Source organism: Pipra filicauda, unplaced genomic scaffold (genome assembly GCF_003945595.2).
Source record: "Pipra filicauda isolate LSUMZ 115617 unplaced genomic scaffold, ASM394559v2 scaffold268_size1050017_pilon, whole genome shotgun sequence".
NCBI lineage: Eukaryota > Metazoa > Chordata > Aves > Passeriformes > Pipridae > Pipra > Pipra filicauda.
The window spans coordinates 836,603-980,781 of NW_024104385.1; the positions used below are offsets into that span (position 1 = coordinate 836,603).

The 144,179-nt window shown below is 45.9% G+C and overlaps 1 protein-coding gene and 2 long non-coding RNA genes across 8 annotated transcripts; 1 reads left to right on the forward strand and 2 right to left on the reverse strand.

The window, feature by feature from the left end:
- Positions 1 to 15,870: 15,870 nt before the first annotated feature.
- ZIC3 (Zic family member 3) lies at positions 15,871 to 80,800 on the reverse strand. 6 transcript variants are annotated; one of them, XM_027714623.2, is made up of 6 exons: positions 79,722 to 80,800; positions 78,893 to 79,056; positions 77,016 to 78,355; positions 75,969 to 76,832; positions 20,320 to 20,423; positions 15,871 to 17,467 (listed from the first exon to the last, which is right to left on the reverse strand). In XM_027714623.2, the coding sequence occupies exons 1-3, from the start codon at positions 80,758 to 80,760 to the stop codon at positions 78,173 to 78,175; spliced, it is 1,386 nt and encodes a 461-aa protein (XP_027570424.1). In that variant the 5' UTR covers positions 80,761 to 80,800; the 3' UTR covers positions 15,871 to 17,467; positions 20,320 to 20,423; positions 75,969 to 76,832; positions 77,016 to 78,172. The 6 variants fall into 6 exon arrangements, with proteins under 6 accessions (XP_027570424.1, XP_039238336.1, XP_039238337.1 ...); XM_039382402.1 differs by having other exon boundaries at positions 75,969 to 78,355; XM_039382403.1 differs by having other exon boundaries at positions 73,835 to 78,355.
- A 12,744-nt stretch (positions 80,801 to 93,544) lies between these two features.
- On the reverse strand, positions 93,545 to 116,436 carry LOC120323466. Its single transcript, XR_005563935.1, has 2 exons — positions 116,047 to 116,436; positions 93,545 to 94,878 (listed from the first exon to the last, which is right to left on the reverse strand). It is a non-coding gene; the product is annotated as an uncharacterized LOC120323466 (long non-coding RNA).
- LOC120323464 lies at positions 103,866 to 106,007 on the forward strand. The gene is made up of 2 exons (XR_005563933.1): positions 103,866 to 105,026; positions 105,134 to 106,007. It is a non-coding gene; the product is annotated as an uncharacterized LOC120323464 (long non-coding RNA).
- Positions 116,437 to 144,179: the final 27,743 nt, after the last annotated feature.

Genomic DNA, 144,179 nt, shown 5'->3' on the forward strand with positions numbered 1-144,179 from the left:
TACCAATAATACAGCTGGGTTTTTGTAATATTGGTTTGTGGGCAGGACCAGGACCTGGTTGCAAAATATACCATGTTTTATTTTGTCACCTCTCATGAGACTTACTCTCACCTCTCAATTGATTCATCTTCAGTCTCATAGGAGTCTGTTAACTCCTCAGTGGAGCAGTACACCCACCTGTGAAGTAGGGACAATGCCTTGGTTATGACTGTTAGGAAGGTAGGTTCACCTCCATTTGAGATATATTATTTGATGACAAAACAACAGCAGGAAAAAATGCCTCTGACCTTCTCCTTGTTTTTTTTTTTTTTTCTCTATTTAACTGGAGGCAGAAAGAAGATCTCAAAGTTTGTAAGGGTCATTAGACACTATCATGGTATATAGAACTAATCATGAGCAGTTTAAAATACATTCTATTCCTACGTTATAATGAAAAAATTACAGCAAAGTGAAAAAATATTATCATCAAAATAAACCATGAAGATCCAACAGGGAGAGAAGCAAGCATCTGGAGATACCATGTATCCCCAAAAGTCATGACTATTGTAGAATAAAGTTGACTTGCAAATTCACATGCTGTTCTTTTAAAAGCCAACCTGTTTCTTGGAGGTATCATAAGTTTGGCATCTTGCAGTTGCTATGGCAGCTGCTGCTGTATCAAACAACAAAGTACTGTGTGTAGTTAATCTGTTTAAGTTATATCTGCCCCAAGTTCCCAATGTTACACTAAGTTTTTATGCACTCTTAAAAATAAGGGAATGTAAATTGAAGAAACATGTTTCAACACTGAACAATGGTATATAGAAAATATCTTCTCCACAAACATTGCCTTTCAGGGTATAGTCATCACGTACCTTTGCTAGATTTCTCATGTCAAATTCATACAACACAATTGCCAAATACGTGTAATTTATTCAAATAAACTGAAGTGATATTAGGATGACAGTACAATAAAAACTATTGCATGATGTCTGTGCATGTTTTAATGTTAAAATCTGGTAACACAATAGCCTTTCCCTTTGACATTTGGTATGCATTTGTTGCAAAAAAAAAAAAAAAAAAAAAAAAAAAAAAGATGCTTTAATATAAAATAAAATGCCCTGAGATGTACCACTTTATCATTCTATGCCTTTCATCTCCTGCCTCCAAGAGCCACAGCATTCCATGGGAAGCAGACGTCTATTATCCCACCCCACTCACACAGTAAATGCAGGTTGCCCTCCATGAAAATAATCTCACCAGCACCAAGGCCCTCCATTTCCTTCTCCATCCCACTGCTTTTCATAAAGGACTTCCTGCAGGAACACAGATTATTTGCAGTTCATTTGCATACTACAGGGAGGAGCTGTAACACACTTCACAAGTGCTTCATTTGCTCCAGTTGCTCGCTTTATTTCAGCAGGGACAACCAGCATATGAGCCAAGAGCCTTTTCCAGATGAGAGGTATCTGCCAGCAACCAGCTGACATTTATTTAATTTTAAAAAATTACCTGTTTTTTGTGGTAATACCCAAGCATGGATCTATTCTGAGAAGACTGTAACAGAAAACCAAACCATTTCACAAAGGTGAAACAATAGATTCAGAGATTATTAAGGAGTCCCAGATACTGAAACAAGAATCATCATCTCTGCAAAACTACTGAGGTTTAAGCGCTCAGTTCATTAAAGCAGGGAAAGGCAAGCCATCATTTCTGATTTCCTCACCAAATTCCTTTTATATTTTTTTATGGGCGAGAGAAGCCACATCATTCACCATTGGGGTTTCTGACAGACTAAAATCTCGTGCACTAACGAAACTTGGAAGTGGCAGAGTCACAGGCAGCGACACTGCGGACATGAGGAAGGGGGACTCATCATCCCAAATGGTGGTGGCACCCCACTGCTCCTGGTCACAGGCCCAGAGGTGAGGGCAGAGCTTCAGCTGCCAGCTCCTGAAGGAATGCACAGCCACTTGGCACCAGTGGAAGTGCTCACAAACACACACATGCACAAAAGCAAACGTTCTGTAATTCAAAGTGGCTTCAAAGTTTGTGGAAGAGCAGAACCCTTCTGGAGTCAACATCTTGCTCTTCAAATATTTGAATGTTTGAGTACATATTCTTTGGAGCAGACATCTTCTTTATGGATTTTAGCTGCAGGAGCCAAAGGGGGATACTGGTCTGATATTGAAGACATCTTTTCCCACTTAATAGGGTGTCCCTGTGGAGCAGAGAGCAGCTGAAACATGTGGAGGCTGAACCCAGCAGTGAGCCCTGCCCTCCCAAAGGCACGGGGTCCCTGGCACATCCCAACAGCAAGCACCACAGTGTTCCCTCTGACACACATAATGGAGAGGAGCTTCACCTTTTACTGCTCTTCCACCGACACCACAGAACGAGATGAAAGAGTTGGGTTTATTTTTACAATTTTATGACTTTTCCCACCCCTTTGCTACCACGCTGGCGGCATTTCCCACCCCCAACACCGTGCCCTGACTGACCCCACAGGGATGCCTATGCCCAGGAGGGCAAAGATATGGTTGCTATGGCAACACTGCCTCCAAATTTCCTGGCCTCCATGCATGTAACATATTAACCTTATCATTTAATTGCCAGATGCATTTCAGGGTGGCACACGGGCAATTATTTTTAAGTAGATTTGTAGAGGAAAAAACTCATTTTGACAGGCAGCATTTATGCACACAGGGCTATTTTCCTCATTACCCCACCACTTGATCCACAGTGCAGAGAAAGCACCTTCCTCCCTCCACCAGCCAAAATCCTCCCAGGGAGTCTCTGCTGAAGATTCCTGCTTCTCTCTGCCTCACAATCCAATCCAAAGCAGGGACCACCCGTTCCCTCAAAAATATGTTATTGCAGAGAGCTCTCAGGACAGCCCCTGGGAGACTGGCAAATAACCCAAACCCTTCTTCCTACACAAGGATGCCAAGGAAGTGGAGCTGGGACCTGCCCCCTTCAGTTACCCATAAAGCAGCATAAAATCAGCCTCAGGAGCAGCTCACTCCCTCCCACCAAACCCACTCCTCAGAGCTCCTGTCCAAAACCACTGTGAGAGAAAACAAACCACACACCTCCTGTTGATCCCAAACCTCCTGAAGCACGTGACTCTGCCAAAAACTTCTTTTTTTCAACATACCTCCTCTGTATAGAACTTGAGAGATTAAATGCCTGCCTAGACCCTGGGGAATACTGTGCAGAATTCCTTGGGCTTGTGGATTATTAAAGTTAGAAATTGATTTTGTTGGCTCTGTCATTTTCTTGATCATTTGTAGGAGTGGGATCCAATCACTTATCTTTTTTATTTTTTTACCTCAACCACTTGCTATGAACACATGGGGGAAGGAGAGAAGTGGGAGGAATCTATTTTATTCTCTGACCACTTTAGCTTGTTTATTCTAGAAAATAGCATCCAATAACATTTTCCAAGAAAATAGCATGACACTACCTAGCATCAGCAGCAGGTGTGGAAAGCTTTTTGCACAAGAACTTTCCATGGGCTTGCAGAAAGACTAGCTTCTGCCAGGAAAGGAACCTGAACCAATATAAAAACAAGAATGTGTGAGCTTATTCACAGCTACTGTGACCAGTAACTCCTCTGTGAACCATTTATGTCTATAAAGTTAATGCAGTATTACATAAAAGGCAGTTCCATTTGTTGCTTCCCAACATTCCCACCACAATTTGAGGATTTTCAATGTATTGCTGAACATTATTGTTGTATATATAACAAATCAATTAGTTCCACAAAAACCACCATTCAGGAAACAGAATTCACTTCTCCCTTCCCATTAATGTCTACAGCCAAGGCCAGGTTTTCTTTATGAGAAATAAACAACTGTGTTGAAGGTAGACCAGCTTAGAAAGTTCCAGATGCAAAGGTGACTCTCAACAGCTGTCTTTGGATGCTGCCAATTTTATTCTGAAAGAAACAGAGGACCAAATGGCAGAAGATAAAATGTGTAAACTGGTTAAATTTGACTGCCTCTGTTCCCATTGTGTGTCTACCATCACGGTAGATCTTCTTTCCTACTTCTAGATGTTCTGGACAATAAATATTTACAGGAAGGTCACTAGAGCATGGCAAATCATGACAGAAGGGTTATATATCATCCCTCAGCCAGCAGCACCCCACAGAGGGATGCACCTAATAGTACACGGGATGTGTGAGATACCCTAAGCAGGCAAGGGTGAATTCCCAATACTCAGGTCTGTTAAGTCACACTTCATGTACAGATTGTCTCAAATACCAGCACAAGGGGAAGGCAACCGTGTGCACATCCCTCCTTTTTGGAAATTGTATTCAGAAGGGCATGAGACAGAAGCAGCTGGAGTCAAACCCACCTTGAGAGAAAAACCCAAAGTCACCAAGCAGGAACTAACTGTTCCATCTAACAACCTCCCTGCCTCAGATCCCTACATACAGCTTACAGACCAAACAGTATCATACAGCCTTCCCTAGGCAGGGGTATTTAACAGCAAGCTGAATGTGTGTGGTAGAAATGCTGGAGAGAAGCAGAGCAAATACAAGAATTCTCCATAAAAACAAAATCTTTCATTACTTTCATCCCAGATAAGAAGCTGCAATTACTCAGCAGTCATCAAGGTGGAGTGGGAGAAGTGCAACAGCCAGGCCTGGGCTCCTTCCTCAACCTACTCCAGCCACTGTGGGCTGTAAAGCAAATAGCAAGAAATGCAGCATTATGCATCCAGGTTCCATTTACACTGGGTGTAGGATGGACAGGCAAGAGGAACTTGGATAGGCTGATAGCCTGGCATCACCCATTTTATAAAAGGCAGAGCCTGAACATGCAAATGAAGCCTAAGGAATACAGCTCCCTGCATTAGCTATTAGCTTTCTACAAAGAATTAGCAATAGGAAAAGACCACTCTGCCTAACAAGCCTGCCTGCTCTGTTTCTTCCCTCCTCTCTCGTCTGTCACCACATCCTTTCACCTCCCCACCCAACCACTCATAACACCTCTGGCTGCCTCTTAAGCTCATTTATACACCCTGCTTCACTGCCCTCGCTCAGCAGCCTCTCTGCTGCTGCACTCGGAGCAAACAGCTCTGCCCCTTCCCACGTTAGACAGAGCTTGTGGTAGGCACTTTGCCTCCTCAGCAGTGCACTTCCACCGACCCCAGCTCAGGAAGTCACTTGAGCATGACCAAGTGGAACCAGCTCACACTCCAGAAGGGAACGCAGGAGGGAGGGAAGGAAAGCGCCAAGATTTCCATGGGGCACTTCACTTCTGTGGGTCACTGCTGAGGCAGACGCTCTCCAGCAGAGCTCCCAGCAGGACTGGGGCCCTCCCTTCCACAAATCTTCACGGTCAAAATGCTCCAAACCCTTTGTTTCAAGTCTCTCTCACCCTTTGCCCTGTGCAGAGACATGATTGTAATCCTCTTGCTCCACCACCCTCCTTGCGCATCAAAGTTATGAGACGTCACCCCTTCTACCATGAACCCGCTCCAAGAAATGTCCTTCCTAAAACCCACACAGCCCACGTGGAGAACCCAGAAAAAGGACGCTGAACACAGCTCTGCCTCCTTGCAGGGACTGCAGTTGTGATCTGTGCTCTTTTCTCTGTGGTTATACTCATTAACCTGTTTGTCTATTTTACAGTAGCCATATAATAGCCTGACCACCACAAGGATTTTTCTATAATATCCTTTAAATCCTCTCACACCTGCCCCCTACTAAAATACTCCCTGTCCATTCAGAGACACATTGTCTGTGTCCATTCTTATTGCTGCAGTCATTTGGACAAACAGACTTGAGCTACCTGCAAAACTAGAGAAATAGGCACTCAATCCTGGTTTTAATAATGAAATATAGATTGCCCCACAACCCTACATGTTTGAATGACAGTCTGTACATTACTCACTTCTTTCTCAGCCAGCCACTGCCTCCTCATCTGTAAAATGGGGCAATGGCACTTCTTGCATCTGAGTGACAGTGTTTGCAAACATCAAGAAACGACTCTACAGAAGCCAAAAGGGAGTACTCTATTTGCATGCAAATTCATGTAAAAAATTAATCCTCACGTGGTTCCAAAAACATGATGCATACAAATACATTACTGCAAGCCTAAGAAATTTAGCTTTAGAAATGCAGCCAACTGCTTTCTACACTGACTGGGGGAGGAGAGGAGAATCTGACAATGCACCTTCTTTTCTTTAACTGTTAACTCCTTATTCTAAATCTAATATCGATCCTTAATTTTCCACTAGCATTTTGACTGCAAGAGAACATGAGACAAATAGGAATGGCAAAGACAATCCATTTATTTCACCCTTTCTTCACTCCTTGAGTCAGCTAGTCCCTCTCTGAATCAGTGCTAGACCTGCTTGAATAGCTGAGAATGAACCTTGCACAAAGTGTGGATTTACTTTTACTAAATCCTCTAAGTATTAAAGCTCTTCACACCATTTGGTCTTGAAGTGATGCAAGAGCGAGGTGTGGACACCAGTGACAATAAAAAACCATCTGGCAAAGTGAACTCCAGGCAAACAATGACAAGCACAAGTGAAAAGAATTGCAATGATTTCCACAAACATGTGAAATACTATAAACTGTGTGACTTAGCAGCTTCCTCCTCCTTGCAAGTAAATAAACATGTCTGCAGTAGGTTGTTTGGTTCTGTTTTTATATGAGCTGGGAATACACAGAGACTACCATATTTGCATTTTTGCCTTTAAAAAAATATATGCAGATTGGTGAGCAAGGGGAAAAAAAGGCGAGAAAGAAAGAAAAAATAAGAACTAACCAGACTTCACTTTTTCTTGGTTCTTTACTGTCAGGGTGATGTACTGGAAGTCTTTATTTCTTTCAGCTTGGGCCCCTCAGTAGTTCATTCTCCTTCCAGCCTGTTCTCATGCCTTTCTTATCACCTGCTGAGGCCTTGATCATGGACAGAGCAGACAAGCAGCAGGGGACAATTAGAGAGGAGTTCAGACTTTGATCATTTGACCATATGTGAATACAACAGCTGACCACATGTTTTAAAAGACAACTAACTTAAAAGTATTAAAAAAATCACAAAGCAGGCATAGATACTTAAATTTACATTTTAATTATCTGGCACAATGGTGCATTCAACTTTGCAGAATATTGAATTTTTTTTCCTAAATGTACACATCTCCAAAAAGAAAACCAGCACTCTGCTGCTTCTCCAGAGCCTAAAGGAGCATACTCTCACCAAAAAAAATATTCGGATGATTTAAAACATAAATAAACACAGCTATCTAGTAACTTGCTGTTCCTACTGACAGATAAATTCACAAATAATTTTTGTCCTGTGGACAGCCCAATTTAAATGGAATAATGCAATATTAATTTACCTGTAAAAATACTGTGGATTTAATAACACAAAGATATACCACTCTACAGTACTTACATAAGTGATTTTTTTTTTTCCAGAACCTCTCTGTTAGCCTTTAAAACTTAATACAGAAATACAATACAATTTAAATGTTCAGCTACTGTAGGGACTTGGTTCTGACTGCTCATCCGCCTGCTTTTACGTAAGAAAAAAAAAAAAGTGGGAAAAAAATGTTGATTTACTCAACTGTTCAATCTTTGCTAAACCTTTAAGTTATCAAAGCAAAGGGCCCAGTTGTGAGCACTTAACTGCAATCACCTGACCCTAAATACTTGAGAAAAATCATTGTTGGAAATTTTTGTATACAATAGAAGCTTTATCATCATTTGTGAGATACACCATCCACTTATCTTCTGCACCTACAAGATAATTTACATATTCATGAAATGGCTATTTACTCTCAAATAGGAGGATAATAGAAAAATAACACTAATTGTTTTGACAGCAGTTTGCTTAGGAGTTATCTGAGGCAACAAATGTTTCTTTTGTAGTTGTGGAAAGGCAGAAATACTCCTTTCTGTAAACACTTCTGACTTCAGCTTTCCTTTCTCTGAAATTTGAATACTACCAAGGAGAAACTGTGGCATCAGTGAAAGGAGAAGGAGGAGGATTTAAAAATTGAATCATAGTTAGTTTTGTTTGGATAACAATTGTTTGCATATTTTTATTATACTGGAAACCACAGCCTACAACAACATTTAGGAGAATGTGTTTTGCAGAGTAGAAGCAGGACTGTACCACGTGCTGACTGAATGAAACAATGGTACTAATGGGGCATGAAGGGTGTGTTCATAATATTTTAAGAGTCTCAGGCTATTACAACACAGTCTTTCAAAGGGTGTTTTTATGTTTCTCTGACTGGACTACAAAATGTCTCCTTCCTGGCCCAAGTCTGCTCTTAATGAGGACACAAGGGCGAGTGCTGACAGCAGGTCAGCCTGTGCCTTGCTGCTGCAGCAGGACAGCAGTGGTGAGCCATCCATGTGCAGGATTGAGGTCTCCAGTGAGAAGGGCTTTGCCACCAAACCTCCTGCTCAGCCACGCTCGTGCTGACCCCAAAGCATCACCAGCTCCCTCTGTGTTACGTGGTGCAGCCTCTCACCCACACACCTGGCCAGCGACGCCTCGAGGTGGCCACAAAAGCAGCCAAGGCTGCTCCAGCAATCAGCCATCTCTCACATGCTCAGCTCTGCCAAGCCCAAGCCTGCCAGGCTCACGGGCCACCCCAGACCCACCACCAGCCACAGCCACAATGATCCAGCTCAGCCGAATGGGAACACGACAGCCATTTTAACAACACAGTGTGTCTTCTTGCCAGGATTCAGAGCCAGAAGAGAAGGAAGGAACACAGCACGCAGCTGGAAGAGGGGAGTAAGCTCAGAGAATGGAAAAGGAAACCTCTCCAAGCCTGGCAGCTTATCAAAAGGAAAAAATAATCAGTGTGACATTTGTCTGTAGCCCCCCAAAGCTCACTCACAATATTAGAAGATATTAAAGCTAATCAAATATGAATTATCAGCAAATTTGTCAGTTGCTTTTCAGACAGAGGCTGGGAAGTGAGCGGCAGAAGGATTCTGGGCTTTCCAAGGTTACCCTGGAAGGAAATTTGAGGTTGTTTTCAAAACCAAAGTTCGCCTCCTCAACCACTACACAATAGCTCCAGCACTCCAAAGCAATTGTTCTCACTGAGAATCTTCTTGCACCTAAGGGCTCTCCACAATAAAATATGGATGCAGTATTAATTAAATATAGATGCAATTTCCTCCTCCTTTTTCTCCTTAGCTGCTATCATGAACATTAGTGCAGGCGCCTAAGGAAAGCATTGCTAACGGAGAACAGCTGCCACACTAATTAGGCACTGTGGTCTATGGGCCAGGCACAGGCCCAGGAACCAGCCACCTGACTTCTCCCCTCACAATTCCCACACAGTGGCTCTGGGCATGTGGCTCCAGCTCAGCCAGATGCTTTGCACTCACTCAGCTCTAAGCACAGGAGAAGACACCACTGACTGAAAAAAATGGGGTTACCACTGACCCCCAGTGGGGTTTGATTTAGCTCCCTAAATGCAGCAAGCATTGTCTCTGTGCTGAAGACACTGCTAATGGTTCACGTTTCAAAGCATTTGGAGATAGGCTTGGCAGCATTGCCATCTTTGGGAAATGCAAACGGAAAGCTACTGCTAAGGAACAGCCTTGCAGCATATGAGCTGCCAAAAATTCCTACCCCAGCAGACAGTCTGCTCAGAGTGCTCCAGCAAAACAAAGCAAATCCTGAGCTGATGGCTGTGCTCTAGAGTGCTGGGCTCATCCCCACCTTGAAGCCACTGAAAAGAGGGGGTCAAACCCCCTCCAGGAACAGCAAACCCAGTGAACAAAAGGGAAGGATCCTGCCATTAAAAGATCCTTTGCTTTCAATGTCAGACTAAGAGGACTGCAACCTTCCTCTACATTCTGGATGGGCAATTTGACAGAAGCTTTTACATCTGAACTTGTATCACTGGGACAAAAATACTTAAAAACAAGATTCAAGAACAAAGAGGCCAAAACAGGGATAGGGCATGACTAGGATTTCATATTCCACAGCTACAAGGCTCATGTAAGAGTGAGGAGACCTGTGCTTCCAGTGCTGCACTGTGGCTGATGAACCATTTCTTGTGATGTCATTTTCTGTACTATGTGTAAGCAGCCCTCCTCCATGGCCACCACCACCTGCTCCCAGTTTAACCAATTACCATTTAATGTTCTCCATCTGCACAATAGGAGCAATGGTACTTCCTGGCCTCACAGGTATGCGTGTGTGTCTGCATGTGTGAAGATAAATATATTAAAGATTGGGAGGCATTCAGGTCCTGGGCCAATGGGAGTCATATAAGTGCCAAAGAGACTAAGACAAATGAGGGCCATATAAGTGGATGGCTGGAAAACTGCAGCCCTGAGGCTACAGGCAAGAAAGGGGCAGAGGCAGAGACCAGCGCGGGAGAACCGTGGGAAAGAGCCCTGTGTGAAGTCTCTAATGGAGCACACGAGTGCCAAGGGAACACAGAATAAAACCCAGCTCCCTCATACTGGGAAACTGTGCTGACACCCCTGCCATCAGGAGGCAGCCCATGGAGGAAGAGGTGGGGTTGTCAAAATAAGCCCAGCTGATAACAGAGCCTGGCCACATGCATAAGGCCCACGGCTTCTGGAGAGATATCAGAGGTGTGAAATGCACCACTGCTCTCAAAACAGCTCTCAGCACAGAGAGGTCCTGGGCTCACCTGGTACTAACCTCCCAGCTCTTGCTGCAGCCAGTTTAAGCAGGGAAGCAAGGACTGAGCAAGCAGAGGTGTCCCCACTCAGTCCATGACACCGGGATAGTCACCAGGAGCAGATCCATCCCCTACCTGCCTCTGCATCCCCAATCTTGGGTGGACTTCAGTCTCCAGCTCTATCAATCCTGCTGTGAAATGCACTTTATAAAGTGACATAAATCATAAAACACATCTCCCCCTTAGATCCACTGCCTCTTCTGCAGCTACTGAGGAGGAAAAAAGGCACCTGGGAGAAATCTGGCCCACAAAGGTTCACAGAAGACTGCACACAGCGCCTTACTGGCAAAGAAAGAAAAAAGAACAGAGGAAAGGTAGAGACTGTAAGAGGTTAGAGGGAAAAGCAGCTATATCCTTTGAGAGCTCCCTGAGCTTTTCTCCTTTTCTCCCTGGCAAGCTTTGGGGATCTCTCACAGCTTTCAAGAAGGCAGTGGCAGCATTTTTCAGGGGGAAAAAAAAACTCATAACATCCAAGGGACACAGATTCTAACCCTCAGTGCATTTATAAAGGAAATATGATGATGATTTTGCCACAGTGAGTCTTCAAAGCATCTCCCATGTCCCCAGCTGGCTAAGCAAGGGGAGAGACTAACCAGGATCTGCTCTCCATTTCTTCACTGGTACACCCATCAACTGCTAAAGCAACACCTCTTCTGGGCTTTATTATTTAACATTTTTTAAGGCAGTACCCAGAGGCCCTCCCAGACCCCCAGTAATGTACAAACATGCAGATAGTTCCACCCCAAAGATATTTAAAGGAAAACCACAGAACATAGCAAGGGAGAGGGGACAGGCAGAGGAGAAGGAACAGAAACCACATCTTTAAATTCGGAGCAGCTGAAAGCAGAGACACACAGCTGATTAAAGGATGTGGAGAAGCATTTTAGCAAGAGAACTGTCTAATTAGCTTATCAAAGCGTAGGTTTATGCACACCTATGTGGGAACCAAACTGTGATAACAGAGTTCCCCAGTATAGCAGAGGCCTAACAGAAACTAAAGTTAAACACAGTCTGACCAGGTTGGAAGTCATTCACCACAGGTGACAGCAATGCAGATCCATCACTACCATTTTTCAGTGAAAACAAAGCAGATTGTGTGGAAACGCATCCTTATTCAGATTCATTCATTTCAGGAGAATCCTGTTGCCTGTTTTGGAGGGGTGATTAGATAGGGTGATCACAATAGAATTAAACACAAATTTCCCTGCACTCCAAGGATTAATCCAACTGTAAAGTATTCAAGAGTGGGATAAAGAGTCACAAAATAGTACTAGAATGCAGCAAAACACATATTTGCTCCTGTTTATTTCACAGTGAGAAGGAAGAGATTAGTATATCTCTCCAGGGTCTTAAACTGCTCTAAGATAAAAATGAAGTTCCTCAAATATTCCAGACAAACAGACTGCAATATACTAATGTTTAGCTTTTGCCTGGGGCTTAGAAAAGTTCCCATGCTCCATAAATCTTCAGATTAAACACTCCCTCCACCCTCCCGGAAAAAAAAAAGAAAAAGATCTGAAGTCACTGAAATTGATATGGATGCAAAGCAGAGGAAGCTTTTTCTAGAGGAATTAATCTTCCTTTTTGCTTCTCTCAAAGAGACTGATGCAGCAAAGCCAAAATCCCCACACATCCATACAGGATGATGAGGTAGTTTAGGAACCAGATAACCCAGAGTTTTAGCCTGCATATGCTGGCTGCAGGGACTCAAAGGTATCAGCTCTCAGCTCTGTCCAAAATCCACCAAAACTACCAGTAACAAGCAAGCCTAGGACCACTGTAGTTTTAAGACCTGAAGTCATTTGACAGTATGACGAAACCTCACATACCCAAAAACCACCATGAATTTTCTGAAAACTATATCTATCTGTATTTTAGCTCCAAACCTTTGTTCTCTTTTGATTTTTTTTTTAAACTTCTAGAAGAACACTAAAGCACATAAAAGTCTCTGAAAAAATTGAAACTTGGGGGGGGGGGGAAGGTAGTACATTACAAAAATTATGACCTTAACCCAACTAACCACCCCACTGGGATGTGCTGATCTAGCTGAGATGAGTTCAGGTGGTGGCACAGGATTTTACCCAAGTACCTCCACACGCTCACCAAACCACAAGTGATTATTTCTAGGGCAGATTTTAAACACACCATGGGTCTTTCATGGTCTTTACCTCACTCCTGTTCCTGTATTAAATCTTTTCCTGAGCTGCAAGGCCAAAGAAACAAAAGCACAGTGAGGTCCCTATTTTCATGCCCCATACTAAACTGTTTTCCCTACAGTCATATACATAGCTAAAATCTGCTGTATTCTTGTTATTTCCAGCATTTCTGCATCTAAAAATCATCTGAGGTAAAAGAAAGTACAGTAGCAAAATCAGCAGCTAACATTACTTTTTAAAACACAATAAATCAAATATTTCAAACCAAAACAGGTTCAGCTAAAAGAAAAAAAAAAGACATAGTTGCTTAAGCCTGAGGAGACATTGTGTTAAAACAACAATGCCTTCACTGCCTAGGAAATCATAGAATGGTTTGGGTTGGAAGGGACCTTAAAGAACATCTATTTCTAACCCCACTTTCCACTAGATCAGGTTGCTCAGAGCCCTGTCCAACCTGGCCTTGGACACTTCCAGGGATGGGGCAGCCACAGCTTCTCTGGGCAACCTGTGCCAGGGCCTCACCACCCTCACAGGGAATGATTTCTTCCTAATATTTAATATAAATACTTTCCCTTTCAGCTTAAAGCCACTAAATGTTGAGGTTTTGTAAAGACCCAGGAGAAAGGACTGCCAGCGAGAGAGGAGCCCTTTGACAAACAAACCACTCCAGGGCAGCAACTGGAAGGGCATTAGGAGGGTAAGAGAGAAGGGCACTACATACCACCCTTTTGGAGTTGAGCTTTTGTTATTTCTGTTGAAAGTAAGAATCCAGTGTGATGGGAGGCAGAGCCCCCCTGCCCCAGATCCAGTCCTGTCATTTCTGCTCCGCACAATTTTGGTTACCAACATCTGCACCTCCTTGAATGCAAAAGGGGTAATAGCACTGCACGTGAGAGCCAGCAGTGAGGACCCCTGGACTAAACCTTTTCGCTTTATGTCCCGTGGAAGGGACCACCGGAGAAAACATCTCTTGCTCTCCTGTTGTAGTGGGATTCAGTAGCTCTTAAAAGTTTCAGTTCAGCTTTGCTCTCTCCTCAAGTTCAAAAAGGCTGCACCCATTGGAAATCACCCCCTGCACTGCCTGCACCCTCCACACAACACTCAGACTGAAGGCAAGCAGTGCTAAAGGAAAACTGAGTTCCCTGGCACACTAGAGCTGCATCCTTAGGCAGCCACACTGAGTCAAGGGCTGGTCCAGCTAATCCAGCCATTCCCTGATCAAGACGCGGGCTCACACAGAGCTCATTTCCCTTTGTTTGTTCTCCCAGGCCCAACAGCAGCACACAATGAAAGGGCACATCCCCAACAGGGTCAAGTGAGCCAAGACAATAAGGAGAACGAGACAAACAGAGATCTCCCCTTTGTGGCGTTACTCTTGATTTTTCAAGCATCCACAGTTATAGAAAGAAGACTGTAAATTTGAGGGAAAATTGGAACATGGCTCTTTTCCCCATGTTTGCACATAAAAAAGAGAGAGGGGAAAGAAAGAAAAAAACCCTCTTGGTATTTATTCTTTGCTGATTTCATATTTTAGAAACCCAGACTAAAATTAAGCACGGCTAATAGGAGCTGTCAGACTTCCACCATCACACCTCTCCAGCTCCTCTCAGTGACACACACAGACAAGAAGTTTCTGGCTTTGTCCAAAAGAAAACAAATCAAGGCAGAAGTTGAAAACACAGCTGAATCTGGGAGAATTGGAAACTTCTTGCACCGGTAGATCCCCGAGAGCAGAGATTCCACTCCAGGTGACCAGATCCCAGAGCCAGTGTCCCCCAGCCAGGGCTGACAGAGGTTCTCTGCAGCCCAGCCACCACTAGAGGAGGTCAGAGTGCCACAGAGTGAAGGGGGGCGATGCTTCCCAAAGCTTTGGAAGACAAATTACAGCCTAAATGATCACGAATAGACTTTGCACTCCCTTCTTACCGTTTATATTTTCATAACTGAGGAGTCTCCTCAATTTTAATGAGGTTCAGTAGTAGCTGGGGGGGAACAACACCACACAAACACAAAAGACATCTCCAAATTTTATTTAAAACACTCCAAACCCATAGTCATCACTTCTAGTCATCATAATGATGCTAAACCAAATGTTTCAGAAAATTTTAGCTGCAGAAATCAAGAGGCTGCAAGACAGAGTTATCTATTTTTCATTTTTTAACAAAAGCTGAGTTTCCACCTTTTCTATTCCTTTCTATAATCCCCACAGAAAGTCTTCAAGACGTGAGCTAAACGCAAAATGAAAGTTGGGAAACCAATACAGCAAAGTCTGTCCCTTTAAAAGGACTTCAATTTAAACATGAAAGATAATCTTCCCATTTTTAGGACCATCTCATTATTTTGACTGGACTCAATTGCTAATTTTCAAGGGTACAGGACTGCCTATTTTGTGGGCAAGTCTCTGACATTGTCAGAACAGAAGAAAAGCTATCATTTGGAAAGACAGCAAGACTGCAGACCTCAGCCAGTTTCAGACTGCAGTGGCTGCAGTTTCAGAGTTGCGCCTTGTTTACCTATCTTAGATCCTTGAAGGAGCACAATGGTCGCTAAAGGCTACCTCTCTGAAAAGTACATTTGACTGTATCCCACTTCATACAGTGATATGCCGGAATTTAACCTCCTAGCCATGCTTTGAGCATGCTAAAATACAAGATCCCATTACCCTGAAAGACTCAAAGGCACAAGGCTCACCGTTAAGCGTTGCTGCAGCGTGGAGCTCCTCTTTGAGGACAGCTGATGGTTTCATTCTCTGCAGGCGATGCTTGGATGGAGTTCCTGAATAAGGGCTACTCCAGTCAGTCAAGAAGCACATCACAAAAACAGCTAGTCCTAGAGCTCTGTTGCAATCCCCAAAAAGGGAAAATTCCCATGGTAATGCCTTAAGAATTCAGCTGGAGAGAATGGCAGAATGTGCATTATTAAGTAACTGTCAACAGCATGAGTAGGCATTATGCATTATGCCAACTACAAGTGTAATTGTTTATGTCTATATACAAGACACACACATAGAAACACATGCACGTATACTTGTAGGGAGAACAGTTTTTACTTTTTGGCATTGCAATTCCTTCTACAATATTTTTCCACTTAGGAAACCCATATATAATCTCTCTATTCCTCTTACAGAACAAGATCTGCTTCAAACAAAAAACAAACAAAGTTTCTGTGTTGTGAAAGAAAGTCCTTTTGCAGCAAATATATCACCTAGAGTCCATAGTGTTAGACTGAAATTTCAGCAAAAAGCAAACAGTACACACTTATTCTGATACATACAGTCTACCACAGGCATTATGCTGGGGCACCAGAAAGAAAACAAATAAGATCATTGATAAGACAAAAAAAAAAAACTTTTCAAAGCATTGAATTTAAAAATTCTGCTAGAGAATAAGTTCTTCACCAGATTCCAGAGTGATTTCTCACCTGCAAAATGAATCACAGTAGCCAGAACTCAAGAATTAGGATATAGAGAGCACTACTCTTTAAAAAACATTTGGAATGCTAATAGCCAAACTAGACTACAAGTGAACTCTACTACAAGAGCATATTTTCTGGAATATGATATTTTAACACAATGGTGGCTATTTTGGAACTTTAAATAAACAGTACTACTCAACTCCACAGGCTCTAGCAAATAGCTCCAACAACTTGGATTAAACAGCATACATTTCGTGTGGCAAGAGGTACACCACATTCAGTGCTGAACTTCGCTATTTTAAAAATTAATTAGGCAATTATACACATGGGGAAACTGTTCTAGTAATTTAGCTGCTTAATCAAATCCCAGGTACCAAATTATGGACCTGATCCTGCAGTTCTTATTCAAGTCAAACTCCTATTGATGTCAGTGGGAGTTTTGCCTAATTAAAGATCAGGACATACGCGCGGTGCAAGCCTGCTTTTAAACGACAGCTTTGAATTTAGTCTTAGGAATTTGAATACGGCTCTGAATCCCAAATCGTTGCCTACAAGTTTCTCACGTGAGACTTTGGGTATATTAATATATATTTTTCCTAAGTCTGGCTCAAATTAACTTCTAGGTAAAGTCTGGAGATTTAGCTAAAGAGTCATACAAGGCCCAATGGCAAACTGACCTAGTTTTGAATTTTTTTTTAAAAAACCAATTAAATACTGTTACAAAACAAGAAGCAGGTTGTAAAAATATTGGCTACAAATCACGCTCAGCAGCACACGCTGGGTTTGTGTCATCATTTCCTCAGTGCAGTCCACACAAGCTGTCTCCAAGGCGTAGGAAGAGTATGTTCCCAAAAGGGACTGTCCCAGACAAAGATTCTGGGTAGTGTGCCCAAGTCTCTGCTGAACAAGCTGCAACACAGGTAAACAAGGAGGAGTATTTGGGATAAAGGAGGAGGAACAGTGTCCTCCCTCACGCTCTTCAGTCCCAACCACCAAAGCTGCCTTTGTGGATTGCACTTCAGGTGGGAGCAGACTGGGCTCACGGGGTTGTGCAAGAGAACTCTTCACTCCTGGCTGCTCAACCTGACGTTCCTGAGGTATCAAACCTGACGCCTTCTGAGCGGCTGTACTGACATACTCTGCTGATCTTGCCTCTTCAGATGCCTTGGTGAGGTGTCAAGGGGCACACACTGAAGCGTCACAAGCTAGGAAAAGGTAAACCAAAATCAGTCAGCAAGCAAGAAATCTGACGGAGCAGGAGATTGCTAAACACTGAAACACTGACAGTTGCCTGATTAGTATTAGATTCTTAAAGGGCCTGTCTGCCAAAAAAAAAAAAAAATGGGAATGGGCATATACCCTTCTGCTCAATGACAAGAAGAAAAGCAAAACTCCTTTTCTTTTAAGCAAAATAAAAACAACGTTGGTCAGTGAGCACTGGGTTGTCTGCACACTCACTAAGTTATGTCCTCAAAGCAGGAAGGACAAGACCTTGTGTGTGTCTGAAGATAGAAGGAAATCACAATTCTGTCTAATATATTGGAGCAATTGACCATGAAAAGGTTACATGTTAGGAAATAATTATCTCTAGACACAGCTACTGACAAGGTCAGTGTCCAAAAGGATTATTTCCTGCTCACCCAGTGCCCGCTGCCTGGAAGGGAGGACACTCCCAGCCCCACATTCCAGTGATGCTAATGGCACTTGTGCACTGAGTGGCCCAGCAGATGAAGCAGATAACCAGGAGTGAAGGGGTTAAGTGCCTGTCACAATAGAAACCTCTGGGGGCACTTGACCTTTTCACATTTTTTATTCAGGAATGAGCATTTTGTGCCTGTTTGAGGAAGTTCATCTACATTTGTCCTCATTCTTCACCCTGTTTGTGTATTGTCCCTTCCCTTCACTCAGTGTCCAAGTGTCCCATTAAGTACCAAGCAACCTCTGTTGATGAATATGAATTTAGGGCAAAGATACAGAGGGGACACAAATACTGCACATTGATCAAGTGACTTACAAAGAATTTTAACATATTCAAGGCATATGTTTCTGCTGAATAGCTTCCTACACATATAATACTCACCTGTCAGTACTTTAGTGTGAAGAGGAATAAAATCACAGATAGTGAACAGAAGCACTAGGCTAGCTGGAGAAACAGTCTCACAAGAGTATTAAGGATGTTTAAGCACTAAAAAGAAAGGCTAAATGACAGCATTGACTTTCACATGCTAAAGAGTGTGCCAAAAGAGAAGGCACAGTGATACCTGCCCTTGGTCTTTCACTCAGCAATTAGACTATGAACTTCCCCATCCCAAGAGGGAAGGTCTGCAAACCTCTCTGCCTGCAAATCAGTCAAGGAGGATGTACCCAGAATGAGTTTGTCACTGTCTGTTTCATTTAGAGGCAGATATTCTAAAAAGGTACAAGCAATATTCAAGACCTTGATCCTGCTGGGATCAAGGAGACTTTTGCATTGGCTTAAATAAGAGCGGGCTCTAGTCTCAAAGCACGTGTGTCCAATTTGTTAATGTTTTGGGTTCAAATAAAAAACAAATCTTAAGTCTTCCCTGCATGGGAGTTTCAACCACATTCTTCCACTGGGGGAGAGCATCAGGGCTTAGACAAGAAAGAGTTTCTGAATGATCTAAGTGAATGGTCCTGAGGAGACTGGCATTACTGTGAGCTTTGAACACAACTACAGAGGGTCTTTTATAGATGTACTCCAGAGGGGAGATCCTTAGATGGGTCCTTTAATGCCTGCCCCCATATGCAATCCAGATGAAATTCTTTATCAGATGGAGCCCGGATCTTGCTCCCATTAAAAGTTCTCTTACTGAATTCAGTGGGAGTAGATCTATTTGTCTTAGATGCTTACACAGTTTCCCTTATCTCAGTCCCTCTAAATAATTATCCTTCATTCTTTTGAGACTAGGGAATAACATTTTCCCCACTTTGCATACAGACAACAGCCCGACCCGGTGATGTAGTTGTGTGTCACGTGCATATCCAGGTCAGGAAAGGGTCTTAACTCCAGGTATCCCAAACATTAGACAAAAATACTATCCCCCACTCTGCCACCATCATGAAGCACTTTTTCCAAGCAAAGATGGAGAAGTCAGATTAGAGTAGACAGTTTCCTTCTCTTGTTTGGACAAGGAAGAAAAAAGCCACATAGACAACTTTCAAGTATCTCTCACTTCTTCCTTCAAATAAGTTTTTCCAACTGGTCTTCTGCCATTGGCTTCCTCAGCTACCACCGGATGAACAGGAGACAACCCTTGGCTGCTGAGACATGCTACAGCTCTAGGAAACGTCCTCGCAACTTGTACATCTCCAGTGGCAGCTTTCTAGGACTTGGCAGCCCACTCCAAGATAAAAGCAGCGCTCCAGTAAACCAGTATGTATAAAACCAGCACTCTAGCAAAATTTCAGTGACCTTCAGTTTATGTCCAGTGTCCCAGAGGTAGCAGGTAACTGCATTGTCAGCAGATTATTGTTGAAGCACACCCACAAGAGAGGTTTTGGGAGGATTCAGTACTGAGTAAGAGACAGGTCTTAGACTAGAACAAGGAGTAACTGAAGGCACCTCAAGCTCACATGGGACTGCTCCCTGGCAGTGAATACTGCAAAATCCCTGAAGTGCTGGAAGACTTTCAGAAAGATCCCTTCCCCATTCCCAAGGAACAGTTGTGCTCCTCTAGTCACCAGCCACTGACAGTCTGACCCCACATCTCCAGGGATGTGTTCCAGGACAGGGCCAGGAAGCAGGGATGAGCAGTAATACTGCAGGAAGTGGTTTGCTGCAGTGGTCTTGCACACCAGCAGAGCCACCCTATGCCATGTAAACATACCTGCATGTGCAAGACGCCACAGCAGCCTCCTGGAGAGGCAGCAGCATCCAATTCTCTGGCAGCTTCATGTCATACCTGTGTCTAAGCCATCCAGCACACTGCTGCACCTGACAGCCACTAACCCTCATTTAGCCCACGGTCACTTGGGCATTAAAAAGGAAAGCCTTTTGAAAGCAAAATCACCTTCCTGAATAGATGTCATTACTTACATTTCTGTTAGGGTTCCAACTGGGGATCACACCGGCCAGTCCCCATGCACTGAAGGTTTTCTGTGTGCAAAACCAGAGTGAGGGCTGTTGGCATCAAAGAGAACCTGGGGAAGACAGGGAGAAGAGGTCTCTTGGAGCACTCAAAGGAGAACCCAAGTTCCCCATTTCCACACTAATACCCTGTCCAATGGCTCCCTCTCCATTTCTAAGAGTACTGACCCAAATACATAAATGAAAGCAAGCATGTGTTGTTTATTTCCAAGTATGAATGGCACTGTTTCCCCTGGGCTCCATGTTTCTTGGAATTATTTGAACTGGAAACCAATCAGCCTGTATTCACTATTGATTTATTTTCTAAAAATCTCTCATCCCTAAAGTAACAGTGCCTTTCCATGTCTCAGCCTGCTGTTTAGTGACACAGTAATCTAAAAGCTATTGATCACTTGGGTCTCTACAGCCATAACATATCTTTCTAAGTGCCTTCATGTAGGACCATGTTTGCAACATAAGTACTATAAACGGCAGGGCTGCTAATGAAATCAGCAAAGATATTAACAGAGATGTAACACTTGTGTAGTAACACAGCACAGACAAGGGCCGGTGGAGGCCAGCATCAACTATGGCCATTATGATACAAACTGCATTGCTCTTTGAACACCACATGGGCTGCAAGCAAATTTCATCTAAACAGAAACCCAGGCCTGGACATGGACTGGTCAAACTTCTCCCTACCCCAGCAGTAGATTTTCAGTGCTGGAGGGACCAAGATGGTTTCATCCTGCTACAGTACTTCTAGTTGACTTCAAGTTTATCTGTAGTTCCCAACATCCTTCGTAACTTTTGCTTTTCTACATGAGCAGTCAGGGTTGGTGTAGCCCAGGACCCAGGATCTGAAGCAAGGAAGGTGTTGACACGTCACGGGAGACCTGCTGCTGCAGAAGTGCTGTGCACTCCAGCTCCTATTGCCTTGAAGGGATGTTGTCAGCAGACAGCTCCTTGGAAGTCAAGCTCCTTGCTACTTTTTTTTCCACACCCCTTGACAGTCCAGATGACAAAAAACATAAGAGCTCATAGTCCCTACATCTAAGGACAGACAGTGGAGCAGCATTACCATGGACCTGCCTCAGTGTCACACAGAAACAAACTGTGTTATTTAGACCAGGTCCTGTTTCAGCAGAAATATGAAACGCTGAATTAAGTCAAGAAAGAATTCCCCAGAGCGGACAGCCTAGTGTGTTACCCCAATTGAGACATCCCACGAGCTGCAAATCCAAATGAGAAACATGTTGCCCAACACAGAGATAATGTGTGTGCAAGTCAATAGCTATCAGCATGCACCAGTTTACCCAGTGAACTGTGCCTGCCCAGTCCTCTTCTCCAAAGAGAGCCAAGATGTGCTTATTTTACATGGCACAACTCAGCTCTGCAGCTTGGACTCTGCCCCAGGTTCTGTGGAGCAGTGTTGTCTTCACAACCACAACAAGATATTTCTCCCCAAAAATTATATCAATTATGGCAAGAGGGCAGCCCTCTCTGACATTGCTAAGCAGTGAGCCTGGAGACAGCCTGCTCAGTAATTCTTCCAGAAACAGCTTTCAGGAGACATTTGTAACCATTTAAAATGTCCCACCCAAGCAGTTTTGCACTTGTCAGTTTACCTTATGCCACAGGTTTTTAATTTAGTTGTACGGGAAGAAACTTTATATGCCTCAAATTTTATATGTTAATGCCAGATGTGAACACAATAGCATGTGTTCCCTCTCTGCTGTGCTTCATTTCTTGGGAAAGGATGCTGTAACACTGCAGCTCCAAATACTCAGACAATCAACTACCATCAGACCTGGAGCCAGAAGCCCCTCTTCCTCAGTATTTCCCCCAGTGTCCTGGGGAATTCCAACCAGCAAGACCATCTGCCTACATACTTCCCAGCCTTCTGAGCACAAAATATCCCTGGATGCAAGAGGATTAAAGACAAAAATTTGATTTGCTAATTACGAAAGATAATAAGGAAATTGCTGAAGACCATGCACTGTCTATTGCAACATGAGAATGCAATCCAGCTGCTTCAATTTATTGAGAGAGTGGAAATTATTGATCCAAGCAGCCTTTAAATTAATGCAGGTGTCAGAGTTTTTCCTACTACGTAGATGACAAATGAATGTGAAAAGCTGCAACATCTTTGGATTATCATAGTTCTGCTTTAAAACTATGAACTCCTTCGTATATTTTAGTGCTGGATTTTTTTTCCTGAAGCTAAATATTTCTGCAACTCTTATCAGTTATTAAAGTGTAACTCAATACATAATACCTGTGCTTGTCCTCCTGGACTTTGAGTACTCTTCCCAGCGCATCCCTGAGGACTAGGCATACAACTCCAAACTCCACTAATATGATAATGCATAAAAAAAATAGCATCACTTGTCAATGGCACCAAAGAGCTTGCATTTGTTAAACAATAAGCAATATTTTCTTGCTATCAGCACTGACCAAACATTGCTGTCACTGGCAGGGCCTTCTTCCCCCAAAGTCTGGACCAGAAGAGATGCCCACCCCAAGCCCTCGTCTCATTTTCATGTTGATCCTTTAGCAAGAACTGCCCCTGCACATCCAAAGGAAGCAAGATGTGTCCTGGGCACAGCCGAGGTGGGTGACCAGGCAGAGCAGACATCTCTTCTGGCCTCGCTCTGTGTCACCGGGCACCTGCTACCTGCCTCAGCCTCCAACTGCAAACTCTATAAACCAATTCATTTCTGAGCCCATCCTTAGTAGGACACTTGTGCAATTGAGAAGCACATGTGTTTGCCCCCAGCCAGCCTGCTTTGAGCACTCAGCTCGAAGCAGGGGGGAGAAGGGGCCCAGGACAGCTCGGCATGGCAGTGCAGAAGCCACGGAGGGGCCCATTTCAGTTTGATTTGTTGCGGCACTCTAGATGCAAGATGAAATCTGAGAGATGAAATCTGAGCAATTTCTTGCTTCCCTTCTTTCTGGACAGTTATTAACACTATAAAGAAGGCTGAACAGTGGGGCTTCCCAACTCCATTATTGTCAAGGCCTATTTCAAAGGCAGTGGCTGAAATGCCCAGTGCTGCCTTTGTTGATCCTGGGCTCAGGTCTCCTCCATGTTCACTTCTGTCAAACAGCAAGGCTGAGCAAATTAAAAATAAGCTTTCTCTGGAGGGATGGAGGAGGGGTAGACCAGAGGAGCAGTGCCTGAGCTGCTGTGCCCACTACTGAACTGCTGAACACAGTGCCCACTACGTTCACACTACTCTCAAAGTCCTTGTGTAAAAGTAGGGGAAGAAGAAAAGCCACAACAGATGCCAATTCTCCTGCCTGAAGTCCTGCACCTGACTTTCTAGGCACCAGTGAGAAGCCAAGCCACAGTGTGGGTTGTCAGTGGGGGCTGTAGTCTGACTAACCCTGTCAGTCAGTCTGCCATACCTGCCACCAACCATTCTGGTCACAGAGAAATACAAAGTGCACAGACTCTTTATTTTCCACCTGTAGGAGAGGGTTTATTTGTCCCCAAGACCCGTGACAAGCTTATTACAGACCGTTTGGATTCGAATCAACTTGTCAAGAAAAGAAAGTGGAGAAAACGCATTAATTAAGCAGCTTTACTCATGCAGAAAAGCTGCCAGCGTGAACATTTTAAATTACCTGGGCACACCTAGTGGATTTGCATTCTCTTGGCACAGCTTTACTCTGGCCCACAAAGCATCATCCACTCCATACTTCCATCTGAGCAACCAACAAAAGAGGCTGACAGTCTAGCACCACCTTCCCTGCCTGGGGGCTAGCGCCCTTTCCGAGGGATTTTGTGTCAGTTTATGCAGAAACCTTACTCCTGCTAGGTGCAGGGACAGGAAGTTTGGATTCTTCTATAAAACTAAAGACCAAGGCAAAAAGAGGCCTTCCAGAAACAAAGGAGGTGGAGCAGTGGCCGGCAGGGGGGTAACTGCATGCCATTGTTAAATATTAACATAAAATAAAGCAGTAGAAATGGATGTCCATCAACAGAATTAGAATCATAGAATCATAGAATCGATTGGGTTGGAAAAGACCTCCGAGATCATCGAGTCCAACCCTTGGTCCTTAGAAGGAACTAAGTGAGTTTAAGAACAAAAGGTTTACTTATTTAAATTACAGGAGATGAAAAACAGCTGGGAACGCAATTTATAGCACAAAGTACAAAGCTACAAGACTGCTAAATGTAATTATATTTCAAAGTACTTTTCCCTCTCCATTTTAAACTAAACATGTACAATTATTTTAACTAAAATAAAACTAATGACAATGTAACCTTTAGATGTTCCATCCCTTCCCTCAATTCCTTTCAAATTCAGCTCATCCGTTTACATTAACTAAAGAGTTTGATTCCCTCATCCAAATAGAGGTTGGCCTTTCAGACAGGAGACTAAATCTTGAAGAAAGAAAACCCCTATGAGCAAATTTTTTACTTTTAAAAATTACCTCTTACTATTAAATTCAAGGACTTTAGATTGTACTTTCGTAGCAAATGTGGATAGAGCCTTCCCAAATCTTTGTTTGCGAAGCCTAGCCATGATGATGATGATTTGTCTTTATCACTTCTCTGCACAAAAGGAGAGTGGAAAAGTGGCTAACTAATTAGCTTCACTGTTTGTCACATTTGATTTGTACGTTTAGTCATGGCAGGGATGCCTATCAGTAAAGTTATTTAAAGATATTCAAAATTTTGAGGTTTTTACCCTGTTTGGGAAAAAGAGCACCAGTTTCAAAGGCCAACAGGACCTAGCACTAGGATGATGTCTGTATCAAGAGCTGGGTTTGCAAAACCACCCTTTATTGTGTTTCCGCGATTACCTGCAACAAAACTCTCCAGGTGAAAACTGCCTTCACCCGAGACACTGTGTTGGTTTTCCTCTACTTCTGCAGAGCTGCTGTTTGGTTCTACTGGGCTCAGGAGCAGAAGACTCCAAATTCCAACAGGCAGGGCCTCCAATGAGTCCTGTCTATTAACGGTATTTCTGATTCCAGGTGTTTTTAACACTGAACCACACAACTGGACCCTCACCTGCAGAGCCCCCTCTGCCTCTTGAAGCTGCCCCTTGTGTCCAGCCATAGTCAGACCCTTTATATAGAAGACATGGTTCCACTTCAGCATAACAAAGGGTTTGAGGTGCATCTCTAATGGTCACTACTTAAGGCCAGGGAACATGCAAAATTAGAGCTGAGAAGTTTTCAGAAAAATCAAAATGCTGGCGCAACCAACTTCAGCCTACTATTAGCTTTTCCAGCAACAAAAATGTTCAGGATCCTTAATCACACATCAATACACTACATTTCTTAAAGTTTCCTTCTAGTACAATTTTCATGCTTAAAATATGTTCAAGAGAGAAATTAAGTCCTTCAGCCTCAGTAAAAAAAAAAACACCAAACTTATTTATTTCAAAACAAAAAGAGTCACAACTCCTCGCTGTGACAAATTTTTCTTGATTTAGGTAATCTTAAAAAAAGATATTACAGTTTCAGATGTCAAATAACTGCCAAAAAATAAGAACAGCTATTTGGACAGATCTTTTTAAAGCTAAGAAAGATCTCAAGTGTTCTGGGCTGCAACAAGCCTTTGGTTTTGATTCACCCGAGAAAACCTACCAACTCACCAAAAATTCACTGAAAAAAGTGTCAGCCTATGCTAACGAGGTATAAAAAACACATGCACATATAAATTAGTTTATGTTGTTCTTCTGACAACAGCCTGTACCAGATGTTTCAGAGAAAGACACAAGAAGCCTTGAAGTAGACAGATGTGAGATAATCTGCCTCCCACCATGGGTGTTTTCCTAATCCCTTAAAAGCTGAAGCAGAAGGTTGAGTATCTTTCCAAAAACATTGCAGCAGTTTCTGTTTGCATTAACTATTATTAAAGACAAAGCTAGCAATGACAGCAATTACAAGTTCTGTTTTCAGTTACTTGCAGTTTTGCAAAACTTTGGACAAAGTTTCATGCCAGGTATCTTTTTGGACTAAATTTTTGCATTCTGCTTTGATAGTTTCTGCAAGAGATATTAACGTACTTTTAAAGAAAACAACTTGAGGAATATACATCATTCCACAGGCATTATAACAAATTCCTGCTGATGGCCTCAAGGCACAGATAGCTTCCCAACAGAATAGTACCTTACACTTCAGCAGGGGGATTTTGCTGTGTTGTTTTACTAATATAAAAGAAAAAGCAGGAAAAAAAAAATCACATTTGGCCAGGTTGTAAATCTTTGGGGAAGACAGAGTCAGCACAGTTCTCTTAAAACACTACGTGCACAGAGCAGACCCCAGCCTAGCTCAACAGGATGTCCTCTTCCCCTGCTCCCCAAAGCAGCAGAGAGAAGAGCCAAGGCTCAGGATGTCACCACTCCCAAGATCCTGCTGCTTCTGGTACCAGCACAACATGAACAGTCTGCAGAAAATATGGGCAGTGAGAACTACATCTGGGAGAGAACAAATCAGAGAGGAACACTGAGTGGGAGAAGTTGGAAGCTAAACTGCAAATGAGGATGTGATGCTGGGGCATTACCTGAGGACTGAGGCATGAAACTCATGAGAGAAATGCAGACAGGCAGTGGCTGGAAGAGCCACCATGACATGGTGAAGTCCCTAAAAGTCACAGAATGGGCTGAGCTGGAAGGGATCTTAAAAAGGATCTAGTTCTAGCCCCACCTGCCATGGGCAGGGTCAGCTTCCACTTCACCAGGTTGCTCAGAGCCCCATCCAACCTGACCTCGAACACTTCCAGGGATGCTGGAATGAGGACAGGGATAGAAGCAGCAGGGCTTGGTACTGATACATGGAGCACAGGACAGGACTGTAACAGGTTAAAACCAGAAGAAACCCAGGAAGATGCCATGCTCAAAGAACCAGGGAGTTCAATGAGACCACTGAACTGAGGGACTGAGATGGAAACTGATGTTCCTCCATCAAAATATATCATGTTCCTATCAGGGTTCAGTCCTCCTCGAGCAGTTCACACCTGAAGGCATTTACCTGTTTTTCCATTTGTTCTATTTCAATTACAGGAAACACATATCAGATCTGTCAGGGCACTGAAGTCTTGATTACTACGAAGTTGCAATACATGGGTGCAAATACTTGGATCAAAGAGTAGATCCCTGGGAGGCAAAGCCTGATCACCCAGAAACTACTGCAGTGCCTTGTGTAGAGATCATGTCAATATTACACATCTCCAACACCGAAATTTCTCCATTTCTTCACTTCCATGCAAATAACAATGGAGTTTTAAAAGTTATTATTATTATTTTTTTATTTTTTAATTCATCTGGGTGTTTCATTCAATACCAAGATCTTAGCAGGGTTTGCTTCCATCCTGCTCTGGGGGCCATGGCTCCACAGATGAACACTTGTACACAACATCCTATGCTGCATCCACTGCCACATGGGACAGTTGGTCAGACAAGGGCACGGGGCACTGGGGATCACATCTTGCATGCATGGCTTATTTATACATACAGTTATTATACTGGTTTAAAACTGTTAATTGTGCCATCTTAAGTCAGTTCAGCCTACAAAAAGCTAAACACTAAACAATCAACGGTTTTCTTTAAAGTCTTATTCCACTCTATTTTAAACCAATTAGGAGCAGGTGAAATTTAAGAACCTTGCTGAACCATTCCACACTGCCTTATGGTTTGAAAGTTGAAATACACATGCAGGCAAATCCCCAAGCAAGACAGTTTTTTGCCAACATCCTTTAGTAAAGTGAAGCAGGCCACATGCTCAGATGCTGAAGTACTTGCAACCATAAAAATGGAAGTCAGCTCCTAAAGTTTAACTGCAAACAAGATGTGGACAACATAAAGAGGTGCAAAAAACAGTTTTAAGTGCCTAGACAGAAAAAGAATGAAAAAAAAAAAAAAAAAGGGGGAGAAAAGAAAAAAGAAATCTAGTTCCCAGGACAATACTGCCAGAGGAGAGGCCTTGTTAAGACATTGTTAATTTGTTATTTTGGCAAAACGAACTATGAAGTATTCAGTATAATAATTCCAGATATACTGCGCTCAACAAAAAAGAGGTGCTTTTCTTTAAAAAAAAAAAAAAAAAAAAAAAAGGAATGCATCCTCTTTGCTTTTTATTTGGTTTCTTTGAATATTAATTTGTTTTTTAAAGTCATAGTTCTAAAGGTTTTTTTATGGCTGAAAGTCAGAATTCAGAATATGAACATATGAAAAGTCTTTAAAGGACTGGAGTCTTCCTGTATTTCCTTGATACAATCTACAGCCTATACACCAGAGAGACAGCAAAAATCTCACCAAAACCAGGAATGCTTTAATAATAAATAAAAGCTTTCCTGTTACTGAAAAATGTTTTCACCACAAAAAGTTATGTATTTTTAATTATAATGTTGAACATCTCTCCAACATGGGGATGTTTGCCTCTGAGAGAACCCTTAGCACAGATGCACTTCTCACACAGTGACCCTGCTCAAGCACCAAAGCACCTTCACCTTCCACCACTGCAGCACATCTGCAGCAGGGGCTTTCACAACTGTGATCAGTCCAGGTAAAACAGGTAGTAGAGCTCGAAAAAGGTCGAATTTGATTAATTTGGACAGGGAAGCAACCGCCTTGCCCTGCCTTCCCCTAACATGAAGTATATTAACATGTTCTGCATAAGAATGGGTGAAGCACAGCTGGTTTCTGTGTCCTTTTGAAGGACCTTTTAAGCACAGAGCCAAAAGAAAGCAATATGCTGAAGTGGGAATGAGAACTTCATACAAGGTCCACAGGCACTGCTGCCGAGGGCAGGCGCAGCAATGACAGGGAACACAAGGGACACGCAGGAGAGCACAAGCTGCACATCCTGCTGGGCCACCAAGGCTCTCAGAAACCCTCCCACACAACAACCAGAAAGGATGTGTTGGGAAGAGTGAGCCCATACGGTATCAGACCTTGGTTATCCATCTTGGACAACCTCAGCACTGATAAGGCTGTTGTCAAATTGCATGGGGTAAGTACCCTTAAATGGGAGCATGATGCTTGTGTGGCTTACCTGGGGAAGAGAGATGTTTAACCGTGTCCATAAATGATGCAGACTCCACTATTACAGACTGAAGAGATGGGTTCTCTGAAACTACACACCAACTTTTCACCTACCTTCTTTCAGGTGGGTACATTTTTCCCCCCCTTTTTTTCCCTGGTTACCTTTAAAAGCTTATTGCTGATTTTCCACTCCGTTGCATCAAGAAAAACCCCTGGAAACACTGTTACAAGACCACAACTAAGCATCTGCAGCTTATAAAACATTTAAAAGCTTTACATTTAACCTATCTATTGGCAATAAAACATACTCCAACACAAATTCACTATTTGAGACAGATGTTTGAAATATGAATGAATGTTTGAATATTCAGTTTTAAATACTCATGATAAAAGAAGCTGCGAAGACATGCCATTGATTTAATACTTGTTTGCACATTCCTCAGGGCTATGCATGAAGCATAATGGGATTTCTATGTTCCTAAACAACAAAAGGTGTAAAAATGCCTTTTCAGTTGCAAACTTTGTTCATTTATTCCTGTGGCAAAAGAATGCAAATCTTAAGTCATTTTTTTGTGCACTGACATCAAGTCTTTCTCACACAAAAAGTTCCTTAAAGGAATAAGAAGAAAGTTCAGAATAAAGTCATGCTTCCTCCCCTTAAAAAAAAAAAAGGAAAGAAAAGAAAAGGAAAAAAAAAAAAAGAGAAAAGAGAGAGACAAGAAATGTCACTTAACCCAATTGTACCTACCAGCTAAAGGCAAAGGCTACTTAAGTCAGTGACTCTAAGCTATCAGCCAAATATGTCAGTAAGAAACAAAGGTTTGCAAGGTCCAAGCAAAATATTTGTATGGTTAAGCCTTCAGTTTATCCACTGCATGGACTTCTGCCCCAGATCTGAAGTGAAGTGACAGAACCTCCTCACAGAGAGAGATGGCAAAACTCTACATGAAGGCGTATGATAACTGGTAGCTCACAAACATGAGCAAGAAGTTACTCTTTAAAAACCAACATTTCCTGTTAATCCCTCTAATTTTGGGTTTTTTTTCAATCTTTTATTTATAGAGTGGAAGAGGAGCTTTTTTTTTTCCCCACTATGAAATTGCAGATATTTAACATTAATACTAAAGCAGGAACTGAAAGAATGGGGTGGTGGGATGCATTTTCAAGGAGTGTAGGGAAACAGTGTTAATGTCAGAATCAATCCTTGAGCTATGAATAACTTAACTTCAAAGCTGATGCTACTGTCTGACGGAGCACCCTATGTCTTCAAGGAAGATAAAGCCACATATGTAGTGAAACCAATGTTTAATTCAGATTACACAGAACAATACAGAAACTTGACTGGCGCCAATTAAACTAAGCTTTCTCTGACTGATAAAAATGCCATTTCACATCCTTTCTGTGCACAGCACGGAGCAGTTTGAGAGTGTTACAGTTCTAAACCCACATTTATTGACCTAAGACATTTTTATACTTAACGCATCAACACTAGAATTTCAATTATGACATTTGATATTCTCCTTCTCCTCTCAAAATGGGAAGAACCATTATCTCTACCAGGAACAAATTCCCGTAAGTCTGTATTGACTATGCAGAAGTACAGAGAATATTTTCCAATGAAAAATGCCATTTCCGTAGGAGATCACTAAAAAAGGTGGTGTTTGGAAAATGCAAGATACTTTCCTCAGGTACTGTGCATACATGCAAATGCATCTCTCTCACCAGTCTCACTACTGTAATTCAAGGAACATAGGAAAATCCAGGCCCTGTTCCTGCCCATGGCCAGATTTTGGGTAATCTGTGATGCCTCATGTGAGCCAGTCTGCCCAGGGCCCACCAAACACAAAGAACAAGGACAGTTGTCTCCCAGCTCATGTCCCTATGGAGTAAGAAATCACAAGAAGCTACACATAATAGCTGAGCTGCCCAGAAACAAAACATTTATGTTGACTTAGAAAAGTGTATTGAAACATTTCAGACTGCAGAATTAAGTACTGTGACTCCGTTGAGTCATGTCTTTTCAGAATAACAGTTGCTGGCACTGTTGACAGTGAAAACAAAAGTATCCCAATCCAAGAATTTACAGTTAACCTAACTTAAACCTTTTGGGATCTGATTCCAAGACAGCCAAAAATTTTATAGGTAACCAATGGGTGACTAAAAGGCTACAAATTGGCAGAGCTACACAGCAAGACAGACTGGTCACAAAGCAGTCAGGGGGAAATGGCAGCAGTTGAAACCTGGAAAAAGGCCCCTTCATCCCTGCAAGAAAGAAGCCAGAATATTACACTATTGATTATGTTCAGCTGCAAGTCTTCCACAAAGCCCTATTTCTAAAGGGCTGGTCCCAGTGCTCCTTCTCAATTCCCTGCACCTCAAATCCCCACTGTGAAACAAAAGCAACTTCATCCCTGTCCTATATCTTGCCCACCTGCCTATGCAACTGCAAACTCCTTGGGGTAAAAGAACTGCAGGTAAGTCCTCACTTCGGGGTGGTGGCCTTTAGGAGTGAAAAATACAAATAAAAGCGGTGTATGTAGGATGTAGTGAAAGTCTGTGAGCAACCCTCAGAAGGGAGCAAAAGTCTGAAAGCAGCTGTATCACCTTAAGTCTGAGCTTTGCCATTGGTATCAGACAAATGGCACGCACGCAATGTTAACTGCCGGCAGTAAACTTCACCAATAGGCAGGCAGGAGTGGAAGGAGAGAACAACTGAGCCACTTTCCAAGAAATTCTGTGATTTTCCAGCTAACTGTGCAGCTGTAAAGCTGAAGAGTCCAGGATGGATTATGTAATAAGAGAAAGCCAATATTATGGGCAGTCGGCATTTCAAAACACAGTGGTGAGCTTTCTTTGGGATTTCGTCTCCTTTCTTCACCCTCATCTCCATTTTATTAAAGTTTCAAACCCACATCTTTGATACCATTTCCAGGGAGAAGGTCTGTGCTGGCCATCACTAGTTCCTCTGCCAAACAGAGCACCTGGTCATGCAGATGCCCCAGTCCCCTTCTAGCTGGCACACACAAGCCAGAAGAGAGATTAACAAAGAGGAGAGGAGGATTTCCTAAGAGCTCTTCATAATAGACAGTGTCTGACTCTATACAGAGGGATAAAAGGAGAGCACGATAAACTCTGTTGTTGTCAAGAAAGAGAAGAGCGCTTAAAAAGGCCTTTGAAATAAGCATTTTCCCCTCTCACCAGTATCCTCTTGACTGCTAAACTCTCTCCTTTGTCCCTTACCTGAATGGTGATCAGCAATGCATGATTGGCCAAGGGGCACGAGCTGTAACGAAGAACACCATCCAAAAGCTGGACCTATCTGCCTCCTGGAGGAGAAAGAAGGAAAGGCAAGGCATGACAGCTTCATTTGTCTTGCCTGTTTTGGCAAAAGGTATAGGATTTGCCATACCCCGTATTGGGTTTACTTAGCATCCCATCTCTGAAACGAACTGGGATTCAATGTGCAGATGCCAGGATCCCCACTGCCAAACAAGCTTCCTACAATACTTAATGACATTTGTTCTTATATCCTCAAGGATGAGGGTCAGTAGCCCTTCCAATCTCTGCTTGCCTACTGTCCTGTCCTATCCTCAAACAGCAGCACTGCAACCCAGAAGTTTCTTCTTTGCAAAGTGTGTTGTACCTTCTGGCTACACTGGTCTTGTGTTTCAACTGACAGCCCCCTGAGCACAGTCAGAGCACACATGGAGCTAAAGATCACCAGAAGTCAGCTTCATTGCCACAGCCAAACAGGGATAATTTTATCTTATTTCTCCTTAGGGATACTTCACATGTGGTACTTTAACATTGCTATTTAACCTGACTGCACGAGGAAGAGCTTTCCAGAGTTGTTTGCCATGCAGAGATCCTTCACTAATCCAACTCCATTCAAGTACAGATCATGAAACAGAGTCAAGGATGAGAGTTTTTATGAGACACCAGAACTTTGCAGTAGTCTGGTGCATAAGCACCCCCACCAACCAGAAGGCAATGCAGAGCACCTCTCTTCACTACACCCAACCAGTTTATTTTTGGCTATACCAATTTTCATGCAAGACACAGAGCTTTCACCAGTCGAGTTAGAGGAAACCCTCTCTCTACCCAAAAGAACCACTTTGTCCACAACACAGATGGCCTTTAACATACAGGTTTGTTAACTGATTTTTTAAAAAAAAAATAATTAAAATAATTACCACTGGCACAACTCTGCAGTCATATGTTCTCTGAATTTGACATCCTCATGTCTGAACTCAGTCTCCTCGCCTTAGTGTCTCCATGGTGCCAGTGTCACCCTCTCAGCTCCCTGTTGTCATGAAGACTTACACTTGTGAAGCGTTTACAAGCCAGAAGCATTTAAGAAGAGAAAATCAGTACCCCTGTCCACAGCCCAGGGTTTGTGTGGCAAACTGTGCTCACACTGTCCATGTGCACTGATCCTGCACATCAGAGTAAGAGTACATGAGCCTTACTCATACCCATAAGGGAACTCACTTAGAGTTGCATAGGCAAACTTCAGTAGTTCATTTGAGGCAACCCTAACACTTGATTAATATTGGGGACAGTCTCTGGTACCATCCCGACAGGGTAAGGAAATGCTATGAGGGCTGCGAAGCCTCAATTCAAAGAGGTGAGGGCCATCCTTGCATGCTCAACTCTGTAGAATGGCATTATTTTCCTCAGTTTTATACCAGCAGCTAATTCTGATCACCAGCATATTACCATATTATTTCTGAAGGGCCAGACTGCCCTCTCTTACAAGTTTTAGAAGTTAGAAAAACATTTTAACTGGAACCAAACTTGCTATCGTCAATGCCAGCTACTACCCAAACTTCAGTGAGATGCCCTGCTCTTAAGACCATCCTCAAGAGGATGCACTTTGTAAAATAAGGGGTGCCCTTTGGTCCAAAACAAATATGCACAACAACTTCAGTTGATGCCTTTGCTTCAGATATTTTAAAGATTTTATGTAGTCAAAAAACAAATTGCCTCTTCCATGGAAGGTTCTCCATGTCTTTATTGGTACTTTCACTTGATGCAACTTACAAAGGGTTTTTTCCCCCCAATTTATACAGACATTAACTGCAATTACTTATCATTCATGCTCTCACGAAACTCACAGTGCCATAGGCTATGTGCAGAGTACCACTGTGCTGAGCAATTACGTCAGAGAAGTGACCCTTCCCTCTTCCTCTGGCTCCTTTTCCCAGTAACATGGTGAGTTAGAAAAAAGATGGTCCTTCTATCAGGCATGGGGTGGAAGAAGTGCAATCATCATCCTGGACCTCCCCAATTCCCACATGGCTGTTTGCCATGCTCAGGTCTGTAAAAGTGTTAATTTTTTCTTTGCAGTCTATGCTCAGGTCACCAGAGCTCCCAGTTTCCTAAATCACTCCCTGAAGACCAGCAGTTCAGGACACAGATACTTCACTCTTCTCTAAGAACCAGTGATCTGAAAAGATGCTTTGCTGTGTGAGGGGAACTATATATATATATATACACACACATTTAGAAGACAAGAAAGGAGCACACAGCATTCAAGTAACACAAAGCAGAAATTAATAGTCTGTTACTTTTTGTATGTGGTCATTTTCCTAAAGAAAAATGTTATTGGGCCAATTCTCTGAGCAACAATGACCTAATAAAGACATCACATGTTACACCATTTGCACAAATAATTACACATCATTTAGATATTAGTCTTCCATCTCAAGGCATCACAAGGGAGTCTTCATTTTTTGAGCACATGCAACTCCCATTAACAATAATGAGAGCTACTCACATATTCAAGATGGACAGTAGATCTCTTGGGAGTCTCTGCATTTGTCATACCTTGTCTGGGGAAACAGAAATGTAACAAAGGCAGACCCTAAATCAAGGAGGATTTGGCCACTGAAAACTGCCATGCCTGATTCTCAGCATTCCTCATCACTTATTGCTCCCCCAGCTCCTTAGGAAACATTGCTGTGGTGCTACTCATCATGCTTCTGAATAGCACACCTCTGCCTCAGACTCTCCCTGGACTTGCTCCTGCTCCAGGCTCCACCATCAGGCAACCCCACATTCCCTCCATCCTGGGAGTGAGTGAAGTTTCCTGTTTCTGAAATTCAACTTAGTGGATCGGATTCACTTTGGCCTTTCCAAATTTTGTGCCCACTAAGAAATGCAGCTCAGCAGCCAGCTGGTTTTGCTCCTCTGTGGTGTTACTGCCTTGTGAACTGACATATGCGAAGGAGAGCATAAGTGCTAATGCTTTTCCACACAAGTGAGGCAGCCATATCACACTGAGACTGTACAAGCAAATATCTTAACTCCTTCTTTTCCTCCACCTCTTCAGCCCTGTCACAACTGTAGAGTACAGATCGAGTTGCTGTTTGCAGCTATGCTGGTGGGGAAAATGCATTTCCATGTTCTCATTCCTGCTTATAGTTCAGGAAAAGCTCCAAGAGAAGGTGCTGTCAATGCTGAAGCAGAGGAATGGCCATCAGGAGCTTTGAGCTCTATATCCAGTTTTCCTTCTGGGAATGAAAACTTTTTCACTGGTGTCTCAATCTCCAGAACAGTGATTGCACTACTTCTCAAATTCCTCAGTTTAGAGGAATGCTGAGAAGGTAGTCAGTCTTTGTGAAGGTCATTTAAAAAGCAGAAGTGCTTGTTAGCCTTATGTGTCTACATTAGGCCTTTTGTCATTCCTTACAATGTCTCTCCAGTCCTTTGCTTTTATTTTACACACAAATTCCCATGACTTCAACTCACACCAGTAAGGCTGATGGAGAGCACTTGCTCCTCAGCAATCAAGCTGAGCAGTAAACTTCCTAGGACTTATGCAAATCAACAGAATTTCAATGGGAAGTGAGACACTTCTGAGTTACTGTGCTTTAAATAGTAGCATAAGTTACAGCTTGAACCTCACAAACTATTATAAGATTATCACACTTAATTTTTCATATTTATTAGGAGCCTCTGTGTTCAGTAGATAGAAACAGTACTGACTTCCATGGTTGCATATCCCTGCCCAAATTAAATCCCTCCCTACAAATGCCTCCTGGGATGTGCAGCACTGCTTTGTGTCCTAAGAAATCCTTCACTTACATAAACTGCTAATCTAAATATATCACTTTCCATGGCCAACAATGGTTGATAAATTACGTTCCCTTTATTTGTACCATTCCATAGTCATTATGAGACTTGGTAAAGAACTTTCTCCAGAGCAAAGTTAAGCCAGATCCATGCTGCTTCGAAGTGCTGATTCAGCCTTCTGGTTGTTTATCACTCAAAGGAAAAAAAACACTGTGTAACTGAAGAGAATATTACAGGAGGACACTCTGAAGAGAAAGAGAAGCAACATTTAAAAAAAAAACAAAACAAAAATAAAAACCCCCAACTTGCTTAGCTTCTCTTTTAGTAGTTATCATAAAAGCAGAGCTTACTTTTAAAAAAACAAAATATATTATTTCAGAGAAAAACAGCTTCCAAGATCACAATGCCATACTAAATTCTTTCCCAAGCTCAATAAACTATGACTTATAAAACTTGTAAAATACTTACTAGACTCTTGACAGCTCCACATGTGTCTGTGGCAAGAAGAATGGAACCTTTTGCTAAACATCTGCTAAATCTTGCATCTTGGCTAGAACGACTCTACCCGATAGCAACACACTGTCTTAACACTTGCTGACTGCGGTCTGGGACTGTGATGGAATCTGTTTTTCTTCATGAAAACATGGCTCTGTTCTGCCATGGTGCTTTATCATCCCCTGTGTTTGCACAGCCATTTCCAGTAATATTGCACAATGGCACATCTCTTAGGGCAGTTGCACCTCAACACTGGCACATATTTCAGCCCATGATTAACACATACAGCTGCCAGCTACGTTTTCAAAGAGGATGCACTCAGAGCATCTCCATTTGCACACACTGTTCCAGGACTGAGGAGTCCAGCAGCTTTGTAAGCAGCCAGGGTACAAATCTAGAGGAAAGCTTAAGAGCAGCTAGTAAGTTTAGTCAAAGAAATTTCCAAGAACAGAGAATTTAGAGAAATTTAATTTGCTCACTTGTGCAATGCAACAGAGATTCCTCTACAGAGTATGTTTAGCTATATTCTCTCATTCTACAGAATGGTGACTTATGGTTTTCCAGGACAGATGAATTATGTCTATGTTAAGCAGTTCTACCGATATATACTCAAGTATTCTGAAAAACTAATAAGTCTCATGTTTCTAAGTTCACACTGTCCTGTTCTTACTGGAACACAAAAGACATTCAAATAGGGCCAGTATCCCCACATCTTTCAGAGGGCTCTCACATCTGCCTCAGAAGCATTTTTCAAAGGACAGTGCTAGAAACAAGGCATTTGGCTAGTGGCAACTTAGGCAATTAAACATTTTCTTTTTGATCCTCTATGCAAGATTTTGGAGAAGAATCTCTCCTTGACAAAAACCCCTTATTTGAAGCCATCTTACAATTCTTGATAAAACTCTCTGATTCAAAAGAACCCAAGTGTCTTGTGTTAATACTAGTTAGAATAAGTTTCTAAATTAGCTCAAAACATGGAGTTTACAAAAACTTCACTTGCTTTGCTCAGAGAAGCTTCTCAGCTTCAAGGAGAAGCTAATAATCTTACAGTGTCCTGAAGAGATGCAGAACAAAATCACTGATGTTTCCATAGTCTGCTGAGTTTAGTTTCAAAGCACAAGTCTGTATAGCACAAGGAACAGTTCTGTTGAAAGGGAGTTTTGCCCACCTACACCCTTTAGACATGCTGGTCCACTGTTTGGGTGTGGAAAGAAGTTGTACATCTACAGACCAGCTGAATTTCCCAATCTTTAATGATGTGATCCCTCTAGCTCAGTTCTGCTTCCTAGTTTGAGATACTTTTTTGAAGTCAGCTATGCCACAAGAAGCTTCCCACTTCTTGTGAGTGTAACAGATAGCCAAAACAACTTTTTACCATTACTTTTCTTTTTAAATATTTTTCTCCTTACAGTCCACCCAATGCCATTTATAATAAATAAGGATTTCCCCCCACTGCATCTTTTCACAGCCATATTGTTCTGTAGATATTAGTCTTCTGGGTTTGACTGATTTTTGACAATAATTTCTTTCCCCCTATTGTAAAGCCTTTATTTTCTGAGACTGTCTTCAACATTGTGGAATATTATATATAACCCAAGTTTACTCTACAGTACAGCAAGGCTCAAAGTCTTTCTGACTTGCACTTCAGCATGTAGTGCACCATAAGCCATGAATAAAGAAGCATTTCTCCCCATATATCACAAGGAGTTTCCATTATTGGGATGGATTTTTTTTGAAACTGGCAAGTCATCTTAAAAACCTACTCAAGGAGACCTTTCAGAAAACTGAGCACTATACCACCATGTTTACCCCACATACCTCCCTCCTTTCAGTTGGCAAAAAGATAGAAAGACAAAAAGCATGTCTGCATTCTCACAAGACAAAAAAATATCTCTCACATCTAAAAAAACAATCTGGGAACCCCAGTGCATTGGAAGATGAAAGATCAATCGTGTTCTGGGAATGTCGCACATGTTGTTGTTATTATCTCTAAGAGGAGGATCCCATTGTGCTAAAATGCTACACACACTCAAACTAACAGGCAGTTCCTGCCCCAGAGGCCTCGCAATCCAAGATAAAAGCAGTACTGTCGTCCCCTTTTTACAAAGGGGAAGTGGGACACCAGAAGGTTCAGTGACTTGAACAAGTTACTCAATGAAATGGTAGATCTGAGAACTGAACCCAGATCCAAGTCTCCATCCCATGATTTAATCCACACATCACTGCTCAAAATCACTTTAAGCAGCAACAGCTAAGCTTCAAATTGGTACCCATGATTATTTCTACTCAGTTAACGACACAGCAAAATACTCGATCTGTTGTTCATTCCCCCATTCATTTTAGATTCCCATAAGATTCATATTTAAGTAGATGTTCAAAAGATACCACACAACCACAAAAAAACCCCTAGTATTCACTTCAGTCAATTCCTAGGACACACCAAGTCCATTCATAAGTGGAATACTTTAGCCCTACCTTTGTATTTAATTTTGTAGGTCACTGCAAAGAAATAAGTTGAAAAGATTTATGCTGTTTCTAAACACAGGACATGATTATGAGACACTCGAGATTCTAGCTGATGGAATACAGAAGAGGCAAGAAGGCTCAAAAATATCAGAGATTAAAAAATCATGCAAAACAGCAACCTGAAAGTGTCTGATAGGTGATGGAAGAGAAGCTGCTGCAGGAGGTGTGGAGGCTAAGAAGAATGATGAAAAGACCACCCAAAGGGCAGTCAACAGCAATCTCAGGAGGAAGAAGAAAGCAGAGCAGGCCTGGTCTGAGCTGTGCAGGACACATGGAGTGAGGATAGAGGTACTTAAAAATTCTTGTTGATAATTTGCATTCCATAAATACAAGTTTAATTGTGTATTACCATGTAATTACTATTAAATGGGGAAAGAATTCTTCTCCAAAAGAGGCCAAATGAAAGGCTAAATTGTAAAGAAAAATGGACCTAATGGCGCCAGGTGTCTCAGGACAGCCCCAATGAGGGAATAAGGGAATACAAAGGCTTCTGCATTACTATTTGAAGAGTTACTTATTACAGGAGAGCTCAAAACAACCTGGCTGCTGAGTAGCTCACACAGAACCAGACTGGGACTACACAGCACCAAGAAATGCAAGTGCCCAAAAAAGGCAGCTTTACTAAAGAGAAAGATGAGCCAAAGGATGGGCTTACTAAAAAGCAAATTGCTTAACATATTCAAATTCAGAGAGCACTGACATCTATCTTTATACAGACACTTAAAAAAAACCCCAAAACGTTACATGGAAGTACACCCAGTAGCAGTAGTGTGCTTCACAGGTGGTCACAACTTTAAAAAAATTATTGCAACCACTGGGAATAGAAGAGGAACAATTGTTATGTTGCCCGAGAGTGCAACATTAAGAACAGGGTTGCTCAAAACTTTCTGGAAATATCAAGGCAGTACAAGTTGGGTACTTAAAAAACCAAACCTAATGGCTAAACTCAGAGCCAATCTGCATGGGAGGGAATGCACATTTTGAGATAAAAATGTGGTAATCAGTAGGGGAAAGGTAGTAAAAATTTTGGTGGTAAAACTTGAGGTAATCTGTAAGGAAGAAAGAATATTCTGCAGGAATAATCTGAGTTAATCTGTAGGGGAGAGAATGAACATTTTGAGGTAAACTGAGGCAATCAGTAGTGGAGAGGTAGGGTAAAACAGGAATGGGTGAAAACAGGGACTGGATCAGGCACAGAATCCAGACTGGGGAAAACCCAGAATAAGGAATGGGGAAAAACCCAAACTAGACAGGGGCTGGAATAGGGAATGGGAGAAAATCTGGACTAGGTTAGAGCCAGAATCTGGAATGGTGGAAAATCCAGACTGGATCTCGCCCAGGATCTGGAATAGGGGAAAAGGGCTCTCCCATCCAGTAGGCTGAAATTCCTGCTTAATTTCACAGTATGAAATAAATGGATAAATCACACACATAGTAAATTACCTAAACATTTATCCATTTAATATCTGAACCTAAATCAATATTTCAAGAGTCTTGAAAATCTTTTCTTCTCTTGGGAAATTAGAGACAAAAGTACTCTAAGACTTAAAACAGAGTGAGGAGGGATACAAATCTTTTGAAGGTGCACAGAACAATATTAGAACTTCTAAGCCTAAAAATAATGAGAGCAAACTCACTAACATAGAGCAGCTGAAGAGCAGCAGCACTCTGGAACTGTGACCTTTAGAAGAGTTAACCCTGGGTCTAATAGAAAAGCTGAGGTAGAAGACATTTGCACAGCAACAAGGCTAGACAGGAAGATGCACTCTGGGGAACTGTGAAATTTGTGCAGAATAAAGAAAATGAAAACTCATAATGAAGTTCCAACACTTTGGGACGGGGGAAGAGCAGCAGTCTCGCCAAACTGGATGGCTCTACTAGGCTGGAAAATGTCCTTTCTCATAATCCAAGAGTTGCCTGAATTGCAGCAAGTTCTTCCAACTACTTTTTAAAAAATACTTGCAGATTGAATTCTATTCCCATCCAGTGGGTTTTGCATAGTTTCATGAGGCAGCAATCAAATTTGATTTGTTCTCAGTATGTGACGAGAGATGCGGTTTTGGCCATGTTTTAAAAGAACTAGTCATAAAAGGTCAGAAGTGTTGGAGGAGGGAGCAGGGTTCTCCCAGCAGAGCAGAATGCTACTGCCTTAACCTGGAGGTCACCACAGTGACCAGAGCAAAACCTTCTGGAGCAGACTGGGAAGTGCCTCCCACTGCAACTCTTGAGATCTAGTAGAATAAGCGCCACAGAAACTGAGATTACACTGAACATTTTAAAAGTGTGCCAGTGCTCTTCTCACCAGTGGCATCGAGCCACTCTCTTAAGTTTTAGATCACTAAGCTCTATATTTTCCTATTGTCTTCTCGGTCTTGAAAGTGCATTTATTTCCTTATTTTTAGGAATAAAAAAAGTACATAGGGCTACCTAACATTGCCAGATGCTGTATTTGGAAAATTGGGAATAGTAAAACTCTGTTGGATTACTGAATCTGTACAGGACAATTTCCCTATTAATGTCTGACATTTCAACTTGGTCTGTTCTGACAACTTTCTGGCTTTTCAGCAAGAAATCCTAAACCAAATATTTTCAAACGCTACCTCGAGAAGATTAAGTTTGCAGATTTTTTCTTTGGAGAGGTCTCTTTAAAAATAAAAAATAAAATTAAAAAAAAAATTAAAAAACCAACCAAACAAACAAAAACACACCCCCCCACACACACACACCACCAAAGCCACAAACTCTAATATAGGTTTGTTTCCTCCTCCTCAGAAATTAGAACATGTTCTTGTTAAATGCCTTCGAAGACTAGCACACATTTTTCAGAGAAATTTCAAGTAACTCTAGAGAGTAGTACTACGAAAATCACCCTTCCTATGCAAATTTCTATCCAGTGTCAGCATGCCCATAGAGTGATCTTAATCCCCCACTGAATGAAAGTACACATGAAAATTAACAGAAATTTCTGCTGATACATTCTCTTTCTCCAGGGACTGCTGCACCAGCTCAAAGTCTGCCTTCATTGCTGCATTGCTTCAGTTATTATCTAGATAGCAACATGTAATTCTTTCATTACCAAGTTTGAGAGAAAGATCACTCATCTCTCCCAGTCTTCTCCTTGGTAATATATCATCTAGTATTTAGGAGGGAAAAAATAAAATAGGAGAGAAACATTGTATTCTCCCAGGAAAAGTCAGATCTGGGACACTACGTTAGGAAAAAATAATTGCTCCCATTATCATCATTGTCTCTAGCTTTACACTTAAGGGAGAAATATGTCTGAATAGCTGGTTACATCAGCAATGCAGATAGAGGAGAAATTCCCACAGTGTGAGTAAGCCTTCACACACTTAGAGAACGTGACCACACACAATACATATTACAGTGTGGAAGAACAAAGAAACCTCAGGAAGTGTCCCTGATTGTTTTCGGCTGATTAAGGACATATGCCAACAAGCCTCTGGTTGTTGAGGGAAGCTTTGCAACTTGGGTAGCTTAAATTTACATAACACAATTACAGATATTGAATTGTTTGGGTCCATAGAAAACTCACATTCAGAACAATGTAAGGTCCAAATGTAACTCAATTTTGTTGTTTTGGACCACTTCAACCAAGGGACAGCTTTATCTTTCAAGTTAAACGAGCAGGGGAGAGACTAAAAGTCAGTTTAGCTGATTTACATTAACATCAGCCATTTGTTTTGGAATCAAAATACACAGTCTTCAACTAGTAACAGCAGTTTTGGAAAACAGCGTTAAGACAGCACCAACATCAGGCTTTGGAACAAAGATGATGTTACTTTTTACTAAAGTCACCACACAAAGACCAAAATCTTTTTGGACAAAATAAACTGCCAAAAGCTGCACTGAAGTCAGCAGGAATTTGCCGGGTTAGTACTCTTTCCAGCAGAGCAAACAGAATTGCCCATTCCAGGTGTGGAGCAGGAACAGTCATCCTCACTCCTGAAGGCTTCCATGAGCTCTGCAGTGGGATGAAACGTGCACTGTCTGGGCACTGCTGGTGTTGGTATCACCTCAGAGCTCATCGGCAGGGGAAGTTTTAACTTAACACCTCAGTGTTGGGCCAGGAGTTCCAAGGGAGGCTTTGGGAACAGCTCACCTACACAAGATGCTCAAACCTCTCCTCCCAAGTCAGCCAGCCTAACAAATAGGTATTACATTTCCCTACAAATCATTCAGACTTCTGCAGGGAAGCATTAAAAAAAAAAAGCCACAGTAGTTTTAAATAAACTAAACATAGTACTTGGAGAAAAACGTAAGGCTTCCTGTAAATTAAACTGAACCTTTTTACATAATAGATCGCTCACAGCTATTTGTAAGAAAGTGACAAAGCTGATGCAGATCTTAAGATACTGTAGCGAGGTTCACAGATGCACTTATGTAAATATTTTCTGACAACTCAGCTGCTACTGAAAACATTTTTGAAGTTATCAAAAAGAATTTAAAGTATTTTCCACTCTAGTCATTAACGTTTTATTTGCAAAAAGGTACTAGCAGAACTGTTAAGCAAAATGATATCTTCTACAGAATGCACAAGCCCAGGCAGCAGTGCTTTTAGACATCACACCAAAATCTGAGCCCCGGCACTGCTGTCAGAGGACTGTCCACTCCCAGCCTGCTGCCCCAAAGCCAACAAACAGCAGGTTCTTACATTCAGAGTGATGATGTTCCACGGCCCTAATGCAGCCCATCACCACTCTAAGCACTCCCACTCTATAGACCACACAAGATGCCCTCTCACACTGTGAGCTGGCCTGGCAGCTGAGCTAGGAAAGGTTTCCCATTCCTTAGGCTGCCAGAGATAACACTATGCCAAACACTATGCCACTTAGCCAGTGCCCTTCACATTGTATGGTAAAACAGGGAGTCAGCCTGACCATCCCTGGAATTAGCAATCTGAAAAAAACAGACAAAAGCTTTACCTCAAAGCCATTATCTATTTCTTGGCATTGCAAAGCAGGAATGCTACATTGCATAGCAGCATTCTATTAGCATATGTATTTTATCTACTGCCACATAAGCATTGCCATTTAGCTGCAGCTTCTTTTAGAGCTTATTTTTCTCTCCAGACTTTGTCTCAAACCTGAGACCCAAATACACAATCAAATGAGATCTAGTGGGTTCAGCAGTGATTCCTGGAGAATTGCTAGCGAGATAACGAACCACTAATGGGCTGCTCTTAGTTGTCTCTAATTTGTATAGTCTTCACTTAGCCTACCCCTTCCCCCTCAAGCTCTGTGTGTCACCGCCCACAGCAGCTCACTGGATTTTCCCAGGACACAGTCAGGGGAGCACAGACCTGGCACAGGCAGGACTACTGAGCTATGTGAGCGTGGCCCAGAGCCTGAGGGACAGCAAAGGACACAGCACTGGGCTCACCAATCGGCAACAGTCCCATGAAGTCACAGCACTGGGACCTAACTCGGAGCCTGACCCTCCCTCAGTGTTTGTTTTTAAAGAAAGCAGACATTAAAAACCAGTTAAAACTGGAGTGACAGGAACAAGATAAATCAAGTATTGTCCAGCCAAAAAATTAAGAATCCCACTTTTTGGTGTCCCCAAGTGTCTTCCAGATACAGAGCTTATCCCAACCATCTGGCCATCAAACTCGGAGACAAGGAACAGCCTAACAGAAGGATAGATGTCAGAGAGTGACAAAGCAGCCTTAAACAGGGGAAATAAAAGGACGAATGCAGCCTCCTGAGAAGAAAGGATCACTGTGATTGGGAGGAGAAAGAAATTAAAAAGTTGAAGGAGGTTTTCAGACTAAGAGCTTACAAATACCAGTATCTACCAGCCATCCACAGGCTCTGGCACATTCATTTTAGGTTCCTTTGACAAAATCTGGTAGTCCCAGCAGTGCGAATGGATGGCATATCAGGAGTCATGGGCACAGCACTGCCAGCAGGAACAACAGAGCCTGAGAAAGTGGTGCCACATTTGGTGTAACATGACTGAGACATTGCACTGGTTATGGCAGCTTATTCAAGTGTCAAACACAGTGTTAGCAGGCAGGTCATGGAGGAGTTAAACACTCATTTTGCAAAGGCTTGCCATGTGCTTCACGCTCAGCTACCCCCCTGGCTATGGAAATACTCCCTCCCAGCCAGCCTTCCAGGGTTAGGGGACTCTATGTAGATCAGTCTGGCAGAAAAATCAGAATTTCTGAGGCTTTTTTATCTCCAGCCAGGGTCATTACTTTTTACTCACAGTGCAGTAACGCCTAAAGAGGTTTCAGTCGGAAACTGAAGCCATTAAGCAATAAACATTCTTACCCTCACATAGGAAAAAGAAAGCCCTTGACCCAAGCACTCCTGTCCCTAATGTAAGACAGTCACAGAGAGTCACAAAATCTTTCTTGAAGCCCAGAGATTCCTCAGGGAGAACAAGAGGAGATGAGATGATTTCATGGTTAAAATGCAGAAGGCAGCACAAGTTGTGATACACAGGAGTCAACTCTTAAATATTTTGTCCCAATCAGAATAGGCCTCCCAGATCAATCCAGTTTTAAGCAATACAGTCCAGCTGGGCACTTGCAGGATTTCTTCACCCTGTAAGTGCTCAGGACAACACTGTGCCACCTCTGGGCTCTAGCCCCTCATTGCCCCTATATTACATCAAGGGCTATTCGTTGGCATGTCCTTGCTTCATCCTGAGCCATATGCAGGAGAAAAATGAAGCAAATTGCCTACCCTTGGTGAATTATCTGTCCCTTGAGGGATTTCACAAGGAATCTCACCTGGTAGTACTGATGCTTGATTAGGGTCATTCAGCTTGGATCTTGCTCTTACTAACCATGTGAAAGATCCCCCACAAAACTTCTTTTAACAGCTTCTGCTTCACATGTGATACACATCTTAAGGCCCCCAACCCAACGCAGTACAGCATTCAGTAGGGAGCTGCCATCACATTCACACAACAGAACAGCAAAAGTCATTCTGTTTGAGGCAGACAAAAGTCTGAATTACAAAGTGCTTCCAAAGACAGGCCATGCAACAGCTCCCAGGGGTCAGACTGGAGCCCTTTTTGAGTCACAATTCAACCTGCAGGAGCAAGGGTGACAAGTCCCCAGTGCCCTTCCATAGCAGCATTGTAACCAGCTCCCCATGGTCTCTGTAGTGGCAGAGAGCAGAGTTGTCTCAGGAAGAGTCTGATATAAAGCATGATCCCATATGCAGACCCACAAGCCCTGGGCTCTGGCTTCCTAACCCGGCCCTGTCACCTCCCTTCCTGCAGAGGGCAACCCACCAGCCCAGCAGAGCCATCCACTGAGCAGCCTTCCCCTGGGTCCCCGAGGTGTCTCCTACCTTCCCCCGTTTGGCAGGATCTCAGAGGCAGGATCCTCTGTGCCACCACTGAGGAGGTGATTAGGCCCTTACTGAACCCTTTGCAGGCTGCTGCCATTGATGTGCCCCACAAATGTATTCCACTTCACTTGCCAAAAACATACAGGAGCTACAAAAGAGGGAGACATCTTTCAATAGCTCCTAAAATGACTTTTGCTCCTTTCCCTAAAAAGCTGCAACATAAATTAGGGCAGAGCTGGGCTGCTAAGGGAAGCTCCTTTGTCCCTGTTATGTTAGAAGAGAAAAATAATTGTTGGCTTTCCATCAGCCAGCAGGAACAACTGCTGTGGTGCCATGCCAAAAGGATTTGCACCTCTCTGTACTTCTTTGTGGACAGCTATGATCTGCTGTTCTCCAAGTCAGTGTTTCTTTATTATGGCATGTATCAAAAGAGCACCATTGTTTAGAATATGCTCCTTATTTCACATTGGAAAGGGAAAATGATAGGAACATAGGGGCTCAAAGTTTGGAAGATGAAAAGGAAAACACAATAAAGACATTCGTCTTTGAGCTTATGAGCCTCTGACATGTCACAACTGTAAGCACTGAATCATCTCCCTGGTACACCTCGTGAACCACTTCCACTTCAAAAATAAAAATAAAGCATCAGGTTTCTTTATGTTCTTGACAAAATGTGCAGTGCCTGGCATTGAGCTGTGCCACATTATTTCCCTTGCAGGTGACCTGGGAGGGGTTTCTCAAAAATCGATTCCTGTTTACTTTCATATGTTTCTTTACAATGGATAAATACAGTCTAAAGGACCCTCACCTCCCTCAAAATCTCCTTCTGTTCTCACTCACTGCCCTCAAACTACTTTAATTCTCAATAGCATCGGGATGCTATAGAGTCTCACCCCTTTATGCTGACTTGTCTCACACACATATTATGAATTTTCCAAGTTGAAATAAATGCTAGGAACATCTTTCCCCCAAGCATTTCCCCCACTATTATATTTGACATACAAGCTAAAAGGCCAGCAGCTCTGACATCTCCTGCCCAGCCACCTGCAGCAACAACATGCACAGCTTGTGCAGGTGCTGCCCCACTGGTCTCACCACATTGACCTGCAGGCATAGCAGATACTGTCACACAGAGCTTTGCATCAGCCCATATATCCAGCTTATCCACAGCCTGAACTACCTCCAGTAGGGTACTAGACATTACACAACAAACCTATGTTTCGCTGGGAGTGGCAGAGCCAGTGCCCAGAAGATTCCTGCCTTTGCTTCATTTTAGATGTGTTTAAGCTTCAGCAAGCACACTCAAATCCACTCACCTAGAAACATTCAGAAATCAGAAACGTTGCAACTTTTGCATTTCACCTGGACCTTAAATATTTTCGTGTCCATATGAATATGAGAAGCATTGGCCTTCTCTCCATCAGGAGGCTCAGAAAGATGAGCTCTGAATGCACAGACCAAGACACAGACCATCACAATAGCCTGGGTTTCACTCTAATGCAGCACACAGGACTCCTCCAAACCCCATCCTGCTCCAAATCCAATAGCAACAGGATGACCACATTTTAACCCTGTGCAGCAGGTTTTTAGAGGAAAACATTCCGCCTTGATATTAAAAATTCTAGTGCCTATTAAATCACCACATTCCTCAGCAAGTGGTTCCAACGTTATCCACTCCTAAAGTGAAAGATGTACCTTTTTGGCCCTGTGTATTCCTACCTTGAGGAACTGGACTCTGTATTGTGCCTTTCCTTGGAAGATCAAAGAATCCTTTATTATGAAATACCTGCTCCCATGTAACTAGTTGCAAACCCTGAGCATCTAACAGAGTCTTAATTTACTTGATTCAGGGGTGCCTTACCTGCTCCGATGGCTGCTCTGGACCCACTGCAGTGCCTTTCTTGGAAGGAGAACACCAGTGCTGGGCAGCATTGCAGCAGAAGCTAATCCAGTAATCCCATTGGTAATAAACATTCACCAGCTGCTAACCCTTTCCAAGCATTAAAAACACTCAAAGACCTCAGTCATTAAGTCAGAACTTTGCTTCCATACACAAGACCAGAGAGGCAGTGGGGTTTACTGAGTTGGCAGAACACACAAATCCTGGATCTCGATCTCAGTTTCCTCAGTGACTGGCATTTCTTCTCTCATTTCTCCTGGAGATGAGTGAGTTATGGCCATTTGAACCCTCTGGCTATGTTGTCAGGACACCTTTGGATGTCACCCTCCCTCAGGAACAAAACTGTCCACATCCAGGTCTGTGCACTGCTCCCCATCCTGCCACCGTGCCCAAATGTTCTCTCTCGAAGCTGCCAGTCCCTGGCCTTCTTCCAGAGAGAAGTTATTAATCAGGCATCGCCAGCTCTCCCCGCTTTGGTTTGCAGGGGCAGCTGCTGCCTCTCATTATGGCTTTACTTCTGGTCTTATCAGCAATGAGTGGGGAACTCTGAGTCACAACCCCCCCTTCTCCCTCGTGCCCCAGGAAGCAGAAGGCAGGGAGCTGTGGTGGAGCAGGGCCCCGTTGCTGCTGGGTCACCAGCCCAGGGCTGCCCGTGAAGCACCGCAGGACTCCCCCGGGTGACCCGCTGAAGGAGTTCTGAGAGCCAGAACAAAGCCCAGAGCACTAACTATCTAACTGGTAATTACTTTCTGGTGAAGACTGAAAAATGGGTCATTAAAACCATATTAAACTGTTTTCATTAATACAAAAACCTGATTTACATTTTTTTTTCCCACAGAGCCATTATGTTCCAAACACGCTGCACGGATGATTTGTTTAATCACAACCACATGGAATAGCAATTTTAAGGGCCTGCGACAATCACTTTTTTTTTAACCAGGAAACCTGGTTTGCAATAATTGTCATGTTCTGTTAGCCACCCTTTCCACTGCTGTCATAAACCTGCTCCTTTCTAAACACTCTGCCTTCCCGGTTACACATAAAAGCAGCACAATCCACTGATACAATTAATAACACTGAATATTTAGGTCAACGTCAGTTCTATTAATTTTATCTCTTAAAGACTCGCACATTTTCTAAACAAGTCTAGCCCTTTGGGGGGTTAAACTGTAATTTGCAGTCTGGTTCTGAGTCCCTATCACATAATAGATCAATTAGGTTGAACACTCTAGTATATTAATCTTATTCACACATAGTAAAGGCAAATATGGCTAATTACTGTATTACAATATTGCCTACTTTTTGCAAATATGTATTAAGGAAAAGGGGAGCTTATTACACTGAACTATCAAATAAAATTATCTTGATATTAAACTGACAGCAAAGATGAATGCCTGTATTAATCCCTCTTATTTTTCCTAAATCAATATCCTTTGGAAGATCTGTTTGTCATTACTAATATGTTGGATCTGTAGAAGAGGTTTTCTCTTTCATAGCAAGAACTCAGCATTTCCACTTTAAGCATGGCTTCTCTGTCATGACATTCTATGAAACACAGTAGTGAGATTTCTTTTGCCATGTCTACCAGCTTTACTTTTGTACTTTCAGGTTATGAACTAACAGTAGGATTTCAAAGACTCCAGAGAAATGCAGGTAGTGATCCAAGCCTAATTTCTGTGCCTCTCCCTGCAAACTCGCATGGCCAGAGGGCTTGTCTCTATGATGAAATTAATTGAATTCAATTTTTAAACTACCAAGTTAATCAAGATTGGCACAACATCTAACTGGCCAGTGGAAACAAGGAAAAGTCATGGTCAGCATTAAGTTTACCCCAGGCAAGCTGAGGTGAGTCTGAGCAGGATTTGTCTTTGTCTGCATTCACTAATTAGCAGGTACCAGCTAATTCATCCATGGGCTTGTAACAAAATGGAGCAAAAAAAGTACTGTAAGAAGTCACCTAGTCTGCCTTGAGGCACCATGAAAAATGAGTTTAGATGTGACTAAATATTCTAGCAGGGACCTAATTCTATTCCTCGTCCTGCCACTGAACTGCTGTGTGACCAAGTCACTTCCCCTCTTTCCCCACTGTGGAGATTTCCCAAGCCCCTGTCTCATTTAGTTCCCACTCAAGACCCCAGAAGGCAGGAATTCCCCCTCCCACCCACATGGCACCCAGCACAACAGGAGCTGGTGCTCTGGGCATTACTGTAGTCAGATGTTACACACTATTAGTAGCGAAGACAGGGCACAAATTACAGGGATGGCTGTGCTTAGTGTTCCCTTAATGTTTTGCACATTTGAATTTTCCAGCAATAGCTCACAAGCTGTGAATTTGCTAAAGTGGAAACCAGGCCAATAAAGACAGAAATCTAAATGCTTGGGCTGCTGCAGCAGAAGTCCCCTATGAAACACCTGACAAAAACATAGAGATTAATTTGCCCACATAACAGACAGTAAATTCAACAAAAGTATGTTACTTTGAACAAAAGAGATAAAAAAGGTGTAATTTCCTCTACCCTGCTGCAGCATATGGAACAGCTTGGATCTCTGGATCATGCCACAAGAAAAACAGGTTCCTCAGCTTTTTTAAGAACACACAAGTGTTTATGCTAAGCACCCACTCATCCCAGAAGCCAGTCACTCCAAGGCTGTCCCTCACCACATGAAACATGGTGGAGTCTGATTATTTATACAGTTCCACATACATGCACACTCCCACATACAGGAAAGAGGCCGAGCCATGGAGCATGCAGGAGCCAAAATGCTGATTTCCTGCCTTGGGCTGACATCATTGGTTTACTATTTGCTATTGGAAACCTCCTTGCTTGGAAGCATTTCCCAGACTTCTTGCATCTCTTCTCTGCAAGCTTTGGGAAGATAGACTATTCTCAGGTGATCCACAAAATAAAATGTTCCATAATTGATTCTGCTGAGAGCTTATACAGCTGCATGCATTATAAATTATTATTATTTCTGCCTTGAAAAGTGTTATTACATAGTCTGAGGCTACACTTTGTCTTTTCCATGCCTAGAACTGTTCCCAGCTAGAGCTGCTTCACATATGTAGCTGTTCCATAAGCAAATATCATTTCTTAAGTGGGCCAAAGGTCAATAATATTTTGGGTTTTCCTTCTCACCCCATGGGCCTCTAACATCAAATCCTCTCTAGAATTTTTTAACTACCAGGTTGAAGAAATCCATGGCCAGAGAGATCCAGATGTTTTTTACAAAAGATCCAGAATATGAGTAACAATGCAGAAAAATTACCTATTTGCTTACAGAAGAATCAGATTATCTCTGTGCTCAATTTATCAAAAGTCAGTTATTTAATTAAACCTGTTCCTGTTGTTTAATAGAATAATCTTGGAAAGAAAAAGTTAGTCTCTCAGTTCAAGAAAATCTGTGCAAATGATCACTTTTCTGTCCTTGGTTGGACCAACACTTGGATTAATTATTCTGACAGAATCATGACCAGCAATAGGATTTGGTACCATAGGCCTGAAGTTCCCAAGGACCCAGACTCAGCCCATTTAAAAGAGCAACACTTACAGCGGCCTGGAGTGAGGAAAAATTCTTCAGGAGAATCTCTCAAACATGAAGAAAGGGACGGAAAGTGACTCGGGAGTTTGGATTGACAGGAAGCTGAACATGAGTCAGCTGAACATGTGCCCAGGTGGCCAAGGCAGCCAAAGGCATCCTGGCCTGGATCAGGAACAGTGTGGCAGCAGGACCAGAGAAGTGATTCTGCCCCTGTACTCAGCGCTGGTGAGGCTACACCTCAAGTGCTGTGTCCAGTTCTGGGCCTCTCAGTTCAGGAAGGACTGGTGAAGGGACTTGAGCACAAGTCCTGTGAGGAGAGGCTGAGGGAGCTGGAGTTGTTCAGCCTGGAGAAGAGGAGGCTCAGGGAAGACCTCATCACTCTCTACAACTCCCTGAAAGGAGGTTGTAGCCAGATGGGTCGGTCTCTTCTCCCAGGCAGCTACGAGTAAGACATGAGGGCATGGTCTTAAACTCTGCCAGGGGAGGTTTAAGTTGGATATTAGGAAGAAATTCTTTACAGAGAGAGTAATCAGACATTGGAATGGGCTGCCCAGGGAGGTGGTGGATTCACCATCCCTGGAGGTGTTTGAGGTGAGACTGGATGTGGCATCAGTGTCATGGTCTGGTAACCACAGCAGTGTTGGATCAAGGGTTGGACTTGATTATCTCAGAGGTCATTTCCAACCTGGTTGATTTTATCATTCTGTGAATCTATGATGAAAGTGATGTATCTCTTACTTCCGCCAGCAACTGTACCCTGGAGTGCATCGTCAGCTGGAGCCATCGGTGTCCAGGGTAGAGGGAGCAATCAGCTCTGCCAGAATGATAATTTCAGGCAAGAATACATGCTCTCTTCAAAGTACAACTGCACGTGGGGAACACCAAGGGCACTGGGATGAGGTTTGCTCACACCACAATCAAAGAGCTATTAGGCTTGCAAGCTTTCGCGGTGGCTATATTAATTTATGTGTATTTCACCTGTTTTCCTCTGAAATTTGACATCTTTTGCCTGACCCAAGAAGCCCATTCTACAATAATAAGCATCAGTGAGTCCTGAACTCTGCAGTCAGCCCAGTGGGAGCACATCCAGCAAGCCCCTAGCCCAAAACAACTCCAAGCAGAGGTTTACAAGCCAGGTACACCTCTTGGAAATTAACTGGAGTCTGGAACTGGAAAATACAAGGTCTTAAAAATTATTTTCTTTGTGCTTTTACAATTAAATGACTTCTAATAAAAATGCTATATTTGCAGGCCACTTGCTCATGACTTATTGTAAGGTCATTCCTGGTACTACAATGTATTTTTTTTCAGGGACTGTAAGGATTAAATAAGAAAAACACAGGCATGTGAATTGTTGCTACTGGATATTCAAATAAGTGATTTTCAAGATTTGCCTTTGTTCTGCACTGCGTATTATTTTTAATTATGCACCAACCAGCACCAAAGCATAATTTTTAAAGACCCCAAAGGATCCAGGCACATCAATAACCCAGGAATCAAAAGACAAGTCATAAAGAATACACAGGACATAAATTTTCAGGTGTAAAATACTCTATAGTAGAAAAACTGATGCTCAAAAAGGAAACTTAAACTAAAATAAGGGTTCACAAGGAACTGTAAGAGTTAATACTCTCTCTCTCCATTAAACACATCAAGAGTGTTCTTTTCCTAATGAGTTAACCTCTTATTATTCAAGTTTAATGGGGACATATATTTGTTTAACCCTATAGCCTCAGGAGTCAGAATTTCCTGGTGTTAATTATATGGCATATATTCAGACCCTCTGCTAGCAATGTGAAATGACAATTCCTGACAAACCTTGAAACCAGAAATCTCCAGCAAACCTCGGTCTGCTTGAGAGAAGAAATATACCTAAAGATTGTAACTCCCCACAGCTCCTGAAGTCCAAGTCCTGCAGGGCAATGGACAACAAGTTTAGCACACATCTTGCTCCCTACAGCCAGTTTGGACTTGTGCAAATTGAACAGGCAGGATGCTGCCAGGAAGCAGCTTCACAGAGAACAGGGCAGCCTTACACCTTTCCTTTGTCTGGAAAGCAAAGGGATCCAGGCAGATCACACACCACTGTAGAAATTCCACCTGGGACTTCCCATTTTAACTCAAATGTGTACGGAAGTGACTGTGCACACAGCACACTCTGCTGTGCTCAAACAACCCTACCAGAGTTTGAATTTGTGGTGTTGTTTTGCTCTTTTTCTTTCAAAAGAGTTTGGTAGAAGAGGAAGAGCAGGACCAACACTGTAACAAGATTGCCAGCAACACCAGAGTGCTGCTCTAAGCATTCACCAGAGAATGCATGTACAATCCCAAGGGACATGGGAAAGGGGCTGCACATGGGATATGTACACACACCACATCAGACAATGCAAGCTGTGGAAGGGAACACATTTAGCCCCACAGAAGTCTCCTCCCTGAGTTTTTGCAGATAAAAGCAGACACTGATAAACACAAATATCTTCAGAGTCAAGGTTACCCTGGTGGTTCATTTGTCTGTTTAATGATCATGCAGACCCAGAAGAGCATAAATCCCATGACAGTAGCAAAACATGCATGAATTTGCAGAAGGATGGATACACAACCAACCATAGTAGATCCCCCAAAAGCCATCTCCTAAAAACAGCCTCTTGGACCATTTACTGTTATCCCAACGGAGAACCATTAAGTCACAATTTTAGGGTAGAAGCAGACATGCAATAAATATCCCTATTTTTTGTTTATTTCATGCTGCAAGTCACAGTTTGTTTAAACAAAGAGCAGTTGTCTTTGTCACTGATTCAGCATCTCTCCCTTAATTCTGTGCTAGATCTGGGCACTCAAAAGGAAGGAGGCTATTTGCAGCAACACAGTGGTTAACAGGAGGCTGAATTTCCACTCCACAATATGATATCCTGAAATGACAGCAAAGAAAAATGAGTTGCTACTAAAATTGGAGATCAAGTCAAAGTGCCATTAGTACACAGCAACACAAACTCTGATCTTCTCTGGATCAGGAAAGCAGCTGTATTTAAACTCTCTCAAAGTGAAACTACATCTGGTGTCTTTTATTTTTTTTGCTATTTTAGGTTGCAGGCAGGGTCACCCAGATTACAGAGCACTCAAACTTTGTTTCTCTTTCAACAGATGGAAGGTATACAGTCAAGCCCTTTTTAAAATCAAATCAGATATGTTTTTAGGCCTGGAAAGGGAAGATTCCTTCCGAGTCTCACCAGCATCAACAAAGCAGAGCTGCAGGTCCAGTGGCCATCTCCTTGGGACAGTCACAAGAAGCCACTGTACTTCCACCCACTTACAGATCAGCTGAGCCTACCATTACCCTGCTACTTCCATCCTGCTTATTGCAATGAATAAGTATATCAATAATTAACAGCAAGTTAAGAAGATGATTTGCACTTCTGTAGGGCCCTTCCTCTGAGGAGCTCGTTAACAGCACAACAGCCTCGCAGAGCCATTGTTCTCCATTTCACAGACAGGGCACTCCAACCACATCCAGCACTGGAGTGCCTCCTCCAACCCACCAGCAAGGAGAGGCCAATGATGAACACTCAATGCTGTATCAACCAGGCTGCACTTCACTTAGTGGGAAAAAAAAATACCACCAGCACAGGCTGCCTTCCCAGCCACCTTAAAATCAGTGATTGTCTTTAAAGCTCTCTTCTCGTGAGAGAAGAGGGTTCCTTTTTGCTATGCAACATTGAAAAGACAAGGATTTTGGGGTGGCAGGCAAAGTCAAGCACAAGGGGAAAGTGGTTATTTGTAAATAACCATATAGCTATGCATGGCTTGTGAACCATGGTTAATTCAATACCCACACGTGCTCATTAGAGCTATTCATGCGCCTACTGCAATCAGCTTGTTTACACACTTATCAATGACAACTTTCAGATTATTACTTTAATTAAGAAAACCCCTTCATTCATTGGGATTATATCACCAAAACTCCTTTTCCACTGGGGGAAAACTAGTACTTACAGGAAGACAACAAGCTGAGCTAGTCAGTACAGCTGCCAGTTGTTATAGGGAGTTCATGCTTTGAGGAGAAAGACACAGGGAGCCAACATCAGGTGCCTCCACCACAAGCAGCAGGAGGCAGGACTGTGATGAACCAATTGTCAACTATATGACCTGCAGTGAAGAGGCTTCACAGCAAATCCTGTGGGGCTCTCTCACTTCTGAAGGAATATCCTATCAGGAGTGGCACCACAGCCTCTTTATACTCATTCCTGGTGCTGCTGTTTCCTGGGTGCCCTACCAGCAGGATGTTACAGAACTGCTAAACCTCAGAGCCTTTGGGACCTCACTGGCTCGGAGTCCCACAGTGTTCCCATATTCCCCCACATCTCCCCAAGGGGATTTGTCATCAGGTGTGTCACAGCAGGGACACTCTCCCAGCCCACCAGGGCCGGCCAGGTCCAGATTCCAGGAGCTACAGAAGCTCCTTGTTTGAACCAGCCCCACAGAAGTTTGTACCGGGGCACCAGATCCTCCAAATCTGTTACAGACACTCCCCAGAGGCCTCAGCTCAGGGAAGTGCCCTCCAGAGCATCAGAGCGGTGAGAAGCCGACCAGGAGCCATTGGTGCCCAGCACTAACCCGTGCTGCTCGATCAGACCCCACACAAAACATCTCAGCACCAACCACCTGGCGACCTGCCACTACATGAAAGCTGAATATGAGTTGACCTGATTTTATCAAAGGAATAAAACAATTCCTTACAGATCTAGTTAGACAACAAGTTCACGACAAGCCCACCTCCAAGTCAAGATTATCATCCAGTTATCTCCAGTTCAGGTGGAGCGAGATTCAAGACTCAGCTGCAAATAAACTGATTAACAACTGGTTAACTCTATCAGCATTTCCTAATATCCTCAAGTTCTATCAGTGGCAAGCCATGTGACATTATTTCCCAGGAGGGGATTTTAACATCGTTACCATTTTATAGAGCTAAAAGGGCCATGTTAATAAAATGCATAATTGAAATTTACCCCTCTTCTCATACCAAGAAGCTATAAAACTTTTGCACTGTCTGTCCTCAATATTTCTTGTATTCTACAGCTATAACTCCTTCCCAAAACAAGTTTTTAACTGACACATAAACCAGTGTATTTCTTTAGCACTTATTTCTGAACGCAGTAAATTAATCTAGGTTATGGCATCTGACTACAAAGTATTCTACAGATTGCTTTTATACATTTGCCAAATACTTTCCAAAATGCTGCATGGAATAAGTACCAGATAAAGAACAAACACTGAAAAACACTAAAAAAATTGTAATATTCATCTGTTTTTTTCCAGCTCTTCTCTGTCCTTTTTTCTCCCCCATGCATATTTCTAATTTTCCAGTATTCATACCGAAATCAAGTTCTCCCCATTGTCTGAAATTAAACCCTCAGCTATTGACACAGAGGAGATTCTCTCACACTCTCAGCAGACTGTAATAACGAGTTGTTGAAAGAAGAAGCCTTGCAGGAACTGGTGTGAACGCAGGCTCCCGGCACTTGGAGCAGGCACTGCACAGATTGTGTGTGAGGAGCACCCCAGTCACCAGCATCTCTTCAGTCTGGTTTTCTTCAACATTACCCAAGGTTTGTTCTACAAGCTAAATGACGGAACAAACTAAATCACTCACTCCCTTTTCCCCCCACTTGCATTGCAAATTTCTACTCATCTTTAATGCTGACACAAAATTCAGCAAGTGGGGTAGATTTTGTTCCCTGCTGCCCCAAACCATGACAGATTGGGTTCAGCAGTAAAACATCTGATTTTAGCAAGCCTTTGTCTCCACACAGAGTCACTGCTCCAAAGACTTTACATCTGGACAGAGTGATCCAGAGCCCTCAGAGCATCTTGTGGAGCAAATGACTTTATATTAATAATTATCATATCTATCATCTGTATAACCAAGCCCCATCAAAACCTCTTTCCAGGTCACTAGTAGGTGGCCATGGAGTCATTTTAAATACATATCTACACTAGTAATTCAGGGGAAGAGCAACTTCTGGAAATTCCTCAATTTTTTTTTTGTCTACTAGGTGGGAGGGGAGGAGGGGTGCTTGTCATGACCAAGTTACAGGAATCTTTTGATAGAAAAATTCTTTTCTGGAGAGTTCAGTAATGCATAGAAACCATCCCAGGCTCTGTTCCTGTACTGTAACTTGGAAAGGGTGAAGACACTGATGAACAGAGCAAAACAAACATGATCCATGTTCCACAACAGAACAGTCCAAAACAGCCTCTGCTGATCCAGCCTAGTCCTACCAATGCCAATGGGAGCTCTGCCATCCACTTGGATGGGATTAGGGCTCAGCTCTAACATAACTAGCTCAAGTGGAAACCACTACGAGGCAGAAATAGAAAGCTATGGGCCGGATTCTGTCACCTTTAGTCAACCCTCCCTCCTCCACCTCAGGCAAACACAATCCTGGCCACTAAACCAGCCCATTTGCTGCCTAGCAGATTCTTAGTCCTTGGCACTGGATACCCGGGATTTACAAGCCATGTTTAGACATAAATAGAGATCAGTCTCCAGGCAGGATCACAGAAGGGCAGACCCAGCGCGGCAGCCCAGCGCTGATGACACTGATTAAGAAGGTACACTCGGAGGGCTGAACCAGCAGGAGACTCAACCAGTGCTGGCACAGCACTGGCACCAATGCCAAGGGCAGAAGGAAGAGTAAAGCCCCAGTAAGCACCCTCAGCATGAGAGAGGTTAGCTGCTCTGGGCACTCGCAGTGCCCCAGATGTCAGAGCGGGTCGGTGCCGGAGGTAGCCGGGCTGCTGCGATCCCGGGGTAGGGCTGGATAACAATGCAGGGCACAGACAGAGCAAGGGCTGGTCATTAAAGCTTGAATAGGCAGAAAGGAAAAGGAATCTCCTAATCATTTCCTTTAGCCATCTCAGCTCCTCTCCCATCCTTTCCCCCCTCCTGGCCTTTTGAAGATGCTTGCTAATAAGTGTTAACGAGTTGCCTGACAAAGGAGGAGGGGGAGGGGGAAGACGCTAGCGAGGAAGAAAAGGGACCAGACAGAGGTCTGTGCATGCCATGGCAGATTCTGGATGCTAAGGATCCCCGGGACAGGACCCCCACTCCTGGCAGGCTCATTTCAAGCTCTGACCTCTCTGACTGAGCTTTTTAAATTTTTTGTATTTATTCATTTTTTTTTCCCCTACACGCCGCATGTCTCCTTTTCTTTCTTCCAGTCCATCTGAGACACGCCTGCAGCTTGCACTCACCAGCTCACCACTGTGGCAGTGCTGCCACCTTCTTCAATTCCACCGCTTGTTTTCTCTCTCCCTTCATTTCAGCCCTCTCTGATGTGAGCCACAACACAGCTGCACACACTGAACACCCTGGGCTGCCCTGTTTTCCCCGACCCTCCTGCCACAGCAAGAGTAAGCCTGTCCCGCAGCCCAGGCAAGAGACTCACATAATACTCTGCATTTTCCAACCACCTCTACAGCAGCTGCTCTTTCCACCTTGGAGGGTTCACCATCTTAGCCAGATTTACCCCTTGCAGCCTTAAATGCTAACATTCCCATTCCTCACAGCACTCATCCTTTGTATGGAGGGGCTGTACCTCCCACCAGAGCATCCCTCTGGACACAAAATGCTGCTATTCCTCCGCCCCTCTAGGAATCACTCACTTGATCAGTAATTCACATCACTTTTGCACTGGACCAGCAACTACAGAAGATTGTCAGAGAACAGAGTATCAGGACAAACATCTTTTCCCATGAGAGTTTATCTCAGCCAGCTGCTGGCATGGCTCCATTCCCACAGTCCATCACCCAAGCCAACTAATCCACCCTCTCTGACAGGAATTGCAACACCAAAAGGAGATATCACAGAGCCTGAGGACCACCACCATTCTGCTCTCACCTTAAATAAGGGAGCTCCTCACTGTAAAAGCAGCACCTCAGCCCTTTTAGATGCACCAGCAGGACTTCACAGAAAAGTGCAAAACATAGCTTACCTTGCCTAAATCTGTAACAACAGCTGAGACACAACTCCCCAAGCAAAGCTGCCCCTGCAGCAAACCCTTCTCCCAAGGCAGTATTTTATACAGCCCCCACCCACCCCAAAGCAATCAGTTCATTTCTCCCAGCTGGCCCATCTCTACTCTCCTACAAATCACTACCTGCTGCACAGGACTTGCTCTAGTTGGTACCAAGGGACTGATTAACTCCTTCTCTGCCAGCCACTGGAGATTTGTCTAGCTTATGCCAGCTCCCCAACTGTGTTTTCTCTTCCCAGTGCCTCTAAGATCAAAACGGTCTCTCCCTGCCACAAACACATATGGGGCTCTGTCTACATAAGGAGGTCATCTGGCTGTTCACCTCATTTAGAAAATCATTGACCTCATTTATATTCCTAAATGCAAATCCAAGCTTCAAATGTATGAAGTGGTTCAACTCGAAATCTCAGCCCTGAGGAATCTCCCCGACCTACAACTCTTCCTATTGACCACAGACTGCTCCCCATTTCTTGTGCCAGCAGAAAGAAGGCAAAGCCAGACTCACCCCCACACACACACTATAACACCATCAGGAGGTATTTGTGCCAGCTGAATATAGCTTCAATGGAGTTACAGACTAAATGAATTTAACCCATAACTTTGTTTCCCACAAAGCACAAACGAGACCCTCAACATATGGATATTTCTTAAGGAAGTGATTTTCTGAGAACAATAGTGAACTTGAAGAGACTGACAATGCCTCTTTAGTGGTTTGGCTAGTACAAGAAGGTTATCAAGTTGTCCCAGGAACGAAAAAAAAAAGGAACACTGAACTAGATATGCAATTTTTGAACTGCCAGAAAACCATTGATTTAGTATCTAATCATATCATTGTGGTTTTACTCATTCATGCTCAATTCATCAAGAAAAGCAGTTCATTCATTTAAAGAACCAGGCATAAAATTTATATATTGACTACTCTGTTTTATTGCCAAAGCCTACTGTATTATACTCCAGTTTTATGTGCATTATAATAAAAAGCATGTGTGAATTCTCATATTTTAAAACAGTGTGCATCCTTGTGGTTTGAGTTAATGCTTTTGAAAATGGTCTTCACACGATGTTATCTGAAAATAGAATCTAACTATGATAAAACTTTAACTCTTAAGATGTGATATAATAGCATTTTGTGATAAAAAGAAATCCATTTTCAGAAATGGGGTTTCAGCCACAGGTACAGAAAACATTTAAAAAATATAAAACTTCTAAGGAGGCAAAGTAAAGACCAATTCACTGCAGTACAAACATCATTTCCACTAAGGAGAAAAAAATACTTTAGAAACTATAGCATGGGGAAAAAAAATGGTAATCCCAGCCAGGTTGAAAGGCTAGAGGGTGTACACCAATAATTAATCATTATATCTTACCAAAGAAGGGAAAAAAATATTTTTCAGCCCAGGTACAAGTTAATATTAATATACCATTGCATGTGAGTACTATATAAATGGAAACTGAAAACATGCTGTTGGCAAATGGCAGACTTAATCTCTGTGTTCTCCATATATAATGAAGTCTGCAGTTGCAGGAGGATTATGAAACAAACATTTGTTCCCATTTTACTGAGCCTATTTATCTGCAGTAAATATCAGCACCAGAGATAAGAATAATATCCACTTTGTGTTTTTCAGGACACCATCAGAGAACAAGACCTCCTGCAAATAATGAAAAGAAGATGAGGGTAAATGAAGCTCTAAGTATTTGTGCAACATAACATTCACATTACTTACGTGCTGAGAAATAGTACTTATGTCAAATGCTGGGTGTGATTTAACCATTTGTAGTTCCATATTTTTTAGACTAGCTCTGTGCACTTGAGGATGTGCAAGAAGTGACATGTTTATAATATGACAGCCTCTGTCATATAAATAGCAGTGATACACCATCTTCATTTGCTTCACTGCTAACAGGTGCTACCATCTCCAGTCTTCACCAAAGGTCAAATGCAGCTTTCTTAGAAATACTGAGCTCTATTCCGCTAACAGACTTAAATGCAAATGTTTGGGGGTTTTTTTCTGCTGAAGTATTATTCTATTTAACAGTCAAGTCACAGTATGGCTTATTGTTAGAACATATTACCCAGTCCATTAATTACACAGCTACCTTTCCATCATCTAGAAAAAATACCCCCAATTACAGGTTACTAAATAACCTGTTGTTGCAGCACAGTCAAAATTAATGGGGATGTAAAAAACAGCAGTGTAACTCCCCTGGCCCTCCTGAAGTTAAACCAGGATCTTTTTTGGCCCGTTAGTCTAAGGAAGACAGTGCTCTTCTTGGGTGACTGATTTTTAGTGACAATTACTAAGTAGTTGTCATATTCTGAAGTTGCTCACCCTGCCCTCCAGGGACAAAAGGCCCACTTGAATTAGTATTTGTGTTGAAGCAATTGGAGCCTGACTCTGTTGCCCTCCTGCCCTGAGGTTCAGAACCAGTGCCTAATCACCACCCTGATGGGCTTGTTTGGTTGTAGCACCTAAACACTGTAGTCATGGACATCCTCGAGCCAGCCCTCTGCTTCTCAATGCTCTTTGTAGGTAAAACAGAAAATCCTGTAATTAAGAACCAGAACCTGGAGCTTCCCATTTCCAGGAGAGACACCTGGACTTCCAAGTCCACACCGGATCACACCCTGAGGCTCCAGCAGTACTTAGAGGTAGTACATTAATGAACTTCTTAGCAAACCATCCATTGCACAGTGACAGAAACTCCAGTCCCTGGTGACATTGTGTCAAAGCTTCAGTATGCATCAAGTGACTCAAAATGACACTCAGCTACATAAAACACAGCCATCTTCAGACCATTTCATTTTCATGAAAGAAACAGCTATGACCATGCCACCTTTTTTTTTTGTTTGTTTGTTTCCAACTGTTAGACTTCATTATATTCCACCCAAACGGCTGCTAAAAGGAACCCAAGGTTTCACATGGAAAGAGCAGCACAGAAAGTGGATTACAGCCACTGAAAGGAAGAATGGGGACCTCATGAAAAATGAGTGTATGGTTCCCCCTGTGACAAGATATGAGAACTCCAGCCAAGTCTGGAAACCCTTCTGTCATGTCTGGTTACTTCCGCTGCGTATTGTGTCCGCCAAAACATGCTCCTCTTTCGCACAAATGGGAAATCTTTACTCTTAAGTGAATCTAGGGCAGTATCTAATGACACAGCCAAGCAATCCCAGCACTTCACCTTCCACAGGGCGTTCAGAGCAGCAGACGAACATATCAGTGACATGTCTGCAGGAAGAGGCACAGGCAGACACACTTTCTCCTGCCCTCAGACAAGATAATAGCTGAGACTCACCACCATGCTACTGCATTAATTCTTCCTGACCAAGCTGTTCTGGGTTTAAGCAGCTTGGAACAGGCAGTAGGAAATGGGGCTGCCTGCATATGCCCTGAGGGATATAGCCAGTGTCTAACAAGGACTGCAGCCCATATCAGATCTTTATTCATGGGAGCTTCCAAAGTGGTAATGGAGTAGCAATACCTTTGCAGGGATGTTTTCCATCTGTGCTCCCACTGAAAAAGGCACGTGCTGAAAACAAGCTACAGCACATGATGGCTCTGATGTTTTTTCCCTTTCCAATCTCTCTTGAATCCTGCTGTTATGGTTTGTTGTTCACAATTAGGATACAAATGAATCGTGGGTGTGTAATTTAACCAATTCACTGCAACATATATGAGAGGATTCACTGTTCACAGAGCACAATTATGTAGTGAGTTTGGAGACCTATATCACAGCCCACTGCATCATACCTGAGCAGTAGAAATCAGCTCCATCAAATACCTGGTTTTGTCTTGGTTAATATGCCTATTCAGCAAAGCAGGGGCCATCAGGAAGATTTAAGCATATACATAAAACTAAGCATACATCTAAGAGCTTTACTGAATGCATGTCCCTTGCAGCCTTGTGATAATCATGTATCTTTGCAGAAACAAAATGTTAATGAGTATTCGTCAGAATCCTTTTTGCTTCACATTAAAAATACTCTTTGTGCAAGTGTTCCCAGGAGAACAAGGAAGAGAGGATGGAGATTTCACAGCTCTCTGAAGGCTTTTATACAGCATTCATCCTATTTTGTCCAACTCAATAGCAGCTTCTGCTTCAACCACAAGTTTACGTCACTGTTGCTACTACCCCCTAAAAAGGCAGATATGGATTCACACTAAAAATGACTGTGATGAAGACAAATTTGGCAGAGTATCATCATGTAAAAGAGAGACAGAATAGACTGTGTGGGGGTTGTAAAAGAAAAACAGTGGGTGACCAAGAGTACAGGCAGAGAATAAGAGCACAAAGCCAAGCACATTTAAATAAGCCCAATGACAATCTCAGATTGAGATCAGTTTTGAGCTGGCTGAAAGAGGCTTGGAGTGGGAAAACAAACTGACTCTTGATGTTTTGCTTACTGCAGTGTCCAGAAGCTGGTGCATCTTCTTGGTGAAAACATATAATCATATCAAAGTAATTTCTGTTTCCCTTCTTAAAAGGAAACAATCTGCATGTCCCAAATTTTGATGAACCACCTAGTTTGAAAGCAGTGAGGCTCCAGAGCAAGAAGACGGAGCAGCTGTTTTCCCTCAGGGAGCAGAAGTGACATTATGACTGCAGTTAAAGACACTGAGGCCAAAGAAAAACTGTGTCTGAACTTCAGGTTCATGCTCACACTTCAACAGGTTTCAACAGAAATCTAAGGACATATGGTGTCCTTGACTCCAATGAGTCAAGTTTTACTTGACAGTCAGTAGTGTGACACCATCCTCCAGCACTCAGCCACATCCTGGGGCTTTCCAGCTCTTCTCAGACATTTGGGTCCCATAAACAAACAGAAACGTTTGTTAGCTGTGGAGGCTCCCTGGGGAATGCCCTCCACCACATTTCCCACTTTCCAGCCCCCACAGCCGACCAAGACTTTTGAGTTTCAGGCTTTGAGCCTGAATTAATGCCCACGGCTTCCCACTAATTCCTCTATGGTACTCACTTGGAGAAAAGCACCACCGGAGCAAACACTTTCCCAAATATTCCAAGGGTGTTGCATCATCTCCTGACAAGCATTAAGAATAGGGGAGTTTGAAAGTCAAATTGTGCCCTCAGAAAGAGTGGCCACTTAGCTGTGATAATGCTGTGCGGGCAGCGTCTCTCCAATTGCCTTTCATGCAGTCCCAGTGGTGAAGCAGCACACAGATCCCCATTATTAGCAGCTCTCCAAAGTATAACAGACAAACTGTAGCCTGGTAATAATTATTAATGAGAAGAATATTTTGTACTTTCAGATTTTTGTTTCTATGACAAACAGATTTTGAATCATCTCCCAGCCAAAGGCGTAGACAGACAGGTACTAGTAATGCAGCACCAAAAAGTGCTTGTTTGGATCAGGCACAGCTCAGATCCTAAGAGCTGTCACCAGACCACAGAGCAAGAAAAGCCATGAACCCATGATGTACAGATCTGCTTTTCAACCCTGAGGAGCCCTGGCAGTTCGAGCGCAGCCACCACTGGAGGGATTTAGCAGTGCTCTTGTTTGCTGCTTTCTGTCACTCCTCCAAGCGCCAGCTCAGACTTCCCCAGCCTGTCTCCTAACTGCAGGAGCGCGGTGCCCTCCCGAGCCCTCCCCACCCCTCTCTCAATGCCCTAAACTGACTGACGGAATTAGATTTGTGGAGTGAACTCAGTTGCTTTTGATCTCTATTCAAGGTGCCATCAAGGGATCTTAATAGGTAGTATCTTAGCAAACGCTTTAAGGCCTGAAACCGTCATTAAAGAAACTCCTGATTCTCACACTTGTCTGAAAGAATAGAGGAGCAAGCTGGCTTCAAATGCCAGTTGACAGATGGGAAGACATATGGACTATAGGATTGCTGATCTAAAGAGTCAGAGCCATGGTCAGGCTGAGGAAACATACATCTTTATTTTGATGTTGACCTCAAAGGGAAGAGGTCTGAGCCAACAGAAAGGGGAAAGGGCAGAAAATATCACAAGTCTGAGGCCAGGATTGCTTTGAACTTGAGGACAAATAACACTAAACGGTACCAAGTTGACAAAAAGGCTTCTTGACACTCCGTGTCTACAAATTTAGCAGTCTGACCCAAATAGCTGCTTGATGCATTTTCAGTAACGAGCCGAGTGAGGATCAGTAATGCTGATGCAATCTCTTGTGGCACCCAAGAAGTTTGTCATTTCTTCCAGCTCCAGCTATTCACAGAGCTCCGGCATGGAGCAGGATGAAGGCACATGGGGGCACTTTGGGTTAAAGACCTTGTGATTCTTCTGCCAGCCTTTGGAGCCACTGATCAGTGGATCCCTGCAGATCACTTCTCGTCGAGTCCTGTATTTGTTTCTCTACTGGCTCTGTATGGAAAAATGTATGACCCCATCCCAAGTAATTAACATTGCATATAGCATTTTCTATAAAATTCCCCCTGGAACACTTAACTGTATTCCTTTCCAGCACTGAAAAAAATGCTCAGGATAAAGTTTAGACATTTGGAGACTTCTGCTGAATTTAAATGGCTGTGCAAGGAATCCGTGAAACAAATGAAGGGACAGATATCCCATTTTCTTCCCAGAAAAAAAGCAGGGCCTTTTAGTTCACTGTCTTTCTTCATGTCGTCTTTTTATCACAAGTGTGCACTGATGACACTACTTTAATGCAGTCTGTTCCAAGAGATTAAATTGAATGTCTGTGTAGAGTTTCAGGGCTCAGCAGCATAGCATGGCAGCTTCGTTTCACATCTCCGGGACACTGGGCAGGCATAAAAATAATTGCAGACTCAGAAACGATCAAGGAATGTATCCCGGCTGCAACAGATGCTGTATTAAAAGGAAAGACAAAAGCCAAAGTGCATAATGAATTTTAAAAGATTTCTTTATCAAACATGTCATTTGTTTGAAGGACTGAATTGCTGGCATCAGATGTGGCAGATCAGCTTGTTACCAAAGTGAAACATGAGGACTGCTATGCAATGGCAATTGATGAGTCAATTGAAATCACTGATGTTGCTCAAATGCTCATCTTCATTTAATATGTCAGTGGTCAGAAGTTAACCAAAGACCTTCTGTTTTTGTCGCCACAGAAGCAAACCAAAGGCTACAAAACATGGTCTGCTAGCACTGAACCTCAGAGGCCTTAAAATACTTAATGGAAGCTGACGCTCCAACTACAGTTGTCTGTGAAAAATAATTTTTGACATAACCCTAACAACTGAACTCAGGCTCTTGAGCATCAGTGCCTTGTCCATCAAACCATTCTCTGAGCTGCATTAAAAGCAAGATATTAAAATGGCATTAGATTACCCAGAAACACAGTTGGCTGTCTAAGACTGACACCTATTCCTTTTGTTGATTATTTCTACTCTCTCTTTATGGGGATGTTGTTGAAAGGAACAGTTTGCTAAGTGCTTGGATGGTTTCTTGGTTGATAAAAATACAAATAATTCTTGGTAAAATAAAAAAAAACTATTTTAAAACTCCTTCCACCTTCAAAACAAAAACAAAGCAAAAAAAACCCCCAAAAACCCCAAAATAAAAACAAACAAAAAAAACCCCACAAAAAATGTTCAAACAACACAAAACATCAAACATATTTTCTCCATCTCTCCTAGCCATTTCTAAGTTATCTGGACTAATTTCTTGGTCTTGATACAACAAGTTTAAATAATCTTGAAAAACCTTTATGAGTTTAATTCTCCTACTTTAGAAACCCAGAACAAGAAAGCCGAAAAGTGTGACTTCATACAGACCAGTTTTCAACACAAGCACCCATCTGGATTTTTCACTAGAGGAAAGAGCAAACTGACTGAGAGTGTGAAAAATCTCTCTCAGGGTCTTTGGGACATGATGTGGAGATTTTAGTGCAGACAGGCAAGTTTCCTCTGAGCTTGGTAAATAACCCCTGGCTAAACTTGCTGAGAACACACAGGCAGATTTAACTAGTTGGGGAAAGCTTTCAGCATGGTTTGCTCTACAGGCTGCACTGCAACTGCTTTTTTCTGCCCCAATATTCCCATTTCTCCTGCTGCCAAGGTCTGATGGGAGCAAGAGGTGAGCAGCTCCAGGATCTGCTGCTGGCTCCCACGGGGCCAACCCAGCAGCAGGAGAAGTTGCTCCATGCCTAAAGAGACACAGAGCAGACCCTGTGCCTCTGCCCATGACCAGCCTGCAGTCTCAATACAGCTGCATCACGATGCCTAGTAAACGCTCTGGGATTTGTTAAAAATGAGGCTTTTCTAATATGCTGAAGATGACAGACCTCAAGTTGTCATATATTAAAATGGTGCGTACATTCCTTCCTCCGAGTAACCAATAATGGGACAAAAATCCTTGCCAACTCCAGTCCGTCCCTCCTGCCAAGGATTGTTTGAGCTCAGCTCATCCATAGTGCCCCCATTGGGATCCAGATATAGATTAACACAGTTTTGAAATGCACAAGGGCCACAATCATGCAAGGCTTGATCCAACCCAGACTGGAGTCCATGGAAAGGTCTGCATTGACGTAAGCGGATAGAGCACAGCACCATCGCTCCTGCTGCTGAGAAACCAGCCCCAGTCCCTCCCCCGTGGCAGGACCCCATTGTGGCCTCCAGGAACAGAGCGGAGTGGGAGCCATGGGGGAGCAGGAGGGCAACAACAGCTCCCCAAGGGTCCCTCTGGTCCTGAGCCTGGTGGGCACAAAGCCGCCTGCGTGAAGCCAGCCTGTTCCTCCCCACTCGCAGCTCGAGTCTGGCTTGCCAAGGGACTCCGTCACCAGCCACATCCCAAAGCCCGGGCACGGGAATGGCACCACCAGTGCCCACGCACTGCACCCGGCCAACAGCCACGCACAGCTGCATCCTGGGAGCCAAAACTTGTGTAGCGTGGAGGGTTCCTCACCCCGAGCACCACACGCTGCTTCCCACAGGGCAAATCCTGTGCACGTCTCCAGAGACTCACACACTTTTGTGGGGGCTCTGCCTGAACAGCCTGCAAATGCAAAAGGCTCAGCTGGATGTATTCACACACAGGGACAAGGAGCAGCTCCTCGCTGCTGCACCAGCCCGGCCGCCTTTCACTAGACTATTCCTCCTTCGCCAACCCACATCTCTTTTGTTCCTCCTTTCCTCATTCCCACGTTTTTGTGCTGCCCTCTCAGGCATCCCCTGCGTTACCCAACAGCCTCCCCTTCCACACTCTTCTCCAAGTTTGCTTCTCAGCCATCATTTCTTTGGGATTTACTGCAGTCAGAGAAGCAAGAATTGAAATAGGGAAATACCAGCCTTGGGGCCCTCTCCCCTTTACAGTCTCTGGTACTTGGTATAGAGCTCGCAGGAGACAGTACCAAGCCAAGGGGGGCAGCATTCATGCATGCACTAGCCCCCAGCTTGGGGCCTTCTACTCCATCACAGCAATAAAAAACTACCCATTCAAGTCCTTTGTCTTAAAGATTTCCATCCTGGCTACAGCAAGTGCAGATTTATTGGTGGGAGCAACTGCAGGAGGAATAGTAAACAGCGCGCGCGTGCGTGCCGATGTGCCAGCGCACGGAGGCCGTGCCTCCACCCAGCACGGCACAGCCTCACCACAGTCAAGATTAAATATGTGACTAATATAAAATGGGTTTCCCGGTGCTTTAAAAAAATAAATAAATATTTCATCTGGCATCCTATTTCATGACATACGCGGCACAGTCGGAGCTTGGTGGGGATGCACGGATGGGGGAGAACTGAAGCCAAGAGCGACGGCTGACTACGCTGGGTCTGAGGAATCAGACACCTGCCTTATTATGAACAGTGATGCACAGCGTGGCCTCTGCTTTCTCACAGGCCTCCACTCACAAAAGCTAAATTGCACCACCTGTGCCTCCCTCTGCCTGCTACCATCCTGTTTAAAGGTGCAGCCTCACACCCCCGCCAAGCCTGGCCAAGGGGTGGACCTCAGGCTTCCCACCCCAAACTTCCCGACCCTTCCACAGAGGCACACAGAACGCTTCCACACTTGTTGACACTTCAAAATAATACGTTGCTAATGATAAAATCAGCAGCCACATCTTTTGTTGACTTCTGTAGGAATTTCACTGGAGAAAGGATGGCAGGACGCGACTCCAAGTTCGCTGAGTGACATCTTATATTTTCCAAACCATCCTCAGATTTTTCATAACATCTAGCAAGTGAGTTGCTGACAGAAGCAGGATGGTTGCCTGTTTGTTGGGCAAGAATACTTTGGGATTCAGTAGAATACCAAATTTGGTAGAATGTCTTCCACTTTGGTAGAAGATATTACAAACAACTGTGCATTTTAACACGTTTTCACATTACACATCATTCATTCTGGGGAGGGGGGTGGTGATTGTTTTGTGCAGACAGCTAGCAATGTTTCCAAGAATGAAAATGTTCATCGAAAGATAATGAAAACCAGATATTTAGTAACATTTTCATTTTGCATGTTTAAATATTTATAACTATGTTCATAAAACCACATGTTTGCTCTCCTAACGCTCTAGTGATTTTGTTTATGAAATGCAGTATTTCTCCAATGCCCCTTCCTTGCATCAGCTTCTCCTCAGAGCACAACTTACTAGTGTTGCTCTACTGACAAACAGCTTTTTTTGTAAAAGACTGTTTGAGATTAAGAACAGAAAATTAATGAAAAGAAGAAAATATATTTTCAGGACATTAATGTTTCACTGATGCATACGTGATTTAAAACTTTGTAGGGGGCATTTATGCTGGTTTAATTCTTTCAGTGCAATTTATGGTCAATCTGGAAAGAAACTATTTATTAATCTACAGCAAAATTATGAAATTTAGAAATATAAGTGTGATAAAACTAAGGTGCTGATACAAACTATTGTTCTCTCTAGAACAATTTTTTTTCCTAACTTGGATGAAAATTCAATTACAACAAAGAACTTTGCTTTAATGCTACAGTTGCTCAAGTTTGTGTTACAAATTTCTCGAGTTTGAGTTATAAATTTCACAGCCTGAGACTGGGACTACTAGGCTTAGAAGAGCCCACTGTACTCTTCTCTGTCCTCTGACTACAGACATCATGGCATAGCTTGCAGGGCTCATTCTGGTGTATTAAACATTCAGAGAGACCACGGCTGCGAGGCGAGGCTGGCAGAGCTCGGCCCCACAGCTGGAGACCCAATAAGTTCTTTATCAAATCATAATTCTTAAAATTCCCTATGTCACCTCATAATTTAAAAAAGGAGCTAATGTTTTAAATTTTTTTTAAATTTTCTTCTCCTTTTTTTTTTTTAAACATTTACAACTTAAGGTTTTTGAAAGGGTCAGGGAACTCCTCTGAAATCAAGTCCTCAGCAACAGAGAAGTTTTATTTTAATTTCAGTCCAGTGTCCTCCTGAAGGTACAGGGAGGGTCTTCGAGGGGCAGTTTCAACTCCTTTGGTCCTTTGCCTGTTTTCTGCATCAGCAAAGAATGAAAAGGAAACAGAAAAAAAGGAGCAGATTGCAATGATACATTGGTATCTCATTTTAAAAACAAAATAAGTGGTGCTAAGCCATTAAGGCAAATCACTCCACTTACTGTATTATTTTAAAATACTTCTGCAAGATTAAAAATTAAATATATATTTTACTGCTGCAGTTTTGTCAATTGTTACAATACTGGCAAATAGCCTCATTTTAAAAAATGTAAGTCAAGCTCTAGAATCATGAAATTACACAAAAATTTGAGCTCCACTTTAAAACACAAATATATGCCCCTTTAGCCTTGTAGGTGTCACCAAAAGAAAAAAAAAAAAAAAAGAAAAAAGAGGCAAAATAAAATCTGGACAGTGAGGCTCACAGCACTTAAAAAAAACAGCAGAAAAAGAAAAAAATTGTCTACTTTCTTTTCCTTTCATAATCTTGTAAAATTGAGCAAGTCCATTACAAGTGTGCCTGGAACATGATTTTTAAATATTTATGATTGGCAGTTTCAGTACATTCTTGCAGCATCTTCTTTCTAGTAAAAGTAAATATTTTGGGGAAAATGAGTATTCTGGGGAACATCTGCCTTCCTCAGCACCAGGAGCCCTTGTACCAGTGAGCGACCAGAGTCCAGTCCTTGCAAATTCTGCACTCTACATGCGTCAGAGAAACTTCAGTCACACCATCTGCTGCACAAAGATTTTTCTTTTAATTAAATATAATATTTAAGTGCAAATTAAGATTTTTCCTATAGTTAAGAAGGAGTTTCACCAATCTCAACACAAGCTTTACTTTTCTCTTGAGTTTATCAATAATCCCTGAGAAGTTCAAGTCCATGGATTTAATAGGGTGCTAAATGCAAACAAAAAAAAATGTTTATTTTCAGTAAGAACACACTGAAGGGGTGGAAAGCTTAAATTCAATGTCATTCTATTAACACAGCTAAAGAATAAACAGGAAAAAATTAAAATAAGGAAAAAAGTGAATGAAAAAACAATATCTTCTTGCTCAAAACAGAAGAATCATGCTATGTAAACTACAGAAAGCAGAAAAAAATTACTTTAAAAAAAATACAAACACCAGATTTTGCACTGAAATAATGTCTTACTGAAACTGAGGGGAATTTAAAGATGATATAAATAAGTGGGTGATTTTATTTAAAGCAAAGACTATATGCTAACGCACTGCCTCTTGAGCCTTTCTGGCTGGAGGTACATTTTCCAAAGTGGTTATTCTCTGTGGTATACAAATACAGCGAGCCCATGGCTAGCAGAAACCAAAATCCCAGTGTTTTCTCCCCTGCTGTGACCCTCCCAGCTAAAGGTATCCGCCTGTGAATAAAGCCCAACACTCATTTCTGCTCCAAAATCCCACCCAGCTCCCTCTGGAGCACAGGGAGCGGTGACACCCGGCACCTGCTGGGGCACAGTCCCGGCACAGGCTGCAGAGCAACACACCTTTTACCCCCACACCAAACCCTGACGATGTTCCACTTTTGTCCTGCCCACAGACCAGTTTCTGCCTGAACAACAGAGATGGAGGTACTGGAAGCCAGGTAGGGCAAAGCCTCCTGGAAAGCTTCGGAATCTCTGCCCAGCCCCTTGCTCCACCACACCAAGTGCCCCAAAACCTCACTAAGAGCCATTTTGTAGCTGCAGGACTAGCACAGGCCTAAACTGGGATTATATGATGCTCTGAAAAACAGCAAAAACAAGGGAATAGCCCTATTCTGCATGTATCCTTTATGATCCTCGCCATTAAGCGTCTGCAGCTTCCCCAGCCTCCTCCCAGCCAGCAGGACCACCGGTGACTTTTCCCCTCTCCAAGTTTCCCCAATGTCCCAGGTCAGGCTACCTCGCTCAGCATGCACAGGAAAAAATCCCCAGCGTGCAGGCTGGGTCTCCCTCAACAGAAACTTCACGTATCAGCCATTCAACCATTTCAAAGTCGAGCTTTGGCGATTTCAAAGCTGCCACTATTGAACAAGTTGCCAAAACAAAATCATTCAGCTAAACTCTTTTTTTTTTTTTCCCCAGCCCTTTTTAATAAAGTTTCTTTTCACACGAACATTTGAAATGGAGAAACACTACTGAAGTGTCGGCTAAAAGAAAACCTAAGCAGCACACAACCTTCTTTACTGAGAATAAAATTAGCATCTTAATATTAAAATATACCTGTGCCTCCTTAGTCAAGTGCCTCCCCCGGATCCTGCAGAGGGTTTTTTCACGACTACTGCAGAACAGATGTCTGCAAAGCCATCCTAAACAGCCTCCACTCAAGTCTGCAGGGCAGGTCCTTGCTTTGCCATTCTCACCACTGTAAGCTCTTACAAAAGTATTTTTACTGCTTGCAGTTACGTTCAGGTGAGCAGGCACTTGCAAGACATAAATTATGTTTTTATCCCATACAAATGGCATAGAAAGGTTAACCAAACATTTTAGTTCAGGGGATGTACAGAGTAGTCAGTACGTTACGAACTGTTTCCTTCTGGACACTCTATAATAAAACTAGATTTCTCAAAGAATATTAGTTTTCTCTGGAGTTTTACTTTTACAAACCAAGAGTGCACCTCCGCAGAAATATTTTCCTTACAGCTGATCATACTAACAGCATAAATAACAGGGATGGTTTATGAAACAGTCGTGAAAGTTAGGCTCAGCTAAAAGAGGAGAAGGGTTAGTGTGTGGTGTTTTTAATCTGGGAACATTATATTAAAAAAATAAAACGCAAACACAGAATACTACACCCTATCCACTGCTTTGGAGCTTTACAGCCAACAGAGTTACTATAGGAACTTAATTCCTGGTGTCAAAACGCTGAGATACTCGAACACAACCTGATCAAAATGCCTTCAGGACTCTGCCTTCACAGTGTGTGCAACCACTAGCTGCTAATGGCACGCACAAAGCTTGAAAAAAAAAATATTCTTTTCAGAGAATTACACCAGACACAGAGACAGATATGCAAAAACAATGACACCAAAGGAATCAAAATATTCATGGCTCATAAAGCGTGGTAGAGAAGGAATGGCTCCAGCTCATCGCCTGCCTCTGCTTAGATTCGTTATAGCACAATGAATCAACATTACCCCTTTTAGGAAACCATCCTGAGTTCTGTTTATGTGGGGACAAATCCACCTAATCCTGCTCATACAAGCAAGCACAGCAACTTCAAGGGAACTGCCAGTCTGGAAGAGGACAGCAGAATACGTCCCCTTTTTGTGACCAGTCCTGGGATTTTTCTGGGGTGTGACACAAGTCCCATTATTATGACACACTAAAAGCTGCGCTAACATGGCACCTGCCCTGCCAGCGTTGTTCTGCCCTGCTGGCTCAGTAACGCTTTTGTCCAAGCTGTGAGCACAGGGAATGCCCACAGGTCCCCATTGCCAGGCCCTGGCTTTGAAAATCACGAGCCGTCTCTCCCCAGCTCACAAAACCAGCCTAACAAATCTGGGAAAAAGGACCTTTCCCACTCCGGGACTCTCTGTATCTCCCTGCAATTAGCACGGGTGAGGAACAGAGACTTTTTGCTTCTTTTTACAGAAAAGCCCTTTTTATTTGACCATGAGAGCTGAGGACTCAGGTGCAGGGTGAGACAGCTCTTCCCTGGCCTTCATCCCCAAAGTCTCAGGGCCAGCAGCACCCACCAGCACAGTGTACCATGCTTGAGGGACATGGCCTTCTTGCCCCACCTCACGGTGCTGGTGCTGAACTCTGTGCTTTGCAAGCATTTCAGAGCCAAAGAGGCCCTCAGCCCTTTTTGCATCCATCCCAAATCCACTCCTTCATCCCATACCACACACACACCCACCCCAGCTGCACCTGCCCATCCACGCCCCATTTTGGGGGGGGCTGCAGAGTGGGATGGGGGGACCCTGGACCTCAGTGGGGTACAATCAACAGTTTGCTCCACTCTTCCTCATACTGGTAGCGAGCCCTGCCTGGATGGGGAGGTCCCAGGGTGGGGGACTGACTGGGGACGCAGGGGAAGCCAAATGAGCCAGGATGCTGGTTTTAATTCCTGGCAATAGAAATGGCAGGGGCAGTGCTGCCAGTCAAAGGAAGGAAGCAACTGCGGGGGCAGGCAGGAGGGCAAGTACGCCAGCACGGCCCGAGGGCCCCGGGAACCAGCCAGAGCCACTGCGGAGCCAGAAAGGACAACCCCGGCCACAGCAGAGCCCCCCACTCTGGGACGGCGTTTCGGGGACCGACAGCAGCAGCCGTCGCCAGCCCTGCGCCCCCGCGGAGCCCTGCGCGCCCCGCGCCTCCCCGGGTCCGAGCAAAGCAGTAACGAAACCGAGCCTACCGGCACGTTTCCAAGCCTGGCGCGGTCCGGAGCGACGCAGACGCAACCCAGGTGGGTGTCCGAGGAAAACCCGACGGCGCCCGGCGGCTCCGCTGCTCCTCGCCCGCCGCGGGGCGGGGTGGCCCCGCTCGCCCCCCGGGAAGGGCCCGGGCCGGCAGCGCTCCGCGTCCAGCCCCGGGCTCGGCTCTGCGCACAGCGAGAGAAAGACTTCACAGCAAAAAAGAAGCAGAGATCCATGTCCAGCTGGGACACCTCGAAGGGAACTATTTTAAGTTGCCAGTGAGGAGCTGGAGGGATTTTATTTTTTATTTTTTTTTTTAGATGTGCAGCTGCAGAGGCTGCGATTCACCTTTCTCCTGTGCGAGAAACCTTTTTTTCCCCCCCTTTTTTTTTTCCTTGGGAAAAAGGAGAGGGTAGATTTGTTCAAACGTGAATTTTAAAGCATGCAAGGCTCCGCGGGTTACTCGCCCGAGCGGCCCCTGCGGCAGGCAGGAGGGGATGGGCCACCCCGGCCTTCCCCTGTGCCCCCAGTCAAGTTCAGGAGGGGGCCTGTCTGGGGTCTCCCCCGGTCAGGGGAGGTGCGGATCGGAGGGAGGATGCAGCTGCGGAGCCGCACGCCCGGGCTGGCCGCGCTGGAGGGGAGCACCGGTCGCGCTCCGCCGGGGCGGGAGGACCTGAGTATCCCTGCGGCACCTCCGTCCGGCCCGCCGGGGCCACCGGGACACAGAGGTTTGCCGGGGAGGGATGGTTTCCACCGTCTCTCTGGTTGCTTGGAGCTCCTGTGTGGCGCCAGAGAAGTTTCTCGGATGAGATGTCTCCGCTCGACCCCTTTTCCTCCTGAGGACGGGGAGGTTTTTCCACATCCTAGTCAGAAATAAAGGAAAACAAAACAAACCAGACGATAACGGAGAAAGTCCTGCCCACCGCGAGGTCGCCCCGGTCCCCCCTCGGCATGCAGCCCGGTGCCGGTCCCGCAAGGTTGGCCGGCCCCCACATCCCAGCGCTACATCCAAGCGGCGCCGGGCACTGCGCCGCCCCGGTACTCACCGTCGGGACCTCCCCGTCGAGGCGGCCCCGCTGCCCCCGGCGCTCCTCTCCCTCGGCGGCGCCGCGCCCCGAGATCGGTCCGCTCGGGAAGGTGGCGGGGGAGCGAAACTGCCGGGCGGCGGAGGGCGGGGACAAAGGGACACGAGAAAAGAGCGGCGGCGAGGAGGCGGCTTCACCCGGCATCGCCAGCTCGAAAACAACGGCCCGGCCCGGGCGGCAGCGCCAACCGGGCCCGCGACGGCACCCGCGGCTGCCCCGTCCCCCGGAGGAGGTCAAAAACGGCTCTTTCCAAAACAATAAACTTTTAATGCTAAAGCAGTTATAACCAAAAGCTGTACAGAGTTGGAATTTTTTTTGTTTGTATTTTTTTTGTTAGAAAACAATTTTTTCTCCCCCATAAATATTGTTCAGTTCCCGGCACTTTGTATCAATAATTAAATTACGAACGATAAATATGGCATCATGGGTATGTATTTACAAAAAAAGTTATTACAAAAAGGCAACTGTTATACTAAACGTCACAATCTGGGCAGAATAAACACCACATCCTCATCCTGAAAAATACTGACCGACCCCATCAGACGAGAATACATTCACAAGTGTAATGCTTGGAGAGAGAGAAGGAGAAAGAGGAGATCAGAGAAAGAAGCAGCAGGAGAGCTAGAAAGGAAAGTTCAAGACATAACAGGACTTTGGCACGGTTTAAGACTGTAAGTTTAAACAATCACCACTAAGGCGAAGGAGAATTTTCATCCTCATGTCAACATCCCACCGAAAGAAGGAAAAACAAAACAAATTAGGAATAAAAAAATAGTGGGGAATTGGCAGAAGGAGGACTCAGGCAAGGAGGGGGGAAAAAAAAATCAAAGAAACGATTGCGACTGAAAAAAATGACAACAAAAAAAAGAAATCTAATCCTGAGAAAAGGACATGGCTAGTCCAGCGTCTGGGCTTGCAAAAAAATAGTAATAATTATAATATAATAATAAAAGACCCCCCCTCTGGATCCTGGCAGTTAACTAGGTGTAGCCCTATGCGGTCGTCGGTGTGGAAACTCCATTTCCATGGGAGCGAGCTGCAGTTGGCTTGGTTTGTCCTTTTTTTTTTCCTCGTTCCCAATGCATTTGGTCCAGTCTGTGGCCGGGCAGCAGCTGCCTTCACACATACCACTCATTAAAATTGGGGGGCAGTCCAGGGTTGTGGCTGGGGTTACTCTGCAGGGCGGCCGGCGGCGTTTTAGTGGAGTCCTTACTGCCGGCGGAGCCCACCGCAGGGGGGGTGGAGGACTCGTACCCCGAACTGGCTGCAGGGGAAGAGTCCGACCCCTGGGATTCGTGCACCTAAAACCAAGAGGCAGAGATGGGAGCGAGCTCAGGGTCCCCACCACCTTGCTCAGCCAGGTTGGGGTGTTCCTCCATGCAAGAGGGACAATGTGGTCCAGCAGCTCGGCCGTGCCCGGCAATCAGGCGGTTCATGCCTGGCTGGCCACTGAGCACCAGCAGCAAATGCCTGCCTCGGCTCCTGGGCATTTGGCTGCAGCATCCTGGCATGGGGGGCTGCAGCATCCCAGCACAGGGGCTGCCGTGTCCCAGCATGGGGGCCTGCAGCCACAGGCCAGGTTGCACTTGCACGGCCTTCCAGCACCAAGCCACACTCTGCAAACCAGGCAGCACTTGCACCAGTGGGAGCACAAAAAGAAACTACGCCATTTCCCCGGGCTGTGCTCCAGCCACGGCCCAGACACTGGGGACTGCCTGGGCCATGCCAGGAGCACGGAGCTCAGCTCTGCCCTGCTCCAGGGAAATGAGCCCTGAGCACAGCAGCGGCTCAGCATCCCTGCTCAGGGAGGAAAGGACTGGAGCACTGGGGTGATTTACCTTCATGTGTTTCCTAAGTGAGCTGGGGTGGGTGTAGGATTTGTCGCACACCTTGCAGATGTAGGGCTTGTCCGAGGTGTGGACGTGCATGTGTTTCTTCCTGTCACTGCTGTTGGCGAAGCGCCTGTCGCAGCCCTCAAACTCGCACTTGAAAGGCTTCTCACCTGTGAAATTTAGAGAGGGTGAAGGCGGGCCGTTCCCCGCTCCATCCCCACCTGCCTCCTCCCAGGACAACATCTGCCCCGCTCACCCCGCCTTAGGGATGCACAAGCACCACAACAAATGAAGAAGGGGAAGATGGACAGAAAGGTTCGTTACGTGTTGGGTAAATTTGGATCAGCCTTCGTTACTTTTAACTCACCTCCCGCCAGGCCCACGCTGGGCTCCGGCAGGGAAGGCGGCTGGGCGAGCTCGGAGAGGGAGAAGACCCGAGATAAATTCAGCGGCTCGGACAGCTTTACAAGACGTACTCCAGGATACAAGCCAAAATACGTTTGCTTCCAGCCTTCCCCCTCTCTTCCCCTCCACCCGTGCGGGAGGGCTGAAGGAAACTCAGGGCTGCAAATAAAAATACTTTGACAAAAGTATCGCTGATTTAATTAGGATAGATGCCAATCAGGCCTAAAAATAAAATAAAAAAAGGAGCGGAAGTCACCGAAAATGAGATTTCATTAGCATTTCTATGGTTCCCTCTGCAGAGGCGCGCAGAAGGCCGAGAGCGGCGGCAGCGCCGCGCACCCCGCGCTCGGCCGGCCCGTCCCCGCAGCCCCGCGGAGCCCCACAAAGCCCCGCGTCCCGGGTGGGAAAGACACATGGACACGGGCCTTACCTGTGTGCGTCCGCTTGTGAATCTTGAGATTCTCGGAGCGGGCAAAGATCTTGCCGCAGCCCGGGAAGGGGCAGGGGAAGGGCTTCTCGCCCGTGTGCACCCGAATGTGGTTCACCAGTTTGTATTTCGCCTTGAAGGACTTGCCTTCCCGCGGACACTCGTCCCAGTAGCAGATGTGGTTGTTCTGCTCCGGCCCTCCGACATGCTCCATGGTGACATGGGTCACCAGCTCGTGCATGGTGCTGAAAGTCCTGTCGCAGCTCTTCTTGGGCCGGCTGAGCTGGCTCTCGTCGAGCCACTTGCAGGACAATTCTTGCTTGATGGGCTGGCGCATGTACCGAAAGAAAGCCCCGGGGCCGTGGTGGTGATGGTGGTGGTGGTGGGCCGCCACGTTCATGCCCATATTCATGTTCATGTGGTTGTAGTTGTGGAACTGGGCGCCGGCGTAAGGGTCCGTGCGGGGGCTGGAGACGGCCCGGTAGGGATCCGGCCGCCCGAAGAGGTCCCCGCGCAGCCCCAGGTGCATCTGCCCGTTGTCCACATGCCCGTTGGGGGACGTGTGGCTCGGGCTCTGCTCGTGGAGCCCCGGGAAGAGCAGGTATCCCGGGGTGTCCGGGATGCCGCCGGGGCCGTGCAAGCCGCCGGGGGAGCCGCCGAAGAGCCCGTGCTGCGCCGTGCCGGAGGCGGCGTCCGCGATGCCGGAGCCGCGGTTGCGGAACAGAAAGTCGCGTGTGGAGTTGAAAGCGGCGGCCCCGCCGTACGAGGGCACCTGGCCGGCGTGGTGGTGGTGGTGGTGGTGGCCCAGGGCGCTGGCGTAGCCCGGCGCCTGCGGCGTGAACGCCGAGCTCTGCCCGGCGGCGAGGTCGTGCGGGGCCGCGTTCAGCTTGAAGGCGGCGGCGTGCGAGGAGTCCCCGAAGGGGCCCAGCCCCATACCGGCAGCGGCGGCGTCGCGACCCGGCATCTCGTGGTGCCGGGGCGCCGCGAAGCCGCCCACCCCCAGCGCCGGGAACTGCGGCCCTCCGTCCAGCAGCATCGTCATGGGCGCGGGGCCGTCGGCGCGGCGGCAGCCTGCCCGCCCCCCCTCCTCCTCCTCCCGCCCGCCCCCAAAAAAGTACAAAACCACCCCAAAACGTACCCCCCCACCCCCCCGCTGCGGGCAAGCGCGGCCGCGGGCGGGCAGCGAGGCAAGCACCCCCCGGCCGAAACCAAAACAACAACAACAAAAAAACCCAACAACCAGCGCCAAAACAGCCACCCGCCCCCAGAGGCGCCCGCCCCCCGCGCCGGGCCGGACTGGGCCGGGCCGGGCCGGGCAGGGCGGCGCAGCAGGGCGAGGAGGCGCAGCGCGGCCGCACTCCGGCTCGGCGCCGTCGGGGCACTGACGGGGCGCCCGCCCGCGCCTCGCACATAAAACCAACTCCGGGGCCAGGCCGCGCCGCGCCAATGGGGAGCCGCGCGCCGCCGGTCACCTGACCCGCCGCCCGCCGCGCCATTGGCCGCGCCGCGCTTGATTGGCACGCGCCCCGCGCCGCCGCCGCCGCTGATTGGGCTTGGGCGCCCCGCAGGTAGAGCGGGGGCGGTGAGGGGGGGCCGCGGGACGGGCCCGGGGGGCGGCGGGAGCCCCGCGGTGCCCCCGCTCCCTACGTGTCCCCCCGTCCCGGCCCCGCCGCCCCCTCCTCGCGTGTCCCGCCGCCGTGCCCTCCCAGCGCCGCCCCGCGCCGTGCGGGACGCTTGCCCCGGGCTGCGCGGCGGGGAAGCGTAAAAGCCCCTCTGAAAAGCCGCCGCGTTGATTCAAAAACGAAATAATAATAGTAATAATAAAATAAAAAAAAAACCCACGAGATAAAGCCGGAGCTGTTTCCACTTTAATTTCTGTTTTAATTATTATTTTTTTAATTTTATTTTTCTATTTGCTTTTATGTTTACCGGCTGAGCGTGGGGAGAGCCCGCTCCTGCCCCCCAGCCCCGGGGGCGCGGCGTGACCGGGCCGGGGTCCCCCCGCCGGCCGAGCCCAGCCCCCTCTGTCCCCCCTCGCTCCCGTCGGGGGACCGGGAGGGGGGTCACACCCCGCTCCGCGGACAGCGGGGCTCCGTCCCCCGCTCCCCGCCGACCCGCCGAGCCGTGCCCAGAACGGCGGCTCCTGAGCCGGTTTTTTTTCTACACTCATTTATCTTTTCGGTTTTCTCCGCTCTCTCTTTATTTCTTTCCTTTTTTCCTCTGCTTTTTTTTTCCCTTTCCTTTTTTTCCTCCTTTCCTTTTTTTCCTTTCCTTCCTTTTTTTCTTTTTCTTTTCTTTTTAATTTTATTTTGCAAAGGCAACGTTCTGCCTTGGAATAATTATCAGTTGCAGACAGCGCTATAAATCCACTCATTTTCTGTTCTGGAAAGCACTTGCAAAGAACTATGGGGAGCAAGAGTGGAAATAAAAGGCAGAAAGAAAGATGGCTGTAATTGTAATATCCTGAGGTTTGCTGAGCCCCCAAGTCTGGCTATTGGGCAGGTCTCAGGCTCGCCGCCGGCTCTCTGCAGGAAACGTAAAATCTGATCAAGTTCAGAGACGCATTGAGAGCCCGCTTCAAGCAGCGCTTTATAACCGCGGCCCTTTCACATCCTTACCCCCAATCAGCCCCGGGAAAGGCTTCGCCTTCTTTATTTTAGGGTTTGCAGGGAGCGGAAAAAAAAAAAAAAAAAAAAAAAAAAAAAAAAAAAAAAAAAAAAAAAAAAAAAAAAAAAAAAAAAAAAAAGGAAAGAAAGGGGGGAAAAAAGCCACCGATATAAAATCTCCCCGAGAGGTAACACCAGTGCCCGTCAAACACTCAAATTTCCCAGGCCACAGCCGCCAAGAACAGTCCCAAAGTTGGAAGGTGAGTCCCTCGCTGCCGTTAGTGCACGATCGCAGCACAACAGGAGGCGGGAGCGCGGGGACCCGCCCGGGGGGGACCCGCCGGGGGGGCCGGGGCCGCCTTCGCGGCTCCCCCCGCTACACCCCGCGGCTGTTAGGCGGGAGTGGGGGGCCCTGCAGGATCGTAGCCGTTTCCGCGGCTCGTCCAGGAATTCGGGCGCGGGGAAGCCGGGACATGGCCGGGGATACCAGGGCACCGACCTACAGACCCCGGGGACGGCGGGGTGAGGCCACGCACCCCCCTCGCTGCTCCGCTGAGGCTCTACCTGCCTATCTCCGGAGGGCTCCGGCGCGGTCATTAATTACCTTCCGCACGTGTTGGGTTTTCTCGACAACAACAAACCCCTCAATTAAAAAAAAAAAAAAAAAAAAAAGGAGGGGGGAAAGAAATAGAAATAAAGGAGGGAAAAAAAGGGGGGGGGGGGGACATAATTCAATTATCCCGTCAGCTGAGCACGGGGGAGGGCAGCGCTTCTGAAGTCGCCGACCTGGGGCGACCGAGGGCGACTGACCCCTGCTTGTGCAGAGGCCTCACGTGTGGCATTGTGTGTTGTCTGTCCCTAATGGGACGCGCCGGGCCCGGGCCGGGCCGAGGGCGGCGGCGCCGGGGCCGCGGTGCCCGCCCAGGTGCCCACACCAAGCGGGACTGCGGCTGCCCCGGCCGGCTTGGGGGGTGTGCTGGGGAAGGAAACACTCCAGCTCGGAGAGAAGGAGTGAGCGTGGCTCCACGGCGGGAGAACATTTAAAAAAAAAAAAAAAAAAAAAAATTAAAATTGAGTTGGTTTTTTCGCCTGGAAAAATCCCCGCGCGCCGGCAACGGCGGGACCGCGGGGCTTCGGGAAAAACATCCCGGGGGCTTGGGGCTGGGGGGATAAAAAGAAGTGGTCGTAGCTTTGGACGAGGACTCGCCGTATCGGGAGGGTTTGGTGGTTACAGCCCTGCCTTGCCTGCTGTGTACTGTGCGGATCGGGCTACATCAGTTAACCTATAAATCTTTTTTTATACGTTTCCCGTTTCTTCTCTGCCAACTTTGCCTGAGCGTGTGCACCCGGTAGCATCCGCACCAGCGTACAGGCACTACTTACATCCCATCGCTTCCTGACTGGAATTTGCCAGCTCGGGGACCAAAAATTCCATAAAATGTGTTTATTTTTTTTTTAAGGGACTGTCGGTATAGCCTATGATTTCCACTCCCCTCCCCCCGTGCGTTCGGAATTTATATATATACATATATATATATAAAATATATTTTGTATTTACTTTACCACTTCAGTACATTCCATTTTTATTCAGCGTATTTCTGGCCGAACTCAATTTATTTTCCAGAACATGGAGAACATCGCATCTTCCCCCTTTTTAAATCTATCTCAATTGCAAACGTGCAAACAACAACAACCGAAAAAGTAGTCTCGCAGGCTCCTTTCTCCCGCCGTGCTCCCAACGCGAGGGAAAGGCGGAGAAAGACCCCCCTGCTTTACGTCAAGAACAGATATCGTGTAATTCTCCTCCACCGCCTATTTTTTCCTTTTTTTTTTTTTTTTTTTTTTTTTTTTTCCTTTGGTTGATTTCGGAATGTATCAGCTACAAAAACGTAAAACCCCTGGAAAGCTGTGCGGGTCCCTCCGCGCCCAGAGCCCCGCCGGTGCTCGGCTCCCGTCCGTGTCCCGCAAGGCGGTGGACCCGGACCTCCCTGGACCAGGGTCCCCCCGGTGCTGTCCTGGCCCAGGGACTCCTGGACTTAACACTGCCCCGTCCGAGCACCTCGCCACGGTGCGGGGAGCCTCGCCACGGAGAAGACCGCAGGGTCTGGGCCCTGCAGCGCAGGAGGAAAACACGGTCCCCAATGGGTGCCCACTCGTTACAGCGGAATTCTCAGCGGGGCAGGGACAGGTGAAGTTTCGGCAACGGCCCTAGGAGTGGGAGGTCGGTTGCTCCATGGATTTCCCTCGTCCCTTTCACCGAGGGCGCGAGGAAAAGGCAAAACAAACCCGGGATAACAGCAACAGAAATCCCCCGCGCCGAGCTGCGAGCCGGCGGCGGCGAGAGGAATATTCCATCCGCCCTAAAGAGCTTTTAAAGCGCACTATATCGCGGTTAAATGAATATCCCTAACAAGCGTAAAGACAAGTAGTTTTTCTCCTGCCATAAACATATTGCATCTCCGGTGTAATTATATGCAAACCAGGAGCGAACGAGACATTTCCATTGTAGCTGTCACTCAGCGGAGGGGGAAGCACATGTACATTTGAACTTCAGAGATACGGGCTGGAGTAAACAGGTCTGAACTTCGGCAAGGGGAGGGGACGAGGAATATCAAAGGCCAGACGGAGGCAGGCAGAAAGACCTAAGTGGTGAGGAAATGTAGGTGTCAGCAGGCTCCATCCTGCAGCTCGGGGAGCCGGGCCGGCACTGGCACCCTCGCCCACGGACCAGAGTTTGTCACATGTTTGGTGGTGATGGGGAGAAGTTCCCCCCCAAAAAATAAAGATCACCGTTCAGCGGCGTGGGAAGTACGCGTCGGGCTCGGAAGCGAGTGAAAAAAACACTCCGAGGACCAGTTCGAAGCGCTGCAGAATAAATTAGCTCCTGTCGCTCCTATGGGGCCGAGGCAAACCCAGGGGCAGGAGACAGCGGAGGTCGCAGCCCTGAGGGGAACCGGGGCCGCTCCGTGCACCTTGGGGTGGCCACGCACCGGAGTGATCCCGGGAAGGCCACCCTCTGGAAGGAGGAAACGCCCACCCCTGACCCCCTCCCCCCAAAGCCATTAGTAGGAGACACGGTGCAGACCCGGGAGCGGACAGAGGGGGAAGCCGGGGTCTCGGCACCCCGGCCCGGCCGAGAGCATCCTCACCCACCGGCCGCCCCCTTGATATCCCCCCGCGCCTCCGAGGAGCAGAGGGAGTGGGGGGGAAGTGGCGAATATCTCAATCAGCGAGGAGGTGACCTGTGACCCGGAGGGTGGCTCTATTGTCCCACTCTTGCGGGGGACACAGACTTTAGTCAGCCTTTCTGCGTGACTGAGCCCTGAGGGGCAACCGCAAGCCCCGGGCTCCGGGTAGGCATCCCGGCCTCGGGAGCCGCCAGCCCAGCATCGGCTGCCGGGGCAGAGCCGCCCCTTCCCCAGCGTGCCGAGGCCGCTGCCCCCGCGCCCCGGCTGTTTCCGAGCCCGCACCCGGAGTACGCGCCCCCCTCCTGCCCCGGGCCTTTCCCCGGCGGCCGGGAGGGGCTGAGCAGACCCTCCCCACCCGAGGGCGAGCACCAGTGGGACGGAGATGCCCCGCCGTGCTGAGTTGGGATTTGACTTGCAGGAGGAGCCGATCGGGATAACGGGAGGGGAAGGGCAGGAGGGGTTGTCCCCGGAGCCCCGGAGGAGCCCCTGCCCCAGTTCGTCCGCCCCCCCCAGGCAGTCCGCCGACCCCGGGAGCGGGGCTGCGGGAGCCGCCTCCGCCCCTGCCCGTCCGGGGGCGGCTCCGGCGGGGCCCGTTGCGGGGCCGGGCACGAGGCGGCGCTGCGGAGCGGCCGGGACCGGCCCCGACGGCCGCCGAGACCCCCCGGAGCTGCCCCGCGCCCCTGTCCGGACGTGGACGGGTCCTCCGGATCCTGCCCCTTAGGCGGAGGATGGGGCAGCCGGCGGACGTGGGGCTCTGTCCCTGTCATCAACGCGGCCCCAGCCCGTCCCCGGGCCCGCCCTTCTCTCCCCGGGACCTCACAGCAGGTGTAAACTCCCGTAACAAACGCGCTCCCCGGGGGCAAATCGCCTCGCTTGAACCGGCACCCCCACGGGCCCTAAACACCGGTCTCTAGCTGCCGAGGGTCATCTTCGGGGAGCTGCCGAGCTCCAGGGGAGCCCGTCCTGGGGACACCCTCCAGCCTGCAGCAGGTCATTGGGGCGACTGCGGGGACACTCTGAGTTGTGTCGGGGCTCTTTCCATTGCCAGGAGCCCCAGGGGAGAACGTGGGATTTACTCTCGCTTCCAGTTCTTCTCCCCCAGCACTGGGCATAGCCCGGAGCTGGAGGGTCGGCAGCGGGAGCCACCGCTCCCCGCGGCCCCGGGCTGAGAGCTGCGACCGGCCGGGACACCCCGGCACAGAGCCGCTCAGTGCCGCCCCGACGGCGGCCTGCGGGGTGGACCGGTGGGGCAGGGGCCCGAGAGGGGAGCCGCAGGTGGGCTCCGGCCCAGGGGGCGTCACGCACCCAATGTCGGCTCCGGCACACCGGTAGCGGGCACCGAGAGCGTCCACCGCAGCCAGCATCCCATAAAGACGGGAACACGATTTCGCCGGCCCCGAGGATATGTTGGAACAACGTGTTGAACGATTTAACGTTTTTAAAACAATTAAAACGACGATTTTCCACTGCTCGCCTTTTGCCACCCTCTCTCCGGCCACATCGCCCAGCGACTCTCCCCTCAACCTCCAGGGATTTTCCCCAAGGTATCGGGGAGAGAACCAAGCTCCCCTTCGCCCTCCGAACCGGGACACGTCGCCCCCCCCCCCCGGTCCCCTTGGGGTGATAGGCCCGTTCCTTTTTCCTTTATCTTATTTTCTCCCCGGGAGAAGCGATGCCGCCGCAGAGCTGCGGGGTTTGACCCGCTCCCGCTCCTTTCGCCCCTGCCCCATTCCCTTCGTGAACGACGGCAATGCAGCGCTCCGACGGCGCCTCCAGCCCGCAGCCCGGACGGGCTCGGGCCGTTCCGGCGCAACGGGATATGGCAGGGGCTGGGCGGCCGCGGCTCCCGGGAGGAACCGGGCTCAGCCCTCGCACGCTTCCCCGGGTTAAACAGCCCCGCAATGGGAGTTGCTTTCACCAGTAAAACCCGCTCGAAGCTTTGGGGCCAAAGCGGGTGAATCACAGCTGCGGGGAGGGGGGGCGAAGGCTTCTGCCCAGATGTCCCCCATGCCCGTGTCCGGATTGGCACCAGGGTGCTTCACCCCCTGCCTGTGACTGCGGGGCTTCGGGGAGAGCCAGCTCCCCTCTTGCTGCCTAGATCCCCACATTTCGGGCCAATAGACGACCCCTGGCGGGTCTCACCCTCACTTCTATTTTTTGCTATCGAACATCCCCAGGCCCCGCGCTGCGGGACGCGGGCGCGCAGGGAGCGCACCCCGGGCGCGGGGAACAGCGGCGGTACGATTAACACGCCTGTAAACGATGTGCTTGCCACGGGGTGAAGGAGTCGATGCCTTTTAAAGGACCTTCATTCCTCTACCCGGAGGATCAGTTCCATAACGAGAACCTTGTCGGGCAAAGGCGGGGGAGACGGCGGTGGAAAAGCTACCTCAAGTGATCAACCCCGGAGCGGGCAGTGCCGGGGGGAGAGAGCTTGCGGCAAACTAGTTTTCGATGAGGACCACACCAAAATTAAAATTAAAAAAAAAATAAAAAGGAAAAATAAGAGAGAGAGCAAGAGAGAGAAACCAAAAGAAATCCAAAAGGCAACCAAGCAAACGGAAAGCCTCATCGCAGCCCTTCAGCTGCGGCTCCGAGATGAAGGTAGCTCTGTGCCTTCGTTGCGTTTCAATTCCCTCGGTGGGGTTGTGAGCCCGCAGGGCCGGCGGGTGAGCGCTGCGGGCAGGGCTGCGGGCAGGGTTGCCCGCGGGACTCCACATCCTCTCAACTTTCCAAAGCCAGGAAACAGCCATTTCCCGCTACCTTCGCCCGTTCCCCGATAGCTTTCAAGGCATCGACGTTTATTTTAAAAACTCTTCTGAAAGCCGTAGTAAATTGAGTTTGCTTGTAGCTACAAAGGAGAAAGTTAAGCATTTGTCTCTGCTGTTGTATAGGCAGCCAGTTGTTTTAATTAAAGGGTGGGGATCCGTGATATATACACCAGATAAAAGCAAATGCACAGAATAAACTAATTAAAACATTGTGTTTGGAACACATTTTATTTCTTTTTTTGATCTTAGTTGTGTTTTAAAGAAATGTCAGCGCACTATAAAGCAACCTTATTTCCCTTATAGTGTGCGGCGCTTTTCAAAGGCTAGTGTGATATATTTTAGAAAAGAAATCCCGCTGTGAAAGCTTGCGTGTCTTCTCTTTACCAAACTAAGCTCTTGTCAATCATGCCAAGGCATATCCAATCACCAGGTCCCTTTTTGGAAAGCAGCTCATCCCGCTGTGCTTTTATATATCACACCGCAGCATGTTTAGATGCATTTTTACTATCACTTCAGGAGCGGTGACTGATGAGAGCGCAGTTACAGTACCGGCTTCCCCAAACGCCGGAGTTGCTAACAATTTGCCTGGCTATTGTGTGCGTGTCTTTCTCTCCCTCCTCCCTCTTTCCTGTCTCATGTTGCCTCTATTTGTCATGGACACGAAGATGAGGGGAATATCGGGGCGCGGGCGGTGGTATTGGCTTCCAAGGTGCCCATCACCTGCCTGGGACAGGGTGACAGGATGTTCCGTGGCTGCCCACCCCGGAGAGGGAGAAGCCCCGGCGGTTTGGGGTTACCCCGCTAGCACTGGGGAAAAAAAAAATGAGGACACCCCACCTTGTAACGTGCCCACCTTCAGACGCCCGATTCAGGGGAGCCGCGCTGCAAAGCCCCCAGGCCCCCGGAGCCGGATCTCCCCGTCTCGCCGCTCCTGAGCCCCGCGGGGGTCCCGCGGCCCGTCGGGGGTCCGGCTCCAGGAGAAGCAGCAGAACACGGCGAGGTGTGTGCCGGGACACGAGCCACGCCGACCTGCATCGCGACAATACCGCCTGTATTTCTTCTCTCCCTTTCTACACGAAGCCCCGCAATCGTTGCAGGGGAGCCGCGTTTACCTCTTGATCCCGACGGCAAGTGATAAAAAAAAATAGGCATTTCTTATTTTTGTTACATTTCTAGACCCTAATTGAAGACAAGTGGCAAATGGTTTATATTAAACCCCCCTCCGTTTCCTCCGCCTCCAACTCCGGGCGTTTCCAGACAAACTGTGCAAACCTCTGGCATCGCGCATATATAGATACACCCAATATTTCGCCGTTCAAATATATCGGTATCGTCTGGTTTTGTCTCTATTCCCAGGCGCAAATTTCGGTGACTCGGTTGTGCACAGATCTCTCCGGCAGGTCCTTTGATATGACCATGTCAGAGACCACAGAAAGGGGAGCTGGGAGGGACGGGCATCCCCGACGCCCCTCCGCCTTCCAAGGCGACCTGGGCACAAAGGCTCTCGATGCTCAACCTGTTTACAGAAATCCTCCACTTTGCTCCATAATTTTATCTCACAAGATTTCGCACCCCTCGTTTGCGGGAGAGAGCTGCAAGTTTCCCCTAGACTTTGGGGTTTCCCCACGGTCTTTGTGTGAATCTGGTCGGACCGGAAGACACGAAAATATTTTGTCGTTTGCCTTAAAAAAGGGACAGATGTGGGCATTTATTTCTATTTTATTTCTCGTTTAACTCAGAGGTGGCAGCGGCTGCTGCATCGCAGCCGCCCTGAAACGAGAATTATAGGTGCAAATGAACCAGGGGCTTACCGGTGCAGGGGGGGGGAATTAAATATGTATATTTTATATCCTTTCAATACCTGGCACTTAGGATGCTGGGAGTCACCCCGTGCTCGCCCCATTTTCCCTACAGGAAGAAGCGCTCGGGTATCCCCGCTGTCGCTCCGCACCCTCTGAAAACCCCTTCGCCCATCCCGCTCCCCCGCAGCGTGGCCGGAGCACCCCACAGCCCCAGAGTCACCCCACCCCAGGACCCCCGGCACGGCACTTGGTGGAGGTGGGGGGCGAGCAGGGGGTGCTGCCGGCGGTGCCCCAGCCCCCTGCCCCTCTCTGCTCTTCCTCACCCCGCAAAGGGGGCTGCAGCTTCCAGCCTCACCCATCGTGTGGTGTCCCCCGCTCCACACGAGCAGTAATTAGCCATTTCCTTTGAATGCCTCTGGGAGTTTTCCTCCACATCAGGCAGAGGACAGGTCTCCCAGGTCCAGTATTTATCCTGCATTTCTCCATTTCCCCCCAAAACTTGTGTCTTTGACCCGTCTCAAAACCGACGCATTGATCACGTCTCAGCCCTTCTGGCCGCAGTGTCAGGTCACGCGATGGGACCATGCACGTGTGCTGCTGTTGCATTCCTGGCAGACTATCGCTGTTCCTCCCTCCCTAAACCTCCCCCAAAGGGGACTTTCTGCCCCTTCACCCAACTGCCAGAAGGCAGAATTGGAGCCGGTGCCCTCTGGGAGCTTGGGTAGGGACCATGCTGAGAGGAGGTGGCTGCAGGGGCAGAGACCTCCCAGCTGGAGGTCACTTGTTGGGGACAGGAGGCCACCTGGGTAGGCACGTGTCCTGGGAGGTTCTCACCCATTTAGGACGTGAGAGGCCCTGAAACTGGAGAGGGATGTGGCACTTGGCAGGCGAGGGCTGAGGGGCAGCTCCCCACACCGAGGCCAAGCCCCTCTCCTGTGCCAGCATAAGCCACAGTGCAGCTCCCATTGTCACATGCCTTAAGTCAGAAATATGGCCACTATTGCCACCCCCAGGGGCTCTGCACAGGTATGACAGAGGGGCTTTGCCTGCAGGGGGGCTTTGCCTCCCCCCCCATCCCCCCCGCTGTAGCTTTGTTGGCAGAAGGAGAAAGGACCCTGTGGCAGAAGCACGTGCTGGGATTGCAGCAAAACAGGTACAGATGCAGGTGCCAGGAAAGCTTTAACATCACCTGCACAAGCCTCCCAGAGGTGGAAGTCATTACCAGGTCACAAATATCGAAAAAATTCACTTAAAACACAGTTTTCAAATATTGGTGATTCAAAATAGTACTGCTGCTTGATCCCTTCCCCCTCCATAGCTTTACATTTCTTGAATCTTTACAAAGATATATTTACATGGCTTTTCTTCTCTAAGTAATGAATTTAGCAGAAATAAAAGAAGAAATTTAGCAGAAATAAAGAAGAAAACAACAAAAAAACCACCCCAAACCCAAACTAAAAGTTCAAAATTGATACAAAAAATTGATATAATTTCCAGTGTAAAGGTAGAAATTCTGTTTCCAGATACCAGTCTGATATTTTGCCTGCTTTTGTCCAGCTGAATCTTCATTAAGGCCAACAGGCACAAATCATTCCAGCTCCGTAAAAATATGCACACAAAACTGACCCAAGATGTGGCAAAAAAATAAAAGCTAGCCTCCAGCCCAAAGATCCAAGCAGTACACACAACACTAAAATAAACCTCCTCACTGCCACAACACCCCCCTGCAGCCTGCAGGGCAAGAGGTGGCCAAATGAGAGGCTGAGTGCACTGGGGTGGGTGTCACCCCCCAGCCCAAGAGATGACACAAGGAGCAGGAGGTTCACCCTAGACAGGGATACAGTGCTTCAGACTTGTGCTGCTGCAGCACCGGATTTTGTTTCCCAACAGTAACAGCAGTATTGATTTATCTAAAAGGTAGGATTTGAGGCCTTAAAGTCTTTAGCTCCTTTTTCCACATGAAAAGTGTTCCACCTTTCCTCTAGTGTCATATCTAGTGTCTATGCTACTCCCAGCACAGCAGCATTCCCTGCCATTCCCAAGAACACATATTTCCCATCCAGAAGCAGCGCCAGCCACTGCACAAGTCACCTGTAGGTTTGCACAAATCCCACTCATGGAGAAACACCGAAGCTGCCCATGCAGCACAGGCAGCTGCCACAACAGGGAACCATCCACCAGGAGGGACACAGAAAAGCCCAAAAGCAGAGCTTAAATACCTTTGAAAATCTGCATGTCAAATACCTCAGAGAAAGCCTGATGTGAGTCCAGCAAAGCCAGTGGCATGGAGCTGTGAAGGAGGTTCAGCTGTCCCCTTGCTGTTCCAACCAGCAGCATTCAAAAAACACTGCATTTCCCTACTACACACTACCACCCTCTGCAAGTCCCATGAGTCCCAAGGCCAGGCTTAATGTACTCAAGCCAGTGATGCTCCTCACCTGCTGGCAGCCGAGGCAGCAGGGAGGTGCTGTTCAGGTGTGGTGACTTACCAGCAGCACAGGGCTGACTCGGTTGCCCTCACCCAACCTGGGGCTCAGAGCCCAGGCAAAAATAAAACCCCCCAACCCCACACTGCCATCGAGCTGCGATGATTTTTGTCCGTTGGCTTTAATGAGGATTCAGCTGGAGGAAAGCAGGCAAAATATCAGCGTGGTAGCTGGAGAGATGGAAACAGGATTTCTGGCTTTACACTGGAAATTATATCCATTTTTATATCAATTTTGAATTTTCAGTGTATTCTTGTGAGATTGCTTTGTTCATAAGTGTAGATTTTGTTGTTGGAAATTATTTTACACACATTTTTAGAGCAAAGATAGGAAACTAAATGCTCCCAAATCCATCTGCCTGGAACAGTGTTAAGGAACAGCACACAAATGGCTATGTTGGCTTTCTTCTCCGTGGGGTGCAAAATCATGGGGTCCTCAAGTCCTAACTAGGAAGAGAATAATGTGTAAAGAAAGTGCCTGGCCTGAGCTCACCAACAGTTCCCAACTCTTGCTGATATTGATGGCAATTAGATGTATAAATATCTTTGGAAACAGGGTCCAGAGGACAAGGCTGTGTGTGCTCACAGCTTCACCAAACCCCAGGCAAGAATGAATTTTTTGGAGGTACAGATGTTGGTATTATTTAGTTGATATTTTACAGATGCTGCTGTATAGTTCTTATAGGTTTCTTCATAAATTCAGCATCATTTTGTGTTTGTTATTGAACTCCAGAGAGCACATAGAAAAATTATTTGGGTTGGAAAGTTTTCAGGGTATGGAAGCAGATGATACCCAGACCAACTGTGGTATCATTATAATAATATATATAATTATAATAATTTCCACCTTGAGAATTAGGAGCTGCATAAAACAGCAGCTAAAATTGGTGTTTAGAATAGAAACTTGGCACCAAGTTCTTTCTGCAGCTGCCTCAAAACTGCACACAAATCTCATCACAGGACTAGTACTATTGTTTTTAACGGATTACATTTTATTAGATTTTGAAGAGTGTTCACATCATAAAATGCATGCAGGAAATACTGTGTATGTAAAACACAGCCACATTAATTATGAAAGCTAGTAAATGAATCATACATTACTCTAAATATATTATGCATTGCTTACATCGCTTTGCCATGGCATGTTTGCACGATAGAAATAGAAACTAGAAAAGAACGTTGAAAAAAAAAAACTTAAGAGAAAAATAACAACATCAGTTGAGGAGGCAAGAAGAAAGAGGAAAAGCACAGAGGGAAGATGTGATACCAACATGACCTTATTTTTGTAGGAAGCCAAACTAATGGCCCTTGTGATATTCGAGTACCTGAGCACTGCAAACCCGTGAGTCAAAGGGAACTCATGGGGTGATTTTTCTGACAAAAATATGTGTGATTTTGATAACAGAGTCATATGGCCTATCTCACAGACTTCTCTCTTTTACAAAATGACTTTTCGTGCCTGTTTGCAGATTTTAGCAGAGAGCTGGTGATATACTGGATATGAGGAGTTGACTGGCTTTTTAAGATGATGACTTATTTCCTGCCAAATTTGCTTTAAGAAACCACTTCAGTTCTGTGCACGAGACTTCATGTTGCTTTGATTTATTACCCAGGATATAAATGGGGAGCTGTCTGGTTATAGTGGAATTCAGAGCAAAATTAAATTTTTCTCCTATAGGAATAACATAACTATCTCATGCAGCCAAAACACATTATCTTGTCCGTAAAGCTCTCTCTGTACGTTCGTATATATTAGACGGGGAGGAGAGGCACACCATGAGCCCGCCGAGATAATACACATTCGGCTCAACTCGCAGCCAAATCACGATGTGATGTGAGGCTGTTGATACATCTTAAAAACTGCAGAGCAGGCTCCTCGAGTATGGGAAAACACAAACCCTCTGGCAGCCCCGAGCTCGGTCTCTCTCCCCTCGCTGGGTTCGTGCTGACGCGGAGCCTCTCGCTGCCGGCAGGCGGGGAAGGCAGTTGCCCGCAGAGCTAACGCTGTCCAGCTGGGCTTTGCTTTTGGCAGCCCTCTCTCCGAAGCAAAAGGTATTTTCCAAGTTGGTTATCCCGTTGCTTGTGTTCCTCCTGAGCCTGCTGTTTCTGTGTCTGCTGGTGGAGAGGAGGAAGCTGGACTGGTGGAGCGGGGCAGGGGCTGCACGAATCACATCTCTGCTCCTGCGAACCGGCAGGAGCACTGCCGGCTTCCTCCTCCTGCGGCTTCGGAGGGGCCCTTCTCTCGCATCCGCCTTGCACTGCTGTTGGCACCCAACCGGTCTCATTTGTCTTCAAGGCTCCAGTACAACTGCAAGAGAAACAGCATATACAATCGGTACTGAGTTTAAATCTTGCCAGGCTCTGCCCAGGCTGCCGGGATCTGATCCGGCAATCCATTCCCCAGAACAATTTTCACTCAGTTTTAAGACTTTTATTTCAAGCTCAATCTGGCACGCACGCATTTAGCTGAAAGAGCTGCCCCACCCTGCCCCTGCACCGCACTCGCTGCCGTGCCACGGCACTGCAGACACTGCAGGGACAGAGAGAGGCTGGGGCTTCACAGTGGAGCATGTCCAGAGCAGGGCAATGGAGCTGGGGAAGGTCTGGAGCAAAAGTCTGGTGAGGAGCAGCTGAGGGAGCTGGGGTGGGCTCAGCCTCGACAAAAGGAGGCTCAGCAAGGACATTATCCCTCTCTAAAACTACCTGAAAGGAGGTTGTAGCCAGGTGGGCATCAGTCTCTTCTCCCAGATAACAAGTGACAGGACAAGAGGAAATAGCCTCAAATTCTGCCAGGGGAGGTTTAGATTGTATACTACCAAAAATTTCTTCGCTGAAAGGGTTCCCAATCCCTGTCACAGGCTGCTCAGGGCAGTGGTGGAATCACCATTCCTGGAGGTATTTAAAAGACCTACATGTGACACTTGGGAATATTGTTCTGTGGTGGGCTTGGCAGTGCTGGGTTAACAGTTGGACTTGATGATCTTAGAAGGCTTTTTCAGCCTAAACAATTCTATGGTTCTGTCAAACCTTACTGAAGTCTTTCACTTTTGTTGTATATTGAAAGGACAAACATTAAACAAAAACAACATTGCATTAAACAACTCATGTTAATGAACCCTATGGAGATGTCCACTGATTTTTACAAGAGAAAAATCTTTGAAGGAAAGAAACTCGAAACAGGGAGTTTGAGATGAGCTAAACCCAAGGAGGAGGAATGCCAAGAGCAGACATAAGGACAGGAGCTTGCTGCTGGCAACCTTTCTGCAGAAAACGGCATTGTTCGATAACCTCTGTTTTGCACAGACAAGCAACTAGGACTGCTCTGGCACCTCAGATACATAAATAATTCAGAGAAATATTCAGGTTTTGATGTCCCTTCTTATTGCCCTCCGAGTCTGAACATCCAAAAAAGCTAATTGCATATTCTTTTTGGGGTTAGACCTTACGTCGCATCTCTGAGATGAAACCATGGAAAAATGTCGGCTGGGAGGGACCTCTGGAGGTCTTGAGTCCAGCCCTCCCTTCAAAGCAGGGCTAATGTCAAGGTCAAATCATAATAAGCTTTTTACAGTACACAATCTGGAAAAGCCATGAAGGAATTACACTGATCTCCCTCTCCCCAGGTGACTCTGGCGAGATCTTCCACATCAAATTCTATCTTTGTCTCACTTCTGGCTGGATAAACTGTTCTAGGAAAGTCTCAGGGACTGCACAGAATTGGATTTTCTAAGCCTGTAAATCTTTTGCTGCCACAAGTAAATTCACCATCCATTCTTAAAACCTCGAACACTGACCTAAGTGGCTGTCCTGGAGAAGGACGTGGGCCACTGTATTTAAACGGCTTGGACTGGGAAAGGGCCAGATCATACTGAAATCTGCCTCCACTGATCCCAGTGTATTTTGGACCAAGCCCTGAAGTAGGAGACAAAAATGGCATGTTTTGGACTTGAAGAGTGCCGCCTCTTTGTGCCAGGCTGGCATGCAGTCACTGGCAGGAGTAAGGACATGACTAGAGTCCCCACACAGCCAGCCCTTCCCACCCTCCTTCTGAGAAATAAAAGGAGAAAAAAGTGGAAATAAAAATCTAGGAACATGGAAACAGATCAGGCAAATCAAAACCCTGGGGACACGTTAATTCCATTTGATAAACCCCTTCCTCCTTGTCCATATTCAGCTCTTGCTCCCAAATCTTTCAGCGTCATCCATGCCAGAGAGTAGCTGCAATGCCAAGACTTTGAATTTAAGGACTCAGCATCAGTGAGGGAAGCTCAGTGGAATGACTCTGGGACTTGTGGGATTCTGCAGAACATTTCTCTTCCTCAGAATGTAAATCTGTCCTGCTTACCATGGTCATCTGGAGAAATCCACGTGAGAGGGGATCGTTTCAGTGCCATTTAACACCATTTGGCTCATGTTAAGTTGTTAGCACTGCGAGGAAAAATGCTGGGATGTTGTTGCAGACAGGGACCAGGTGATGGTTGGCACATCATGCATCAGCAAGGAGGGCATGTGGGCTGGCATTGGGCTCCATCCCTCCTCACTCTCTGAGGCTTGGGCACAGAACCAGAGCTCTGCTACCTTCTGTCTTTTACTTCCACCATCTTAAAGCCAGTAAGAAAAATAAAGCCTTTAGATGATTTCTGCTAGCTCCAGGCAATCTAGAACCTTTGCCAAAGAATTACACAGAGACAGTACTAAAAAAAAAGGTTGTCCCCAAAGTCTTTTAAATACAGATATTGCAACCAGTGTCCTTCCTGGCAGCCTAGGAGGGAGACCAACCTACCCATCAGGACCCCATTTTGTGACTTACAGAGCCTGTCAGGAAAGATCGATAGTTGGCATGGTAACAAGCTCATTTCCCAAGAATAGAGCTCCTTTTTATTAAATTTGGCTGGCTATTGATCAGTTCCTGATCCACGTATCAAAACATGACAAGCACTTAATGAATCACAGACTTTTATAGAGGTGAATAAAAAAATAATAATATCATGAGGCAGCTGGGGACTGCTGCCTGCTTCCAAGGGTGGCCTGTCGGCTGTGACCGGAGCCAGGCACGGTGCAGGATACAGGGATGGAAAAGGAGTACAAACGTAACCTAATTCTATGGAAATTTAAAGGCCTGTTTTGCCCTGACATGAAGATCTCTTGGAGCAGCATCCCCACCAAGCAGCTTTGTGCTGTGTGGGATTTTATCCCTCCTCCCAACTCGCTCTCCACGGCTCTGTACTGCCTGTTGACCGTGTGGCTGTACGGCCCCTCCCCATGGCTCATGACCCTCCAAACCCAGTGGCTCCCCAGAGGTTTCTCTTTGGACCTTGAAACTTCTCCCTGCACAGAGGGCTCCTGGCTCCCCACACATCTGCAGCCTGCAGGCAGCACAGCCGTGTCACACTGCAATGAGGCGACTGATAAATTCAGCCCGTGCAGATTTGCTGACAGCAGCTCTAAAGTTTGTGTTAAACTTGTTCACTTTTTGGTCCTCCCAAGCAGAGCTGTTTGCTTTGCATCCCTAAGCACATGGCCACAGTCCAGGCAGCAGCTTGGCCACTCCTCAGAGCAGCCTGACATCCCTCCCTGTGCCATCCTGGGGGTCTGTATGCCTCCCAGTTCCCATTCCAAAGGGCAGGTGGCTCTGGTGTGGCACAGTACAAACCCCTCAGCCTTTCCACTGGAGGGATACAGCCCATCACCAAGATGATTTTCCTGTTCAAATTGCTTTAGCATGCTTTTACATGAGAGATAATAACAGCTCCAAAGGCTTCATCCAGACTATTAAATAATACTCACTTAATGTAGAGTCTGAATTCATGCTGAAATGACAGACTATAATAATCCAGTCATATCCCTCTGGCACACAGCTGACTGTAGATGCTTAGAAACACTGCAAGATCTATTTATTTACATGATATGGTATATCATGGCTAGTTTTTTCAGGTCACCTCCTGTGACTGGTCTGATACAGAGAAGTCGCTGCAATATCTGACAGTCTCCCTCTGTCAGATATTTTAGAGGGAGAAAGATGCCTGACCACATACATGGATGTGTTAAAGCTTCCAAAAAACTAATGGTTCTGCAAACTGGAAAAAAAATTTCAGACACAAGCTAAATACCCCAGCCATGCCCCTGCACCCTCTGAGGACAGTTGCCACATCATAACGAAGCAATTGCTGGTGAAGGTCACCATTTCAATAGCTTCACCTAGAAAAGTTCTTTAACAAAATGCCAAATTTTTTAACAAATCAATGTACAGATTTCTAAAGGGTTCAGGCTCTAAGGTCAGGTAATTTGTAAGACTTTATCTGGTATCTGTGCAGTCTGAACCCCTCTTCCACAAAAAGCAAGAGCCCAATGCAATGAACCACAAGGTGGGTGATGGGGTTCCTCTGAGGCCAAAGGAGCTTTATTCCCAAACCCCCAATAACTGTGTGCTATATGGCACTGACACACAGTGACATGTGCCAAACCCTGATGTGGGCGTTTGTGCATGTTGATAGTGTCTGTCCCCTCCACTCATGGCAGTTCTGCTTTGCACCGTCAAAGCTGAACTAAGGCAAGTCCTCTTTGAACCACTGAGCTCAACACTGAGCAACTTGTGAGGCATCTTAAAACCTTCACAGCTTATAAATCATACAGCTATATCACCATACATACTCTGCAGCCAGCAATATCTGCTCTGTTTTACAGGTGGGAATCAGAGACCAAACAGTTTACCTGCTTGCAGCTGCACCAGTGGTCCTGCAACATGGACAGATCTCCACATCACCAACTCTCAATGGAGTGCACAATCCTATATACACACTTCAGTGTCACTGCTATCACCCACATTCCTGCAGGTCCATCACTGTGCATCGTCTGAGCCTACTGACACTGCCTGAGCACCCATCTGAAAGGTCACAAGAAGACACACAGGCAGCAGTGGTTGCTTTTTCTCAGGCTTTCGAGAGAAAGCGATGCCTAGAGAGCAAAGCAGAGCAGCCCCCACGTTAGCTGGGGTTGACAGAGTGCCCCAGGTCTGCAAAGTCACTGACATTCTCCTCTTCATCTCAGAACAAAGGATGAACTTTGTCATCACATGACTCATGGTTTTTTCCAGATGCTCAAAGAATAGAAAGAAATCAGGTTAAATAAGTAAGTAAGTGGACAAGAGCAATTCTCTTTGTCATCACCTCCCTCCAAGGGCAATTTTGGAGGAGAAAGAAGAGTTCTAACTTGCCCATTTGAAAGCTTAGCAAATACTGCCAATAATTGCGCTGGAAGAACATCATGTTCCCATTTGTTCTCTGTTTCAGACTGTGCTCCCAGCCCTGTGTGTTCCCGTTCTGAGAACATTCTACCCAGATGAAGTTACCTAAGAAACACCTAAATATCTGAACATACCTAAAGGCAAATGTTGACAGAGGGTATCTAGACATACATCAAACCCATCATGTCATTTAGCTGCTCCTAAAATCTGAATGTGTAAGACTCGAGACGAGTTAGGCATTTGATTGTGGAGCAGTGGGCATGGTTTGCCTTGAGATTGAGCAGCTGAGCGTCCCATAGAGTCTGGGAGCAGAGTGAGCTTCACAAACCACAGGTGGTTTGTTCCCACACAAGCCCCAGCTATACTGTGCCAACCCCTGCCCAGCTGCAGAGCCAAAATTCAGCCAAAACAGCTAATCAATCCCAGATGGAGAGCTGCAGCAAAAAACCAAGCGTTTCCCGTTGACCACTTATCCCAAAGATGCTCAAAATTAAGCCAGTGAGGTTGGCACTTTTTGCTTACAAATTAGCACCCATTTATTCAAGCAGACAGTAAAAATTCCTAAGGAAAGAAGTGGCTTATGTTTGTGGGAATCAGCCATTTGCCACTTTGAACTGCTTTTGATGGATTTCAACAGACCTCTGCACTTGAAGCCGGCGGGAGGCACAGCGGTGCCCACCGGCTCTCCCGGCAGCTCTCCGGGCACTGCAAGGGGCTGGGAAAACTCCATAAACCCACCACAGAGCATCCTCTAAACTCTCCAGGGTGGGCAAACGCGGCGACAGCAGAGCAGAGAGGAGAGACTTAACAGCCTGATCTTGCGCTAGGGTTTAATTTAAGTTAGAAATAACATCTCTTTCTCATCTAGATCATATTAGGATTTTGAAAGGGCAGTCACGCAACTTCTCCCAGCAGTTATGGCAGAACTGCGCTCGGAAATGAATGGAGCTCGTGGAAGCATTCAGGACCGAACAATTGGATTTATAATTAGGCCTAAAAAGGAAAGAACGCTGAATAAAAGCAGCACAGCCAATTTTAGAAGAAAAGGAAGTTCTGGATGGAATTCATTGGGGTAGAGCACTGAAGTGGAAATGGAAAGTGTTCAAAGATAAATGAGTTTAGGCCTAAGAGTTTGCTTGACATCTAGAAAATGTACTAGGAACACAGTGTCAAGAAAAGCTAACGTGAATAACAAAGAAACACAAGAAGTGAGAGAAGAGAGGAAAGAGCCATAAAACTTTGGGACAACAAAGAGTTGCAATTATAGAGGGAAATGTAATGAAGTGTAAAAAATCATAATGAAAGCAAAGATAGAGAATGAAAGGATGATTGCATATTTGCTTAATGCACATCGGAGAAGTGTCAAAGACATGGGAAACAAGAGGTCACTAAATGAGAAAATAAAGCCTCGGAGGAAAGGCACTGAATTTATTGCTTTAAATACAGACTTATTTGCCTGGGATTTACCACTTGAAAGCCAATGACAGATGCAAGTGACAGAAATGTTTTCCTAAAGGAGAGGAAAAATTTCAGAAGGAAACTGAGCTTTTTTTTCTTAGGCAACTGATCCAGCAATGTGGTCTGATCCAAAGGCAAAACACTGGGATCTAACAAGGGCTCAGAAACAGAGGGAAAACTCAGTCTAACCAGTCCCCAAGTGCAGGGAGGTTAATGTTTGCTTAATAACACCCTTTGCTGGCATCAGGAGTCTTGTCTCAAAGTGACTCAGCTTTGCAGGTCATTTGCATCAGAGGGGGTGTCTCTTCTCAGCCCTCATTGGGCTCCCCTCCTGGGATTTTTCTGATAAGATGTATCTGGTTTTGGTACCCAAAATACCTGCTACATCCCACTATATCATTTCCCAGTAATATTACAGCTCAGGAGCTGCATACAACAGTTAATGCTGTGGCCCAAAAAATCTTACCATGTCCAGATCAGCAGTACAAAGTGTGATGGAAACCATCCCAGGTTCTCCTGAGTGGTGTCCCATGGGCTTCACTGCCTCTAGCAACTCTGTGGTTATTTAAAGGCAAATTCGGGGCTTCCCAGCTATGGGGAAAACTGAGATCTGTTACTGAATGAAATACAGGCAGTTACGCAACAATATATCCCTTTCCCAGCATGAGGTGCAGCCATGGCTTTGCATTTACAGATCTGTGGCTGGCCTTGATTCCAGCAGAATAAAAAAACTCTTTCTGTAGAACAGTGTCCCCAGAAGGGACACAGGGCTTCAATACCCTTTTTTGCCCTGAAATGAAGAATGGCCATGAGCTGGGGATCCCGTTTTGCTGGGGCAGCACCAAGAGATGGGGCCTGTGCCCTGCAGGCAACTTCCCAAACCCATGGCATGGGGAAGGAATCAGCAGTTGATGGAGAACATGGCTTAGATGACTCCATCACCAAAGAGAAGCACCAGATGGGACACAAGGAATGAGTCCTCACCTCATCTATATATTCCAGTGGTGTCTGTATGTCCCACCCATGTAGGTGCTGAATCATCCCAGATGAGGTGGTGGGATCCCCAAGGAAGCACAGAGTACTCCTGGGCTGGTCCAAACCTTCCTCCCCTTTGGGACCTCCAGGACTCGGTGACCTCAGAAACGGGGCTGAGAAAGAGCTCACAGCCCACAGCAGCCCGGGACACCCATGGAAAAAGCAAAAAGGAAGTGGAGCAAGGCTGCCAAGTGCATTTTCTCTCAAAAACCCTATGAACAGCAGAGTGACACCCTGGGAGCAGGATCCTACTGGTGCGTTTATCAACCAAGTGATATCTACACAATTAGTAGTTTTCTTTAATTTAGGACTAATTTTGTCCCACCAGTTTAAATTAAAGCCCCCAATAGGATAATTTCCTCACAACCATAATTTTGTTACAAGCTTTTCATTAATCCAATCACAACTTCTATAATATTATTTGGCAGCTGATTGAGACTACAGTAACCACAGGGGTTCACACACATTGTCTCATTTCTGATTTAAAAAAAAAAAAAAAAAAGTAAAATGAGTCCAATTAAAAATTCTTTTAGTACTGTCTAATATGTGAAACTCCCCAAAGTCAGGACAGAAAAATCATCATTCCAGCCATGCAGCCCGTCTGCAGGTGACAGCAGAAGCTACGTGCTAATGTCAGCCGTCCGTAAGTGTCTGCCTGTCTGTCTGTCTAGCTGTCTGTTGCAATAATGTATTTAAAGAGAATTGCCAGGGTGGAAATATTCATGTTTGAAAATATTTGTCTATGGCTTTGGGGAATTTTCTCTGGAGTATTTTGGTTTGATCTCAAGGCTCTTTCAGTTCCCTGAAGTCTTACTCAAAGCATCCCGGGCCGTGATGCAAATATTCAGCACAAGGCAATCCCCTGCAAATCTCATATTCATAGCAAGAAATGGAAAAGAGAGAAACCCAGTGGTGGAAAGGTCTTGTGGCAGTAATAACATACAGAGCATTGTCAGATGGGGAAGCTTCAGTGTGGAGATGTGCTAATTTGGAGGGAAAAAAAAGAATATAAAGCAGGGGGGATTTTAAAGTAAATTCAAGTCTTAAAAATTGCACTTTCTTCAAGTCACATACAATCACTCCTGACAGAAATTTTTCAGGCACATTGAAGTGCAGAAGGGAGGTGACAGAAATCCCTTGAAATAAACACAACAAAGGAGTCAAAAGAGAAAATCAAAATTAATCTAGGCTGTATAATAGAAATATTAAAGTTGAGGGGGTCTGTTTCCTTCTTCTCTGCGAGCAAGAGCCCCCAGGCATGGAGGGGCAGCTTCAGCCTCAGAGGAAGGAGGATTCCCTTTCCCCTCCGTATGCTAAGCTGTGGCTTGCCAGCAGCATTGATGTACCACACCATGGGCTGGACCAAATCCCAGGAGCAATCACAGTGTCCTGCACCTTCATGTGGTGGCGGGGCAGAGCCCACCTGGAGGCATCAGAGAGGGTGCTGGAGCCGGCAGAGGGGCGGGCAGGGGGAGGGTGAGAGGCAGCGGCTGCTGACCCAGCCCCGCTGAGGGCAGGGTGGAAGGGGAGGACCAAGGAGGCACAACAGAAAGGGCACGGTTTTCCTCCTAGCAAACAATATGCAGTGGCAAAGGGAGGGGTACAGGCACCAAAACATTCCTGAATTCAGGCCAAACATGGCAAACGTTTCCAGAGATAAAGAAAATAGAGGGTGTATTTTAATAAAAGAGATATTTTGTGCGGACATTTCAAAGAAAAGACACTCCTACTTCCCACTTCAAGGCTGCATTTGCTTTTCAAATTGACATCAGTCCAAATGAGAAAAAGGTTTAGAAAACCCAGGGATGATCCCCAATGCTTGGCTTCTCCTGGATGAAACCTACTTGAGCTTGCCACACACCCTTTGAGCAGGTCAGGCCAGGCTGCCCATCAGTGGGCCAGGCTCCAAGCAAGACCACAGATAAAAAAAACCCTAATTTTCAAGTTATTTCCACACTGTGCTGCTGAGAAGAGGAATGGAGCTGTGCCTTTGTCCCCTCTCTGTACACAGCATGGCCATGCCATGCTCCAGCCCCTCCATCCACAGCATGGGCATGCGGAGCCTCAGTCACCACTTTATTGAAAGAACTTGGCATCTGCATCCTTCTATCACTAGCAAACCCCTCGATTCCTAATTAAGCTCTCATTAAGAACCATACCTGCAGTGGCTGGATGCCAGCACAGTGCAACTGGCAGGAGCTTTTAATCCTTCCCCAGCTTCACCGTATAGGCAGAAGACAGAACTGAGCAATGCCAGAATTTCTGTTCTGTGCAATAGTTAAACACAATTTTGAGACACACTTTCCATCCAACTCAGGGATAAGTCACGACCCAGAAATTCCCCCAAACACGAACAAGAAAATTTCTCTCAGAGCTGCCCAGCTGCTTCCACATAGGAGACCTAGAGTGTAAAGAGGTGGTAAAACATGAGCCCGTCAGGATTCCCACCCATTTTCATTTTCCACATGTTCCTGTTCATACTCTCAGGATAACGAATCTGACTCTGCTAAACAGCCTGTCTCTGACAAATCTGACTTTTTCCAGTGGAAACCAATTCCGCCAGAAAATGTGGAAGGTGAGCTGCAAGCTGTGAGGTGCAGCCATATCCCTGCCCACCTGCTCCTGGAGATCACACCTGAGCACGACAGGACAATCCAAATCCTGTCCCGAGCTGAGCACAGGACAGTTTTCATACCTGAGGATGGCTGCACAGACAGTGAGTAAGTGATAGTGCCCTTTCACTCCCCACTATGCTGAGCTGATAAGCTCAGGAATTATGGCTTTTCCACCTCAACATGTTTTTCTGGGATCTTTGTTTCTACCACAGGTTAAACTCATCAAGGCTTCCTGGCTCAGAAGTGAATGTGGAGCAACTTCTGCCTTGAGAGAGGGTCAGGAGGGGTTACCTTTAGACAGCAGCATCGCTCCTCTTCCCTGCTACCCCAGTGATCTGAGTAGATCTCTTCTTTTGTTGTTGCAGCTTTTCTTTTTGTGTCCTCAGCTAAAGGGAATTAACTTCTACTGGGAGCAGCCAATGAGGCCTGTATTGATAATTAGGCGTTCAGAGGCTTCATGCTACTGTTTCCCCACAGCTCAGCCAACAAGGATGAGAAGTGCCCAAGAAGTGCTGACTTTCCTGCCATGCACGGAGGCAGCCAAGTCCCATATCCAAGAAGAAGAATACTATGGTGGAGGTAAAGGGAAAGCAACCAGAGCAGTGTGTGAGCCAGGCACATAGAGCTATATTTGGGGTGGCTGATTTTTGGGTTGAGAGGTGCCACTGTGTGCTAGGATATCCTAAAACCCGGGAGAATTTAATCCCTGCTCAAAAGAAGGGCAGGCACAGTGAGGTGCACAGGACTGTGCAGCTTCGCTGGATCAGGAAGAGGCAGCAGAGCTGGAAATGCAGGGTCAGAGCAGTTCAGGCCCATATTCAGAGGGGCTCCAGTCCTAGTCCTTGTTGAAATTAGTCTTTGCATGGATACGTATAAATAAATCCAGGACACTGCTTGCGTAACAATAACATTTTGCAGTATCTGGCATTTGCCGCTAGTTGAAGGCTAAGCAAACCATGCTTCAGTGGAGCATAAAATTGCTTTTCCTTTGGAACAAGCAGGGCATTGTAGTAATAGGCAAAACTGTACATTGTGTTAACGGCTGTATTTTCACATTATTGATTTACATTGTGTAATGCCATGCAAGACCTGCTTTCAATGATATGTGCATCTGTCATATCACAATAACTGCAAAAGGCTGGGTGCTGCTTGGAAAAATGAAGCGCTGGGGATCCCGGGGCATATTCACATCCCTGTGCCCATCATGCAGAGGTGATGATTAGGGGGATGTTGTGGTAATGAGCAGGTCCCAAGTGTGTGCTATGTAAATCAAGGCTGCCCGGGTCAGCTTCCACTTACTGTGCACATCCAACTTTTTCAGCCTGCTTACTCTTCTGACAAGGAGAGTGTATGGAAATGCTTCCCCTTGGCAGCTCCCCTCAGCTATGTGTGTGTCAAGGTATCCAAGATGGATGAGTTGCATTTTTTTTCCCCTCTCCAACTATTTTCTGAAGGGGCCAGCCCTGGCACAGGAATGCCCACAGGGATCACCAGACACCAGAAAAGCAGAGCAGTATGAGAGAGCCACCAAAGACAAAACCAGGGAGATTTGTCACAGGAAATGTCATCACTAAATACACATTAAAATAAGAGAATGAAGAATCTGCAGATACAGTGTTTTGAATCTAAGCGAGTTCACCTCAAAAATGCAATTAAAAAGTGTTGATATCAGTCTGAAACATTTTTAAAATCACTACATAGTTAATGCAAAGCTTTGTTTTACACTATCTAGCCTGGTGGTAAATTAGGTAGCTTAGCTTCCATTAATCTATAATATCTGACTTCATTGCTTACAGTGGCTCCAAGAGCTATATATTATAATGGGGAATATTAAAATAATATTTGTCTTCCTTTTTATTTGGTTATTTATAAAGGTATTAAATTTTCTCATTGCTCAAAGAGGAAGAACGATCCCAGATCCATTTTGCCAGACCAACAACTGAGCAACCAGGTTCCAATTCCTTCCACAGCTACAGACTTTCTGGCCTCAGGCAAGTCACATAGTCTCTGTGCATCACCCCCTCCAGCTGTAGGACTCAGCCACCCAGAACTTGTAGAGGGCCACAGGACCCCAGGAGAGACAGACAGACTGCCCTAAAATCAAACATCACTTAAATATTTGTCTAGGATGTAGCGGATTTAACAATCAGAGGGGCTTTTTTTTTTCAGCAGGTAGTTAAAATCTGGAATAGTTAAATATTCATCTAAGAATCAGCTCTTTCCAGAAGGAGAGCCACAGAGATGCCTCAGGTGGGGAACTTGGGGTGCTCTGCCATTTCCAGGACCTTGACCTTCCATCCACACAGCAACACATTATGGTTTTACACACCAGCACGAGCCAGCAGTGTTGGATCCAAAATGCAGGAGAGAAAAGCAGTGAACCAACACACACTGGCCATGCAGAGATTAAAGGAAAGATATTTCATTTCCACTGAGAACATGGAGGGATCTCTGTGCTGTGATGGATGTGTTGATTTTGTCTTACTGCCCTTCTCAGTCCTGAAGCAGCTCAGCTCTGTCCCTTTGCCAGCACCTCACAGGGGAGATGTAATTCCAGGAAATTGCTTTCAACCCCGGCTCCCTACTGCAACATAGAAACATTTTTAAAGCTCAGGCCAATGTGCTGCCTGTCTCCTGCCTGTCCCTGCCTTGATGCACTCGTATCCACCCCGTGCTTGTCACATTACTGAAATGAAAAACCAGGGTTAAATGAGAGCTCTGCTTTTCAGTTCACCTTTAACTGGAAATTATAGGGTTTTTTCCTTCCTTATATACTTTTTTCCCCCCACTCTCTGCTATCTTAGTCCATTCTCTTTGTTTCAATTGAAAAACTGGGGGACATTTTACCAAATTCTTATTTCACGTGATCCAAGATAAAACCAAAGATACGTCGTAATGTTAGTCATTACTGCCACGGACTGAAAGAAAATCTAAGATAAGGAAAGTTTTTACTCTTTTATCCTTTTTTTTTTTTTACTTTCTGTGCATTTACATTGATTGCTTTTGAGCCTGCTCTTTTCTCCAGACTTGCAAGTCACTAATGATCAAGATTTTAACATTGTACATTGTTTAAAATGTTAGTTGTGTCATCAACAGCTCACAGAAGCAATGCAACTCTGAACTTGGGTCTTAGAAGGTAAAAGTCTTTTCAGTTTGTCTTTAAATACTCGGATAAATCCCGTTAGCTTTCTCCACACCATCAAAGCATTTGGATAGCATAAAGCAACTGAATACATAAAAATGTATCTAAACACCTTGTAAATCCCTACACAGAGCTGTTGCCGACACTACTTTTAACCCTAGGAAAACATTTCACCAATTACTGATCAAATACAATACAGCTAAATTTCACCGCCAGCACATCATTTTGATAATGGGTATGGAAATTATCCATTCAATAGCTATTCAGAAATAACTTAGAAAGATTGGTTTTCAGATTCTTCTGAGAATCCTAGAATAATCCCCTATAATCACCGTGGTGAGAATCCACCAACATTTTTCCCTTTGAAAAAGACTGTTTGGGGCGAGAGTGTTGGTGGTCTCTGCCTGTCCTCTGATGGCTGGATTCAAACAATATATCTGAAATCACCAGCACTTTGCTGGCAGAGGACTGAGAGGTTTCATACTCTTACATGACTCAGTCAAGAAAGTCTGCCAGCATAGGGAAAGACTTTAGCTCTCCCCTGTCAGCTTGGCTTCTCAGGTGCACCTCAGCAACCTATCAGTATAAATTTTCTTCCTTTGTCACAGAGCAAACTTGCATCATTTTCTATTCAGAGTCTGGAAGAAACAAAACAAACAATATGAAGTACCTAAAATAAGCAATAACTACACTTTGCACTTCCCTGCTGCTCTGTGACAGCTGCTAAATGTGATCCAGAGTATTTTAGAATGTTTCAATTTTATGACCTTTCTTGCTTCTTGGTATGAGGCTGAAAGGATTTTCTCGTTCTTCTTTAGGGAAAGATACTATTTTCTGATTTACTTTACTGATTTCATAGATGTGAAATTTGGTCTGACTGGGGGAGATGAAGCAGGGGGGCTTGTTGGATGAGAAATGTTTTCCTGCTCCGGAGTGGTAATTAGACACCAGACATGAGCGTAACAAAAAGAAACCCCAGACGTGTCCAAAGCTTTCCTTTCCCCTTCAGTAACTCAGCTTTTGCTCCCTTATGAATTTAAGCTGCCCAGGTACCACAGAGTCCTTTAGCCCAAGGAAAACCGAATTTCTCTATACTTGCATATAAAGCCCTCTGGGGATCCCTTGCCCTTGTGCCCTCCTTGTCACACTGCAGCAGAGGTGACCCTGCTTCCCTGCCACCTTGACCACGGTTGATGTCCCCAAAGGCAGACACAACCTGCCCTTCTAAAGCAAATGACAGACACTGGCCAGGAGGGCCTTTCTCCCATCCCAAGGCCAGGCCACTTATTTCCACAGGTTATTATGCAATGGGTTAATTGGGGGCACAACAACCTCCCCTGGGAAGCCCAATTAAAGACAACAGCCCTGGCTTTTATCCTTCAGGTGAGGACCACAAACGCACACACGGGCTTTCAGAATCACTGGTTTCTGTAGCAGTTTGCTACCATCCCAGGGTGGGGGAAAGGCAAATGAGTCACCAGTGAGGCACCCGCCCAGGGAAAGGCTGTGGCACCACCAGGACCCAAGTGCTCCCAGTCCACGCTGAAATGGCAAAGTCATTCTCTCCTATCCCAAAAGTGCAGGTTTCATACCCCAAAGTGGTAAAAGAAGAGTTAATACAGCAAAACACTAGCAGGAAAAAGCCTTTCTAATAGCTGCACACGGGTGAGTTTCCATTCACAAGCAAACTCACCAAAAGCAAAGAGCAGCTGCAAGAGCACCGGCACAAGCAACCACCCCAATGGCCCTGTGCTGGCCAGTCTAAAAATCTCCACAGTTAGAGCAAAGACAAAACAACACCACCTGGTTCATAAGCAAAACCATCTTCCAGTGGCTTGGACAGTGAATCACACACCAAATCTGCTCACAAGAATGTACTGAATCCCTGATGATTCGGGGAGAGGCTGACGGTGGCTCAGGACTGTCACATGGCATCACTGGGCAAGTCTAGTCTGCCTGCACATCACTCAAGGCCAAGAAAGGGGCTACTTTAGGCCTACGTACTGTTTGCTGTAAACAGTTATGGCAGCTCTATGATAACAGGATCTAACAGGATCAGGAATGTTTTGTGGGGCGGAGAGGGCACATAGAGTCAGGCAGAGCTGAGAGAGGCGGCAGCTCTGGGACCCGCGATGGAGGGGTTGCGTCCTCCTCTGTCTGCTGGGCTGAGCCTTCAGCTGCAAGAGAAGTTGGACGTGAAGAACATACAAATCCCCCAGCCCTCAGGGGTTTCCTTTCACGGGAGAAACCATGGACTTCAGCAGCAGCACCTGGAAACCCCGGGCAGCATTTGCAAGCCGTGCTCACAGCCAGGACATACGGCATGGGGCAGCCGGGGAGACCCACCAGCCCCAGCACTCGGGTAACCCTTTGAGCAGGCTGGGCAGCACTCAGGGCAGCCTTGCTGCAGGGCTTTTTATATCAGCTTTACCTTCAAGACAAGATTATTGACCTTTCCAATCCAGTATTTAACAACCCCCATTCATTCCCATTTTCCCCTTCCCTTCCACTTCGTTCCCTTTGTTGCTCTGTAATAGAAGAGGCAACAGGGCACATATTTCTGCAGAACAAAGCATTATCATCCTAATTATAGTTTCCTGGTGTTTTCTTCACTTTTACCATTTTATTAAAAACAATTAGCTGAGAAAAACCATCTTTTTTAATCTCTACCCTATTGTTCTCATCTCTCTCTGAATCCAAGGAGGTCTTTTCAGAGGCTATTTTATTCATAATTACATATATTGGAACAACTGCTCAGAAAGTGAGCCCAGAAATGATTCTGACAATACTTTCCTAGCAGGCTGGGTCCTGCTGCCTCTGAAGTGTGTAACACTAACAATTTAATAAAATCTATGTGAAAACAAGGGCTTATTTTCAACAGCCTGTGTAAATGATGGATGCAGCTATGCCAAGAGCGTTGGCCTAATAGATTGAGGAGGAGTTGGAGTTGCAGCAAAATCAGGAGCCAAAAACTTTTGTTTGGCTGCCAGACTTGGCTCCCCTGACTCCTTTGAGGCGTCTGGCTGCAGGCAAGTATGACCCTGAGGATAACACAGCAAGGCACGGGGATTTTACCAGATAAAGACCCCAGCTCCACCCATTTGTACTCAAAACCTGCAGGACTCTGGAGGAATGTTAGCCCTTTGGTCTAGTTTGGCCCCTATGCTCCAAGCCTGATTTAAGCACAGACCACTTCAGCTTCAAAGATGCCTTCTGGAGGTTTTGCATATGTATAATTCTTATTCCAAAGCTTCCCCCCTCCAGTTCTCTGTTTACCCTATAGGCTTTTATTTAAAAAACAGTACAGTCAGAGCATTGCAATTTTTTTCATTTGAAAGAGATGTTTGAAATTTATTTTTTTTGCACTGGGAAAAAACTTTAAAGTGTATCATATTAAGTCAATTGGCTCTTCACATTTTTTTTAAGCTTCCCCTCTACCACCTTTGTTAATTACCCACCATTTGAACAAGGGTCTTCTCCTGCCTTGATCCTGCCGTGAAATCATGATGCTATATTTGTCTTTCTAACATCAAAGTCATTTCCATGGTCACCAACTGTGATGTCATAAACACATTTTTAATGGCTTGTTTACAGCAGGGAACAGAAGGAGAGAAGAGATTATGGGTGGAAGGAAACTCTTATCGATACACAACAGTTTTAAGCACAACTGTGAGGCTAAGGCATGCAGAAAACTTGAAGTCAAGAAAAAATCCTTGCTGAAATAGCTTCTCTTCTGAAGTTCGTCCCAGCACAAAAATCCCTTTTTAAGTTACTAGTGAACCAGCAATCCCAGTGGATTACTATTATTTTAGTCAGCTCAGAGTTGGTACTTTCTAAGCTTGGAAGACAGCAAATCCATGCCCCAATCCATCCATCTCACTGTATAAATGAACACACCCAACACACACCCAATGACTCCCACAGAAGTGCTTGGACAGGACACAGTGGGATCTGAGCATTATTGGCCCATAGTTGTACTTGGCTCGAGTCACAGTAAGAATTAGAATTCCCCCAAGAGACACCTCAGTTGGACCAGAAGGTCCCCTTTTCTCCAGTCATGGCTGTGAGACCCCATAGCTGGTCCTCCCTCTACACAGGGGTTACCACGTGCAGTCAGTCACTCAGGAGAAAGGTTCTCTTTCAGCAAAGATGCCAGGACAAACTTGGGATTTTGGCCACAAAAAGAGTAGGCTACATGACCTCACAGCCCAGCCTAACTCCCCAAAAGACCCAAAGCACCCCAATTCTGTCCTGGAGGTCATTGGAGAGGTTGCCAGGTGATGGTTTTGAGATGCTCTTGGACACCCCTGGCCGATGGAGATTGCTGTGGTCAGCCAAAGAAACCAGCACGGAGCACAGCTGTAGGAAGGATGGAGCCAGGCTCCTCTTGGTGGTGCTGAGCAATAAGACAGGAGGCAATGGGCAGAAAACAATGCACAGAAGTTCCACCTGAACACGAGGAAGAATTTCTTTACTGTCCAGGTTACCACACACTGGAACAGTTTGCCCAAAGAAGCTTGGAATCTCCCTCCCTGGAGATGTTTAAGAACTATCAGGATGCAACCCTGTGCAATGTGCTCTAGGATGAGAGTGGGGAAGTGGGACCAGAGAACCCACTGTGGTCCCTTCCAACCTTACCCATTCTGTGATTCTGTGAAACACAAAACCTTGCTGCCACCTTCTCAGGGGATGTCGGGAAGGGACAAGGAAGGGCTGACCCACCCCTGAGTCAGCAGAGGAGCTGCAGAAGTCTCTGCTTGGAAAAGATTTTTCAAACTGGGTTCCCAGTTAGCTCCAGGATGTCCCTGCTCTCACAGCCTGCCAGGACCACAGCCATCCCAGGGATACCTGCTGTGGGAGCCAGGCTCTGTACAACCTGCCATCTCCCTCCACAGCCATCCTCTTCCAGGCAAAATCCTCAAAACTCTTTCCAGAGCATATAGGAAGAAGGACTGGGACTACTTGAAGGTGGAGCCATCCCTGGCACTTGGCTGTCTTAGAGACACCACGGCAAGACATCCCTGTACATATGCTCTGAGGAGATTATCTCCCTGCCCCTACCCAAAGAAAAAATGAGACGGGCGGGGGGGGGGGGGGGGTGGGAACTCACTGGACGATGAAATTCCTAAATCCTCATCCCATGAGAAGAATTAATATAGCTCTTTCTCTGCACCAATCCCGGGAGCTCCCCAGTAGGAGATCCTTTTGTACATCACACAGCAGCAAGGGTACATCTTTCAGCAAGCTCTCTTCCAGAGTGAGCGCAGTCCCTGGCACGCAGGAGCCGGGATTTCACACACCCTATTCATCACCGAGGTACGGAACAAGCGGCCACCATTTTGCTGCAGTCCCACAGCAGGAATAAAATGGTGGCATAGATGAAAACTGCCAGATCAAACACGATCCAGTTGCCTGTCACCACCTGCAGCTCTTCTCCGCCTTACATGTAACGCTGAATTCTTAATCAGGTTAATATTTGATTTCTGGGTGCTTAAACAAACACACACAAAAAAAACCCCACCACAAAAAAACTCACAACAAAAAGAATATAATACTATAACAGATGATTAACGTTGCAGCCACGAAGTACCGAGATGCAAACTACTGATGTTAGAATTTACATTTCCCCCACAAAATGGCAAGTCTGCATGCTGTTGTTTTTTCATGACTGGTTCACCCAGAGCCCCCAAGAATGAGTAACTGGACACATGTTCAACATGCAAAGGGCTCAATATCTTTTCTAGTACCTTTTGAGAAATGTTAGCTGGCTGAGAAAGGCAGAAGTGTTCAATTAGCTGCTCTTAAACAGCCCCTTCCCCACGTTACACCAAATTGATGCCTAAATACACGGACTTTTCGAAAGGCATTCCTGGAGGACGAAAGGAAAGTAGGCACACACTGGGTTCCCAGGGAGGACAGTTAATCCAGATCAGGCAGAAGAGGGTTTGATTTTTATCTTTGTTATTTGCACATTTCTTCTGCTCATACACACAGTAAAGCTACCCTAAAGCTGAGCCTAAGCACCAGAACAAGTCCCAGGTCCCTGGACTGGGACAGACACAGGTTCCTCACACTTAACAAGAGACCAACCACAAAATTAAATTCATTTCTGTCTGTGGAGAATCTTGTTCTGTGTTCAGCTTTGGGTTTAAATAATAATTTCACTATAGTATACAAGGAATAGATTATCACAAAGAACTTCATTTTTCAACCAAAAAGAAGCAGTGTAACACCTAACAGCAATTCTTCCCAACAGCACAAATTACCTTCAAAATTAAAGCTTATATAATCTCTTTAGAGCACAGTGCACACTAAAAATTCCTTATTTCTATCTTTCACAGTCAACAACTGGAACAAAATATTTCTTGGCTTACACTTTTTGACTGGTTTGATTTGTACAGGCTGTAGATTTGCTGCATTCTGCTCTTCTAAAACTACATAATTCAGTAATGGAACACACGCTGTTGGATTCTGCTTCACAGTTACTTGTTACCTTTATTTCTACATTAATTCTATGAATCAAATATTGCAAATTAATTACTGAAGTGATAAAAAAAAATAATTTCAGTAATTTGTAAGACATCTGTTACATGTCTTAGAGATTTCTTGATCTTTCTTTATCTCATATATATGTTTACATCTGATAATTCAACTATTACCTCAAAATATATCAAAATATATCAAAATATATCAAAATATATCAAAATATATCAAAATATATCAAAATATATCAAAATATATCAAAATATATCAAAATATATCAAAATATATCAAAATATATCAAAATATATCAAAATAAATATATCAAAATATATCAAAAGACTGCAGAAACAAGAAAAGTCTGACTGAATTGATAGGAAAAAAACCAACCAAACAAACAAAACCAAACCTAAAATCCCACCATACTTTTCTTTACTGGAAGTCCTTGGCTGAGCAGATGAAGCCTCCATCATGCAAGGAGTCATTACATTCAGTCCAGTATTTTATTTCAGACTATCAGGTACTGCAGATCACTGGAATGGGCAAAGAAGGGGAGTTTCCATTGCCAGCATTGCCACTTCTGGGGTAAAGATGAGCTTAAAGCTTAAAGATGAGGGAAAAGATTCAAGCTGGATCATTTCAGAGCATTCTCTCCCCTGAGGAAGGTACAATGTGAGTTGACGGGGACTTTTCAGAGGCGAGAATTAGGAGCGGTGCTTTCTCAGTGCTTGATCTCCCAGACTACAAAACCCAGTCTTGCAAAAAGGCAGGCTTTGCTGCCATATAATAGTCCAAGTTTAGCCTAAAACATAAATGGTGCCTAACACAGTGCTAAATAGGGAAGCTGTTTCTGATGTATTGTGTCCCTGCTTTTCCCTTCTCCGACACACAGCAGAGATGCCAAATAAAACAGCAGAGTTGAACAGCTCGTGCCCGTGTAGGAGTCTGGCTTGCAGGTATTTGCCACAGTTTGCAAGAGAGGGGTAAAATCTGACCATAAAGTGAATTTCCACAGAACAATGCAAAGACACTAATGGAATTTTGGTTTTAGCATTAATCAGTGCTAAGGGAAAAATCCTTAGTAGAGGTGATCAGCTAGAGGATGCCAGGTTGGACAACATGTAAATGTACCTTAACCTGCAGCAGAAGTTGTGGAGATCTGGGTGCAGATTTCTAAAGAGCCAGCAGGATTTCCCCCAGGCTAGGTTTAACACAGCTACACCAGTTGGGATATCCTTGCTAGCACAAGACCCTCATTTCCCTTTATGTGTTGCTGCCTTTGGCTCGCCCTAATTTTGCTGTGCATCTTTTACATCATTTCCATGACATCCCTAAATGAGTCTGCCAGAGTCTTAACTTGGGCTTCCTGACCCAGCTTTCCCGAAGGGTTTCAGGGAAAGAAAAGGAAAACAAACAAAGAAACAAACAAAAGGAAATTCTGGCAACAAATAATCCTTCTGCAGAAAACATCACACAGCTGTGTTATCATCCCAAAATCCTTACCTCTCACCCCAGAGACCCACATGATGCTTTTGGGAGCAAGCAAGTGCTGAGAGAGGCGCAGCAGTCATTCAGAAGCATGAAAGGTTGTCCCATCATGCAGGCATTAGGACTTACTTCCATTTTATTACTCATTTGAGCCTAGAACTTCCACATGCATCTACCTGCAAGGTGCTGGGGGAAAGATGTGCTTTCAGGAGAAGCTTGAAGGAGAAGGCAATGGTGGAGAGAGGTGGAGGCTGTCCCAGGAGGAGGCTATCAGTCAGCAGACATCACCCACAGGTGAAATCAACTGCTCATCCTCAGCTTCTGTTTCCAAATGTGATGCAAACATGGAGAAAGGACGCTACTTGGCAATGTTTTTCACAAAAAAATATTAGAAATAATGTTTTTGAGCATTTGGTTTGTTAAATGGGACATTTTGCTTAATAAAGAGAAGGCAAAATGTCAGTGTATTATTATATTGGATGTAAGAAGGGATGATTAAAATTCTCCTGTATATTGAGCAGCCTCAGAAAATGCCCATCACAGAAAATGCAGCTGGGCATTTCCACCACACCCTGGGAGAGCAATCTGACAGCCAAAACTCAGCAGCAAAACTCAGTGCCAAAAAAAACCCTTTCTGATTTAAAATACAGGAGGATTAACACTGAAGTTACTAAATGAATAACAACCATGAGGGAAAATATTGAATAACTTTGCTTTGGCTTGCTGCGCTTTTCTGAGAAAGCTGCAAAAGGAAATTTGTAGGGGGAAACAGTTTATGCTGCTCCTGGAGGCGGCCATCTGGGATGCTGAGATTAGTATTTTAGATTTCTATTATCTGAAACTCCACTGGCAGACTCTGTAAAAACGAGTTTATAAATTCTGTAGTGGGGTTTAAGTAAAACTATTTTATCTAGGGACTAAGAAATATGTGTAATTACCGTAGGTGGATAATGCTTTTTCATTGCCATTCACCAAAATTAGTTTACCAGATATTATTCCTAAGAGGTATAATTAAAATCAACATAAAATCCAGAACACAGTGAAAATAAAACATTAGGAGATAATGTCTTTAAAATTACTAGACCAAACAGTCCTCTCTGCACTGCAGTACAAGCGTAATCACTCTCTGGCTGGTAGTGTTTGTTTTCCCTGAACAGGGGTGCCTTGAACTCCCAGGCTTCCCAGGCGAGCTGTTACTTTGCAGCCCATTGTAAGAAGCAGATATTTAATAACTCTCCATATTAAGCTCCCTCCCTAACAAGCAAACGAGAGAACTTCATTGAATGCAGGGTTTTGACACCGCATTTGGTCTCTGTGTTATTCCCTAAGCTTCCATTGAAAGCAGACTGGAAACCTCCACGGGTTTTTAGGCAGGTTCAGATCTGGACCCATGTACCTGTCGTTAACTCCTGCCCTGGCAAAATGTCCAGGGATGAAAATGGGACTCGTGCCAGGGTTTTCTTCCCTGCTACTCAGTGTTAAATCCCATACTGAATAGCAGGAGAGGCATTTTAGAGCCAGGTATTTGTACCAGATGTTTAATCCCATTTTCTGTTCCTACAGAAGACATAACATGATGTTAGGTGCCACCTCTTGTTACGAATGTCTGGCCATCCTTGTTAATGAAAGATTGTGTTTTCTTTTTGCAAATGTTATTAAGCAAAGAACAAACTGATTGTCTAAATTGATTAAGCAGATTCATTCCAGTGAAAAATTTATTATTTGCCTGGTTCATTTCATCAAATCAGTTCAGAGGAAAAAGGCTCCATGAATTAAACTAATCACAAATATATATTTTAAAATCCTGCCGTTACTGGCAGGATACAGTTAGAGCAGTCAATCATTGGGACAATAACTGAATTTTAAAGCAGCATCTTGCATTGCTTCTCAGAATCTTCTCTGCTTTTTTTTTTTTTTTTTTTTTTTCAGAAAATTGGTGTTTGGGGGAAAAATTCTTCCCCTATTTAGTCCTATACATTTGGAATAAGCATCTGTGGGTGCCCAGGAGTCATTCTTGGGGACAAGAAAGCCAAAATATTTCACTGGCATTTCCTATAAAACAGCAATCATACACTAAATAGAAAGCTAACTGTGATAGATTAATAAGAATTTCTGAGTGCTTCAGTCCAAGCTCTTGAAAAAACACATATTTTTAAAAATAAAATGGAATTAATTTATTAGACTGAACACACACATTCATTAGGCTCACTCACATTGCTGTCAGAGAAGGTTTCTGTATAATCTCTTGCAGGACACAGATGGAAAAGTCAAGCCCAGAATGCTAATATTCAATTCAGTTAAAAAGAAAGATCAACCATCACATTTATATTTCTCCAGCAAATTATAGATGAGCTTTGGGCTTTTTGTGAATGGATATGTGTACACAGACACACACATATTTCGTAGATTTTTTTTCCCTACAAAGGTAACTTTGAAACCATCATTCAAGAAGAATCTTTTGTTATTGTCTAGATCTTTGCAAAGAGATTTGTCACGGATGGCTCACTAAAAGCACACAGGTCTCACTTAACAGTTGATCTAAGAAAAATAATTCTCCAAGGTTTTTTTTTATTTATATCCTGTGATCCCAGAGGTACAGCAGCATCACTGCCAGGATCCCCTCTTGGTGTGGCCATGACCCCTCTACCACATATTCATCTCTGTCTCAGGTTAACAATTCAGAATAATATTTTCTGACCATTCCTGCTTATATTCAGTCCCACAGCTCTTTGATGATGCCAGTTTCAAGCAGCTCCAAATAGGCCTGTCTTGTGCTGAACTTTGTGAGAACAATTTGGCTGGCACCCATGGTTCAACACACAGGCACATGTACAGCAACATACACTTATAATTACAGTTCACTGGTCTCCTCTTCCTTTTCCAGCAGCTTTTCTCTAAAAACAAGGGGAAATTTTGCCTCTGCCCATTGTGCCCACAGGACTGAATGGGGTGGGTCTTTGTTGTGCAGCCAATGCCTCAGCACCTGCACTTGCCATCAGGTGGATTTTGGTGTCTTAAACAAAGGAAGATTTTATAACAGCACAGAGCTAGAGCAAAAACTATAAACACAGGGGCATGAGCAATGATTTAAAGGCATGCAGCACAGGCAATAGCAGCAAAGCTCAGAAAGCTCACAGCTAGGAAGGAAAAAGAAACCTCATACACAGAACAGCATTGCAAAAAGAATTTAGTGCTTTGAAAAACACAGCAACGAGAGCTCTGAGGACTTTACCCCTCCCCTTCCTGCCAGATGGGAGCTCCTCCATCCTCACCCCACCAGGGAGGGGGACAACAACATCATGAGTGTTCCAGGTGCTGCCAGCCCTAGGGAGGCTCAAGGAAAGGAACAATCCCCCCCCCATAGCTTCACACGGAGCCCCCAGGCCATCGCCCTATCCCCCCTTGCTGGGAAGGGAGCCACAGCCTCTCACCAAGCAGAGCTGCAAACAGCAGTGCAGAAGGGCTGAAGCTGCCCAGATAAGCCATAATCCATCAGGTTCCCTGTGGGGTTCCCTGCTAGGACTCTGGGATGGTCAGGGAGACACCACCTGCCCCAGCAGCACCCACCAGTGCCCCACAACTCCCCACACTGAGGGGCACAGGACCCTGCCAGCATCTCACCTATGCCATGCTCCCCATCGAGCCATTCATGAGCCTGTTCTCCGGATAAGCAAGTGTTTTGATTAGGACTTTGACAAGCAAGCAAACAATGACAGTTGAGAAAATAAACCAACACTCTCAATAACAGAAGTTTCCTTCAAAATCTTTGTCACATCCTGCTAAACACCCTCAGTGTGTATTCACACTGTCACTTTCAAGCGTTTTCCCCATATTCTACTGAACTGGGGTCTGTAATGTCTGTTTAATGGTACCTTGTGTGCTGCCATACTCTGGCTGTGCCAAGGGTGGGGTGCAGTAATAGGTGTGCCTGGGAAGGTGCTCATGGCACAGCCAAAATGGTGTGAGCAGAGCACAGCCACTGAGCTCACCCTGCCTCCACAGCTGAAGGTGCCTTTCCAGGCTGTATCGCAGCAGGTACCAGGGAACGTGCCATCTCATCACCCCTTTATTATATCCCCTTGCACTTTATCCCTGTGGGTTCAAAGAATCCAGAGAAAATCAAACCTCAGTCCAGTTTCTTTTTTTTTCCTTAATATTTTTTTCTCCGTTTCAAGGTTTTTAAGCCATTCCCACAAAGTTGCACAGCCTGAATTGTGATTTCAAGGGCAATACCAACCACTCATGGGATCAGCACAGTTAATGAAAGTCTCCAATTTATGGGTTCAGAGTTAGCAAAGCAGGGGAACGGGGACAGACCAGCGGCTCAGAAGTGAGAGCCTCACCTCTTTCTGAAACCAGACTGAAAAATCTCATGGTAAGAGACAACCAAAGAGACAACTCTAGACTTAATGGGCTGTTCATTGGAAATGACAAGTCAGAGGTACATGCCATTTCTTACAGCAAATGCTGAAACAGAGGAAGACAAGCAGCAGTCACATACCCACTCTGGGCTCCCCAGGACTCTGGACAGTGTCCCACAACACATCAGGTCCATCACACCTGCTCCAAGGAGGGCAACATGATGGGATGTTTCAGTCATAGGCTGGAGCTCACCATTCCCACTGCCAGTATGGCTGCTGCCAAGAGATGCTGATGGCCATAACAGGTGTTTGATGCAATCCCCTGTGCTCCATCACTTCAAAGCCAAATCTGGTCTCAGTGGAGGAAAAGCAGATTTATTTGGGAATGTTTAAGTAACTGCCTTACCAGTTACTTAGTGACATCCATGCTCAACTACTTAACTGCTCAGAGTGAAAAAACCCTTAGTCATTTAATTTAAAAACCTGCATATTGACCATTCTGATTGTTTTTATTCTCCCAAGGAATAGAAAACACCTTCAGACCGCATTTGCCAGCCAAGCCAGTTTCCCCTTCCTTATGGCATTAAAACCAGGGCAGTGTTCCAGAAGGTGGGAAGGATGGAGCCCCTGGGAGACAACACCCAGGTGTCCTGGGGGCTGCCCACAGGGCACAGGGCAGAGCAGAGATGCCGAGGTGCCAGGTAAGAGGTCTGCCAGCTCACACTGCACTGCTGACAAAGCCTGCTGCCAGCTGGGAACTAACACAAATTGGAACTGACAGAGAAACGTGACAAATTCATTATTAATAGCACAACTATTTTTTAATACGTAGAAGGCTGTACTAGATTAATAAAAACAGGCTTTTATATTCCTCTCTGACAGCAGTGATGGTGTGTGATCTCCAGAAAAGCGAGTGCTACCTATGCTGTCTCTGGCTGGCATGGGGATGCTGAGCTGGATTCGTCAGGGACAGGATTTCTCTCCAGGACATTGCAACTCCTGCACGCTCCAGAAGGTCACGCAGGCTGACTCTGTGGCAGGGTGAAGCACTCACACAAAAGGTCAGCGTGCTGTGGAAACCTGCACACAGCTCCTCCTCGGGGTTCTCAAACCCCTTGGTGTTCATTAGCATCTGCCTTGTTTTGTCTCAACCTACAGTGGGTTTTAAGGGAGCTTTGTTTATCTTTTAAAGAAAGAGCAACCCGTAGGGTGGATCAGGGACAGAGGGACTTGCTCACTGAAGCCCACCCATCTGCAAAGAAAAGCTACAGCAGCACACAGGTGGATTTCTGTCTCTCTCTCTCCACCTACCTGTACATGCAAAAGCACATCCACACATCCATAAACTCTCAAGCAACCTATATCCCAGTCTATACCTCTATACATACATTTAAAACATAAATATTTTTATTTTTACTCTAGCTATGTTTATCCCAGGTGTGCAAATGTGATCCATTAGTGTGTAATATAAATACTTAATTTGACATCTCATTAGCATTTATTCCTTCTATCTCTGCTATTTTTTTTTCACTTGTGCTCTTCAGAGAAAAGAAGACAGTATCAGGGAAAAATGTTTCAAACAAGCCTTGAAAAGGGCGAGTGATTAGGAAAAATGCATTTACTCACTCTTGTTCTTGCCCCCTTTAAATCTAAGTGCAGCTGCAGTGCACGGACTACTTACAAATAACCCTACACAGTTTCAGAGGAAATATGTGGCCACAGAGAAATACCACTTGAGTTTCCAGATTTTCCTTTTAGAAGAGACACTGGTTTATTTCATTAGAAAGAATCATTCTGATAACTGGCTGCTTTCTTTTAGCCTCCTTAGCATTTTCTGCCACTCTTTTGCATTTACCAGAGGCAGGTTCCATCACCCCTTGCTGCCTTCCTCGCAGCCAGTACTAAAGGTCTCAGCATTGCCTGGCTGACACGCAGCATCCCCACACAGCATCCTGCCATTCCTGGGGCTGGGAAGACGAGGCAGGTTTCTGCCAAACTCGGTACAGACGCACAGCCACAGCCTGGAGCTTTCCGGGACAAAAGCAGGGCAGAGAATGTGGCTCTTAGAAAAACAAATGTGACACCGAGTTGCAACAAACATTATCCAGCCACGAAAACGCTGCCACGCAAACCAGAGCCCTGCGTCCCTGTCCCTGCTCCAAGAGGGGGAACCCGCCTGCCCGCGCACCGGGATGGATGTGGGATGTGCTCAGCCGAGCGTGGCGGCTCCCGAGAGCAATCAGAGGCTTCCCAGGAGGGAGAGGAGCAATAAAGCATGTGGCATGCTGTCACCACGGGGGAAAAGGGGCAACTATGGCTCCTGTGAGAATTGCGGTTTGTGGGATTCAGGGAGGAGCACCTGGCAAAGCTGCTGCCAGGCAGGTACTGGGAAGGTGAGGGGCAAAGTGTGTGGTAGGAATGAGCCACCGATGCGCAATGTCACCTGCTGCCCCACCAGCACCCAATTCCCAAATGGAGGGGAGTGCTCCTGCCCCGAGGAGTCCAAGGATGAACCCCCTGCACACCGTGGGGATGCGCTCAGAGACAGGAAAAGCCAGTTCAGCCTGCTCTGAGCCACCAGCTCCTGCAACACTAAACAGCAAATTCCATACTTTCAAAAGAAAAGCTCCCACAGAATGTTTTAAGCAGAACGTTACACAAAGTAAGAAATACTTCTGGTGGGGATGGAGACAAAAGGGTTGGAGAATCTCGGAGAGAGGGGCACCTACATCACCATGGAGGCAAAAGTCCTCTCCCCTGCCTCCTTGCCACATGAGTGCCAGCACCTCCAGGAAGCCTCAGTGTGGCCCAAAACAGCCTGGAAGACCTTACTGCATCTCCAGTTTACCTTGCCACCACCCTCCCCATCGGCTCTCCAAGCTAACTGGGGGGGGAATGGAGCACTGGCCGCCAGGACTGTCCTCTCCAGAGCATGGCAGTCACGGCCGAGATGCTGAACCCAGCGAGAGGGGACCCGCAAACAAATCCCAGGAGTGGGCATTGGCCACGGCGCACGGCGAGGGGGCCGCTACGGAGGAGCCTCCTTGGTCCTCAGCACAGGAATTAAAAGCCGGGGGGCGATGGCAGCGGCGTTGGGATCCTTTGAGACAGTGGCAGTCGGCTGCTATTAGCACACAAAAGCGATGCCGAGCAGCCGAGCAGGACAAAAGGGGTGGAGGGCAGCCAGACAAGAGAAACGGAGGGTGGAGCGAGACAAGAATGGGAGAGGAGCAGCGCGGACAAGAAGGAGGGGAGGGAGACACGCACGCACACAAAAATCAGAGAAAGGGAAAGACAAGGGGATAACAAGGGGGGAAGAGACCACATGGGGAAGGGCGTTCCTCACCTGGCCCACTCCCCCTCCACGCTGGTCCTCTCAGTCTTTGCTTGCCCTGTGCAAGGACACCAGAGCACAGCATCAGGCCTTTGGGTTGAACTCCAAATCCAGGAGGATTTTCCTGTTCACCCAAGTTTTGCATCGCTACCAGTGAGGCTGTGATCTGCAAAGGGACCTGGAGTAACTAGGTACATTTCTCACCAACTGCCTCATTCCTATTCCCTAAAAAACACCTTGGATTATGCCACAGCCACTTCACCCACCTGTGAAACCAAAGCTGGTCCTAGTTAACGCCATGGACAGGAATGGATCAGCTGAGGTAAACAAGCCAAAATGACTACTCCTGAACTCAGGGAACACAAGATGTTACTGGCTCACTCAGCCTTATCCTGCTGAGGCCCCAGCCTCCCAAAAATCCCTCTCTGCTTGGTGTATTTTTTCTTTGCAAGCACTCACCAAACCTGGGAGTCCCAAGGGGAGACGCTCCCCTCCCTCCTGGAGCCAAGAGGCCTCAGCAACCTCACCAATATTTTAGGGACAGGGTGTCAGAATGACAATAAAACTCAGGAGAAGGGAAAGGTCCACATCAGAAGATGCTGTAGAACTAAAACACACATCAGCATTCGTTTCCTGATAACGCCTCTATAAATGACAGAGTAAATGACAGAACAAATGTAAAGCTCCCATATTTCTCGGGGATATTTGAAAAGCTCTCATGTTTCCAGTGTTTCATAAAACAAGAAAGTCAGAAATGGAAAACACATTTTAAAAGTATGAGCTTGCAGGGAATTCAATAAAAATGCATTTTTCTGACTGAAAACATATCTTTATCTTTAGGAATGAAAACTAACACCACTGGCTAACGTGTCTCAAGCTGGTAATGCTGGCAGCTTCATCTTAGAGCTCTGGTGCCCCTCACACAGTGTAGCAGCCAGCACTTCTCCCATCTCCCTCCCCAGTTCAATATTATTTTCAAGACCATCTCTTTTTTATTAATTTTCAAGAGTATCTTCTTTTTATTAGGATTTTTGTAGTTTTTTCTTTCTTCCTTTTTCCCAAGCACCAGGCCTCTGGCATTGACATTCTAAAATAAAAAAAATGTTACCATTTTTCTTTCTAAAGCCACTGCCACACTTTTGGCCACATTTCTCCTGGTCACCAACACCACCACAAGAGCTGATGTCACAGAAAGGCCCATTTCTAATCTCTGTGTGCTGGTGGCTGCAGCACATGATTTCTCAACCCAGACTGTCCAAAAAAGACCCAGCACCAAACTAGTCCTTCTGGGCCACAGCTCTCCAGAGCAAACGAAATATCTGAGATGACCAAAACCTGGATGAAACTAACTGAAAGTGAGTGCTGACATCTCCAAGTCTCCTTGTTTGAACCTCCCTATGCCTATGAGAAAAAGACTGACGAAAAATAGGAGAGGAAAAGGGGAAGGGGGGGGGGGAAGGAAAGGAATTTCTTGGATTGATCAGGAATGACTCACATGCATGTTCATAACCTAAAACAAGGATCATGGAATAGTTAAACCTTGACTTTAGCTACAGCTTGACTGGAATAAGGATTTCATTTTCAAACATTAACTTGCACATTGCTATTTATTTCATAAAGCTGGGGCCAACTTCATCTCTGGCTTCCCAAGAGAGCTAGAGCAGAGAATTTGTGGGTGCAGGCATTAAAATGTTCACAACACCTTAAAAAATCTGTGTTTTTTTAAAAAAAAACACAGATAGAGTTGTTAGGTTTCAAATGTGCAAAGTGTTAACCTCCCCACAAAAGTGACTTGAAAGAAAGATTTTTGATCAGCACCAGTATTGAGAATAATTCAGTTCATATGCGTTGAGATAGCTGTGGGAGACAAAATATTTTAGAAAACTGTTGCCCATGATCTTTTACAATTTCAATTTCCTTCTCCAACAGAATGATGAGTTCTAACCCAAGGATGAGCTACAAAATGTCAGGCAGAAACCAGCAACAGGAACGGAAGGAGAGAGCAAAGCCTCCTCCCCACAAACACACAAACACATGCACATGTGTTGGTGCAACACATTTCAGGTGATGGGGAATTCCTCCATTAGGACAGAAAAGTCTCCACATAGGTCCTATAGTTTATATTTTAATTTTTTTTATACTTGCTTTTTTGACTTCCAACACTGAGCATGATGGGAACACTACCAGTAGGTAATCTGGGAGCTATAATAAGTGATGTGCTTTGAAATAGGAGAGATGTCTCAGTTCATTTGGATATAAGAATCAGGGGAAAGGGAGATAGGTTGGGTTTTGGGAAAGCCATAAGCAGATGGTAAAAGTTGCCTCTGCCTTAATCCTAGAATCTTTCTCCTTTATGTTCTTTCCTGTGCCATTCAGGATAACCTGAAACACAGCAAATGTGTTTTCCCATGCAGAGGCCTCTGGGAAGCAGTTTAGATACATGATTTCAGATGCAAAAACTTCTTCCCAGCCTAGGCCATCACATGGGAGCCAATTCCCGAGCAGAGTGGAGACATCTCAGTCTTCAAATCTTTCCCAAAGTCTGCCAGGATACCCTGAGTCTTTGTGATCCAACCAAACATATGTCACGCTTCCTCAAGTTAATAATAGATGTCTCAGGAAAGACAGCTCTTGAGGTCAAGGAATTTTTTTTTCTTTTTTTCTCTCTTTTTTTTTTTCCTGTTGTCTTTTTGCTTCCCATTTGGAAGGGCTGGGGGAGTCCGAGTGCAGCCCCCGAGCCGTCTGCCCGGCCACTCCTCGCCCACCTCCCCGGCCAGAGGCCCCAGAGCCCCGCGGCTGCGAGCACTCTGTTTGTCTTACACAAGTGTCCCCTGAATGAGGAAAAATAAATAGAAGAAGCAAACATATGACTCTCTTTAGCACAAAGCCTCCCCACCTCCTCCTTGCCTTTTTTTTTTATTATTATTATTTTTTTTCCTCCTCCTCTGGCGACATAAAAAGAGGCTGCGTCTGCCCCTGTTGAATGTAAATGCCTTTGAAGTGGAACTAATCATTTCAAGGATAGTTTGCGTTGTCCTAACAACGCAGCTGAATTGCGAAGCCCCGCTTTTTGTTGAAGATATGTTTTCTTTCTTTCAGCCCAACCTGATGATGATATACTGCTTTCACGCTCTGTCCTCCCGCATCGTAAATCTCTGCTGCCGCCTTCCCCGGCCCGAACTCCCCCACGCCAGCGGGGGACCGGCTGCGGCTCCCTCCGGGCAGGGCCGGGCTGGACCGGGCGGGACCGGGACGAGCCGCGGCCGCGGCGCCGCCGGACAGAGAATCCCCGGGGCGGGGGCGGCCCCGCACCCGCAAGGGAGGGGACACAGTCGCGGAGGGGAGCGGGAGGGGGCCGGGCCACAGCAGCTAGCCCTGAACCCCTCCCCGTGCACACCTTTCCATCCCGGGCACCCCGACAGTCACCGTCTTCTGGGTACCCTTCATCCTCCCCCACCAAGCACTCCTCATCCCCCTCGGTGTACCCCTCCAGCCAACCCTCCACACATGCCACTCCCTTCATCCTCCCATCCAGGCATCTTTCATACCCCTCTCTAGGCATCCCTCCATACAACACCCTCTGGGTACCCTTCATCTTCCCACCCAGGAATCCCTCATCCACCATCCCCCTGTTGCACCCCTCCAGACTCCCCTTCATCTAGCCTTCTCTGGGCACCTTTCATCCTCAAACCCAGGCATCCCACATCACCCTGATGCACCCCTCGGGCACCCCTCCATCCAGACACCCTTCGTCCTTCCCTCTTTGCATCCCACAATCCCCGCGCTGCACCCCTCCATCCATCCCCCTCTGAGTATGCTTCATCCTCGCCCCCCAGGCATCCTGTATCCCCCTCCGAGCATCTCTCCCCAGGTCCTCCTGGCACCCCCAGGCTGCCGCCTGCCTTGGCCCCGCAGCTCCCGTTAATGCCATTAGTGACAGAGGTCGGGTTTCAATCGGGGCTCGGTGACACTGCGGGGCTGCAGCGGGTGCCTCGGAAATTCAGGTCAAGCGGTGCGGGCTCGGGTTTCACGGTCAAGGCTACCAGGAGGCATCCTCGGAAGTGCCCCACTGGATGGACAGACAGACAGACAGACAGATGCACACAGACTCAGCAAACTGACTCCCAGACCCCTTCCCAGAGCACAGATTTTCTGAAACCCCCCTCCCCACAGTTCTTCTGTGCTTGGATGCTCTGCCCACCAGGTCCCATTCCTGGCCAGGATCTCTGTGGTGGGGCAAGTTCTGGGTTAACTCCCCCCCAGCGGGCATTGCTGCCTGACAACTTTTTTTTTAGGAACACAGAAACATATTTTATTTACTGCCTCCTATAAATTATTTACTAGCAGGGCTGAGGTAATTCCATTAAAGCCGCATGGTTTGCTTATACCAAATAGTTATCTGGGGACTGCTTTTTTCTGGCCACTTTAAAGCCACACGGTTGCCAGAAAGCAGGGAAAGAGGGGGGCAGGAGGAGCTGACTGCTGGAGAAATGGGCCTCAGGAAGCAGCACAGGAATGGAGAGGAAAGAAATGGCTTTGCCCCCTCAGTTTATGAGACCCTGCAAGCACAGAAACAGCCACCTCCCAGGCAGAAGCTGGCAACAGGGCTGGGACCAGCCCAGGCTCATCCCTTCTTTCTGCTGAGCTGCACCAAAGATGAGTCAGGAGGTGACAACACCATGTGGTGGCAACCAAAGCTACCACAGGCTGTGCCTGTGCATCCCAAGGTGTGCCTGCTCCCCCAGGAGAGCAGCAGGGTCCCAGCAGCAATGCTCCTCACCATGCTGCCCTTGGGACAGCTCTGCTGAGCTGTCACCCTGAGAAACCTTGTCTCCACAGCTGCCCCTCTGCGGAGCTGCAGTGGGACATCACAAGGCACCATGTCCCCCAGCATGAGCTGGTGAGGGGGTTTGGAGACAGTCTCAAGTTTTCCCCATCGTGGTGCTCCCTGAGGAGGCAGTTCTTCCCTCTCCGTTCCCTCTCCCCACAGAGGCACCCAAACCCAGAGCCTCAGCACCTCTGGCCGCTGCTCCCAAGAAGCTCAGCTGTTGGGGACAGGGCTGCTCCAGCACCCACAGCCCACGCTCATCCCCTCGGGCTCTTTGCAGCAAAATCTGCCTGCAACAACCCCTCAGGAGCTCAGCTCAGAGACTATAAACACCGAAACCGTGTATGCTCCCCAGGGGGGAGAGAGAAGCAAAACAGTGAGATAAAGGAGAATTCCAGGTGAACAACAAGAAACTGTTTACCCTCAGAGAGTGGTGTATTAACAATCATTCCATCTGTGAGCATTTTCCCTCAGAAGAAACTCCTAAATTTCCCCATTTGAAAGGGGATGGTATGAAGATCAACGAGTCCATCTCTCTCCCTCTAATATCTTTTGCCACCTGATGCAGGGGTGTTTCCTAAAGAACCAACAGAGGACTGGGTCCTGCAGCTCTAAATACTCAAAACACAAGTCTGAGAAAAACAAGGTGTAAAGAAGCTGGAAAGCAAACTGCTAACTCCAAACAGGCAGGGCTGTCTCTAGTTAAAATATGACTTTCATGCACTACTGATGTTTTCATATTTACTTAAATTGATAACTCGGTCACACACTTCTATCTGAAGCTCTCTGCACCCCTTGTCTGTTACCTTCTAGTCCATTAATCCTCTCAATCCCTTCAAGGTAACACAGGGCCTCTGAAGAAAGGAGCAGAAATTGCAGCTTGCTATTTTACCACCAGAGAGATGTAACAATGTTTTTAATTAGTGAACTTGAATATTTTAGATTTGCTTTAATTCCTTCAATGCTCCTCACCATGTTGGCCTTGGGACAGCTCTGCTGAGATGGAAAAAAAGGAGTTACTTCCTTTTCACATGGATTCTGTCACACTTGGTTGGCATTTTCCTTCCCAAATAGACTTTGCTCAAGAACATTAATATGTTCTCCATATTGCATTTTAAATATAAAGCATGGAAAACCTGTCTCAGTGTATATTAAACCAAGGTGTTGCTGATTAGTGTGGATACACCAACTTCTGGGGGGCCAGAACCTGAATGCTGAAGATACAGCCCAGATGTGAGTGGGTGCCTGCCAGCCCTCCTGAGCTGTCCCACCACCCTGGCAGCAGACAGGCAGGAGACATCCTGTTACAGGGATGGGAGAGATTGTGATTTCTCTGGGCTTTACAGCACCCTCAGAGCAGCTGAGGAGCAGATGCTTCAGCATTTCACCTTGGTAGGCAGACACGCCCCAGCCATAAGTGCTTCCTGGCTGCGTGTCTCGTCTCACAGGACTTTTCAGTGCTTTTAAAAGTCAGATTTAATAGCACTATTTATAGAGCAGACACTGAACAGGCAGCCTTTCCATGTCAGCTCCTCCAGGTTCTCTCAGACACCAACCACTACACTGGAGGCTGAGATTTTCCCTCTAAGAGAACAACCCGTGGAAGCAGCCTCTGTCTTCATCCATCTGCAGCAGCCACGGCCTGATGTGCATGAGACACGAGGGAGGCTGGGGAGTTCAGGTCTTGGGAACGTTAATTTCCCATCTCCTGATTGATAAACTAAGCTTAGAAATCACACAGCTCCTTCTGAAGAATGTATATAATTCTTTTAAAAGTTTCTGACTTTTTGCTTCTCCAAATCATGTTTTTGACCCCAAAAGTGGAGATTCTAATATATGGTCCAGAACTTTATGATAACTCCAACAAACCTCAAAAACTGGCAATATCACAGACTCATAGAATGGGTTGGGTTGGAAGGGGCCTTAAGGATCATCTCATCCCAATCCCTTGCCATGGGCAGGGACAACTTCCACTAGACCAGGTTTCCCCAAGCCCCATCCAGCCTGGCCTTGAACACTTCCAGGGATGGGGCAGCCACCGCTTCTCTGGGCAATCTGTGCCAGGGCCTCACCACTCTCACAGTTAATAATTTCTTTCCGATATCCAATCTAAACCTTCCCTCTTTCAGTGTAAAGCCATCACCAGTATGAATTACCATAACATAACTCATTTATCAAGTACAACAACAGGAAACCAGTTTTCTTTCTTTTGTTGAATATGTACCTATATATATCTGTGATATTTGCTGTTGCTGGTGGCAGAACCAGAAAATACATTCAGGACTCGTGAGGGTGCGAACCAGAAATATTTGCATTGGTCCAGGGGTTGGATCTAAAGCTCCACAAAATCAGCAGCTCCAGCTGACTCCAGTGTCCTCCACTGGGGACTTATAATCATTCACGAGGACAAGCAGGCCAGGGTGGTTTGCATGGATGTTCACATCCTCAGAGGGATGTGCTGAGATGTGGGTTGTGAATGGACATGAGTTTGAGCCAAAGGACAGATTCCCCCCCCCCCCGACCATAAGCAGGTGCAGTGCCATGGGCATCCTTGGCTGCAGGGTCACTAGATCGGCTTGCATCAGCTCCAGATCAAGTCCTAATCTTCCTAAAAATCACATATTTAAACAGCAGTTACCCAATACACCTCTGCTTTCATTCCAAAGAAACTTACTTTGTAATGTATTTTGAATTTTCTAGTAACATCACCTTGGTAACCATGAAAATTGTTTATGATAACTAGTAAACCCACTACTCTTTAATAACTGTCCAAATCAGTTACAGAACAAGTGCTTTATGACAGAAAAAAAAAAAAAGAGTGTGCCAGAGTTGCCAAAGTATTTGAATACTTTTAATCCCTCTATGTCTTGAAAATACACACAAAACAGCCCCTTTTACCATACAAAATGGCGATGTAAAATATGCATACATTTGGCAACATGTGCTTTTGTTTTTCCTCTTTCCATATCATCTTTTCCCAAACTATCCTGTAGGGAGTTTGAAATTCTCACCCAGCCCTTCATCCATTCTTAGTTTACCGAGTTAAGACAGAAAACAGGCAGTGTCAAAAAACCCCCCGCCCCCCCCAAAAAAAGAGAAAGCCTCAACTTGAAGTGTCCTGGGATAAATTTTAAAAGGTTTGTAAGACAAAAGAGTGCCAACAGCATGTAGCATGAGAAAGGCTTAATGCTCAAAGAAACACCCTTCAAAATTAATACGTCTGATGGAGCTGCAAAAGCTCCTTTAGTAGCAGCTTGCCTGCATTAACACTTTTGGACAGCCTAGTGCCTCTGAGACTCCACTGAGCAAGTGTTTCAGATACATTTTCTTTATGATGCTCCAGACTGACAATCTTTACATAGCAGTAAGAGTAGACACTCTTAAGAAAATACATTGTGAATCCCCACAAGCAAAATGAAGAAAAAAAAGTCTAACTAAAACAAATGAACAAAAAAAGAATATTTGCTTTCCCCCCCACCCCCCTTTAATTATGGCTAGACTGTGACCAGTGATAGTGATCCAGGACATAACTCTTCTGGGAATATGATACAGTGAAATATCACTGCTGTGGCTACAAAGACATTGCCTGGGGTTTTTATGCTGAAAATATTTAACTAGATCTCAGCTCTTAAAGGGTGATGCTCATCCCCCCATCAGAAGACTTGCTGAGTCAAAGTAAAAAAAACCATTTTAAATGCAGCAGTAGGAGAGTCCCATCTGATCACTAGCACACTCCACTCTCCTGGATAATGTGTATTAAGTGATGACAACACATACACAGCGATGCAGCTCAGCTCTCCCTACTCCTGTGGGCAGCCCGGGCAGCCTCCCTCTCCCTGGCTGCAATTTTGGCTCCTCCATCCCCACACCCTCCTGAAGCAGCAGTTTGTAGCATGAAGCTCCGGTGAGACACTTCAAATCTCATTCTTAATTTTTTTTTTTTTTTCAATCTCTCCTCATTCAAACAGTCCCAGCTTGAGATAGCTCTATATATTACTACGCCTGTCAGGGAGATGGTGAGAATAATACAGGCAAAAAGGCCGGGCTGCTCCTGGCCGGGGTTGTGGCAGGGAGCACAAAGGGGCTGGCGGGGGGGACGAGGGGGGCACGGCCCAGCATTTCCGCTCATCTACCTACCTACGTGTCTAATCGCTGGTGAAAAAGGCTGCAGCACGGCGGCCCCGGGCGGGATGACACGGGGGAGCTTTGAAGTTCTGAGCATTGGTTCCACCCCGCACCTCGAACAAAGCGGGTGGATGTGTCCCCACGGCACGCTCTGCCCGCGCCACACCCGGGCAGCAGCGCAGGCACCCACCCCGGCACCAGTGCCAGCACCACCCGGCACCCACCCCGGCACCAGTGCCAGCACCACCCGGCACCCACCCCGGCACCAAAGCACGCACCCACGGCAGTCAGGGCTGAAGTAGGAGAGCCCTCCCTGGGGTCACAAGGGTCCCCAGCTCTCCAAACCCCTCCCCAGCCTGGTGATGCCGTGTGCTGGTGGCTGAAGGCAGATGCCAAGTCAGGGCTGCTGAGCTCTCCTGCACGTGGCACCAGGATGGAGGGATGCACCTCCTGCGGGTTCACAGAATCACAGGATCAATTAGGTTGAAAAAGACCTCTGAGATCATCGAGTCCAACTTATGACCTCAAACCATCATGTCAACTAGACCATGGCACTGAGTGCCACATCCAGTCCTTCCTTAAACACCTCCAGGGATGGTGACTCCGCCACCTCCCTGGGCAATCAGTTCCAATGTCTAATCACCCTTTCTGTGAAGAAATTCCTCCTCATGTCCAAGCTAAACCTTCCCTGGCACAGCTTAAGACTATGTCCTCTTGTCCTGTTGCATCCCTGGGGAAGCAGAAGGGTCCCATAGCCAGGGATCCTGCCCCATTGGGGTGGTGGGACAAGATTTGGGAATCCTATGTGTGTGATGAGAGCATGCTGTGTGACAGAATCCTAAGGGTGAGAACCAAGATAAGTCTGCAGCATAGCAAGGAGGACAAACAGCCTTATCCATGGGGCAATGAGGCCATACTGTGGAGGAATTAGAGGGGCCATATTGGCTGCCCATGCCAGTGGCTGCTCAGAGACATTCCCTGCAGAAATTACCTCCACCAATGACAATCTGCCCTTTCTGAGCCAAGCCAGGCTGCTCTGCATTTTTTCATACAGGAAAAATTATTTTCCCCTAGGTGTCTCAATTTAACAGGCTCTCCTGACACCTTCAACAGCACTATATCAACTTACTCCAAGAAGCCTTCTGACCATATCCCATCTTATCCTGAATCAGCCAGGGCAACCTATAGCCTTGGGAAAGTACCTCTGTAGGAATTAGCCTGGGTACAAAGTGAACTGTAAAGGGGTGATCAGGAGAACTGAGCCCAAACACCTCACCTGTGGCATACACAGAACTTGGTTGCAGTTTCCTTGCTGCTGGGAATTTTTGCTCACTAAAGATGAGAAAGTGATGGTTGAGGAACACAACTGGATGGAACACCTCACACCAGCAACAGTGCTGAGAGCATTGGTACCCACAGGAAGGGCTGTTCATGATCCTTCTTTATGGGTCTAAGCTGTATCCTGGTAATTTGCTCAAAGACTTCTCCAAAGTAATTTTTTATTCACTGGGTGCTAAAAATTTCCAGCAACAAACAACAGGCCAACCTGGCCAGAGGACACCTCAGTAACCCAAACCCAGTGCAAAGATCCCTCTTTATTTCCTTGCAAACAAGATGTTTTCGTGACAAATGCTGTGCTTACACAGGTACCACCAGCAGAGGTCCAGGGTCAGGCCCCCTCCTCATTCCTTCCTTCATGGTCACAAGGAAGACTTGGGAAAAAGTGAGGGAAGGATCAGGCCACGAACTGTTAGAATTACAGCCCCTGTGTTTCAAGTACTTTAGTATTTATCTGAGAAATTAGTGCCAGAGTTAATGATTAGGTCACCCTGAATTACACCAGACCATCATCTGCACAGGACTGCCTCGACATTCTCCACAGTTCCTCATTTAACACTCTATCACAATTCTAAATTAAGGAATTTTCCAATTAAGATAATTTACATAAGCAAATGTGGTTTAGTATAAACAATTAGCATCACATTATTGCATAAAAATGTGTAATTAATCCACTGATTTTCCCAAAGACTATTGTATTAAGAAAGAATTTGTGGCAATGCTGGTGCTTTTCTTAGTTTCCTATTTGTGCTGTTGAAACAAGAGCAGCAGCAAGGCTGGAGTACACTCCATCCTGACAGCACACACACACACATCACCCTTCATTCTGCCTAGGTAGCCAATGTTTCATGATCTAGGATTTACCTCCGCAGATCAGGAGGCTGAAGGGAAAAAAAAAATCACATCCCTGACTAACCTTTAACGCTGTCAATCTATTTGTTCCTTTTCCTAATCAAAAACTGACAAGTCAAATTTTATTAAAGTACCCTTCAGAAATATTTTCAAAAGGTGAAGCAAAGATCAAAGCAATATACAAAACAGCTCCCTAATTTTGCCTTGTTTTATTTGTTTTACTCAAGCATCAGAGGGGCATCAGTCTATGATGATTTTTAATGATTCTGTTATTCCAATGCTATCCCAAATATTTATCTGCGTTTTATTTTTAAATGTTTTCTATTATGGGGCAACAAAGAGCCATTCATTCTGCCTAGCAGAAACCTTAGTTTTGATTAAGCACTTCTGGTAACCATTTAGGGTGCTAAAATCTATCATTGCATTTAATTATCCTTGGGTTTTTATAGTCTTCTTTATTGCTCATTAAATTACTAAAGATGCTTCTGTGGTTTGTTCTTAAGGAAGGATCCAGCAAGCAACATATGCTGGTGAAAGTTGCTCAGGTTTCCACAGCATCTGAAGCTGTCAGCATAAATTCACTGATTTTGTTTTATCAAAGGATAAGCAGCTCTTGTAAAACCCTGGCACTTTGGTCACCAAAGTAATAGCCACATAAAAGAGGCCTTTCAGGTACTGGGCTTGGTGAGCAGCATTATCCCAGAGTTCAAAACATTTGGACTATAATTCAAAGCTGAGCAAATCATTTCAGCTATGAGCACGGATGTGAAGGTGTTTGTTTTCCCTGGGCCAAGCCATCTTGGCATCTTTTGTAAATAACACTGTGAGATCTGCAACACCCTTGGGTGTGTGACCAGGGGCTCCCCTGTCTCACTGAGCCCCGGCCAAGGCAGACAGAAGACTTGTGCCAGTGGGAGACCTTGAAATTGCCAAAGCACTGAAAATACTGGCCACTGTTCCCACACAACATGAAAAAATGGTCCCAAAGGAGCCATGGCAGCATCCTGATTACACCACATCTACAGATGCCATGAACAAGCATCCCTGGTGCTGCTCCCTTTGCCAGCTGTAGCCCCACAGCCCCTGGTTTGACCACAACACATGGCTCTTACCCCAAATCACAGATATAACTGGGGACCACTAGGGCAGAAATTCCACTGAAAAAGCATGTAGTTAATTTTGATTACAGTTACTCATTTATAACTGATTTCCCCCTGCTCATTGCTTCCTCCTGGCTTCCTCGTGCTGGGATTCTGCTGCCCTCAGAGATGCTGTGGATGGATGTGGACGGGTCTGGAGAGCATTTGCTCCTCCTGCATGTTATCTCCATCCTCCCAGGATGCTGCAGTAAGGAAGGCTGTGTTAGCATGGTGCATTGCACAGGGAAAGCTGGCAGCCAAAGTAGGGCCATTTGTCAGTCTCCCAGTAATACGACTGATAGACCAAAGCCACAAAACCATGGTAAATTTTTCACTTTTTTCCCTTCAGACCATGTAAAAGGATGCAATGGAATGTCAAATTGATCCATCATGGGACACACCATGTCCCAACAGGCAATCTCTGCACCAGTCTCTGCCTCTGGGATGTCCTGACTCATTTCAAAAGCCATGTGCACCCCAGGAGACTGAAAACACTAGGCTTTCCCTCTGAAAACCAGCAGCCACTACACACTTTCACCTCTCTCACCACCCTACCCAGAAACACAGTCATTTCCATGCTACACAAAGGCTGACACCAGCAGTATGAAGCATCCTCCGAACTCCTCCAGACACCCCAACATAAGGGTCTCCCTCCTGCCCCATCCAATTCTGGGGTGGCAACATTTTGGCAGCACAGTGTAGCCCGGGTCACCAGGCTTGGCTTTGCATCACGCTTTGCAGCTTGGTGAGCTTCAAACCTAGTGTGTGCTCTTTTTCTGACAATTTTTTATTCCTTCACCTAGCCTGTCAAGTTAGGGGAAAATGATAATCATAATACATGTGGTTGTATTAACTCAGTAATAAGATTACCAGCTGATGTTAGGACAGAACAGTGGTTTTATCTCTGTTTGGTTATTTTATGTAATACTGAAGCCACATTGGTATTTAAACATTACATTACACTGTGGTTTTGCAATCTCAGAAGAAAGCTATTCAGTTAATTCTCTGAGATTCATTATGTTCTCAGATTCCCTTTAAACTGGTCTTATTCTCAACTATATTTACTTAACTGTGAAACCATGAGCAGCCTATATGAATACAGCAGGGATTTCCCCTTTTCATAAATTTATGCACTCTACCTTTTATCAGCTTAGCAAATAACATGGCTCAAAGGTTTTACAGGTTTCCACTTCCTCTGCTTTGCCTTTTTGCATGAGCTTGTCTTAGCTTTCCATTTAAGCTTTCCTGCAGGCACATCCCAAGCCCCAGCAGTTGGTACTTGCAGGTTTCATGGGGCAGGATCTGCTGAGGCTTTAGGAACCCCAGGCATGTGGAGTGGAGCTGTGTCTGCCTCCAGCATAGGGAGACACTGAGTTTGTGGCTTCAATGTGCCTCATGGCAGCGGGGATGGTGCCAGCACAGGGATGCTCAGCTTGTGCTGCAGTGCCCCCCATCCCAGACAGGCACATCTGCCCTGTCAGTGAAACATCACAAAATGATGAAGTCAAACTGGAAATAGAAGAAAGCGGGTGAGGAGACAGGAAAACACCCGGAAGTTCCACACAAGGTTCATCTATGTCTTGCCTGTGACCGCAAAACCAAACCCAAGACTGCTCTGAATGGTCCTGTTTCACTCCCTTTCCTTCAGACCCTGTGTCCTCAGAGTCTGAGCCCACCTTCGGGGCCTGAAAGGCTCAACGAAATGATTAGTCATGCTCCATAAATCTGCCTCCATCCAGCCATGCATGGCTCTGCCCAGCACCTGGAGGACACCAAAGTCTGAGCTGGAAGGAGCCCAGGACACACTGTCCTCACCAGCTGCAGTAGCAAAGGTCCACATGGCAAAGGTCCAAGATGACACCTCCAAAGGTGGGAGCACCAGGCAGCCAGAGCTCTGTCCCTTTAACCAGCAACCAAACCCAAAACCGGGGACAGTGGGTTTGGGGGCAGCACTGAGTGACCTCCAGTCACCCCTCCACCAGGTATCTCTACAGCTCTGGAAGGTGACCCAACACCTCTGCACTGTGTTCAGATGTTGTCACTAAGCAACCAGCACTGGGAGGCAAAGCCACATCGCTTGGAGGGAAGGAGAAGAAGCACAAGAAAGGGAATATTAATAGGCAGTTAATGTCAGATCAGCACATGCCTGGAGAAGTGGTCAGTGCTCTCTTCTCTAGAAAGCTTTTCCTTCCACCTTCACTCCTATTTCTCCTTTGGGAAAACCAGACAGAGAAGCACAAACCTCCCAAGCACTGCCCAACTACCAGCAGCAGAGGCAGGAGCCCACTTTCCCCCCCGGGCTGTCTCCTCTGCCAGGCAGGCCTCACCCCCTGTGCCCCAGCTCACCCTCCTGGGGGCTGCTCGCCAAGGGTGGGGCTCCTCCAGATCACAGCAGGAGGGAGACAGCTGCAAGCACAGGTACTGTGTCTGTCTGGAGCTGGTGCTCCAAGAATTGGTGCAGAGATGATACCAGGGGTGGGCTCCAGGGGTGGTGTACCTGCACGGTGACACCAGTGTGCCACCTCTGAAGCTGCACATGGGCTGCTTCAGCACAGCTGCTGTTTCCTCAGTTATCTGTCTTAAACAGCTCCTTCTCCCTTACGATTGCTGCGTTGCCATGCTTGGATGGGCAGGAGCAGGATGTCAAGGCTCTATTTAGCCAAACATAGCCTTTGGTGGAGGGTGCCTGAAGGTGGGAGGGAGCATTACATAGCAATGCAGCCGAGGTCCTAGCAGGGATTACAGCATTTTATCAGCTCTTGGGAACTCTTGACTGAAATACAGTGTAATTGTGACCGTGTTTTCCTGCTGCAAACAGCCACTCACCCAGATGGCATCCCTGGGAAGAGCTGCTGTGTTATCACCCATGTCACACTCAGCATTGCGTGGATTCAGCAGGGTGGGAGCTCCTGCTGTTGATCTGGGGACACAGTGCACTCGTGGGGAGATGCAAATCCAATACACTGACTCATATGAAAGCCCAGCAGACGTAGGCAGCACTGGCAAAGCTCTCGCCTCATCTGGTCTCACCCCTGTGAGCTGCCATGACCCACCTGAACTGCTCCACGGGTTAGCAGGGTTTCTGATCTCCTCACTCCTTGCCTGTCTGTTCTACCCTTCCCAGTCAGTCCGGGCTTCTGATCTCTCAACTACTAATCCAATCTCCCCCACAGCTGCTCTGGGACTCTGATCTTCCCTCTTCAGCTGTGCCAGGCCCGCTGATTTCCCCTGGCTTCCTTAAGCCTCTGATCTCCCCTCCTCAGCTGCTCCCATCTGGACCCTCACTGTCCTCCAGCCACGGACAAAGCCCCAACAGCAAAACGGCTCCAGCCCAGCCCTGCCGGCAGGATGGGTGCTGCCAGGAGCTGGGCAGCACACAGGGATGGGGGCACAGGCAGACTCCAGCCTGGGCAGGACTCTGTTGCTGGGTGACTCCATGTCCACAGCATGTCCCAGTGGCTGGTGCACAGGAAGGGTGCCCAGCAAACGCAAGCACCTGCAGTATATTCACCAGGTAAGAGTGTTTGTGTCCCTAAAATCTCCCTATTGACCCCACAGGCACCATACATGCACGCTTCAGACACTATAACTTATCACATGACACTGAAACCCATAACGTGCTGATACACTTGCGGTGGGGGGCAGAGGGAGGACAGGCTCCCCACTGCTCCTCAAGAGAAGCTGCACCTCCACCAGATCTCTCCACATGTCTGGCCACTCCAAAGAGAAAATAAAAAAGAATTGCAAAAGATAATCAGTATTTTCATGCTTTTCACCCTCCCTAGGGACTATTCTCCCCTTTTCGGTGGAAGTGGGGAGTCTCTCACAGCCGCAGGACTCCAGGAATGGGGCACTGAGCAGAATCACAGTGGGTTCACAGCGACACTACAAGCGTTGGATCTGCACTGCCACCAGTCATTGTCATGGCCATGAGTTCTGATCCACCACGGGTCGGGAGGAGAAGATGGGTGTAAGGATAAAGAGCTTCTGTGAAGAGGCTCTGTTTCCTTCTAGTGATGTTTACAAAAAGGGAGGAACGTGCCAGATTGGATTGTGGCACAAAGTCTTATGCACATCTCTGATTATGACAGGAAAGGAGTCCGTGCTTCAGGCAAGCGACGACAAAGTACTGGTATTTTTGTTGCCCTAGCGATGGCTATGTGCTGGCACTCTTTGTGCCATAAATAAAAACAGTTACAAATTATTTCACTTGGGCAGGAAAAGGATCCAAACATCCAGGGAGGCAATGGGAAGCTGAGAGAGGGAAGCAGAGGAAGCAGCATCACTGCTGCCAGAGCAGCTCCCGGGAGCTGGAAAGGACCTTCCCCACATCATTGCCTTCTGTGCTGCAGGCAGGCAAACTGCACTGCTCTGAGGCCAAACAGTGGGTGAGGAGTAATCTCCCTTCCCAAGAATATTTGCCTGCTAATCGCAATGCATTATCAGCTAAAGCAGTTTCATAATGAAGCAATAAGACCCAATGAAGTTGATGTTATCATAGGATAATTGGCCATGTCAGGCAGCCAGATGCCTCAAGGCAAAAGCAAAAGCTGTTTAACGTTCCAAGAAGGTCAATCAGCAGATAATGTCCACTTCCTCTGAATTTATTGCCACCGTTTTGGCCATTTCATTGAATGAGCTTTCAACAATTTCACCCCTGATGGTATGTGTATATACTTGTACTCATGTTAAAATTGCTCCAGGGTTGTAAGAGCACTTAAGAACTTCTCAAGTTTTTTAAAATAAAAGAGTGAGATAGTCTGACTATGGGCTCAGAGAAGCCAATCTCTGAGCAAGCAGTAATTACTATACGAGGGACCAACTAATAAGCTTCTGAAAGTCTTATCTCAATGAAAACTTCAGGTAACCAATGCATTACTGCAGTTCTAACCATCAAAACAAATGCAGGTTGTGCACAGAAACCTGCTGCCAAATGGTCACAGCAAGAAAGAAGTCACTGCCCCCAGTCCAGTGCCTGCGCCTGCCATGCACAGAGCTGCAGGGAGTAGGGGAAAGTGGTCCAGCATCACCCTCACCCCAGCCTGACACGGGCTACCATGGACATCCAGAAGACCCAATATGCCTGTGGAGACAGTGTCTCCCATCCCAGCAAGATGAGCCCATCCCGCTGGGACTCAAGGACACAGGACTCCCCGGGATGAGGTCTGGACTGTACCACCTGCGGGATCCTGCTCTTGCTAAAAGCATATTTCTTATTCATGCACCTCACCCCATGGCACTTCCCTCCTTCGGGCTCTAAACTGATGGTAACCACCACCTGACAAGCCCCCGGGTAAATCGTTCCCATCCCGTGTCTCCTCCAGCGGGTGGGCAGAGACAGGGCCACGCTTTGCAATTAAATGCTCCAGCACAGAGCAATTCCCTCAGAAATAGGAATGCACGGAAAAGAGAGACAGCACAGCCAAAACCCACGCTCTGTGCAGCCATAAGAGACATCTGACCAGCTTAAACAGTTATAACCATCTAAACAAGAGCCACGTTCTCTCCAACAGGGGTAAAAGGGAGGTTGTTTCACTGAGTGCCCAGCTGGCATTTTACAGCATTTTACAGAGCAATGGTATCTTTCCATGGGAAGCACAAAGCAGGACAGGACATGCTTCCCAGCCAGCTCTATGAGAGGAAGAAACTGAGGCAGGGAGAAATTACTTGCAATAGCTGCAGGGAAAAGGAGAGCATGTCCCAGCTCAGTTTCAAGGCTGTCCTTCAATATTGATACCATTAAGCCCAGACAAGTCCCTTCATAGCACTTAATGGCTTATTAATAATATTATTTCCCTTCTCATCTGCAAATAATGTAGTGTGCATTAGAGAGGTTCATATACTGCAATTAAGAGAGAAATTTGTATGTTCCTGGAGGCCTTTCCAGGAATCCCTGGAGAAGACATGGGTAACACCAGGGTAAACCTGTCCAGGCCAAAACAAGAAAAAAGGTGCATGGGTCTATGCTCTAGCACATGAAGACTGCTACAGTCTGGAAAACAAGACACCCACCAAGATTCCCAGGGAACCAAGCAAAGGACCTGGAGCCCAACAGTCCCTCCTTCAGCTGTGGTTCTCAGAACAGGAGAAAGCACCATGGCTCATGTCTTTCCCCTGAAAGAGCTGCAAGTGCCCACATTTTCAGTCACTTTTTGCTGAACTCTTGAGGTTTTTACAAAGCAGCAGGTTCTGGTGCTTAAAGGTCCAAGCCTCTAAGAAAAAAAAAAAGAAGTGGTCTAAATTGTCAAATTTTAACCCATTTTGAATTTTTTTAAGAAGGAGATCTTCAAGCAGATGAGTTGCTGGGAACTTGCTCTAGCCATGCCCTGCTTCTCAAACCCACCCATAAGGACATGATGCACTTCCACTGATTGCATCACACATGTCTGCCTTCAGTCAGAGTCTCCCCAAATTCACCCAAGACCTTCTCCAGTACCTTCTCTCAGTGTCCATCACCACCAGCAACCCACGCTCTGGGCCTGAGCACCTTCAGTGCTGGCATGTTCAGAGCCACCCCCATACACCACAGGCACCCCTTTCCCTCCTGCACTCACACATCTGATCCAGATAAAATCCAACAGGGAAGAGGAGACTGAGAGTACAAAGATTCTTCCCTTCGGCCCCTACCCTGGGGATGGAAATCCTATGGAAATCCTGACCTTGCTCGGGATTCCTGCACAAACTCTCTAATAAAACAGACATCTGCTGCTGTGAGATTGGACAGCCAAGGGCCAGCTCCAGAGCCAAAAAGAGGATTTTTCACAGCAGAGACCAGGAGGCTGATGGATCCCTGCCCTTTTGTCCATCCATATATGTTTTATTCCTTCCCTATATCAACAATCTGGAATGATCCAGAAATTCCTCCAGATAAAGCAGCATAAAGGCTCTAATTCTGCATGGAAGTTGGATCTTGTAATTGTATTAGGGATTTACACACTGAGTTAGTAAAATACCATATGGCTCTTGTAACACAGGCTGGTTTTTCCTTGGCAGGCTGTGTAAGCCGCTAACAGCAGACAAGGTCATAACATGTCTCCTTATCACTGCTTTATGTTCTGGATCCCAGTCCAGCTTTTTCTGCATGTCATCCAGCAGAGAGACTGGATGTACTTGCTAACCTCTTGCCTTCCCAAAAGGATACCCATTCCCAAATCTCATGGCTGAAGCATCGCCTCGGAGTTATCTTCAAAGCCATTAGTGCATTTCTCGGTTTAAACCTTCCAGTCAGGCATTGTCCTGGGTGCAAACCACGTTTTAAGTATCACTTCCAGTTTCCATCCTGGCTCTCAGGGATTCGTGCTCTCCATCCTTCACCACACTTTACCCTGCACATCCTCTCTGGAGCTTCAGCCCAGCAAGCATTAAGGTCTTTTTCATAAGAGCTGCCCAACTTCATGGACCCCAGGGGTGGGACTTGCACTGAACTGGCCCAATAAAAACAACAAATCAAACTTGTCCACTTGTATATAGACCTTTTTTGGGGTCCATGGTGGTTGGTTGGTCACCCCTACTCAAGGCCATCTGTTCAGCTGCTCCATCACCTTCCCAGTGGTGGCACAAGCCCATGAACATGTGGCATTTCAAATCGGACACAGTTCTTGTGCCATTTCCAAGTGCCGCCAGTCAAACCAGATGGAAATCAATAAGGACAGGCTTGTTCTCTTCCCCTCGTTAGTCATTTCTATCCTGACATGATACACATCAACCCAGCAAACAACTTAATGCAAGCAACCAGAAAGGCAGACGCTGCATGCTCTCACTTAGCTTAAGCAAATCTATTAAACATATCAAATAAATGTGTGAAATTAATGGGCTGACCCAAGAAAAGGGGAAGAGTGGGGAAGGGAGGACACCTGCTCTCAACTATACTTCAAAATCTCTCTACCAGGTCCCCTTCAGGCCTACTTTTGCTCATCAAAGGCCACACAACGTGCCCTAAGGAGGGGACAACTCACGGGCTGTGAGTGCAGCTGCCCACACCAGAAGGCAGGTTTCCTGTGCAAACTCCTGCTGGCAGCTGGATGTTGTTTTTCAGCTTGGTTTCAGGAGTTGTCATCATTTCACAGGAGTAGAGCCCTGCACTTCTCTTAAATTAGTCACCTCTGGGTTTCCCTGCTTGGTTTCAGCCCATGATGATGTCTGCCTGAAGGGCAGAAGTCGTGTGTGGGAAA

Coding starts and splice junctions, on each gene's coding strand:
- ZIC3 (XM_027714623.2), bottom strand. CDS start 80,760: ATGACGATGCTGCTGGACGGAGGGCCGCAGTTCCCGGCGCTGGGGGTG. Junction 79,057..79,721: donor TCACAAGCGGACGCACACAG/GTAAGGCCCGTG, acceptor TAAATTTCACAG/GTGAGAAGCCTTTCAAGTGC. Junction 78,356..78,892: donor CACTTAGGAAACACATGAAG/GTAAATCACCCC, acceptor TCTTGGTTTTAG/GTGCACGAATCCCAGGGGTC.